Consider the following 144,179-nt stretch of genomic DNA (forward strand, 5'->3'; position numbering starts at 1 on the left):
TAGGTCATTGGTGACTTTAGTTAGGGCAGTTTCAGTTGAGTGATGCGGTCGGAAGCCAGATATTTGACATAAACTGTAAGAGTCTTTTGCAGGAACACGTATAATTGGTTTAGAAGACTAAATTCTTTTTCAGGGAAGAAGGGGCCAAATGTGAGGAACGGAGAAGCGCAGGAAGAACAAACAATGCCAGATTCAGGAGAACATTGGCATTTAAAGCAGGTTACAAAATACCTATTTTTGGAAAACAGGTCCCCTTCATATTAAATATTTTTTTAGAAGCCAATCTTTGTTTTCTAAATAACCTTCCATGGTTTCTATAATGTGGCTGTCCCCCATCTTTATTGTATGTTTGTTTAGCATTAAATTAGTGATTATTTTGAATTGTAGGCAGTGAATGATGCTCAGCTATGCTGCACAGGTTGGACAACAAGGTCTCATATGTAATATGAAGGGCAAACTCCTATTGCTTATTCAACTTCATAAAATCACTTTCCGGTAATGTGAACGATGCACTCACGTAATGCATAATTGGAGAAAGAATCATAAAGTAAGATGTATCACGCCGAAGAGGATATCTCCATAATATGTTGGATTCCAAAATACAAAGTGCCCCAAAAAAGAGTCCCTAACCAAGTCGGGTAGAAAAAAAGGGAAAGATATTCATCTGAGCCCATTCCCATGTTGCACAACATGTAGCCGGTAGGATGATGAAGGCAGGTACACTGATTTAATTGTACCTGCCTACTATGGAGACTTTCTCTTTTTTGGGATGTGATGCTCAAATGTTTTGTTGTTTATAAAGTAGAATTGTGAAGCATGGAGACTGGAGCTCCTAAGCTTTAGACTTCATCTGCATCCTTAGAACACAGGAATATTTGAAAGTGGTGGTTGCCATTGACTTCCACAATCTACTCTGGACCCTTAAATAATGCACAAGATGATAAACTGGAACCTAAGATGACCTTAGGCCAGCCAGTAAGAAGCTGCATGCTTGAAAGACCTGCAATCTAGTGCACAGCTACTTACTTGCTGGCCTTCAAAATATCAGCCGTCATACTGTCATCTGTTGATAAGAGGATTCAGACAGTGCGACTAAGCTACTGAGCATGTGAGACCACCAGCATGGGGCACATTATATTGCGTATGGGTGCCTGCATATTGTGCCGACAGCGCCATATACTATAATAGTGCCAGCAGAGCAGGCGTATACACCTACTGGACGTTGACACCAAGGCACAGTCCACCTCTAGTAGATGTAAAGGCAGAGAAAAGATGCAGAAGTCTAGGACTCCATCGCTGCGTAATCCCGAAACCCGTTTTACAGGGGTATTCACACGAGAGCCCAGACTGGAACAACAATCAGGTGCCTGAGTGCAATGTCAAAGCACACTAAAAAAACTAAAAAGATTGCCAGGTGGCACAATAACTAGTAGAACCAATATCTACACACAGGAACATTTTTTGTTTAATTTTGCATTTGAAAAAAATATGTTTTGCATGATCTCTGGAAATTAATATTTATTTGTGTGACATTTGTTTTAATTAATATATTAGTGACTAGATTATTTAACTTTGTTTTACTTGTAGCTTTTTTGCATAATTATACAAGATTAAACTACATTTCTGCATATCTTACAATTATATGCAACTTTATAATAAACATACAAACTTTTATTTGGTGGACAGGATCATTTTTAAAGTGAACAGTAAACATGTTCCATCTGCAGACAGCATGTTATATGGTAGAAAGATCATTTGTGTAATTTGGTGAATTACATCACTGCTCAAAATGTACTAAGGCATACAAAGGGTGGTCCTAATGACTGAAAGTTATTTCTGCATGCAGGCTTACTTAAGGAAGGCTGTCAATCACTGAGTAAGATCACTCATTGGACTCTTAAGTCTTTACTTTTATGATCTTGAGTTTTTAATCAAATTAATTCTCAAACAGCTAAAAAAAAAGTTCTCTTGTCTATGGTATAATAGAAAATGGATGAAACTGGGCTAAATTTTTGCTTCTAGTGCTGTTCGCATTGTTCAGTAAAGATGGAACATGTTTCTTCAGGACATAAAACATTTTTCTTCTTCATGTTTTTATAGAGTTTAACTCTCAAGACTTAAGAAAACCTTCGTAAATGATGTTTTACATCAAATCTATCCAGGCAATTTTATGCATTTTGACTCTCATAGGTTACAGATGAGGTATAGCACATATCTTATGGGCCATTGGACTGGCTGTGAGTCCAACCCCAGGAGTGAGGTCCAGTGTAGCTCCAGGGGGAGCCTGGAATGTGAAGTTCTGCAGTAGTTTTACGAAGAACATGAACACTTCCATTTTGGCCAAACTCTCTCCAGCGCAACTTCTCTTACCTACAACAAAAGATGAGGTCATGGATAAAAAGTTCATAATCTTTAATGCAAAAAGCGCAAGGTAAAGTATAATTACAACATGGGCTTATTAAAACTTTGGTGGACACAGTGATATTATATAATAAGGGGAATATCCCAATATTCCCATATTGAGCAGTTTTTTTTACATAAAACCCTAAGTGTGCTTTACACAGTTGACTCCATCCATGCCCTAAATGTTCTTGACCTGGAATGGAAATCTTTTGCAGCTTTACAATTATGGTTAAAATAGCCCTGCCACCAACAGGACAACTTTTATAAAATATAAAAATATAAGAATACACCAAATAGAATATGAACAAAATTGTAATAAAAATTATAATTGAAGCAAAACATGCTTGATTACAATTATTGCATACATTTATTTACTGAAGATGACAACAGATCAATTTCATACATTGATAAGATTTCATTGCTTTCCAGTTGGTGGGTTTGATGGAGGAGAAATTCTCTCACGTCTACACATTCCTCCTAAAAGAAGACATCTGAGAGGCCCACTGTCATGAATGTGTTGAACCTGGTTGGAACCTGTGGTGCAGCTGAGATCTGAAGATCACAGAGATTAGTTGATCACAGGTCCTCTTTAAAGCCTACGCGACCATTCACATGAGTGGTGCAGGTTTTACTATCCTGAGCCTTACTTACCTGTAATAGCTGTTATGTCCCTTTAGAAGCCAAAGTGTTCTTGGAGAAGTTGTTTGTGTTCCTTTTGATTGTTGTGCATATCCTTTCTTGGGTGTTTCCCTGGTCTGTCCCTTGCCCTCTATGTTATTATAGGAGTAAGACACTTGTGTCTTGCTGCCCAGCTCACTATCTAGTGCTAGAACCCAGGGTTAGCCAGGGCTTAGGCACATGATGGCGAAGGACATGTCTAGAGCGATAGGGAATGCATGTGTCAGCATAAGCTGAGTGTGAGGGGTCACCATCTTCCCCCTCTCCCTACTGTCAGGGCTCCCCTTTATCAACCACCTCCCTCCCCTTGTGTTTCACACTAGGCTTCACCCTGCCTCGGTGTGACACCCACTTACCAGCAGAAAAAGGCATGAACGCTTCTTTCCTTACAAAATTTCCACTGGAATCCAGAAAATGTCCTGGGTAGAATTCGTTGGCTTTCACAAAATGATCTTTGTCATAAAGAACGGAGGTCAACAGTGGGATCACATGTGTCCCCTGAAAAGTTCAAGATTTGCACAAGTTACTTCAATATTTGTATCATTATGCTGAGTGTACAGTTCATCTCTAGTCCTAGTAGATATGATCTATCCATTAATTGCCATAAACTAGAACTAAACTCTCTGAACCACAATTCATGTGTTATGGGATAAATCTGGCTAAGAACATATAGGCTCAAGTTTGGTGATAAATGTGTGACTGCAGGGGGCTCCTATTGATGGTATGCTAAGTGATCACAGAAAAAGGGAGCCCCAGTTCTCTTTTGTTTCACATCGTATTTGTTTCTGGAAACCTCATAGATTTTGAATAGAGAAGCAACATGCATGTTATCCTGTTGATAGACGTACTCCAACAATAAAAATGACGCTCAGAAAAGTAAAGCTGGTTTGTGTTATCACATGCACTTCTGTACCAAACCTCCCTGTGTAGGAAGGGACCCTGGCATCTCCTCCTTCAAGGGAAATCTGGGGGACAGAGATAGCCTAGTGTTCCACAAGCGTGAGGGACAGAATAAGAGATTGTTGTGCCTTGCAATCCTACTGCCTTACGTGACATTTTGTGTGACATTGATGACTTATACGACTATTTTCATTTGACCTTGTTGACAAAAATGTACCAAACTAATGAGCCTGAATATCTATTTTCCTTACTTTGGGAAGAAGATATCCCCTGAAATTTACATCCTGAGTAGTAGCGTGGGGCAAATTGACTGGAACAATATTTCCAAAACGTTGAATCTCATGGATGACGGCATCAGTATACGGCATGTCTTTACGATGAGTCACTCGCGGTTCAGCCAAACCGATAACTTTCTCAATCTCACTTTGAACCTTTTCTATTTTACAAAATTCACAAAAACATAAAAGCAGAAATAAAAATGTCATTTTTAAACAGTTTTGTCATCAAGTTTGATCACACCTGGTCTATGATTTTTTATTTTAAGGTGGTCATGGTAAACTTACTGCAATCATTATGAGGTCTCAACGCTTACCCATTATTGGATTTCTTGCATTTGCCACAATTTTTTTATGACCGTTTCTCCCATAGAAAAACATTGAGATTTTACTTAGATCAAAAGTTCCTTTGTCGCCCCTTGGCATGTAACATGGGAACTGTTTGCAATCAATTTTCTTTAGGCACAATATAATGTTAATAGCATTTTATTACATTTTATATGACAACTGCAGCAATTAGACTTAAAAAGACCCAAAATTGGTTACTGTAGCATCACTCTTCAGCTTGTGCTGTATACAATAGGGAAAAGTCCAGCCATCATCTGTTTGTCATCGTGGGTAGGTTTACAATGAATGGTAATACATCTGTTACAAAACCGAAGACAGATAACACAGAACCTACTATTAACAATAGATTGTGGAGGCATCATCTCCTCCCTCTCACAGCGTAGGGACCTCTGCACAAGTTACAGAGCATGCCCACAAACTTTACATCATAAAAGTCATTAGATTGTTTTCTCACTCTGGTTTATTATGTTTGACGTAGCTGCTGTAAAGAACATTTCTGAACTGTTGTTCACAATTCGAAGCAGCAGTTTAGACAATATGACTGCCACCATAATGATAAACAGAAAATAAAATTACGTATGAAAATAATCACTATATCACTATCCAGTATAAATGATTAAAAACAAAATAAAATGTACATGATACAATCCCACACATTAAGGCAGGTCTCTTACTTTGGATTTCTGGATATTTCATCATCAGTAGAATACCCCATCTCAGGGTAGTTGAGGTTGTCTCCATGCCAGCAGAAAAGAGGTCCGTAACCAGCATTGTTAGGTTGTCATTGGTGAAGTATAATTTAGGATTTGGCTTTTCCTAACATATAAAAGTATATCAAACTCATCACATTGAGAAAATGTTAGCATTTTCATTGTTTCTGCATCATTATTTTTAATATTATTGCAGAAAGATGTCAGCTTCTGTTTTATTTTTGTATTTTATTTTACACACTATAATGTGTTGTTACATAGATATGCATTTCTGTATACTGGCATGTTATGTCTTTAACCCCTTAAGCCCCGAGGGTGGTTTGCACGTTAATGACCGGGCCAATTTTTACAATTCTGACCACTGTCCCTTTATGAGGTTATAACTCTGGAACACTTCAACGGATCTTGTCGATTCTGACACTGTTTTCTCATGACATATTGTACTTCATGATAGTTGTAAAATTTATTTGATATTATCTGCGTTTATTTGTGAAAAAAATGGAAATTTCACGAAAATTTTGAAAATTTTGCAATTTTCCAAATTTGAATTTTTATGCAATTAAATCACAGAGATATGTCACACAAAATACTTAATAAGTAACATTTTCCACATGTCTACTTTACATCAGCTCAATTTGGGAACCAAATTTTTTTTTGTTAGGAAGTTATAAGGGTTGACCAGCAATGTCTCATTTTTACAACACCATTTTTTTTAGGGACCAGATCTCATTTCAAGTCATTTTGAGGGGTCTATATGATAGAAAATACACAAGTGTGACACCATTCTAAAAACTGCACCCCTCAAGGTGCTCAAAACCACATTCAAGAAGTTTATTAACCCTTCAGGTGTTTCACAGGCATTTTTGGAATATTTAAATAAAAATGAACATTTAACTTTTTTTCACAAAAATTTACTTCAGCTCCAATTTGTTTTATTTTACCAAGGGTAACAGGAGAAAGTGGACCCCAAAAGTTGTTTTACAATTTGTCCTGAGTACGTCGATACCCCATATGTGGGGGTAAACCACTGTTTGGGTGCATGGTATAACTTGGAAGCAAAGGAGCACCATTTGACTTTTCAATGCAAAATTCACTGGAATTGAGATGGGACGCCACGTTGCGTTTGGAGAGCCCCTGATGTGCCTAACCATTGAAACCCCCCACAAGTGACACCATTTTGGAAAGTAGACCCCCTAAGGAACTTATCTAGATGTGTGGTGAACACTTTGACTCATTAAGTGATTCACAGAAGTTTATAATGCAGAACAGTAAAAATAAAAAATCATATTTTTTCACAAAAATGATCTTTTCACCCCCAATTTTTTTATTTTCCCAAGGGTAAGAGAAGAAATTGGACACCAAAATTTGTTGTGTAATTTGTCCTGAGTACGCTGATACCCCATATGTGGGGTAAACCACTGTTTGGGCGCATGGGAGAGCTCGTAAGGGAAGGAGCGCCGTTTGACTTTTCAATGCAAAATTGACAGGAATTTAGATGGGATGCCATGTTGCGTTTGGAGAGCCCCTGATGTGCCTAAACATTGAAACCCCCCACAAGTAACACCATTTTGAAAAGTAGACCCCATAAGGAATTCATCTAGATGTGTTGTGAGAGCTTTGAACCCCCAAGTGTTTCACTATAGTTTATAACGCAGAGCCGTGAAAATAATTTTTTTTTTTTTTTCCACAAAAATTATTTTTTAGCGCCCAGTTTTGTATTTTTCCAAGGGTAACAGGAGAAACTGGACCCCAAAAGTTGTTGTGCAATTTTTCCTGAGTATGTTTGGGCGCATGGCAGAGCTCGGAAGGGAAGGAGCGCCATTTGGAATGCAGACTTAGATGGATTGGTCTGCAGGCGTCACATTGCGTTTGGAGAGCCACTAATGTACCTAAACAGTAGAAACCCCCCACAAGTGACCCCATATTGGAAACTAGACCCCCCAAGGAACTTATCTTGATGTGTTGTGAGAACTTTGAACCCCCAAATGTTTCACTACAGTTTATAATGCAGAGCCGTGAAAATAAAAAATCTTTTTTTTTCCACAAAAATTATTTTTTAGCCCCCAGTTTTGTATTTTCCCAAGGGTAACAGGAGTAATTGGATCCAAAAAGTTGGTGTCCAATGTGTCCTGAATACGCTGATAACCCAAATGTTGGCGTAAACCCCTATTTGGGCGCATGGGAGAGCTCAGAAGGGAAGGAGCACTGTTTTACTTTTTCAACGCAGAATTGGCTGGAATTGAGATCGGACGCCATGTCACATTTGGAGAGCCCCTGATGTGCCTAAACAGTGGAAACCACCCAATTATAACCGAAACCCTAATCCAAACACATCCCTAACCCTAATCCCAATGGTAACCCTAACCACACCCCTAACCCTGACACACCCCTAACCCTAATCCCAACCTTATTCCCAACCATAAATGTAATCCAAACCCTAACCCTAACTTTAGCCCCAACCCTAACACTAGCCCTAACCCTAGCCCTAACCCTAGCCCTAACCCTAGCCCTAGCCCTAACCCTAGCCCTAACCCTAACTTTAGCCCTAACCCTAACCCTAGCCCTAACCCTTGTCCTAACCCTAGACCTAACCCTAGGCTAACCCTAACCCTAGCCCTAACCCTAATTCTAGCCCTAACCCTAAACCTAGCCCTAACCCTAACCCTAGCCCTAACCCTAACCCTAATGGGAAAATGGAAATAAATACATTATTTTTAATTTTTTAATTTTTCGCTAACTAAGGGGGTGATGAAGGGGGTTTGATTTACTTTTATAGCTTTTTTTAGCGTTTTTTTATGAGTGGCAGCAGTCACACACTGAAAGATGCTTTTTATTGCAAAAAATATTTTTTGCATTACCACATTTTGAGAGCTATAATTTTTCCATATTTTGGTCCACAGAGTCATGTGAGGTCTTGTTTTTTGCAGGACGAGTTGAAGTATTGGTATCCTTTTCGGGCACGTGACATTTTTTGATCGCTTTTTATTCCGATTTTTGTGAGGCAGAATAACCAAAAACCAGCTATTCATGAATTTCTTTTGGGGGAGGCGTTTATACCGTTCCACATTTGGTAAAATGGATAAAGCAGTTTTATTCTTCGGGTCAGTACGATTACAGCGATACCTGATTTATATATTTTTTTATGTTTTGGCGCTTTTATACGATAAAAACCATTTTATAGAAAAAATAATTATTTTTGCAGCTCTTTATTCTGAGGACTATGACATTTTTATTTTTTCTTTGATGACGCGGTATGGCAGCTCGTTTTTTGCGGGACAAGATGACGTTTTCAGCGGTACCATGGTTATTTAGATTTGTCTTTTTGATCGCGTGTTATTCCACTTTTTGTTTGGCGGTATGATAATAAAGCATTTTTTGCCTCTTTTTTTTTTTTTCCGGTGTTCACTGATGGTGTTAACTAGTGGGACAGTTTTATAGGTCGGGTCGTTACGGACGCGGCGATACCAAATATGTGTACTTTTATTGTTTTTTTTTATTTAGATAAAGAAATGTATTTATAGGAACATTTATAGGGGGGGATTTTTTGGGGGAATTTTTTTTAATTTTTTTTACACATGTGAATATTTTTTTTTTTACACTATAACATTGCCCCAGGGGGGCTGATCTGACACTTTGCTGTGCTCTGTGTCAGATCGGCGATCTGACGTGCACAGATGCAGGACCTGGATGCCATTTTGGATCCGGGCCTGCTGCAGGGAGGAGGTGGTCAGAGACCCTCGGAGCAATGCGATCACATCGTGTTGCTGCGGGGGTCTCAGGGAAGCCTGCAGGGAGCCCCCTCCCTGCGCAATGCTTCCCTATACCGCCGGAACACTGTGATCATATTTGATCGCAGTGTGCCGGGGGTTAATGTGCCGGGGTAGTCCGTGACTGCTTCTGGCACATAGTGCCGGATGTCAGCTGTGATAGTCAGCTGACACCCAGCCGCGATCGGCCACGCTCCCCCCGTGAGTGTGGCCGATCGCATATGACGTACTATCCCGTCACTGGGAATTAAGTCCCAGGTCACCTTGATGGATAGTACGTCTTATGGGATTAAAGGGTTAAAGAAAAAAATGTGTTTAGATTTTTATGCAGTGAAAATTCTCTTTTACACCACAAAGCAGCTTATAGCTCGTTATTTACGTTTCTGTCATTCAGGCTCAAGATCTTAAATATGAGCCACAAAAAAAGGCCATTTACCATCTGCTACTAGACAAAAACAAATAATAAATTAAATTGAGAACGATTAATAACTCGAAAGTACAACATGTCCTGCAAAAGATAGCTGGCATATGGTTATGCTGGTTGAAAATAAAAAAGATGGGACTCTTGGAGATTGAAGAAGAAAAAACACAAAATGAACACATAACTGAACTAAGAAAATCTCTCTATATTTTTGGGTAAAATGGGGAGGAAACATGATAATTGCTTGTTTCAGATAACAAACCCCGATCTGTCACATATGTATCAGTTCTAGTACCTCTCGTTGCTTCACCAGGAATGAATCAATAAGATTCCTCTGGTCATTTATATCCAGATGTTTCCTGTGGTTGGTGAAGGTCTCTCGAATGAACACGTGCATTTCATCCACATTCTTGGACACCGTTTTTTGCACATTGGAACACCAGCGCATTATAGATGGATATGCGTTGTACAGCTGCAGTGAATACAAAATTATATGAATGGTCCTGCAAGAGATAATCTTACAGACAACACCTCATATTTACACAGAATAAGTAATAAGCATATTGTTGATTGGGGAAAGGACACTGGAAGCCAATCAAATCCAGGCCACCTTGATCCTAAAGTCCTGTGTAAATTGAACATTATGCATGGATGGCTAACAACCACTAGTGTTGAGCGATACCGTCCGATACTTGAAAGTATCGGTATCGGATAGTATCGGCCGATACCCGAAAAGTATCGGATATCGCCGATACCCGATTCCAATACAAGTCAATAGGACACCAAGTATCGGAAGGTAACCTGTATGGTTCCCAGGGTCTGAAGGAGAGGAAACTCTCCTTCAGGCCCTGGGATCCATATTAATGTGCAAAATAAAGAATAAAAAAAAAAAATATTGATATACTCACCTCTCCGACGCAGCCTGGACCTTACCGATGTAACCGGCAGCTTCCGTTCCTAAGAATGAGCGCTTGAAACACCTTAGATGACGTCGCGGCCTGTGATTGGTCGCGTGAGCGGTCACGTGACCGCCACGCTACCAATCACAAGCCGCGACGTCATCTAAGGAATTTCAAGCGCTTGAAAGACCTTAGATGACGTCGCGGCCATTAATATCGATCCCGATACCGATTCCCGATATCACAAAAGTATCGGATCTCGGTATCGGAATTCCGATACAGCAAATATCGGCCGATACCCGATACTTGCGGTATCGTAATGCTCAACACTACTAACAACATCAGATCAGGTCTTTGTTCCCCCTTTAATTTTTTTAAAGTGATCCTGAAAAATCCCTTTTATGTGGCTACAGTAATCCAGTGGACAGCACCGATCATTTTTTTCTTTTGATGGGATCCTAAAAATGTTCATACATTAAGAGGAAAGGCTGCTTGTTGAGTTGGTATTGGTAAGAACAGCGAATTAACTTAGTTGGTTGATTAACCAATTAGAGGAGAAATTTGATGGATCTGGTTTTGTGAAATATGTCAGATACAAAATCAAATCTACAGGTCTGCGAGTACTTAGACAGCAGTGAATACAGTATGAGAAGTTTCTATCTAATATTCAATAACATAAAGTGGAAATACAAAAACCTGGAATGTTAGGAAAGCCGAATTCAATAAATAATGGAGAAGCTTGATTTGTGATCATGTCCTGGTAACTGAACATACACTCACTGGCCACTTTATTAGGTACACCTGTCCAACTTCTTGTTAACACTTAATTTCTAATCAGCCAATCACATGGCGGCAACTCAGTGCATTTAGGCATGTAGACATGGTCAAGACAATCTCCTGCAGTTCAAACCGAGCATCAGTATGGGGAAGAAAGGTGATTTGAGTGCCTTTGAACGTGGCATGGTTGTTGGTGCCAGAAGGGCTGGTCTGAGTATTTCAGAAACTGCTGATCTACTGGGATTTTCACGCACAACCATCTCTAGGGTTTACAGAGAATGGTCCGAAAAAGAAAAAAAATCCAGTGAGCGGCAGTTCTGTGGGCGGAAATGCCTTGTTGATGCCATAGGTCAGAGGAGAATGGGCAGACTGGTTCGAGCTGATAGAAAGGCAACAGTGACTCAAATCACCACCCGTTACAACCAAGGTAGGCCTAAGAGTATCTCTGAATGCACAGTGCGTCGAACTTTGAGGCAGATGGGCTACAGCAGCAGAAGACCACACCGGGTACCACTCCTTTCAGCTAAGAACAGGAAACTGAGGCTACAATTTGCACAAGCTCATCGAAATTGGACAGTAGAAGATTGGAAAAACGTTGCTTGGTCTGATGAGTCTCGATTTCTGCTGCGACATTCGGATGGTAGGGTCAGAATTTGGCGTAAACAACATGAAATCTTTGGGATGTGGTGGAACGGGAGATTCGCATCAGGGATGTGCAGCCGACAAATCTGCAGCAACTGTGTGATGCCATCATGTCAATATGGACCAAAATCTCTGAGGAATGCTTCCAGCACCTTGTTGAATCTATGCCACGAAGAATTGAGGCAGTTCTGAAGGCAAAAGGGGGTCCAACCCGTTACTAGCATGGTGTACCTAATAAAGTGGCCAGTGAGTGTATATAGGTCTTGTTTAAAAAAATACCACCAGAATACAGTAGAAAACCTAAATATCAGCAAATCCCCTTTGTCAGATGGCATTCATCCTTGGATGTTGAGGGAGATGTGTTCAGTAATTTATAGACCACTGTTTCTCATCTGTTTAAACTCTCCTGTAACAGGGTTGGTGGTGATTGGAGGATGACTGATGTGCTACCGATACTTAAGAAAGGTAAGAAGGTGGATCCAGACAGCTACTTTCCAAGAAGTTTGACATCTATAGTGTGCATATTTTGTGTGGGCATTATAAAATATGACTTACAGAGATATATTGCAGAGAACAATATAATAACTGACAACCAGTCACAGATTCATGAAAGATAACTCATGTCTACCATGTTGGGTTTCTATGAGGAGGTAAGTGCAAATCTTAATGTTGGGAATGCAGCTGATGTGATTTATCTGGACTTTATAAAGACATTTGATACTGTACAACATAACAGCCTTATACTGAAACTACAGTAGCAGGGGACTAGGGGACACTATGCAAATGGTAAAAAGCTAGTTAGTGGAAAGAAAATAAAGATCATAAATAATTCTCTAAACTGGAGAAAGTCAGCAGTGGGGGCCGCAAGGATCTGTACTGTGAGCAGTGGAGACCACAACGGTCAATATTAGGTCCAATTCTTTTTAGTCTTTTCATTAATGACCTACTGGATGGGATTGAGAGTAAAGTGTCAGTCTTTGGCGATGACACAAAACTATGTAGGATAACAAAAACTGAGCTTGATAGTTTTAACTGGTGGAGAAGGGTTGAACTGAATGGACATGTGTCTTTTTCCAACCTATATAACTATGTAAGAGAGTGTCGTCTTTCATCATGCCAGATCATTTGTTCTAACAGGAGATAAGTTTCTTCTAGAGTATATGCTTCCTCTCTCCATTGAATGCCAGCTGACACTAGTGTTCATGTGTAAATTGTGTCTTCTGTAAAAACCCCTATAAATACAACATGGAGGTGAGCTACTCACCATAGCCATTGGACTTCCTAATAAATGGACATTATCATCAGCGATCTTCAACAGTTTCAGAAGTGTGGGATCTTCATAATCAAATCGATTACTCAGTAAGATGCAGACGATTATGTTGGCAACAGCAGCATTAATAATCATGATGTTATCGAAGGGTTCACCTGGAAATACAATAACTAGATAAATGCCATAAAACATTACAGCATTAAAGTCTGAGAATGTCAGCATTTTAAATACTTTGACTCAGATACATTAAGACTGGTGTTTCATATGACAGTCTTAATGATATGCATATGATATGAGAGCAGGAACAAGATGTAGCTAATTCCCTAAGAAGCGCACACAACTTAGGCTGGTTTCACATTTGCGGTTGTGTCCGCAGCATTTATGCCGCATACTTCTGCATGCGTCGTGTTTACCTATCTTTAACATTGGGGATGCAGGAACATGCGACTGGATTCTTTTTGGCGTGGTCGACGACGCATGTGTCATTTCGTTGTCTGAGGCTTGGCGTGGTAAGCGCAACATGTTGCAATTTTGGATTCGTCAATTTGCCGCCTAGAAACATGCGGTTGTTTTCGGAAGGAATGCGTCGAAACAATGCATTTCAGTCTATGAGAACATATGCGTTAACAAGCACACTTGTTTGTGTTTGCGAACGCATGTGTTTTTCTAGAGTAAACCTCTCTAGACACTAATTAGCCATCCTCCACACACAGACAGATAAAAAGAGGGAGTGGGCATTTGCAGTCCACAACTCTGCAGACTGGGAACAAGAAGAAGCTCTGAGACTGGGAAGAAGAAGAAGCTCTGAACCTGTGAGGAATCTCCACTTTGGACAATGTGAGCATAAAAGCCAATGTCTGTTTGTTTTCTCTCTCTCTCTTTATATGTACTAATAATTTCTGTCTCTTTTTTTTTCCTGCAGCATTCATCAGAATTTCATCGTCTTTTTCTTCAGAAAAGCATCCTGGCCCTTAACATGGTGGACACAAAAGTGAAGTGAATACTCACCTCTTCAGATTGGTAAGTATTCTCTGTCACATCTACACATGTGACAATTTTTTTTTTCTTTTTCAGAACAGTTCTTCAACTGTAGCAGAGGCCGAGCAGGAGCAGCATGGACAAGTTTGTGTGGCAAGGCGGCGTGTAAGTATACCTGACTGATTATACTCTGTTTATTGTATCCTGACTGTACTATTCTTGCCTGTTAATTTCTTCACTTTGCTTATTTCTTTACCTTTTTGTTCTTGACTCCTTTTTTTCTTGACTTTAATTATTCTTGCCTGTGTTCTGTCTCTGTTGTTTCCTTTCTTTTCCTTATTTTAATCTATCCAACATTAATGTCTTTCTTTCTTTTCTAGGTTCCAGAACGGGAAGAAGACCTCATTGATAATGACATCCTCATATCATTGGTCCATGAGCGAGTCCTGTTGTGGGACACCCAGTTTCTGCAGCACTTGGACAACGGGACGATCCGGCAACTATGGAATGAGGCAGCCCAAGCAATGATGGATGGGATGACGCCCCAGCTGGGGTTCGCAAGGCATTTCATAAGTATTGCAATGTGGTTTGATGCAGCAGTGACCTTGGCCGAGATCACACAACTGTGAGTGATGCAAGAAACTCCTGAGAGTTTTACTCATCACGTTCAGTTGTGTGATCTCAGCCAAAAGTGCATTGTCTAACCATTTTTTTTTAAACAGTGCTCAAAGTCAGAACACATTGGTGTTCGATGAAGGATCTCTTCAACAAGGACCTTCGACAGGAGAGCCAGGTTCCCAGTGGTTCTGGAGCAAGGAGCAGAAAACATTAACATCACCGCATGCTGGCATTTTTGAGACCGATCCTTGCCCAAAGAACGTAAGTATTTTTGTGGTGTATTGGATTGTGTTGTATTGCCTAATCTGTATTTTTCTATTCCACAGGAGTTGGCGCTTTTACTATTGAAAATATTTGTTACTAATGTTTTTCTTTTCTTTTCACAGCACCTGAAGCAGCACCCTTGAGCCTGGTTCTGGAGCAGTCCTTCATCGAACAGCCATGGATCCGTCCCAGCCATCCACCAGGGCAGCAGCAAATGGACCTGCAACACAGACTGGAGACATGAAAGCTGGTCCATCAGGTATTCCCCTGTCCCAGTCCTCTGCATCTGCCTCTTTTTTGGGGGGCTCTTCCCTCCAGCAGCAGAGGGCTTCGGATAGTTCACTCATGCCCGAGTTTTTGCACTTGAGCTTGATCTTTCATGATGGACTCAAGGCGATGGGAAACAGACTGGATAGTGGCTTCAACTTTATGAATACACTTATCCAGGATGTCACCCAAAGCCTTGACCAAGTGAAAGCCGACCTCCAGATGCCAGCACATCATTTTTTCAGTCAAATTGAACAGGGCGTGTTGGAACACCTTACTCCTGATCTCCAGCTGAATGTCATGCAGGCCTGCAAGGCTGCTTACATGCAGGCTACGCAGCAGAGTAGGTATTTTCAGCAGCCACTGGTGGCATTTCCACCTGTGCCAACACTGGCATGCTTGACCTCAATGCCAAGCTCTGCTGCATATCACTGCATGGCCACCACCATTCTAAGACCTGCTGGACACCACGACAGTGCCACCACCATGCCCAGTGCTGTTGGACAGCCCACCGCCACCACCATGCCAAGTGCTGCTCCTGCTTGGACATCCTCCACTGCCACCAGCATACAGCAGCAGCACCCGGACCATGACAAGCCAGCCACCATCACCAGGTCCCAGCTGCAGCAGCAACAGCAGCACCCAGACCCTGGCATGCCCTTCATCACCACCACCAGCATGCAGCGGCAGCAGCGCCAAGACCCTGGCATGCCCTTCACCACCACCACCAGCATGCAGGCAGCACTCTGGTATGCCCTTCACTGCCAGCATGCAGCAGCACCCGGACCATGACAGGCCAGCCACCATCATCAGGTCTCAGCTGCAGCAGCAGCACCCGGACCCTGGCATGCCCTTCACCACCAGCATGCAGCAGCACCCGGACCATGACAGGCCGGCCACCATCACCAGGCCGCTGAAACACAGCACACCGAGGCTCCCCAGACAGCAGCGCAGATCACAGCAATGGAAAAAAAAACATGGACTATTGAACTCCCTCCCCCTCACCTCCCAATGTGTCTGTGATGTCAGGTCTCACCCTTCCAGTGTGTCTCTCCCGTTCAATGCCTCCAGTACCATCCCTGAACTCCCTGACCCCACTAGTTTAATTGCCCCTTCTCCTGCAACCCCAGGGTTGTCTTTAGCCAGCCAGGCCTCACAACTCAACACCCCCCAGTTCCGTCACTGTACGCCAAGCCGCAGCAGTTAATTTTTGATTTTTGTAAAAAATAAATTAATTTTTTTTTGCCCCTAATACTGTTTGGTTCTTTGTGTATTTTGCCGCCGCCAACACACGTGTGCTGACTACACACACTGCACCGTACACTTTGTGTTTTGGCCACCTCATAGCTCAGCTCCAGGAGTGAGACAAGTAGAACATTGCAGCTTTGCTTCTTGTGTTTGGTATGGGGTGTCACAAACTAATATGACTTGCATTTTCTCCAGAATCTCTTCAGTCTGCTTAATTTATGTGATGCAGACTGAAGAGACAATGGAGGTAATACAAAGCATTTCTATACTCACCAGAACAGCTGCCAGAAATAGTGAATTCAGGATGCACAAAACCCAGCATCCTGAACTTACTATTTCTGAAAAATGGCATGGTGAGTATAGATATTACCTCCATTTTCTCTTCAGTCTACGTAATCGATTTTACACAAACTGAAGAGACGATGGAGGTCATACAAGGCATATATATATACTCACCTGGACAGGTGTCAGAAATAGTGAATTCATGATGCTGGGTTTTGTGCATCATGAACTCATTATTTCTGACACACGACCTAATGAGTCGCCCAAACAGTTGGGGAAATTACACACTAGTCAGAATTTCCAGTCACATTTCCGGGGTGGGTAGGGGGATAAATTCATCCTGGAGAACATTCCACAAAGCCCGGCAGGTGTCCACAACAATTCCAGACGGGGTGGAAATTCCTAGACGATAATGAAAATGGAGCGATGATAGGGATTCTCCGGTAGCCAGGAATCTGCCAAACAGAGAAACAAAAAAATTAAGAAGCTAAACAGATAAAGGAGAAAAAATTAATACATGGCAGAACAATAAGGCTGCTGTCACACTAGCAGTATTTGGTCAGTATTTTACATCAGTATTTGTAAGCCAAAACCAGGAGTGGGTGATAAATGCAGAAGTGGTGCATATGTTTCTATTATACTTTTCCTCTGATTGTTCCACTCCTGGTTTTGGCTTACAAATACTGATGTAAAATACTGACCAAATACTGCTAGTGTGACGGCAGCCTAAAAATTATGACATGCGTTTGTTTAAAATGATTGCGCACCCTAATGTGACCAGGAGACGTCCCTCTGTAGGATTCGCTCTACGGAGCTGGGTGTCCTGTCTCCGGATGGCTCCTTGGACACGACCAAGCAAATCCCGATAGGTCTCTTGAGACATCCTGGTATATTCAGGAAATTCCTCCGGGTTGGCATTGAGCTCGCTGTATAGGGTGTGGTAGACTCCATGACTGTCCTGCACTTCAATAATGGGGTGTCTCCAATAACGCCGACGCAGTGTTCTTCTCTGTCTTTCTCTATATCTTTGTTGCTCACAAGCAAATGCATAGGCAAGAAACAGCTTTATACGTAAATCCAGGTTGAAATAAAAGCTCTCCATTCAAAGAGCCATCATGACACAGGATACAGGAGCAAAATCTGAAGATTTCAGCTGTACAAGGGTCTATATAAAGATATCCCATAACACACGCCCACTGTTGTCCCATTGGCGGTGTCCGTTTATCTAGATTTCTCTCCTCTAAAAGTTTCCACCATGCGCACAAAAAACGCAAACGCATGCAAAAAGCATTCAAACGCGTTTTTTTGACCGCTTGCATAAGCTGATGCGTCTAAAAACCGCTGCGTTTGCACACGTTTGCATGCGTTTGCATGCGGTTTATCATGCGTTTCAGGTTGTGGAAGATACGCTGCGGATTCTACCTCAAATGTGAAACTAGCCTTAGGCTGCTTTCACACATCAGTTGTTTGACGTCACACTCAATCCGGTTGCTCGACTGATTGACGGATCCATCGTAAATTGTGAAAAACTGATGTGACGGATCCGTTTTTCCGCCAGATCCGACTAGCGGATCCGTAAAAAAATGGATCTGTTGCATCAGTTTTTATGTTTTTTCCATTGTTTTATCCGTTTTATGATGGATTATGACGGATCCTTTTTTTAAAAATGCCCATGGGAGGCTCCCAAACGTTATTGGCTACTGAAAACCTATATATACAGTGTATCTACAGCCCATCTTTGACAGGTTGTAGAGCAAGTGGTAAAGATGGAAGGCTTAATGGCAAACATTATGAAGTTTTATGTGGATTTCAATTTTGAGGAGAATCATTTGAAAGTGATTGTTCTGGAGAAGGACCGAGAAAGACAGCGCATCATGCGTCTGCGCCGATGACGTTTTTGGATCCACCCAATCACAGCACACAGAATGACATGCGGGGTGTATTCAACATTATACATGGAGTTAAGAGGAAACCCCGAGAAGTTTTTCAGCTACGTTCATATGAAAACGGAGAACTTTGATTTTTTGGTGGAACGGATTGGACACCTCATTCGAAGAAGTGACACATATTGCCGCTTCTCCATTTCACAGGCAGAGTGTCTGATGGTGACTCTTCGGTAAGCCATTTTTATTGTATCTCCTACTGTTAAAGCACACTTATAACTGTAATTTTGTTACTGATATTTTGTACTAATTGTTGTCTTGCCTTTTTTCACAGATTCCTTGCAACTGGAGAATCACTTTCCTCACTGCATTTTCAATTTAGACTCGGGATTTCCACCATATCGGGGATTGTTAGGCACACCTGCGGTGCATTGTGGGACTGTTTGCATGAAGAATTTATCCCACATCCCACAATGGAGAGTTGGCTGGATATTGCAGAAAAATTAAAAAAAAATTGTTAGTTTCCCAATTACTTGGGTGCAGTGAACCGGAAACATCAGCATAGTCAAATCTGCTGCATCTGGCTCAGAATATTTCAACTACAAGAAATATTTCTCCATTGTGCTCATGGCCATCGCAGATGCAGAATACAAGTTTATAGCGGTCGATATTGGTGCCTAGTTTTTAAAGTGTCTGCAATGGGGCGTCATCTCTATGGAAACACCTTCCAATTTCCACCCCCAAGACCTCTGCCTGAAACCTCTGGGCCACCAATGCCATTTGTATGTGCTGGCGATGAAGTGTTCCAACTCTCGGAACACCTGCTGAAGCCATACTCAACTAGAGGATTGACGCCAAGTTAAAAGAGTTTTTAATTACCGCCTAGCACGAGCACAAAAAATTGTGGAGTGCACTTTTGGGATTCTTACAGCCAAAGGCGAATTCTGTTGACCGCTATAAACCTGAAGACTGACACTGTTGAAGAGGTGGTTAAAGCTTGTGTAGTCCTGCACAATTTCGTAATATGCAAGGAACAGATTGCCATCGATGAACACTTTGAAGAAACCACCTTGAATGATTATTATAACAATACTTTTATTTCTGTGTCAGTTTCCAGAATGAGGGACAAATTTGCTGAATACTTGACTTCACCTCAAGGAAGAGTACACTGGCAATAAGAGATAGTTTGAAAACTTTGTCTTGGACCTTGTTACCCAAAGTATTGGACCTTGTTTTACCCAAAGTATTGTACCTGGTTGGGTTTTACCCAAAGTATTGTACCTGTTTTACCCAAAGTATTGTACCTTGTTTTACCCAAAGTATTTAACCTTGTAATTAAATAAATGTAAAACAAAAATTTTTAAACAAATTTGTTTTTTTTTATTTACAAGTTTTATACAACATTTATAAATGTAGGTATTGTGGGGTGGAGATAATACTGGAGACACTGTCAGAATGAACCACTTCGACAGTGGGAGTGTGGAGAGGGGATTGTGGTGGTGATGGATTAGAATGTATAACAGAAGGTGGAGGGGTGGAGAAAGAAAGAGAACAGGTGGACATAAAACTGGGAGCAGGGATGGGAATTTGGAAGGGTTGTGGAGTGGAGGGATTGGGAGGCAGAAGAGGTGGTGGGTAGAGAAGAGGGTTGTGTTTGGGACATGATGGGTGCGGAAGGAGACTGGAGGTAGAGGGCAGGGAGTAGAGGTTCGGCAGGGAGTGGAGATACAGATGATGTGGTTGGGAACTGGTATGGGGCAGGATGCTGGTACAGGGCAGGAAGCTGGTACGGGGCAGGAAGCTGGTACGTGGCAGGAAGCTGGTATTGTATAGGAGGGGATGGAGGGACAGTGGCTGGAGGGGGGCAGGTGTGGGAGGAACTAACGTGGCAGGTGGAGGGGCTTGGAAGCTAACAAGCGTTAGGGCAAACTGGCAGGCTTGCATTACATGCATCTGCTGGTCAGGAGATAGCTTGTCTATGCACTTGACTACTGCCTGGAAAAATGAGTGATTTGGCAATTTACTTGCTTCTGAATGCATGCTATCCAGACATGCGTGCAACTCAAGAATACTATTGTTGAGGAGGTTAAATCCTGCAGTCATTTGCCCCGACAACAATTTGAGCGAGTTCTGGAAGGATGCATTTAGATGCAAGAACTTTAGTGCATATCTCTTTTCCTGACCCCTCCTGCACTGCCGCCCAGAACCCACAGGTGTTCTAGAGGTGGCAGCAGTGTCAGAGGGGTGGGGTAAAGGAAATGCTACATCCTCACCAGCAGCTTCATGTAACGAAGTCTGCCACGATACTCCAGCGCTGGTGGATGGGCCCGAGGGACCATATGTGAGGGAAGGCTGGGAAGGTGCAGATGTGTCGGGTCTGTCGAAGTGGCCCCCGGTGGGGGACTCCTGTGGGATCTCTTCAGAAGGGTTCAACTCTGCAGGCTCCCGAGTGCTGCAGATGGTGCTGTGGAACAAAGAAAAAAGTGTAATTAATATATTGTTATTGCGTGGCCCTGGCTGAAACCAAAAAAAAAAGGTTACACATGTAAACATTTTTAATTAGTAAATGGGGTGGGGAATATTTACCTTCTGCTAACCATAGTCGACCAGAGGAACGACAGGGCTCGAGCATACTTGTACTTGCTCCTGCCTCCTCCTGATCCACTCAGGGCCTGCATCTCTTTGTTGAACTCCTTCTTGAAGCGATCCGTGAGGGACTGCCACCGCTTGATAACTCTTTCCCCTGTAAAGTGAAAGCACAAATTGGTTAGTTTACAACACAGTACATCCAGCAACATAACTGAACTGTGAATATTTACGCACTTGATTCTGGGCCCGAAACCCAAGGTCCTCCCAATGGTCCACTACTTTGTGGCATACTTCGTCCCAGAGCCGACGGGTCACACCAAGATCAGTGTGGCGGCGGTCCCCAATATTCCACAGAGGCTCCTGCTCTCGGATTAGATCAGTGAGGAGGTCGATATCTAAACATTTTGTGCTTGGATGTAGGCTTATGTGCTGTGTGTACTGTGATGTCTATAATGATCTGTTTTTATGTGTTATGTGTGCTGTGATGTCTGTGATGATGTGGTTCTGAAATGCATGTGAGGAATTAACCAAATACGAGCCCGCTCCGGGTGTTTCTTCACCCCGTCCATCTCCTTCTGGAAGCACCTCTGATGCTGCAGCTTCCTGTTAAACAAAAATTCTATATTAATAATATATATATATATATATATATATATATATATATATATATATATATATATATATATATATATATATGTATATTATAGCGTGAACATCACCAAAAAGAAAAAAATATATATATTTATATATTTACCTCACAGCGTTGACAACATGGGGGAGGGCTCCCAGAACATGCTGTAGCTGGCTGCTGGCCTGGTAGGCTGTGAGTGTCTGTTGGCCTTGTGCAGGTTTTTGCTCTGGCTGGTGGCAGGATTTTGCTTGCAGGCTGGTACATGGATGAGTGAAGCCCTACATGGCAGGCTTTACATACACCTTTCCTAATTGGGGGCTGGACAATTGTATCTTAGCATGTGCAGTTAAAAAAATGGAATTCGTCGCCAGATTCCGTCATGTGATGGATCCGACGCCCTCCACCACAGGATCAACAAATTTAGACGGATCTTGTAAAGGACGGATGAAACGTGAGGCCATACGGCTCAATCCCTTGCTTATACAAGTCTATGAGAAAAAAAACGGATCCAACTGCATAATTCCTTGGATATGTTTTTTTCAAAATTCGCCGGATTAAGCCTGACGACAAAAAACTGATGTGTGAAAGGGGCCTAAATGAATTAGACGCATCTTATCTGTGGCATGCACCTTGCTAGGAATATTACTTCAGTCAGAGTCGAATTCAATGAATTTGTAGAGCTATCATTGCCACACTTTAGCTTGCTTTATGTTCGCTAATTTTAATGGGTAAAACTGAATTGAGAATGGCTAAAGTTTCAAAATTTTGGTGCAAATTGAAAACTTTCAATCATTTGATGCCGTTTTATCCCAAGATTCTGGTGTAAACACTATTCTGAATTCTAGCCTTTGTGTCCTAATGTATAGAGTAAATGCACATAGCCAATAGCTGACTATGTAGTTTCTGAAAAAAGATGAATAGACATTCATCTTTCAAGTTTTAAACTCTGTGAATCTCAATATAAAAAAGTATTTAATATTTCAATGTATAGCATAATTGCACAATACGCAAACAATGGCCAACCATGCATCCTCCAAAAAAAAGTTGAATGCCATGACTTTTTCCAGTCTAAAAACTTTTTAGGTTACTTTTTCTTTATGCTAACCAGACTCTTTAATACCAGACACAATTACATGGTCACAGGTAATCATGCTGTTCACCATCAAGACATTTTGTGTGGCACCAAATATAAATATTTCTACAGCATCAGGACATTGTGGTGGTACAAAATCAAAAGAGGGCCCAACAAGGGAGCAGAGATGGCTCTGATCAGATCCAATATTGAAAAACCAATAACTCTGAGACAATTGTGTTAACCACTGAGCCACTAAACAGTAAATTGTCATGAGTGTGAATCCATCTGAAAAAGTTTGTATTAAGTTTCTAGATCTGTAAACAGAAATATCTTGTTATTTTTCAAATGTGAAATTATACTCAAAGGCTACAAGCAAGGTTTGATTAGGCCACCAGTGAAGCAATGGTCCGGGACCAAACATAACAGAACCTATGAAATGTAGTGGAAGACAACACTATCTATAAGTGACCACAGGGCAGATCCTGTGCTACTGTAGGTTATTGTCACAATTCCACCCTCAGTGTATTTGGGATGCAGTTATTGACAACTCAGCTGACCAGTCTGGTACAGGGGCCTGCTTAAGTTTTCAGTACTTTGATTGGCAGTTCAGTGTCCAGTTTGGAGTAGCAGCATGCTGAGCTCTCAGTGCTGAGCTGTCAATGTTTTGATTGACAGCTCAGCCATCTGGGACTGTGAGGTGCTGGGCTGTCCCCAGGTGTTCATTGTCCCAGGTGATTGCCCTGGTACTTAGCTGGGCTGTTTATTCCAGACTTCTGCCAGTCATAGCTTCACCTAAGTGTGGTTGGTTTTCCCTGTGCCTTGTTTTGTTTGATGATCTTTCTTTGCCTTACCTTGGACCTCGTTCCGACCCTTCATATGTTTACCCTTTTGTTCTGATCAGCTATCCTCCAGGTATTTTGACCTTGGACCATTACCTGACTACCCCTTTGACTCTTTCCTCTGTCTATGACACATCCTTATTGATTTTGACCTCGGACTCCTTGACTATTCTTACTCACAGCTTGTCCCTGAAAAGTGACTTTGCATCACAGTTATGACTTATGTGTAGGCAGTAAGAAACAAGAGTAAACTGAATGGCACTAGGAACAAGGTGGATACTCACTAATGAAGCAGGTTAGCTGAGTTGACAACACCCCTTGTGGTAACTCCCCGAGAACTTGGTGTGCTCGCTTGAAAAAACATGTATGATCAAACCAGAAGTAGAAGAAATTAGCCGCACCACACAAATCTTCCTTATCTTTAAAAACCTCTGTCCTTTATTGCAAACATCGTGATGTGGACATGGTTACAAAGGGCAGGACGGCTGCAGATCAAGCTGGTGTAATCAATGGACGACGGCCGTTTCGCGTATTGCACGCTTCAACGGGTCCAAGTATGTGTAGGCAGCCAAGCAAATACATGTTAACCCTGCTGTTTTGTTCGCATTTACTATACACTTGTAGTGTTCCGGGTCACTATGACCCGGCTTATCTTAAACCTTGATTTTAGACACTCTAACTCCATTTTTTTTATACTTTTTGCTTACTAGACTGTTTGTGAACATGTTTGGTAGTAAAAAAAAAGAAAAATGAACTAGAAATATTTTTTTTTTGTTTTTATTCTGAAAAAACAGATCAATGAGCAAAACAAAAATAGAAAAATACACATATTTTTGTAAAAAAAAAAAAAATCAAAACAATCAAATCAAACATTTTGAAAACTTCTGAAAACAAGCAGATAAGCCAGGAAGACAGACTTACTTAGCCAAAAAAAATTATTTGCAAGACTTTACAGCTCAGATTTACAAAAAAAAAACGTCTTAGACAGCGCGTTCTGAGCAGTCCGTTCTGCGCATAATATACACGTGTAGTGCACACCTAGTGATCTCTCCGGATGCACTCTACATTTTAGAATAGACTGCGCACCAAAAATAATCAATATAAAGCCATTTTTATGGTGCGCAGATCTCAATGCATACCCCCGGTAGAGCGCGCGTACGACCCCATTGAAATAATTTAGGAAAAAAATCAATTGATATACAATAGTAGATGCAATAAATAGACCCAACTGAGGTTATAACTCCTTTATTTCACTGAAAATATGGCCTCACAGCTGGAAAAAACGATGTCGGGTCACTATGACCCGAACACAACAAGTGTAACTTTTTGCGTGTAGCAAAAAGTAAACGAAAAAAAAAAAAAAAATACTCATAGGTAGGTCCCCCCAAATGAGGAAAAGTCAAGGAGTCTCAAGTTTTATAGACTTACAGAAAAAAATCTACAGGGCCGCAAAAAGTCTGTTCGGGTCACTATGACCCGAACAGAACAGCAGGGTTAAGGATACACCTTAGCCAATTATCAAACCTTCAGAAGCATCCTAGTCCAGCATATGATACCATTAAAAATTATAGTAATTATATTTTTCACGCATGAGAACACAAATAAGGTTTGATGGAAGCAATCACCAACCTTTGAAAGATTTGAACTTCTTTACCAGAAAATCACTTTCTTCAGAAATCTTGTTTTCGATGGTTTCTTTCCCCATTCCAAAATCCCGAAGTGTCGATAGAGTAAATCGTCTCATCACTTTCCAGTTATCATCAAAAGCAAAAATAACTCCTGGGGACATGTAATACAACACGGGAAAAATAAGAGGCATACAAATGGCTACTAACATTTTCCTCTTTACCCAAGAGTTATAGATACTCATGGATTATAAAATTCTGTCATGATCATTGAACTGTCTCTTTGGAGTGAGATTATTTTTCAAGAAATTACCACTGGAGTGTTTTGGAATTTGGACATTTAACTATTGTATCCTCCTTGGACTCCAGGTCAGGAAAGTAGCAGTTTTTTAAGAAGTTGAGCAAGATGAGCAGGTAATCTTAGTATTTAGTATGGGAGGAAAGTCAGTTTGTTTCATTCCCTGGTTTTGACTTGGCTTGCATTCGGACTCGCTTCTGTCTTTGTCTTATCCGCTTCTGACCGTTGCTGAACCCCCTGGCTTGTCCCTGACCACCCATACTGCTGCGACCTCTGGTACTTCTGCTCCTGACTGGTTTTTGACTCGGCTTGTCTGACCACTCTCTCACCACTTGGTGGCACCTGTGCTGCTGCTCTGTGGTGCTACTTTGTGTGTACAACCTCAGTTCCCTCACCAGCTCCCCCTGGTGAAGGTTGTGCTATACTGCACTGCAGGAGCATGACACTTCCTATTGATTGCAATTCAATGTTCTTTAACAGTAGTGCAGTAGTGCACAACCGAAATGTGGTATTTTCTAGTGATGAGCAAATATACCCGTTGCTTGGGTTTTCCCGAGCTCGCTCAGGTGGTCTCCGAGTATTTGATAGTGTTCGGACATTTAGTTTTCATTGCCTCAGCTGCATGATTTACAAATATTAGCCAGCCTGATTACATGTGGGAGTTGCTTGATTGCTAGGGAATCCCCACATGTAATCAAGCTGGCTGATAACTGTAAATCATTCAGCTGCCGTAATGAAAACTAAATCTCCGAACACTAACAAATACTCAGAGATCACCCTGAGCATGCTCGGGAAAACCTGAGCAATGAGTACAGTGTAGTTACTCATCATTAGTCTTTTCCTGTTCCTATGATGTGGAATGAGCTTTGCACTCTGACCTGATATCCTTACACTGTAAGGGAACTGACCCATCTTTTATACTGTCTGAGAAATTCCCTCCTAAGTGGCTGCACTAGACCACATGATGTGATTGCCTTATGTTGTTTTTCGCCTGCTCTGTGATTATTCAGCAGTGTCTCAAACAACATTGGGTCTTATTTTTTTTGGACAATTTGGGCAAATCGAATCACAAACTGTCAGGAATCACACGGATCTGTGAATATCAATACATTTGACTGGGATCTAGGGAGTAATGTTTCTCTTTGTGGAGAGTGACAAGCGAGGTCTGGCATGTCAGACTGAGGAGACTTATAGCCGTACATATTCCTCTTGGAAATTCAACATGCAAATTGCTTCTTCAGAGAGGAAAAGGACTAGATCTCTACTGCTACCAATTGGAAATAACAATCCTACAAGTAGTTATTGACTCTCTAATGAGCCGTGCCATGTGCCAACGACAAGTGCCAAACCTTAATCTCAATTTTCACACACTGAGCTTCGCAGTATTAACCAACACCGCGTCTGAACTTCAAGCTAAAATATGAGCAGAGGTTTTCCAAACCAGACAACCTATTTAGAAAGGAACAAGAAAGAAAATCTAACTAATCCAACAATAAGTGTTAGTCTGTAATCTTTACCGTGTCCTTTAATCCTTTCATGAAAAATTGGCACTTTTGGTCTGCCTGAAAATTCTTCTGCATGATTGACAAGGGCGTCTTTTACGGCATCGTAACCACATAAGACAACAACTTTCTCTTCTCCTAATTTTATGGTGTATACGGGTCCATACTTCTTAGAGAGCTGCAAAGTACAAGGTGTTATTCTGTAGTGTATTTTAATTATTTCTAGTCCTATGTCTGTGGTAAACATTTTGTATTGGAAGAATAAAACACCTTGTAGATGTTTTCTTGATTTATATTCATAAACCTTAGAGATAACCTCATCTTGCAGGAATTTTTTTTTTTCTACTTGTAGAATACCTGTCACCAGGTCAAAAGTGTCCCTTTTTTTTCTCTTATTTTATCCCCCTCCTCCTCTGAAAATACTACTTTTTTTGAATATGCTGTACGGTTCCAGAAATACGGTCTTTTAATTTGATGCTACATTTTATGGTATTTACTAATAGGGTGTGGCTCACAGGATGAGTATGCAGAGCAGCCTAAAGATACACCCTAGAGGGTCTTTTGAGCACCTCCCAAATGGTAAAGACTATGACAAATAGAACTAAATCATTAGACGCATATCTCTGGAACCATATGGTGGATTTAGAGTAAAAACATAATACTCTGGGGAACAGTGGGAATAAAGAAATAGCAAAAACTGGATACTTTTTACCTGGTGGTCAGTGTTTAGAATTGTTGCTTCGTAGCACTGGGGTCCTGGGTTCAAATCCCACCAAGGAAAACAACTAAAAAGAGTTTGTATGTTCTTCCTATGTTTGCATGGGTTTCCTCCAGGTTCTCCGCTTTCCTGGTAATGCTCATCCACGGCTCCTCCCAGACGAGATTTGCCCACCTTTTAAAAAGTATGCAAAACTGGCCGAAACTTACATCAAAATAGCAAAAGTTTAAAACTTTTTGCACACCTACGAGTTACACAAAACTTTGCTTCATTTCATAAAGTTTTGAGCCATAAAACTGGTGAAAACTGATGAATCAGCCCTTTTTGTATCTCAATTACTCAACATTTTCTTATATTCTTATATTGTAACAAACCTTAAATGCCCCCAGTTTACATTATAGCCAACTGAGCTTACTTTACTGCAGCGGGACACTTTGTAATCAGCTTATAAGGACTATGTCAGCACAGAATGACTGCTTTAACCAAGTCCAGGCACTCGGTCAAAATTGTTGGTACCCCTCGTTTAATGACAGAAAAACCCGCAATGATCACAGAAATAACTTGAATCTGACAAAAGTAATAATAAATAAAAAATCTATGAAAATGAACAAATGAAAGTCAGACATTGCTTTTCAACCATGCTTCCACAGAATAAAAAAAAATAAAACTCATGAAGTAGGCCTGGACAGAAATGATGGTACCCCTGAAAATAATGTGACAAAAGGGACATGTTAGATCACGGTGTGTCCACTAACTAGCATCACAGGTGTCTACAATCTTGGAATCAGTGACTGGGCCTGTATATAGGGCTACGATACTCACTGTACTGTTTGGTGACATGGTGTGTATCACACTCAACGAGGACCAGAGGAAGCGAAGGAAAGAGTTGTCTCAGGAGATTAGAAAGATAATTATAGACAAACATGTTAAAGGTAAAAAAGTTATAAGTCCATCTCCAAGCAGCTTGATGTTCCTGTGACTACAGTTGCACATAATATTCAGAAATTTAAGATCCATGGGACTGTCGCCAACCTCCCTGGACGTGGTCACAGGAGGAAAATTGATAACAAATCAAAGAGACGGATAATACAAATGGTAACAAAAGAGCCCAGAACAATTTGTAAACAGATTAAAGGTTAACTTCAAGCTCATGGAACATCAGTGTCAGATCGCACCATCCGTCATTGTATGAGCCAAAGTGGACTTCATGGGAGACACCTGTGATTAGCAGATTTCTATGTGCATTGTATACCGACAGTAAGCTGCTAATCAGTGCTAGGGCGTGGTTGAACCAGGAGGCACGAGGACAGCTAGTCCGGCAGTGATAGCCTCCTGCTGAAAAAACACTGATTGTATTAAAACAACAGCACATGGCCTAAAAAGTGATATATCAATAGAATCAGGATCTCAGCCCCTACATTATGCTGCCCTAAGATTGCATGGCAAAAACCTGCTGACAAATGTGTTTGAACCACTACTAGTTTATTCATTATTCAGTGCATTGAAAACAGAATCAGAAATGTGAACAAGACATCCTTTAATCTTAGGTGACCCAGCTGAGTTTTTCATGCAGATGACGTGTCAGGATTTCATTCTGGCGTTGTTTTCCTGAAGCATATTTGTGTTGTTTTGATGGTCGGAATTTTTTTTATAGAGTTTTTGATGGTTTTTGTGATTTTTCTTTCTTTACTATTGTGGCCCCCTGTGTCTGTCACCACAATATGGTCACTTGTGCACTATTTTATATATTTATTGCAAATGATTGGAGCTATGCCTTCTCTGCTGGGGATAATTGCACAGACAATTTACCCCACTCCCTAACTCTGCCTGAAGCTTAGAACTTTGCACAGATACCCTAACTGGGAAGGGAGGGGTGTAGTTAGTCTGTGAAGGGACAGTGGAAAAGAAAATGGAGAATGTTCAGGGAGGAGAGACATGTGCTTCCTCCAGGGACAGTGCTGAGAAGGATCAGGGTATCAGCCCCTAGGCCATCCAGACTTCCAGAGTTGGGAGGTAAGCTGAGATGCTGTGTAGTTTTCACAACAGAGAATCAGTGAGAGGTTTGCAAGGACAAACACTTGCTTCACGTAGGATTGATGCTGCAAGTTGCCGGGGGAGAAAACACCATGAGTACTTGGCTGTACTGGAAGTTTCAAACTCCAGGAAATCTTTGTCCCAGGAGGGATTAGAGCAACAGGGAGATTATACTGAAACACAGCAGAGAGATAATTCTCATCGTGCAGAGCCGACTGAATACCTGGTGAGAGTTGTAATTCCATCCTCTGAAATTGTATCAGGGCTTCAATAAATGGTAAAGTGACTTACCTTGTCTCCTGCCTTATTACTCTGTGCCATCTACTTCTATCACTGTCCCTGGGGGCCAGCTCGAGTTGGAGGGGAGTTAAACAGCTGCACTGCCATCATCACCTACCCCCCAGGGATCATCTGCAGTGCCGTCCATCTTACAGCTGAACAGTCCAACTGGCATCACAAACTCTTTTTTCTATTTTAATTTTTAACTTTTATTTTTAATCCCTACTTCACTGTCCCCGGAGCACAGGGACCAGGCATGACCGCCATCCCAGTGACCCCCAGAAACCAACGCTGCCCGGTGACCTGAGTACCCGGCTCTGGGCGATACAAGACATGGCGTCACGAACAGGAAACCTTGTGCCTAAAGACCCTAACATTTTTAAGGAACTGTTGTTGCTTCAAGTTCCTGCGGCAGAGAGGAAATCCTGGTCACAGTCCGTGCGTGCAGTGACAGGAATTGTGGTGGGTGGACCATTACTGGCACACACCGCTCGAGACCCTGGCCACCCAGGATTTTACAGGAGCAACGACCTGCAGCAGCCGGAGTGGTGAGTCACACCCCTGCAAGAGTTAACTAGTGGCAAAAGATTTCTAATACCGGCGACCTTCAAGGTGCAGCAGCTGCGAATCCCGTATTGTCACAAACAATGCCCTTTACACCGGGTGCTGCATGGATGCCACAGTACACAGTCGAACCGTACACCTTAAGTGACTTCAATTAGAAGCTGTGCAGCCTGTTTGAAATCTACCCTATGTCAGAAAACAGACAGTCAGTATACTTACAAGTCATCTCAGTGCCCAGAGATAAGTTAAATCTTGGCCAGAGACTGATAAAATGACTGTAAAGACATTTTTGCTAGGCTAAGGGATACATTTGACACTCAAACTGCTTCAGAAATAAAGAGGTGATTTTTCAGCTGCAGACAGAAATCACAGGACACTGTTAGAGAATATGCCCTTAACCTGCAGGAGGCGCTGCAGACCATTAAATAAATTAATCCAGACAGTGTAAAAAATGAGAAGAAAATGCTGAAAGAGCAGTTCATTGAGCTCCTTTTGTCTGACTCTTGTAAGGTTCAACTGTGCAAGATGTCATTGCAAAACCCTGACATGGACTTTGCTCAGTTTAAGGACAGATTCATCCATATCCTAAGAGAATCTACCTATGTCTGCACCTAGCCAGTTAAACACCCAGCAATTACGCACCACCAGGGGGCAGTGTTTTGACACAAGGTGCCTGCAGTACAGTACATTCAGACTCAAGTTGATGATTCTACTGCAGATTTTCACTTGCAAGTACAGGTGTAAGCAGGCTGCGGGATGCAGTGACAGACAGAAGGTAGAGCAAGGTTAAACCAAATGTAACAATTTAATAGAACAGGGTATTCACTCCTCGCAGGTAAATGGTTAAAGAAGGGGTAACAAAAATAATGTCAGTGAAACAACTGCAGTCCAGTTAAGGAACTTATCATGTCCTTTGTGCTCCTCCTCAACAGGTGATACCTTAGGCGTTGCAGCACTGGCAGCATCCAGGAAGATGTCCTCAGGTGGGGTCTTTTAAACGATGGTCCGTCTTCTGGCGGCAGCGGTCGGTCTCCAGTACCTTCCGCTGAGCCCCTAGTCCATAAACATGTGTGGCCAAAGTACAAGGAGCTGCAGTACTTCCAGAAACAATTGTGGGCTGAAGTCTAGCAACTGGCGAGGCAGGCCGCGTGTGTCTGTCTGGCACTTGGCTTTCTCCTTTCTGCCCATGTGCGGTACTCACAGTCACGGAGCGCACAGCACCTTGCTCCGACCCCTACAGTCTCTGGACGCATGGAGTTTCTCTGTCCAATGGTCCCGCTGAAGATAGCCGGAGCGGACAGGCACGACTGGTCACAGCGCCGATATGCAGGGGACGGAGCACACTGCTCACATTGCTGCATGCTGCTGGTTCACACCAATTTGCCCTCTGCTGTGCGCACTTTTGCTTTTATCTGGCACCTCCTACCCAGGTCATGAGGTTGGTCTGGCTCATAATTCCATGCCCCAGGCAACAAGGGAGGCAGCTGTTGTGAACTATACTTCTTGGCTCCCTCTTGTGGTCTCTAGTGGTATGGCTCTGGGATTGTCTTTCCCCAGCTTGGTACCCACCTGGTTCGTTAGGCCAGGGGTGTTGCTATTTAAACTTCCTGGATTCTTAGTCTGGTGCCTGGCATCGTTGTAATCAGTTCATTTCTGTTTGCTCCTGTCTGCTGGTCCTGGTTCTTTGCAAGATAAGCTAAGTCCTGCTTCCTTATTTTTGTTTATTTTGCATTGTTCTAATTTTTGTCCAGCTTTTACAAAATGTGATTCCTGATATTGCTGGAAGCTCTAGGGGGCTGATATTCTCCCCCCACACCGTTAGTTGGTTCGGGGGTTCTTGAATATTTAGCGTGGATATTTTGATAGGGTTTTTTGCTGACCGTATAAGTCATCTTCCTATATTCTGCTATTAGTAAGTGGGCCTCTCTTTGCTAAAACCTAGTTCATTCTTACGTTTGTCTTTTCTTCTTACCTCACCGTTATTATTTGTTGGGGGCTTGTATTCAACTTTGGGGTCTTTTCTCTGGAGGCAAGAAAGGTCTTATTTTCCCTTATAGGGTTAGTTAGTTCTCCGGCTGGCACGAGACGTCTAAAATCAACGTAGGTACGTTCCCCGGCTACTGCTAGTTGTTGTGCTAGGATCAGGTATACGGTCAGCCTAGTTACCACTGCCCTATGAGCTGGTTTTTTGTGTTTGCAGACTTTGCCGAAACCTCTGAGACCCTCTGCCATTGGGGTCATAACAGTATGCCAGGCCTAGTGAATAGTTAATGCATTGCAGAAGTGGGAGTAAAAGAAAAGAAGTTCTGAGTTTTTTTTTTTTCTTCCTCCCCTTTTTCTCTGAGTGGCTTGAAGCCTTGCTGCAGACATGAATGTCCAGACTCTGATTACTAGTGTCAGCAATGAAAAAGAAAAAAAAATAAAAAAAATCTCCAGCATGGATCTTCTAAAAGTCAATTTATTAGAAACACTTTAAAATGCAAACATTTGCAAAAAGGAGAGATGGGGGTCCCAGGTGGTCAACGCCGACGCGTTTCGACCATCAGGTCTTAGTCATGGCATGAAAATGGAACCACATATTGATTACTAGTGTGGATCAGCTTGCTGCACGGGTGCAGAGCATTCAGGATTTTGTTACTAGTAGTCCTATGTCAGAACCTAAGATTCCTATTCCTGAGCTGTTCTCTGGAGATCGATTTAAATTTAGGAATTTTAGGAATAATTGTAAATTGTTCCTATCTTTGAGACCTCGTTCGTCTGGAGACTCAGCTCAGCAAGTTAAAATTGTTATCTCCTTCTTGCGTGGCGACCCTCAGGATTGGGATTTCTCGTTGGCACCAGGAGATCCGGCATTGGCAAATGTTGATGCGTTTTTTCTGGCGCTCGGATTGCTTTATGAGGAGCCCAATCTTGAAATTCAGGCAGAAAAAGCTTTGCTGGCTATCTCTCAGGGCCAGGATGAAGCTGAAGTGTATTGCCAAAAATTTCGGAAATGGTCCGTGCTTACTCAGTGGAATGAGTGTGCTCTGGCCGCAAATTTCAGAAATGGCCTTTCTGAAGCTATTAAGAATGTGATGGTGGGTTTCTCCATTCCTACAGGTCTGAATGATTCTATGGCGCTAGCCATTCAGATTGACCGGCGTTTGCGGGAGCGCAAATCCGCTGGTCCTCTGGCGGTGTTGTCTGAACGGACACCTGTCTCAATGCAATGTGATAGAATCCTGACTAGAACCGAACGGCAAAATCATAGACGTCAGAATGGGTTATGTTTTTATTGTGGTGATTCTACACATGTTATATCAGCATGCTCTAAACGCCTAACAAAGGTTGTTAGTCCTGTCGCCATTGGTAATTTGCAACCTAAATTTATTTTGCCTGTGACTTTAATTTGCTCATTGTCTTCCTACCCTGTTATGGCGTTTGTGGATTCAGGTGCTGCCCTGAGTCTTATGGACTTGTCGTTTGCCAAGCGCTGTGGTTTTGTTCTGGAGCCTTTAGAAAATCCTATCCCTCTTAGAGGAATTGATGCTATGCCGTTGGCGGAAAATAAACCGCAGTTTTGGACACAAGTGACCATGTGCACGACTCCTGAACATAGGGAGGTGATTTGTTTTCTTGTTCTGCATAAAATGCATGATTTGGTCGTTTTAGGTCAGCCATGGTTACAGACCCATAATCCAGTTTTGGATTGGAGGGCTATGTCTGTGTCAAGTTGGGGCTGTCAGGGAATTCATTGCGATTCCCCGCCGGTGTCTATTGCTTCCTCTACTCCTTCAGAAGTTCCTGAGTATTTGTTTGACTATCAGGATGTATTCAGTGAGTCCAGGTCCAGTGTTCTTCCTCCTCATAGGGACTGTGACTGCGCTATAGATTTGATTCCGGGTAGTAAATTTCCTAAGGGAAGATTATTTAATCTGTCTGTACCTGAGCATGCCGCAATGCGTTCTTATATCAAGGAGTCTTTGGAGAAGGGGCATATTCGTCCATCCTCTTCCCCTCTTGGTGCGGGATTCTTTTTTGTGGCCAAGAAGGACGGATCTTTGAGACCTTGTATAGACTATCGGCTTCTGAATAAAATCACTGTTAAATTTCAGTATCCTTTGCCTCTATTGTCGGATTTGTTTGCCCGGATTAAGGGTGCCAGGTGGTTCACCAAGATAGATCTTCGTGGTGCGTACAACCTTGTGCGCATTAAGCAGGGAGATGAATGGAAAACTGCATTTAATATGCCCGAAGGTCATTTTGAGTACTTGGTGATGCCTTTTGGGCTCTCTAATGCTCCTTCAGTGTTTCAGTCCTTTATGCATGACATCTTCCGGAAGTATCTGGATAAATTTATGATTGTTTATTTGGATGATATTCTGTTTTTTTCTGATGATTGGGACTCTCATGTAAAGCAGGTCAGGATGGTGTTTCAGGTTTTGCGTGATAATGCTTTGTTTGTGAAGGGCTCAAAGTGTCTCTTTGGAGTGCAGAAGGTTCCCTTTTTGGGTTTTATTTTCTCCCCTTCTGCTGTGGAGATGGACCCAGTCAAGGTCCGAGCTATTCATGATTGGACTCAACCCACGTCTGTTAAGAGTCTTCAGAAGTTCTTGGGTTTTGCTAACTTCTACCGTCGTTTTATCGCTAACTTTTCTAGCGTTGTTAAACCTTTGACGGATATGACCAAGAAAGGTTCTGATGTTGCCAATTTGGCTCCTGCAGCCATGGAGGCTTTCCAGGAGCTGAAGCGCCGGTTTACTTCGGCGTCTGTTTTGTGTCAGCCTGATGTCTCACTTCCCTTTCAGGTTGAAGTGGATGCTTCTGAGATCAGTGCAGGGGCTGTTTTGTCGCAGAGAGGCTCTGGTTGCTCTGTAATGAGACCATGTGCTTTTTTTTCTAGGAAGTTTTCACCTGCTGAGCGGAACTATGATGTTGGGAATCGGGAGTTGTTGGCCATGAAGTGGGCATTTGAGGAGTGGCGTCATTGGCTCGAGGGTGCTAAGCATCGTGTGGTGGTCTTGACTGATCACAAAAATCTGATGTATCTCGAGTCTGCTAAGCGCCTGAATCCTAGACAGGCTCGTTGGTCATTGTTTTTCTCCTGTTTTGACTTTGTGGTCTCGTACCTGCCTGGTTCAAAGAATGTGAAGGCTGTTGCTCTTTCTAGGAGCTTTGTGCCTGACTCTCCTGGAGTCTCAGAGCCAGCTGGTATTCTTAAAGAGGGAGTAATCTTGTCGGCCATTTCTCCTGATTTGCGACGTGTGTTGCAGAGATTTCAGGCTGGTAGACCTGACTCTTGTCCACCTGACAGACTGTTTGTTCCTGATAAATGGACCAGCAGAGTTATTTCCGAGGTTCATTCCTCGGTGTTGGCAGGGCATCCGGGGATTTTTGGCACCAGAGATTTGGTAGCTAGGTCCTTTTGGTGGCCTTCCTTGTCACGGGATGTGCGGTCATTTGTGCAGTCCTGTGGGACTTGTGCTCGGGCTAAGCCTTGCTGTTCTCATGCCAGCGGGTTGCTTTTGCCCTTGCCTGTCCCGAAGAGGCCTTGGACACACATTTCCATGGATTTCATTTCAGATCTTCCGGTGTCTCAAGCAATGTCTGTCATCTGGGTGGTGTGTGATCGTTTTTCCAAGATGGTCCATTTGGTACCCTTGCCTAAGTTGCCTTCTTCTTCCGATCTGGTTCCTTTGTTCTTTCAGAATGTGGTTCGTTTGCACGGCATTCCTGAGAATATCGTGTCTGACAGAGGATCCCAGTTTGTGTCCAGGTTCTGGCGATCCTCTTGTGCTAAGATGGGCATTGATTTGTCGTTTTCGTCTGCCTTTCATCCTCAGACTAATGGCCAAACGGAGCGAACTAATCAGACACTGGAGGCTTATTTGAGATGTTTTGTTTCTGCGGATCAGGATGATTGGGTGACCTTCTTGCCATTGGCTGAGTTTGCCCTTAATAATCGGGCTAGTTCCGCTACTTTGGTTTCGCCATTTTTCTGCAACTCTGGTTTTCATCCTCGTTTTTCCTCGGGACATGTTGAGCCTTCTGACTGTCCTGGGGTGGATTCTGTGGTGGATAGGTTGCAGCGGATTTGGAGTCATGTGGTGGACAACTTAAAGTTGTCACAGGAGAAGGCTCAGCGTTTTGCCAACCGCCGCCGCGGTGTGGGTCCCCGACTTCGTGTTGGGGACTTGGTATGGCTGTCTTCTCGGTTTGTTCCTATGAAGGTCTCCTCTCCTAAATTCAAGCCTCGCTTCATCGGTCCTTATAAGATTTTGGAAATCCTTAATCCAGTTTCCTTTTGTTTGGATCTTCCGGTGTCGTTTGCCATTCACAAAGTGTTCCATAGGTCTTTGTTGCGGCGGTACGTTGTGCCTGTGGTTCCTTCTGTTGAGCCTCCTGCTCCGGTGTTGGTTGAGGGCGAGTTGGAGTATGTGGTGGAGAAGATCTTGGATTCTCGTCTCTCTAGACGGAGGCTTCAGTATCTGGTCAAATGGAAGGGCTATGGTCAGGAGGATAATTCCTGGGTGGTCGCCTCTGATGTTCATGCGGCCGATTTGGTTCGTGCCTTTCACGCTGCTCATCCTGATCGCCCTGGTGGTCTTGGTGAGGGTTCGGTGACCACTCCTTAAAGGGGGGGTACTGTTGTGAACTATACTTCTTGGCTCCCTCTTGTGGTCTCTAGTGGTATGGCTCTGGGATTGTCTTTCCCCAGCTTGGTACCCACCTGGTTCGTTAGGCCAGGGGTGTTGCTATTTAAACTTCCTGGATTCTTAGTCTGGTGCCTGGCATCGTTGTAATCAGTTCATTTCTGTTTGCTCCTGTCTGCTGGTCCTGGTTCTTTGCAAGATAAGCTAAGTCCTGCTTCCTTATTTTTGTTTATTTTGCATTGTTCTAATTTTTGTCCAGCTTGTACAAAATGTGATTCCTGATATTGCTGGAAGCTCTAGGGGGCTGATATTCTCCCCCCACACCGTTAGTCGGTTCGGGGGTTCTTGAATATTCAGCGTGGATATTTTGATAGGGTTTTTTGCTGACCGTATAAGTCATCTTCCTATATTCTGCTATTAGTAAGTGGGCCTCTCTTTGCTAAAACCTAGTTCATTCTTACGTTTGTCTTTTCTTCTTACCTCACCGTTATTATTTGTTGGGGGCTTGTATTCAACTTTGGGGTCTTTTCTCTGGAGGCAAGAAAGGTCTTATTTTCCCTTATAGGGTTAGTTAGTTCTCCGGCTGGTGCGAGACGTCTAGAATCAATGTAGGTACGTTCCCCGGCTACTGCTAGTTGTTGTGCTAGGATCAGGTATACGGTCAGCCTAGTTACCACTGCCCTATGAGCTGGTTTTTTGTGTTTGCAGACTTTGCTGAAACCTCTGAAAACCTCTGCCATAACAGGCAGCCTCAACAGTTTTGGACCTGGCTTGGTACAGTTACCTGTGGCCCGATCTTCCTTCTTACACAGGAACTGACTAAAAGTGTGGCTGCTTTATGTAAAACTGTTCAGACTCTCCAGACCTGTTCCTCCACAGAGAGGATCCAATTAGCCTAGAGCCTGGATGATCTACCATGGTGATGGCCGAAGAGGATGCCACAACAGCAGCATTGACTGACCCACACTGGTAGGAGATCTACTGATCCATTTGAAACCTCCGGAAGACCCATCTGCAAACAGTGTGATAAGGTTGATCATATCGAATGAGAATGTCCTTTAAATGGGTGACCCCTGGGGGCAGGGACCAACCCCCGGGAGTAATACAATCTGGTCCACCTAACTGAAGAAACAAGCATGTTTGAGTACATCCGCTCATACCCATTGTAATTGATGGTATCCCCTTCACCGCCCTCCTGGACACTGATAAACAGGTAACCACAATGCCCCACACACTGTACCAGAGATATTGGGCTGATGCTGATTTCTCCAGACTCCCTGATGGTGACTTGTCATTAATAGCAAGTTTTGGTCAACCTCTGACACAGGTGAAGTACAAAGAGGTTATCATTAAGGTAGGCAGTGTGGAGCTCAAAGCTCAAGGTCTCATGGTAGTGAATGTCGAAAAAGGGGAGCATAATTCCACCATAACATTGAGCACAAATGTAATTAAAAATTGATTAAGTGAGGTCATCACCATTTTGCAAGACATAGCCTTGTTGGCTCATTACGAAGAGCAGCATGCCCTTAATAAAGAAATCAAGTCCCTCGTGCAGCAACAGCAGGGGAAGATAACTGATGGGGAGATTGGTAGCATAAGGGTGAGTGATCCCAACTCCACTATGCTTCCCCCCCAGGAGTGAGACTCTCATCTGGTGTAGAGCAGCCATAGGCATCAGAGGCCGGGACTACCAGGCTCTGCTTGAACCAGTCTATTCAGATAGCAGACCTACTGTGATGACAGCCAGGTGGATTGTTGATGCTAAAAAGTGCAGGGTACCAGAATGTGTTCTGATCTGTAGGGAGGAGGAAGCTCGCTTACCTCGTTATGCAACCATAGCCAAACTATTCATAGCCAGCAACAATGATATTCAGGCTGTAGAACCCTTGGATCTGTCTCTTATTTAGATGGAGGACTGGTTGCAAAAGAAGCATGTTGGCACTGACTTCACTACTGCACATCAGAAAAATGGAATATATCGAGTAGTACAAGAGTACGAAAGGGTTTTCAGTAAGCATCCTTTGGATTTTGGGCAGGTAAAAAGGGTTCAATATAATATTCCCGCAGGAGATTACCCACCTATGAAAAAAAGGTATCGTCCCATACCTCCAGCTCATTATCAGTGCAAAAAGTATGCTAAAAGAAATGAAACAAGCAGGGGAAATGAGGGATGGCTGCAGTTCTTGGGTGGCTCCCCTGGTGTTAGTCAAAAAGAAAGATGTACCATGCGCATGTGTGTGTAGATTACAGAGAAATTAACAAAATTACTCACAAAGATGCATACCCCTTACCATGCTTAGAGGAGTCCCTAGCAGCATTAAAATCGTCTAGGTACTTCTCCGCTCTGGACTTAACCGGTGGGCACTGGCAAGTGTCACGGAGAGACTAGGTGGGAGAGAGCTTATAACCCGGGCCCCTATAATTTCCCTAAGACTAGGGAAATACTGACTGGCCTTCTACCTGAAGTTTACACTGATGGTGTGCAAGTTCAGGCCTCGAACCTCACCCTGCCTCCTGATACAACTCTGAGCTAGAAACCTCCACCCACCACCCAGTGAATGCAATACACCAGTACCCACAGTTAGCACAGACAAGGATAAAGGAAAATGTACATCACGCTGCAGTCACTCAGGAATACACTATAAATGTGCAGGGCAAAATAAACACAAATATATGTAGGAGTAAATAAGACAAGGGAAAATACACCACCAGCAACGATACTCCAACGACCAGCTCTCCACTCCAGACCAAGATAACAAATGCGCAAGACAGAAGCTATAATCGGCGACACCCAATGATCAGGAGAACTATAAAAAGGCAATGGGCATGGCCCAGCCTCCAATCCGAGGATCAGGTAAATTAACCCCGGAACAGCTGGACAAAATCTAGCCGACGCCAATGAGCAAATAGTGGTCAAAAGTGGAACTACCGCTGTCTGTCGGATGACCTGGTCTGAACAGCGTCCGACATGACAGTACCCCGCCTTCTACGAGGGACCCCAGAGCCCTCACAGCTTATAGGACCCGGCTTGTCCGGATGACGACTATGAAAATACCTGATCAGCCGATCAGCATGAATGTCTGAGGCTGGTACCCAGGATCTCTCCTCAGGCCCATAACCATGCCAGTGTACCAAGTACTGTAAAGTGCGGCGCACTACACGAGAGTCAACCACCTTGGAGACTTCAAATTCCAGGTTACCATCCACCAAGACTGGAGATGGCATAGGCGCCGCGTCCACAGAACCCACCACCCTCTTCAGAAGAGACCTGTGGAACACGTTGTGTATCTTATACACCGTAGGGAGCTCCAGTCGGTACGCTACTGGGTTAATGATGGCGGTGACCCTAAATGGACCAATAAACCGTGGACCCAATTTAAGGGACGGAATTTTGAGTCTTATGTTTTTTGTGGATAACCACACCCAGTCATTCACACTCAGGTCCGGACCTGGCACACGCCTACTGTCAGCCACACGTTTTTACCTGGCACCCACACTCAACAGGCGCTGTTTAACTCTCCTCCAGACTGACGACAATTGTGCTCCTAAGCGGTCCTCCTCCGGAAAGCCGGAAGAACCCCTTTGACTCAAAGTACAAAATTGAGGATGTAGCCCGTAAACACAAAAAAGGAGACTCCCCAGATGACTCCTGGCGATGATTATTGATGGCAAACTCAGCCAAAGGAAGAAAGGTAGACCACTCCTCCTGATTATCAGAGACAAAGCAGCGTAAGTACTGTTCCAAATTTTGGTTCATACGCTCAGTCTGACCATTTGACTGAGGATGAAACGCCGAAGAATGAGACAACTTGATCCCCAGCCGTGAGCAAAATGCTTTCCAAAATTTTGCCACAAACTGAGACCCCCAATCAGACACGATGTCAGACGGAACCCCATGAAGTTTGACCACCTCCTGCACAAATACCTGCACCAGAGTCTTAGCGTTAGGCAACGAAGGCAAAGACACAAAGTGCGACATTTTTGAGAACCGATCAACAATCACCAAGATGACCGTGTTCCCAGCTGATGAGGGCAAATCAGTGATGAAATCCATGGAGATTTCCGTCCATGGCTTACTAGGTACCTCAAGAGGAAGTAGTGTGCCAACAGGACGGGAGCGAGGCGTCTAAGCCCTAGCGCACGTGGTACAAGCTGACACGTATGAGACCACGTTCTGTCGGATCTTGGGCCACCAAAACCGACGTGACACCAACTCCAAGGTACCTCTAACCCCTGGGTGGCCAGCCAGGACAGCATCATAATGCTCATCCAAAACCTTTAAGCGGAGATGAAGCGGTACAAAAGATTTGTTGATAGGTAGCTCAGATGGTACCTCCTCCTGAGCCTCGGCAATCTCAGCCTCCACCTCGGTAGTGAGAGCCGAAACCACAACACCCTTTTGGAGGATGGGTACTGGAACCTCCCGAGGTTCTCCCCCCGGAAAACACCTGGACAGAGCATCTGCCCTAGTGTTTTTAGACCCCGGTCTGTAGGTGACAACAAAATTGAACCGCATGAAAAACAATGCCCAGTGAGCCTGCCTGGGAGACAGACGCTTGGCAGACTCCAAATAAAGCAAATTCTTATGGTCGGTAACAACAGTGACCTGATGAATCGACCCCTCCAAGAAGTGTCACCATTCCTCAAAGGCCAATATGATTGCCAACAACTCTCTGTTGCCGATATCGTAGTTACGTTCGGCGGGCAACAATTTCTTGGAAAAATAGGCGCACGGACGCAAACTGCTCAAGGATGAGCCTTGTGACAGCACCACCCCCACACCAACCTCAGATGCATCGACTTCCACCACAAAAGGTTTCGATACATCTGGCTGCACCAGAATGGGGGCCGAAACAAACCTGTTTTTAAGAGATTCGAATGCGCACACAGCAGCCTCTGGCCAAACGGAGAAATTGGTACCCTTTTTAGTCATGTCAGTTAGCGGTTTAGCAATGGTGGAAAAATCCTTGATAAATTTCCTATAGTAGTTAGAAAACCCAGAACCGCTGAAGTGCTTTCAAGTTATCAGGATGTTCCCAATGCAGCACCGCCTGCACCTTAGCGGCGTCCATTTTAAAACCAGAGGCAGACACGATATAGCCCAAGAAAGGCAACTCCTGTACCGAAAACACACATTTCTCCAGTTTTGCATACAGCTTATTCTCTCTGAGAAGCTGTAACACCTGCCTGACATGATCTAAATGAGTGTCACGGTCGCAAGAATATATGAGGATGTCATCAAGGTACACATAATGAATTTCCCCAAAACATGCGAGAACACATCATTTATGAAATGCTGAAACACTGCAGGTGCGTTTGTCAACCCAAATGGCATCACCAAATTTTCAAAATGACCCCCAGGGGTATTAAAAGCCATCTTCCACTCATCACCTTGACGGACTCTTATGAGGTTATACGCCCCCCTGAGGTCAAGCTTGGTAAACCACTTAGCCCCTGCCACCTGGTTGAACAAATCCGGTATCAATGGCATAGGCTTTGGATCACGAACTGTAATCTGATTTAACTCCTGAAAATCCAGACACGGCTGTAGTCCACCATCTTTCTTCTTAACGAAGAAGAACCCTGCTGCCACCGGAGAGGATGAAGGCCTGATGTGCCCTTTGCTCAAACTTTCAGCAATGTAATCCTTTAGCGCTTATCTCTCCGGACCGGAGATGTTAAACATCCTTGCTTTGGGCAATTTAGCCCCTGGTTTAAACCTGATAGTACAGTCATAGGGACGATGTGGTGGCAACTCTGATCAACCCTTCTCAGAGAACACATCCACAAAATCCAGAAGTGACTCAGGGACACTTGAAGTCACAGCAAACACACATGTGGCCAGGCAATTCTCCTGGCAGAACTCGCTCCACTGAATTATGTCCTGAGTTTTCCAGTCTATCACCGGGTTGTGTGTAGACAACCATGGAAAACCCAGAACCAATGGTGCCAGAAGACTCTTGAGCACCTTACATGTAACCTGCTCAGAATGAAGAACCCCAATGTGGAGTTTAATCTCAGACACAAACTCAGTAATCTCCCCCTGTGGGAGAGGAGCAGAATTGATAGCGACCACTCGGATAGGATGAGGCAGTTTTTCGATCCTAAAACCAGCAGTGCGCGCAAACTCCTCATCAATGAGATTTGTGGCAGAACCACTATCCACAAAAACAGTGATTGGCAGCTCTCTGCCAGCAACAACAACCTTGGCAGGGAGCATGCACTGAGATACCATCATGGAGGACATACACAAGCTCATATTGGACTCCTTCACACCCTCTGAGTTTAGAAGTCTTTCCGCCGTTGCATTTTTCTTTGACAGCAGAGGACAGATATTAATAAAATGACCAGTTTTACCGCAGAAAAAGCAGGCTCCCTGCCTCCCATGTACAGAAGCCTGATGCTTAACATGTGATACCCCTGTGATTTGCATAGGTTCTGTGGGCTCACCTGCAGCAACCTCACGGAAACCCAAACCTCCTCCCACAGATGACGTCACATGCTCTCCCAGACGCAAACGGCGATCAATACGGATAACAAGACTCATAGCGGAATCTAGTGAAGTAGGAGTCTCGTACATCAGGAGGGCTTTTATAACCCTGTCAGAAACTCCATGAATAAAATGACTCCGCAGCGGGGAATCATTCCACTGAGTGTCGACTGCCCAGCGGCAGAATTCAGAACAGTAATCCTCTGCTACTCGCTCCCCCTGGCAAATAGTGCGTATCTTAGATTCTGCTAGAGCCATTCTGTCAGGCTCGTAGATGTTTCCAAGTGCAGAAAAAAAACTCTCCACAGAGTCAAATGCAGTAGAATCAGATGGCAAAGAAAATGCCCATGCTTGGGGATCTTAATGCTTGGGGCTTAATAATGACAACACCAGGCCCACACACTGAGCCTCATTACCGGAGGAAGTCGGACGCATCCGAAAATATAGTTTGCAAGCCTCACGAAAAGTAACAAATTTACTGCGTTCCCCAGAAAATTTTTCAGGCAACGGATACTTAGGTTCAGCAACTTTATCTGTAACAACGGCTTGCACATTAGATACTGCTATTCCCTGTTGCTACACTGCCCCCCTCAACTCAGTGACCTGTAGGAACAGCGCCCTCAACTGGCGGTTTATGGAAATCATGGGATCCATGGAAATAATGTTGGCCGATTATAATGTCACGGAGAGACTAGGTGGGCGAGAGCTTGTAACCCGGGCCCCTGCAATTTCCCTAAGACTAGGGAAATACTGACTGGCCCTCTACCTGAAGTTTACACTGATGGTGTGCATGTTCAGGCCTCGAACCTCACCCTGCCTCCTGATACAACCCTGAGCTAGAAACCTCAACCCTCCACCCAGTGAATGCAGTACACCAGTACCCACAGTTAGCACAGACTAGGATAAAGGAAAATATACATCACGCTGCAGTCACTCAGGAATACACTATAAATGTGCAGGGCAAAATAAACACAAATATAGGAAGGAGTAAATAAGACAAGGGAAAATACACCACCAGCAACGATACTCCAACGACCAGCTCTCCACTCCAGACCAAGATAACAAATGCGCAAGACAGAAGCTATAATCGGCGACACCCAATGATCAGGAGAACTATAAAAAGGCAATGGGCATGGCCCAGCCTCCAATCCGAGGATCAGGTAAATTAACCCCGGAACAGCTAGACAAAATCTAGCCGACGCCAATGAGCAAATAGTGGTCAAAAGTGGAACTACCGCTGTCTATCAGATGACCTGGTCTGAACAGCGTCCGACATGACAGCAATTTCCTTTGCTGAGTTGGACAAACAAAAAACTGGGTTCACTACTCCTGTGGGGCTATGTGAATTTAATTGCATGCCTTTCAGATTATGCAATGCTCCCAGAACATTTCAGAGACTTATACAATGTTGCTTTGGACATAAAAACTTTGAGACTGTGCTATTGCAGCGCCCCAGAGTCCTGGTCGTTGCAGTGCTGTGGCTTCGCCGCTAAGGGGAGCCATGGTACGTTCGATGGCACCGAAGGAGTTCCTCCAATCAGGTATCACAGACACCAATATGTTTCACAGCTGGGCCTCCGGGGGGAGCTAAGGGTGCTATTCATTAGGCCACTCCCCACCATAGTGGGTAAATTGGGGGTCAGGCAGGAAGTTAGTAGAGAACGCTGACGGGATTGAACGGAGCAACACCCTGTGGCAGGGGGTGTTGTGAAGGGAGAGACTGTAGGGTCTCTGCCAGGGGTGGGATCCTGGCAGAGGCTTGGCATTGAAAGAACGTAACGGGTCCGCGCAGGCTCCTGGAAGCGGCGGGACTCAAGAAAGGACTAGAAGCGAGATAGATTGTGCTGAGTGAGAAACGAGATCAAGCAGAAGGAGAATACCAGCAGGGGTTTTGTTGAAAGAGGCAGCACCCTGCTGAGGCGCAATACCGGTGGCCGGAACGCCGAGGGAGTGGATTAGAATACAGCTTCAAGCCATACTCCAAACAGCGGCAGGACAGTCGGTCTCAGGCGGGCTGTCTACCACATATCACCTATGAAGTCTTGGGGGGCAATTGCGGGAGAGGGGCGACTCTAGGGTCCCGGAAGAACTCCAGGCCTACCTGACAAACGGGTGCCACTCCAACCTGAATACAGGGAAGGGGTGGATTACAGAGGAACATCAAATCGAGTTGTGAGGGAACTTAAGAAACAGACACAACCGTTGTGGGGTTACTTTCCGTGAGCACAGCAGGGAAGGACTACAACACATAGCGCTAGAAGGAAGGCACAGATTTCCACCTGAGAGGAGAACTCTGGAGGTGCCATTGGACCGGCCGGACTTGCGTAGCCTGGTGAACCGTGTTCTGGACTGAGGACTCAGAGATCTCCAGTAAAGAGGTAAAGAGACTGCAACCTGGTGTCCTCGTTATTTACCGCGACTTACACCCCACAACTGCACCGCTCCATCGCTACCATTACTACCACCTATTACACCGGACTTCCCCCACTGACGGACAGGGCCACGGACCGGGTCTAGCCACCGTGACAACCCCGAGACTGAGAACTAGAGGCCCGGCTCCGGGTACCCCTCGGCCCTGCGGCGGTGTGGGGGCGCTCCACTATTGCACATGGATGATGTCATTGTATATTCACGGACCTACGAAGAACACCTGCAACACCTGGCAAAGGTCTTTGAGGCATTATACAACTTTGGCTTAATGGTAAAACCATTCAAATGTTATCTACTAAAGCCCAAAGTAAAGAATTTAGGTCATGTCGTGAGTGTAGAGGGAGTAGCACCTGACCCAGACAAAGTGACTGTCACCATAGACTGGCAGGTACCCAACAACAACCAAGAGGTCAGACAATTCCTAAGGCTAGTGGAATACTACAGATGCTTTAATAAAGACTTTACTACCTTGGCAGCCTCCTTCAAGACCTTCTAGTTGGCCAACCCAAAAAGGCCAGAAGTAAGAGTCCTCCGAGTGGGATGCTAGATTGGATGAGATGTTGAAAAGCCTTAAGCAAGAGCTCACCGGAGAAGAGATCTTAGCTTATCCAGACTATGATCGACCTTTTATCCTGAACACTGATGCTAGCAATACTGGGTTAATAGCTGTCCTATCTCAAGAGCAGCAGGGTAAAGTTAAAGTAATTGCTTATGCGAGTCGGAAGCTTCGTCCTACTTAGAGGAACTCTGCCAACTATAGCTCCTTCAAGTTAGAATTCTTGGCTATCGTTTGGGCAGTGACTGAGAGGTTCAAGCACTATGTGGCCTCATCTAAACTTACCATCTATACAGACACCATACCGCTGACCCATTTAGAGACAGCCTTAGAACAAATATGGCTTTGTTATCCAACTATAAGTTTGTCATTAAATACTGAGCTGGCACTAAAAATGCTAAGGCCGATGCCTTGTCCCATATGCTAAATTCCCCTGACTCAGAAGAAGATCTGGCGGACCAGGAAGAGATAGAGATGCCGGCACTCCACCGCCATTATACCTCCCAATACTCTAACTGCGTGACAAGGAGAAGTCTTGCCATTCAAGAAGTTTCTCTTAATCCACTACCCCACCATGCTTGGGCAGAGATGCAGAGCAGTGATTGTATTGTCAAAGAACTCCTTGGTGAAGCAAATTCATCTCCAGCTCCTGATGCGCCTGCAGATGTCCAACAGTTGTGGAAAGAGATAAAGAAGCTGTTTACTTTTGAAGGTAAGTTGGTCCAAAGAGCTATTAACCCACTTACCCATGAACTGGTTTGGCAGTTCGTGGTCCCAAGGAAAGACATGCCCATGGTCTTAGAAGCTCACCACAATCAAGCAGGTCACTTTGGTTGGAAAAAGCTACAAGTTGTGATATGCGAACTCTTCTTCTGGACAGGTATGAAACGGTCCATTGAACAGTGATGTAGGGAATGTGGCCCATGTAATCTTAGAAGAAAGAATTCCACCAGTCAAAGGGCCACCTTGCAGCCCATCATCGCCAAACAACCTCTGGAGCTAGTGGCCTTAGACCATGTGCAACTCTCCCCAAGCCAAAAAGGGTATACCTATGCCTTAACAATAGTGAATCACTATTCCCATTTTCTAGTGGTCATTGCAGTGAAAGACAAAAAAAGCAATTACAGCTACAATGGCATTCCAAGAGTATTTCTGCAGACCCCATGGCAACCCAGATCAAGTCCTGATAGACACAGGTACAGCATTCGAAGCAGAAGTCATCCAAGAATTTCGCTCAATACATGGATGTAAAAATATCAGAACAACGCCATACCACCCACAAGGCAATGGTCTTTGCGAAAAATTGAATCATCTGGTAATCAATTTATTGCAGATCCTACCACTAGAAGAAAGGAACCAATGGCTTGAGAAATTGCCTGATTTGAATGAAATGTACAATTATATCCCAACCAGCTCAACAAGATATGCCGCAGCTTACTTGATGCATGCATGGCCAGGTAAACTCCCCATTGACCTGGAAATGGGAGTCCTAACTCCTGAAACCATATCCAGCCAATTAGACACTGATTGTAACATAGAAAGACAATTGCAGTATCAAAAAGTTCAGCAATTTGTGGAAGAAAGTATTGCTCAAGCTAGGCAAAAACAGGAAAGAGACTTTAATCGATGTGCTGTGGCAACCCCCTTACTGCCAGGCGAACAAGTGTTAAAGAAAAAGAGAAGAAACCACAAGTTAGATGACCAATGGGAAACCCAGCCTTACACTATTCAACTGTCTAACTATGACAACAGCAAACTGCGTATCATTTCCAAAGACAGCGGAAAAAAGTTTATTGCCGTATCAAGAGACAATCTGAAAGTATGTTCAGCACAATTACATGAAAGAGTGGAGACTAAGGAAGGTCCTCAGCTAATAGAAAAGACTGACACAAAGATTTGCATTGTCCTAGGTGAATTCCCCAATTCTTGGATAAAAGTCGATAACGCAGTGGCAGTTCCAGTGATGTTGTTCCCACAACGGTAGTTACCATAGTCAACAAACCGTTCTGACAGCTACAAACAGCTGATGCCAACTACTGACACTTTGCATCCCGAAAAATCAAAAAACTTGCCCACAGTCAGCAGTGAACCTGTCATACCTGTGGTAGGTTCAAAGAGTTATAGGAAGTTGCCTAGCATTCCTATTTTACGCAGATCACAGCATAGCACACAGGGACAAACCCCATCTCACTACCAAAATGATTTATAAAGTATTCTCATAGAGTATTAGGATTAATAAGTATGTAATGTTGTTAAACACTTTGAAGAAGTTGTGCCCACATGGACTAATGTGAGATTTCAGTAACTGATATGCTTTCTTCTACTACAAGAACTCTTGTAAGGGCTCATAAACCAGAGAGGAGACCCCATTCATCGAGCCTTGGCAAGAAGCCACCTAAAACAGCCAGTGCAGTGAATGTTATATTATGGCCTGTGTGCCCTGCAGCTGCACTCAGGGACGATCCAACCAATCAGAAGTGGTTTTGGGCTGTAATCCATGACTCAGTCAATGTTATTGTTTACTTATAATCAGGTTAATTGTTACATTATTTTATTATCATCAGGGATCATCTGCAGTGACGGCCATATTACAGCGAACACTCCAACTGATGTCACAAACTTTTTTTTTTTAATTTTTAAAATCCCTGTTTCACTGTCCCCGGAGCACACGCACCAGGCACGGATGCCATCCCCGTGACCTCCCAGAATCCAACACTGCCTGGCGACCTGAGTACCCTGCTCTGGGCGATACACTATTGTAATTTGATAGTTTTTTCACTCCACAGAATAATGAAGATGAACAATGGCAAAACGCTGCAAAAGACAATTGAACATCTTCTTGGAGGTCTTTTGGCTTTTCACAATAAGTAATATTGTAAAGTATAGAGTGTCTTCTGTTCGGAAAAAGTCAAAACATTTTTGCCATTTTTTTCAATGCAAAGAAAACCCCATTAAATATCTGCTCTATATACAGTGAGGAAAATAACTATTTGATACACTGCCAATTTTCCCATCAACAAAGGATGAAAGGGTCAGTAATTTTTATGGCATATTCAACTAATTATTGTATACACCTTGTCATGAACTGGGCTTGTTTGGTTGCCCCCAGTTGTCAGGGATTTATTATATCCCACCAGTTGTCACAAATTTACTACTTATTAGTGGTCATGGGTCATATACCTACCCACAACTTTTGTCTCCACCATCAGTTCCAGTTTTGGAACTTGCAGCTCTCTGGTGCCCTCCTTAGCCTCAGGTCAGTCAAGGAACTACACCTAGGATAAGTAGTCACCAGAAAAGCTGCCTTGCCATGTACTGGCTATTGGGCACTCTGCAGTGAGGGCGGTATGTATATTCCCAGTCTCAGGCAGGAAATACACACATAAAACCTCAGTTCCCATACTGCCAGGGTCTCCCCAATACCCCAGAACACTTTGCTGCCACCAGCTCCTCATTCTACATAAAAATCAATATTGGGTCAGGAGCCAAAGTTACTAAAAACTTATGAGAGCCATAACTCTGGCTGTGGGGCTCACGGCGTGTTGACAGAAGTATCATATGTTTTCTTACAAAATCATCTTTCATTTAATTCCAAACAGGCCATGTCTGTCTGGCACAGTCAGGTAGAAATTAGTTTCTTGGATTCTAGTGGTCGCAGAAGTCGCCAAACGCTGTGGTGAATAGCTGTAGATGTAGATCCCAAAAATTTAATTTACTGCCTCTATGCATAATCTGCATTATTATATTCTAGTTTGATTAGACAAAAGAACATATGCCACAGGCAGACCGGATTTTGCTGGTCATAAGCCACATTCCTGAGGGAGGGGGAAAGAGGGTAGAATTACACAATGCAGCTGTATGCCTGGAGAAATGAAAGGGGGGAAGGGCAGCATGTTATTTTACAAACTAAGGAGATGGAGCAGAATGCACAATATGCATGAAAAATGAGTCATATTTTCCTGACACACTCCCTTTTCAAAAGAGTAGATACATGTTACCAAATTACCCAAGGGATGAATTAAAATGTGACTTTTATTGCTAATCTTAAAAGTGGTAAATACATTTAAGATTTTTAATGCCAGAGTTGCTGCAAGTTCCTAACAATGATGGATTATTTATACCAGATCCCACACCAAACACGGAATCTATTGTTATTAAGCTACTTTTCAGTGCATTGTTTTTTAAACTTACCATTAACCCCTTCACCCCGAAGCCTGTTTTCACCTAAGTGACAGGGCCAATTTTTAGAATTCTGACCACTGTCACTTTATGAGGTCATAACTCTAAAACGCTTCAACGGATCCTGGTGATTCTGACAATGTTTTCTCGTGACATATTGTATTTCATGATTGTGGTAAAACTTCTTCGATATGACTTGCATTTATTTGTGAAAAAAACAAAAATTTGTCGAAAATTATGAAAATTTAGCAATTTTCAAAATTTTAGTTTTTATGCCCTTAAATTAGAGAGTTATATCTCATAATATAGTTAATAAACAACATTTCCCACATGTCTGCTTTACATCAGCACAATTTTGGAAACATAATTTTTTTTTGTTAGGGAGTTATAAGGGTTAAAAGTTGACCAGCGATTTCTCATTTTTGCAACAAAATTTGCAAAACCATTTTTTTTACGGACCACCTCACACTTGAAGTGACTTTGAGGGGTCTATATGACAGAAAATGCCCAAAAGTGACACCATTCTAAAAACTGCACCCCTCAAGGTGCTCAAAACCACATTCAAAAAGTTTATTAACCCTTCAGTTGCTTCACAGGAATTTTTGGAATGTTTAAAAAAAATTGAACATTTAACTTTTTTTTCACAAAATGTTTACTTCAGATCCAATTTGTCTTATTTTACCAAGGGTAACAGGAGAAATTGGACCAAAAAAGTCGTTGTACAATTTGTCCTGAGTACGTCGATACCCCACATGTTGGGGTAAACCATTGATTGGGCACATGGCAGAGCTCGGAAGGGTAGGAGCGCCATTTGACTTTTCAATGCAAGATTTGCTGGAATTGAGATCAGAACCCATGTCGCAATTGGAGAACCCCTGATGTGCCTAAACAGTGGAAATCCCCAGAAGTGAAACCATTTTGGAAAGCAGACCCTCTAAGGAACTAATCTAGATGTGTGGTGAGCACTTTGAACCTCCAAGTGCTTCACAGAAGTTTATAATGTAGAGCCGTAAAAAAAAAATCATATTAATTTTCACAAAAAATGATATTTTGCCCCAAATTTTTTATTTTTCCAAGGGTAACAGGATGAATTGGACCCCGAACCTTGTTGTGCAATTTGTCCTGAGTACGCTGATACTTCATATATGGGAATAAACCACTGTTTGGGCGCATGGCAGAGCTCGGAAGGGAAGGAGCGCCATTTGACTTTTCAATGCAAAATTGGCTGTAATTGAGATCGGAACCCATGTCGTGTTTGGAGAGCCCCTGACGTGCCTAAACAGTGGAAACCCCCACAAGTGACACCATTTTGGAAAGAAGACCCTCTAAGGAACTAATCTAGATGTGTGGTGAGCACTTTGAACCTCCAAGTGCTTCACAGAAGTTTATAATGTAGAGCCGTAAAAAAAAATTCATATTAATTTTCACAAAAAATGATCTTTTTGCCCCAAATTTTTTATTTTCCCAAGGGTAACAGGATAAACTGGACCCCAAAGGTTGTTGTGCAATTTTTCCCGAGTACGCTGATACTTCATATATGGGGATAAACCACTGTTTGAGCGCATGGCAGAGCGCGGAAGGGAAGGAGCGCCATTTGACTTTTCAATGCAAAATTGGCTGGAATTGAGACCGGAACCCATGTCGTGTTTGGAGAGCCCCTGACATGCCTAAACAGTGGAAACCCCCACAAGTGACACCATTTTGGAAAGAAGACCCCCTAAGGAACTTATCTAGATGTGTGGTGAGCACTTTTAACCCCCAATTGTTTCACTAAAGTTTAGAATGTAGCGCTGTGAAAATTTAAAAATCATTTTTTCTTTCCACAAAATGATGTTTTAGCCCGCAATTTTTTTTCCCTAAGGGTAACAGGAGAAATTGGACCACAAAAGTTATTGTCCAATTTGTCCTGAGTACGCGGATACTCCATACATGGGGAGGAACCACTGTTTGGGCGCACGGCAGAGCTCGGAAGGGAAGGAGCGCCGTTTGAAATGCCGACTTAGATGGATTGGTCTGCAGGTGTCATGTTGCATTTGCAGAGCCCCTGATGTACCTAAACAGTAGAAACCCCCCACAAGTGACCCCATATTGGAAACTAGACCCCCCAGGGAACTTATCTAGATGTGTTGTGAGAACTTTGAACCAACAAGTGTTTCACTACAGTTTATCACGCAGAGCCGTGAAAATAAAAAATATTTTTTTTTCCACGAAAATGATATTTTAGCCCCAACGTTTATATTTTCCCAAGGGTAACAGGAGAAATTGGACAACAAAAGTTGTTGTCCAATTTGTCCTGAGTATGCTGATACCCCATATATGGGGGGGGAACCACTGTTTGGGCGCATGGCAGAGCTTGGAAGGGAAGCAGTGCCGTTTGAAATGCAGACTTAGATGGATTGGTCTGCAGGTATTATGTTTAAGTTGCATTTGCAGAGTCCCTGATGTACCTAAACAGTAGAAACCCCCCACAAGTGACCCCATATTGGAAACTAGACCCCCCAGGGAATTATCTAGATGTGTTGTGAGAACTTTGAACCCCAAGTGTTTCACTACAGTTTATAACGCAGAGCCGCGAAAATAAAAAATATATTTTTTTTCCACGAAAGTTATATTTTAGCCCCCACGTTTTTATTTTCCCATGGGTAACAGGACAAATTGGACCCCAAAAGTTGTTGTCCAACTTGTCCTGAGAACGCTGATACCCCATATGTTGGGGGGAACCACTGTTTGGGCGCACAGGAGAACTCGGAAGGGAAGGAGCACTGTTTTAGTTTTTCAAAGCATAATTGGCTGGAATTGAGATCGGACGCCATGTCGCGTTTGGAGAGCCCCTGATGTGCCTAAACAGTGGAAACCCCCAATTCTACCTGAAACCCTAACCCCAACCCTAACCCCAGCCCTAACCCTAGCCCTAACCCCAACCCTAACCCTAGCCCTAACCCTAGTCCTAACCCTAGCGCTACTTTCACAGTAGCGTTTTTTGCATACGTCTCAATGCGCCGTTTTGGCGAAAAAACGCATCCTGCAAAGTCATCTGCAGGATGCGTTTTTCCCCATAGACTAACATTAGCGATGCATTGCGACGTATTGACACACGTCGCAACCATCGTGCGACGGTTGCGTCGTGTTGTGGCGGACCGCCGGCAGCAAAAAACGTTACATGTAACTTTTTTTGTGCCGACGGTCCACCATTTCCGACCGCGCATGCCGGCTGGAACTCCGCCCCCACCTCCCCGCACCTCACAATGGGGCAGCGGATGCGTGGAAAAAGAGCATCCGCTGCCCCTGTTGTGCGGCGCTTGCACAGTATGCGTCAGTACGTCGGGCTGACGCAGCGCGACAGCCCCGTACCGACGCTAGTGTGAAAGTAGCCTAACGGGAAAATGGAAATAAATATATTTTTTTAAATTTTATTATTTTTCCCTAACTAAGGGGGTGATGAAGGGGGATTTGATTTACTTTTATAGCGTTTTTTGGGCGGATTTTTATGGTTGGCAGCCATCACACACTAAAAGACGCTTTTTATTGCAAAAAATAGTTTTTGCATCTCCACATTTTGAGAGCTATAATTTATCCATATTTTGGCCCACAGAGTCATGTGAGATCTTGTTTTTTTGCGGGACGAGTTGACGTTTTTATTGGTACCATTTTCGGGCACATGACATTTTTTGATCTCTTTTTATTCCGATTTTTGGGAGGCGGAATGAACAAAAACCAGCAATTCCTGAAATTCTTTTAGGGGGGCGTTTATACCGTTCCACGTGTGGTAAAATTGATAAAGCAGTTTTATTCTCCAGGTCAGTACGATTACAGCGATACCTCATTTATGTAATTTTTTATGTTTTGGCGCTTTTACACAATAAAAACTATTTTATATAAAAAAATAATTGTTTTTGCATCGCTTTATTCTGAGAGCTATAACTTTTTTATTTTTCTGCTGATGATGCTGTTTTGCGGCTTTTTTTTTGCGGGAAAAGATGACGTTTTCAGCGGTACCATGGTTCTTTATATACGTCTTTTTGATCGCGTGTTATTCCACTTTTTGTTTGGCGGTATGAGAATAAAGCGTTGTTTTTTGCCTCGTTTTTTTTTTTTTTTTTTTAACGGTGTTCACTGAAGGGGTTAACTAGTGATATAGTTTTATAGGTGGGGTCGTTACGGATGCGGCGATACTAAATATGTGTACTTTTATTGTGTGATTTTTTTTTTATTTAGATAAAGAAATGTATTTATGGGAATATTTTTTTTTCTTCTTTATTTAGGAATTTTTTTTTTTTTTTTTTTTTTTTTTTCTTTTTACACATGTGGACATTTTATTTTTTACTTTTTTACTTTGTCCCAGGGGGGGACATCACAGATCGGTGATCTGACAGTGTGCACAGCATTCTGTCAGATCACCGATCTGATAGGCAAGGGCAGAGGCTTGCCGGCGCCTGCTATTAGGAACTCTCAGCAGGCGCCGGCAAGCTAGGTCATCTCATGACCCGGAAGGAGTCCCATGGCCATCTTGGATCCGGGGACTCCTTCCAGGTCACCGGAGCAGCGTGATCTCATCACTTTGCTCTGGTGGGAGAGCGCAGGGAGCCCCCATCCCTGTGCGATCCCCCTCTATGCCGCTGTCACTATTGACAGCGGCATCAGAGGGGTTAAATGCCCGCGATCGGCGATAGCGCCGATCGTGGGCATTGCTGCGGGGTGTCAGCTGTCATATACAGCTGACACCCGCACCCGATCACCGCGGCGCTCAGCGCGAGACCGCGGTGATCGGTCCGCCGTACTAGTACTGCTGCTGGCAGGGACGTGCCAGGAGGGTTAGTATATGCTATATTCACCTTTCCCCGTTCCACCGCTGCGTGCCGCTCTGTCTTCCGCATCCTCTACCTGTGACGTTCAGTTCAGAGGGCACGATGACGCGCTTAATGCTCGCCGCCCTCTGACTGAACAGTCACAGCCAGAGGACCCGGAAGACGGAGCGGCACGCAGCAGTGGATCAGTGCCAGGTGACTATAGCAAGTGTCGGGGGCCTGAGCTAGCGGCGACTCCGGCACCTGACCCCCACAGAGCGCCGGTGTCTCCGCCTGCTCAGGCCTCCCAGCACTCGGCGCCCAGAGACAATAGGTGAGTATGTTATTTTTTTTTTTTATTGCAGCAGCATACAGGGCATATAATACTATGGAGCATCTTATGGGGGCCATCAACCTTTATGGATCAGCATACAGGGCATATAATACTAATACTCTTCCCACAATCGCATACAAGATTTCACTCTCGTATCACCCCTACTCTGGATCTCTCTACCACAACATATCAGACTCTCATCTACCATGAAAACCTTCAAAAATAACCTTAAGACCCACCTCTTCTGACAAGCTTACAAACTGCAGTAACTAACCACCGATCGACCAAACCGCTGCACGGCCAGCTCTACCCTCGCCTAGTGTATTCTCACCCATCCCTTGTAGATTGTGAGCCCTTGTGAGAGGCAGGGTCCTTTCTCCACTTGTACAAGTCGTGACTTGTATTGTTTAACCCCTTCATGACCGTGGGATTTTCCATTTTTCCGTGTTCGTTTTTGCTCCCCTCCTTCCCAGAGCCATAACTTTTTTATTTTTCCATCAATTTGGCCATGTGAGGGCTTATTTTTTTGCGGGACGAGTTGTACTTTTGAACGACATCATTGGTTTTACCTTGTCGTGTACTAGAAAACGGGAAAAAAAATCCAAGTGCGGTGAAATTGCAAAAAAAAGTGCAATCCCACACTAGTTTTTTGCTTGGCTTTTTTGCTAGGTTCACTAAATGCTCAAACTGACCTGCCATTATATGATTCTTCAGGTCAGTACGAGTTCATAGACACCAAACATGACTAGGTTATTTTTTATCTAAGTGGTGAAAAAAAATTCCAAACTTTGCGTTAAAAAAAAAAAAAAAATTGTGCCATTTTCCGATACTCGTAGCGTCTCCATTTTTCATGATCTGGGGTCGGTTGAAGACTTATTTTTGCGTGCCGAGCTGGCGTTTTTAATGATAGCATTTTGGTGAAGATACGTTCTTTTGATCGCCCGTTATTGCATTTTAATGCAATGTCGCGGCGACCAAAAAAAACGTAATTCTGGCTTTTCTAATTTTTTTCCCGCTATGCCATTTAGCGATCAGGTTAATGCTTTTTTTTTTATAGATAGGGCGATTGTGAACGCTGTGATACCAAATATGTGTAGGTTTGATTTTTTTTTTTATTGATTTATTTTGATTGGGGCGAAAGGGGGGTGATTTAAACTTTTATATTTTTTTATTTTTTTCAAATTTTTTTACTTTTATTTTTCACTTTTGCCATGCTTCTATAGCCTCCGTAGGAGGCTAGAAGCAGGCACCACTCGATTGGCTCTGCTACATAGCAGCGATCTGATGTTCGCTGCTATGTAGCAGAATTGCAGGTGTGCTGTGAGCGCCGACCACAGGGTGGCGCTCACAGCTGCCGGGGATCAGTAACCATAGAGGTCTCAAGGACCTCTATAGTTACTATTCTGAAGCATCGCTGACCTCCGATCATGTGACGGGGGTTGGCGATGCGATCATTTCCGGACGCCCGGCCGGAAGCGGTAGTTAAATTCCGCTGTCTGCGTTTGACAGCGGCATTTAACTAGTTATTAGGCGTGGGCAGATCGCGATTCTGCCCGCGCCTATTACGGGCACATGTCAGCTGTTCAAAACAGCTGACATTTCCTGGCTTTGATGCGGGCTCACCGCCGGAGCCCGCATGAAAGCGGGGCTTCTGACCTCGGACGTACTATCCCGTCCAAGGTCAGAAAGGGGTTAAGATTATTGTTCTTGTTTTTATTATGTATACACCTCCTCACATGTAAAGCGCCATGAAATAAATGGTTCTATAATAATAAATAATAATAATGGCTACTGTAGATATGGAAAGTATTCAGACCCATTTAAATTTTTCACTCTCTGTTTCATTGCAGCCATTTGTTAAATTCAAAAAAGTACATTTTTTTCTCATTAATGTACACTCTGCCCCCCATCTTGCCTAAAAAAAACAGAAATGTAGAAATTTTTGCTAATTTATTAAAAAAGAAAAGCTGAACTATCACATGGTCATAAGTATTCAGACCCTTTGCTCAGACACTCATATTTAAATCACATGCTGTCCATTTCCTTGTGATCCTCCTTGAGATGGTTCTACTCCTTCATTGGCTTCCAGCTGAGTTTATTTATACTGATAGGACTTGATTTGGAAAGGCACATACCTGTCTATATAAGACCTCACAGCTCACAGTGCATGTCAGACCAAATGAGAATCAGGAGGTCAAAGGAACTGGCCAAGGAGCTCAGAGAGAGAATTGTGGCAAGTAGGGTTGAGCGAAACGGGTCGTTCATTTTCAAAAGTCGCCGACTTTTGGCAAAGTCGGCGTCTCATGAAACCGAGCCGATCCCAGCGTTGCATCGGCCATGCGGTACGCGACTTTCGCACCAAAGTCGCGTTTCAATGACGCAAAAAGCGCCATTTCTCAGCCAATGAAGGTGAACGCAGAGTGTGGGCAGCGTGATGGATAGGTCCTGGTCCCCACCATCTTAGAGAAGGGCATTGCAGTGATTGGCTTGCTGTCTGTGGCGTTACAGGGGCTATAAAGGGGCGTTCCCGCCGACCGCCATCTCACTGCTGCTGCTCTGAGCTTAGGGAGAGGTTGCTGCCGCTTCATTAGAAGCAGGGAGAGCGTTAGGCAGGGTCCATTAACCACCAAACCGCTTGTGCTGTAGCGATTTCCACTGTCCAACACCACCTTCGGTGTGCAGGGACAGTGGAAGCTACATTTTTTTTTTTCTCTCAGCTCTGTAGCTCATTGGGCTGCCCTAGAAGGCACCCTGATAGCTGTATTGCTGTGTGTACGCCACTGTGCAAACCAACTGCTTTTTTCAAAGCACATATCCTCTTGTTCCTTCCTTTCTGCACAGCTATCTTTTTTGTTTGTCCACACTTTTTATTTAATTTGTGCATCAGTCCACTCCTTATTGCTGCCTGCCATACCTGGCTGAGATTACTGCAGGGAGATAGTAATTGTAGGACAGTTTCTTTTTTTTTTTTTTGTGGGATATTAAGATTGGCATTTCTGCTAGAGTGCCATCCATGTGTGTGCCATAGAAAGCCTATTAATTTTTTTGCTTGATTTGGGTTCTAAAATCTACCTGAAAAAAAATCACTACATCAATCAGTGGGAGATTAATATTGCCCTTTCTGCTTGTGTGCCACTCCTGACTCCTGTGTGTGCCATCTCTCACTCAGTGGGCCATAGAAAGCCTATTTACTTTTTATTATTTTGTTTCTAAAGTCTCCCTGAAAAAGAAAAAAAAAAGAAAACAGTGGGAGATTAATATTGCCCTTTCTGCTTGTGTGCCACTCCTGACTCCTGTGTGTGCCATCTCTCACTCAGTGGGCCATAGAAAGCCTATTAATTTTTTTGCTTGATTTGGGTTCTAAAATCTACCTGAAAAAAAACCACTACATCAATCAGTGGGAGAAAAATATTGGCCTCAGTCAGGGCTTGTGTGCCACTCCTGACTCCTGTGTGTGCCATCTCTCACTCAGTGGGCCATAGAAAGCCTATTTATTTTTTATTATTTGGTTTCTAAAGTCTCCCTGAAAAAGAAAAAAAAATAAAACAGTGGGAGATTAATATTGCCCTTTCTGCTTGTGTGCCACTCCTGACTCCTGTGTGTGCCATCTCTCACTCAGTGGGCCATAGAAAGCCTATTTATTTTTTATTATTTGGTTTCTAAAGTCTCCCTGAAAAAGAAAAAAAAGATAAAACAGTGGGAGATTAATATTGCCCTTTCTGCTTGTGTGCCACTCCTGACTCCTGTGTGTGCCATCTCTCACTCAGTGGGCCATAGAAAGCCTATTTATTTTTTATTATTTGGTTTCTAAAGTCTCCCTGAAAAAGAAAAAAAAAATAAAACAGTGGGAGATTAATATTGACATTTGTGCTTGAGTGACAGTCCTGCGTGTGTGGCATCTCTGTGATTTGGTGCCACAGAAAACAGAGTGTGTAACATTGTGCCTGATTTTCCTTGTGGTCTCACCAACCTGTTAAGGGATATTGAAATCATACTGAAGTTATAGCTCACCGTGTAAGTTGTTTGACAGCAACAAATAAAGTTACTTTGGTTAAGTTTTTAAAACTTAAAACAATGAGGAAGTCTGGTGCAAGAGGTCGTTGTGGCCGTGGGCGTTCATTGTCAGCTGGTAATGATGGTAGTGGTAGTGGAGCATCAGGTGGTCGTGGGGATAAAAATATTCCACCTAAGTCTGGAGCTGTGGAGCCAGTTTCGTCATCTGGCTACACAAGGCCTCGAACGCTCTCTTTTCTGGGAGTACGAAAACCGCTTTTAAAGGCGGAGCAGCAACAGCAAGTTTTGGCTTACATTGCAGACTCAGCCTCTAGCTCTTTTGCCTCCTCTTCTGAAACTGGTAAATGTAAAAGCAGCGCGTCGCTTGTGGATGTTCACGGTCAGGGACAAGTCGCTTCCTTGTCCTCTTCAGCAAAAACTACAACAAGAGAGAAGGATGCAGCAGGCGATACAACGGGTTACTCCATGGAGCTCTTTACACATACCGTCCCTGGCTTAGAAAGTGAAACACTTAACAGGCCATGCCCATTACAAGTAGATTCTGACATGGAGTGCACTGATGCACAGCCACAGCCAGAGTACTATGCTGCTCCTTTGACTCAGACCACCACATTGCCCTCTCAGGGTACTGATCCACAATCAGACCCTGATGAGACTATGTTGCCCCGCCACGAACGCTATACCACCGACCGACACAGTGACACAGATGAAGTTGCACATGAGCTCGAAGAGGAGGTAATAGACGACCCAGTTGTTGACCCCGATTGGCAGCCATTGGGGGAACAGGGTGCAGGCGGCAGTAGTTCAGAAGCGGAGGTGGAGGAGGGGCCGCAGCAGGCATCAACATCGCAACAGGTTCCATCTGCCGGGCCCGTATCTGGCCCAAAACGCGTGTCAAAGCCAAAACCTGTTGGTGGACAGCGTGGCCATCCGGTTAAAGCTCAGTCTGCAATCCCTGAAAAGGGATCCGATGCTAGGAAGAGTGCAGTCTGGCATTTTTTTAAACAACATCCAATTAATCAGCGCAAAGTCATCTGTCAAAAATGTTCAACTAGCTTAAGCAGAGGTCAGAATCTGAAAAGTCTCAATACTAGTTGCATGCATAGACACTTAACCACCATGCATTTTCAAGCCTGGACTAACTACCAAACGTCCCTTAAGGTTGTAGCACCCTCGGCCAATGAAGCTAGTCAGCAACGCAACATCCCTTCCGTCACTGTAAGTCCACCATTTTCCGCACCACCGGCAGTATCTGTGCAGGTTTCTTTGCCAGCCAAAAGCAGTCAGGGTCAGGGAATCACCAATTTTGTAGGAGGAAATATTGCATCTAGGGCACCGGCGGAAACAATACCGTCTCCAACCGTCTCTCAGTCTGCCATGTCCACCGGCACACCCGAAAGTTCCACGATCTCCAGCTCTCCAGTCCAGCTCACACTACATGAGACTCTGGTTAGAAAAAGGAAGTACTTATCCTCGCATCCACATACACAGGGTTTTAACGCCCACATAGCTAGACTAATCTCGTTAGAGATGATGCCCTACCGGTTAGTTGAAAGCGAAGCTTTCAAAGCCCTGATGGAGTACGCTGAACCACGATACGAGCTACCCAGTCGACACTTTTTTCCAGAAAAGCCATCCCAGCCCTGCACCAGCATGTTAAACAGCGCATCGTCCATGCACTCAGGCAATCTGTGAGTACAAAGGTGCACCTGACTACAGATGCATGGACCAGTAGGCATGGCCAGGGACGTTATGTGTCCATCACGGCACACTGTGTGAATGTGGTGGATGCAGGGTCCACAGGGGACATCAATTTCGGGACAGTTGTGCCTAGCCCACGGTCTAGGAAACAGTTGGCTGTAGGCGTTCGCACCCCCTCCTCCTCCTCCTCGTCCTCCTGCAGAAGCTACAGCTTTTCCACAGACCGCAGTCGGCCAACCACTCCATCGGCAGATGACACTGTTGCACACCAGTGGTCCCATTATGGGCCAGCTACTGGCAAGCGTCAGCAGGCTGTATTGGCTATGAAGTGTTTGGGCGACAACAGACACACCGCGGAAGTTCTGTCCGAGTTCTTGCAACAAGAAACGCAGTCGTGGCTGGGCACAGTAGATCTTGAGGCAGGCAAGGTAGTGAGTGATAACGGAAGGAATTTCATGGCTGCCATCTACCTTTCCCAACTGAAACACATTCCTTGCCTGGCTCACACCTTAAACCTGGTGGTGCAGTGCTTATTGAAAACTTATCCTGGGTTCTCCGACCTGCTCCTCAAAGTGCGTGGACTTTGCTCACATATCCGACATTCGCCTGTACACTCCAGCCGTATGCAGACCTATCAGCGGTCTTTGAACCTTCCCCAGCATCGCCTAATCATAGACATTGCAACAAGGTGGAACTCAACACTGCACATGCTTCAGAGACTGTGCCAACAGAGGCGGGCTGTTATGTTTTTGTGGGAGGATACACATACACGGGCAGGCAGTAGGATGGCAGACATGGAGTTGTCAGGTGTGCAGTGGTCGAAGATACAAGACATGTGTCAAGTCCTTCAGTGTTTTGAGGAATGCACACGGCTGGTTAGTGCAGACAACGCCATAATAAGCATGAGCATCCCCCTAATGCGTCTGCTGATGCAAAGTTTGACGCACATAAAGGATCAGGCGTCTGCACCAGAGGAAGAGGAAAGCCTTGATGACAGTCAGCCATTGTCTGGTCAGGGCAGTGTACAGGACGAGGTAGCGGGCGAAGAGGAGGTGGAGGACGAGGAGGATGATGGGGAGGAGTATATTTTTAATGCGGAAGCTTTCCCGGGGGCACTGGAAATTGGTTGCGTGGCAAGGCCGGGTTCTGGTTTTTTGAGGGACACAAGTGACGTATATTTGCCTGAAACTGCCCCTCAACCAATCACAACCGGAGATTTGACAACTGGAACTTTGGCCCACATGGCGGATTATGCCTTACGTATCCTAAAAAGGGACACACGCATTACGAAAATGATGAACGATGACGATTACTGGTTGGCCTGCCTCCTCGATCCACGCTATAAAGGCAAATTGCAAAATATTATGCCACATGAGAACTTGGAACTAATATTAGCAACCAAACAATCAACTCTTGTTGACCGTTTGCTTCAGGCATTCCCAGCACACAGCGCACGTGATCGTTCTCACACGAGCTCCAGGGGGCAGCAGACTAGGAATGTTAGGGGTGCACACATCAGAAGTGGCGTTGGACAGAGGGGTTTTCTGACCAGGTTGTGGAGTGATTTTGCTATGACCGCAGACAGGACAGGTACTGCTGCATCAATTGAAAGTGACAGGCGACAACATTTGTCCAGTATGGTTACTAACTATTTTTCATCCCTTATCAATGTTATCCCTCAACCGTCATTCCCATTTGATTACTGGGCATCAAAATTAGACACCTGGCCAGAATTGGCAGAATATGCATTGCAGGAGCTTGCTTGCCCGGCAGCAAGTGTCCTATCAGAAAGAGTATTCAGTGCTGCAGGTTCAATATTAACCAAAAAAAGGACTCGTCTGGCTACCCAAAATGTTGACGATCTAACATTCATTAAAATGAACCACAACTGGATTTCGAAATCTTTTGCCCCACCTTGCCCGGCCGACACCTAGCTTTCCTATGAAAAGCTCTTGCCTGTGGACTACTGTGAATTACTTTTCTAATGTCTAATTTTCTGCAGCTGATTGTCCAGCATACGACATGTTTACACCTCCCTAAATGGCCAAACTCCCCACACGGGGCCGTGGTATCGCGACTTGGCGCAAGCACCCGTGAGACTGCTGTTTGTCTGAAGAGGTGGGTGTGCTTGCTTTTGGTCGACGGCATTGCTACTGGGTCCCTCATAGTACAATAAAGTGTCTCTGGCGGTGGTGGTGCGCACCCAACGTCAGACACACTGTTGTAACATGAGGGGCCCTGGGCCTGTACCGCCGGCCACAAGAGAGTTCACCCACCCCCAGGTCAAACATTGCTCTACCACTTCCACAGTTATCTCTCACACTTCCACCAATGTTTAATCTATGCGCTGACATCCTTCCATACCTGCCACTGACAATACCATTGTGTTGACATGTATGATGGTACTTAACATAGTCAGGGGCAGTGTCCTCTATTTACCACAGTAAATACTTTGCACTAAATTAGTAGGTCTGAAACAACGCAGAGGATCCCACCCCTGAACCTAATGATTGCACCCTTTAGTGTTTTTGTTTTGTTTTAATGCGAGACATTCACATTTAATTGTTGTTTTTGACTACTAACTGGCAGACACTCATTACAATCGGCCTCCGTTGACCAGACCACTGCTGCCCGTGTACCCCTGGAAACAATTATAAAGTGCCTACAGCCAGCCCATTTTATTGTGTTAGGCCTTCGAAGCCTGTCTGCGGTCCCTCCTTCCACTAGGCCTCCACTGACCAGACCACTGCTGCCCGTGTACCCCTGGAACCAATTATAAAGTGCCTACAGCCAGCCCATTTTATTGTGTTACGCCTTCGAAGCCTGTCTGCGGTCCCTCCTTCCACTAGGCCTCCACTGACCAGACCAATGCTGCCCGTGTACCCCTGGAACCAATTATAAAGTGCCTACAGCCAGCCCATTTTATAATGTTAGGCCTTCGAAGCCTGTCTGCGGTCCCTCCTTCCACTAGGCCTCCACTGACCAGACCACTGCTGCCCGTGTACCCCTGGAACCTATTTTACAGTGCCTACAGCCAGCCCATTTTATTATGTTAGGCCTTCAAAGCCTGTCTGCGTTCCCTCCTTCCACTAGGCCTCCACTGACCAGACCACTGCTGCCCGTGTACCCTTGGAACCTATTTTACAGTGCCTAAAGCCAGCCCATTTTATCATGTTAGGCCTTCGAAGCCTGTCTGCGGTCCCTCCTTCCACTAGGCCTCCACTGACCAGACCACAGCTGCCCGTGTACCCCTGGAACCAATTATAAAGTGCCTACAGCCAGCCCATTTTATTGTGTTAGGCCTTCGAAGCCTGTCTGCGGTCCCTCCTTCCACTAGGCCTCCACTGACCAGACCACTGCTGCCCGTGTACCCCTGGAACCTATTTTACAGTGCCTACAGCCAGCCCATTTTATTATGTTAGGCCTTCGAAGCCTGTCTGCGGTCCCTCCTTCCACTAGGCCTTCACTGACCAGACCACTGCTGCCCGTGTACCCCTGGAACCAATTATAAAGTGCCTACAGCCAGCCCATTTTATAATGTTAGGCCTTCGAAGCCTGTCTGCGGTCCCTCCTTCCACTAGGCCTCCACTGACCAGACCACTGCTGCCCGTGTACCCCTGGAACCAATTATAAAGTGCCTACAGCCAGCCCATTTTATTGTGTTAGGCCTTCGAAGCCTGTCTGCGGTCCCTCCTTCCACTAGGCCTCCACTGACCAGACCACTGCTGCCCGTGTACCCCTGGAACCTATTTTACAGTGCCTACAGCCAGCCCATTTTATTATGTTAGGCCTTCGAAGCCTGTCTGCGGTCCCTCCTTCCACTAGGCCTCCACTGACCAGACCACTGCTGCCCGTGTACCCCTGGAACTAATTATAAAGTGCCTACAGCCAGCCCATTTTATTGTGTTAGGCCTTCGAAGCCTGTCTGCGGTCCCTCCTTCCACTAGGCCTCCACTAACGAGACCACTGCTGCCCGTGTACCCCTGGAACCTATTTTACAGTGCCTACAGCCAGCCCATTTTATTATGTTAGGCCTTCGAAGCCTTTCTGCGGTCCCTCCTTCCACTAGGCCTCCACTGACCAGACCACTGCTGCCCGTGTACCCTTGGAACCTATTTTACAGTGCCTACAGCCAGCCCATTTTATCATGTTAGGCCTTCGAAGCCTGTCTGCGGTCCCTCCTTCCACTAGGCCTCCACTGACCAGACCACTGCTGCCCGTGTACCCCTTGAACCAATTATAAAGTGCCTACAGCCAGCCCATTTTATAATGTTAGGCCTTCGAAGCCTGTCTGCAGTCCCTCCTTCCACTAGGCCTCCACTGACCAGACCACTGCTGCCCGTGTACCCCTGGAACCTGTTTTACAGTGCCTACAGCCAGCCCATTTTATTATGTTAGGCCTTCGAAGCCTGTCTGCGGTCCCTCCTTCCACTAGGCCTCCACTGACCAGACCACTGCTGCCCGTGTACCCCTGGAACCAATTATAAAGTGCCTACAGCCAGCCCATTTTATAATGTTAGGCCTTCGAAGCCTGTCTGCGGTCCCTCCTTCCACTAGGCCTCCACTGACCAGACCACTGCTGCCCGAGTACCCCTGGAACCTATTTTACAGTGCCTACAACCAGCCCATTTTATTATGTTAGGCCTTCGAAGCCTGTCTGCGGTCCCTCCTTCCACTAGGCCTCCACTGACCAGACCACTGCTGCCCGTGTACCCTTGGAACCTATTTTACAGTGCCTACAGCCAGCCCATTTTATCATGTTAGGCCTTCGAAGCCTGTCTGCGGTCCCTCCTTCCACTAGGCCTCCACTGACCAGACCACTGCTGCCCGTGTACCCCTGGAACCTAATTTACAGTGCATAGAGGCTATTTTTTTATTTTTTTTAATATTAATAAAGCCATGATGGACTACGCTGTACCACGCTATGAGATACCCAGTTGACAATTATTTTGCGAGAAAAGCCATCCCACCCCTCCACCAGCATGTTAAAGACCGCATTGTCCTTGCATTCTGTCAATCTGTGAGTCCAAAGCTACACCTGACAACAGACACATGGACCTGTAGGCATGGCCACGGAAGGTTACGTGTCCTTTGTGGCGCAATGGGTTAATGTATTGGATGCATGGTCCACACAGGGGACAGCCTGCTAAGTCTGTCTGCAGTCCCTAATTCAAGTTGTCATCAACTGAATACAGCTGAGCTTCTACCTTCTGGCTCTGATTAACTGCTGTTTTTTAAAAAAATTGGTGGTTCCGGCTTACTAACGGTGTCTGCCCCTGCCTGGTGTTGTCCTCAACTGAATAAAGCTGAGCTTCTACCTTCTGGCTCTCACTAAGTGCTGTTTTAAAACAAAAAAATGGTGTTTAGGGCCTACTAACGGTGTCTGCCCCTCCCTGGTGTTGCCCTCAACTGAATAAAGCTGAGCTTCTACCTTCTGGCTCTGATTAACTGCTGTTTTTTAAAAAAAATTGGTGGTTCCGGCCTACTAACGGTGTCTGCCCCTGCCTGGTGTTGTCCTCAACTGAATAAAGCTGAGCTTCTACCTTCTGGCTCTGATTAACTGCTGTTTTTTTTAAAATTGGTGGTTCCGGCCTACTAACGGTGTCTGCCGCTGCCTGGTGTTGTCCTCAACTGAATAAAGCTGAGCTTCTACTTTCTGGCTCTGATTAACTGCTGTTTTTTTAAAAATTGGTGGTTCCGGCCTACTAACGGTGTCTGCCCCTGCCTGGTGTTGTCCTCAACTGAATAAAGCTGAGCTTCTACCTTCTGGCTCTCACTAAGTGCTGTTTTAAAACAAAAAAATGGTGTTTAGGGCCTAATAACGGTGTCTGCCCCTCCCTGGTGTTGCCCTCAACTGAATAAAGCTGAGCTTCTACCTTCTGGCTCTGATTAACTGCTGTTTTTTTAAAAAATTGGTGGTTCCGGCCTACTAACGGTGTCTGCCCCTGCCTGGTGTTGTCCTCAACTGAATAAAGCTGAGCTTCTACCTTCTGGCTCTCACTAAGTGCTGTTTTAAAACAAAAAAATGGTGTTTAGGGCCTACTAACGGTGTCTGCCCCTCCCTGGTGTTGCCCTCAACTGAATAAAGCTGAGCTTCTACCTTCTGGCTCTGATTAACTGCTGTTTTTTAAAAAATTGGTGGTTCCGGCCTACTAACGGTGTCTGCCCCTGCCTGGTGTTGTCCTCAACTGAATAAAGCTGAGCTTCTACCTTCTGGCTCTGATTAACTGCTGTTTTTTTAAAAATTGGTGGTTCCGGCCTACTAACGGTGTCTGCCCCTGCCTGGTGTTGTCCTCAACTGAATAAAGCTGAGCTTCTACCTTCTGGCTCTGATTAACTGCTGTTTTTTAAAAAATTGGTGGTTCCGGCCTACTAACGGTGTCTGCCCCTGCCTGGTGTTGTCCTCAACTGAATAAAGCTGAGCTTCTACCTTCTGGCTCTGATTAACTGCTGTTTTTTTAAAAATTGGTGGTTCCGGCCTACTAATGGTGTCTGCCCCTGCCTGGTGTTGTCCTCAACTGAATAAAGCTGAGCTTCTACCTTCTGGCTCTCACTAAGTGCTGTTTTAAAACAAAAAAATGGTGTTTAGGGCCTACTAACAGTTTCTGCCCCTCCCTGGTGTTGCCCTCAACTGAATAAAGCTGAGCTTCTACCTTCTGGCTCTGATTAACTGCTGTTTTTTTAAAAATTGGTGGTTCCGGCCTACTAACGGTGTCTGCCCCTGCCTGGTGTTGTCCTCAACTGAATAAAGCTGAGCTTCTACTTTCTGGCTCTGATTAACTGCTGTTTTTTTAAAAATTGATGGTTCCGGCCTACTAACGGTGTCTGCCCCTGCCTGGTGTTGTCCTCAACTGAATAAAGCTGAGCTTCTACCTTCTGGCTCTCACTAAGTGCTGTTTTAAAACAAAAAAATGGTGTTTAGGGCCTACTAACGGTGTCTGCCCCTCCCTGGTGTTGCCCTCAACTGAATAAAGCTGAGCTTCTACCTTCTGGCTCTGATTAACTGCTGTTTTTTTTAAAATTGGTGGTTCCGGCCTACTAACGGTGTCTGCCCCTGCCTGGTGTTGTCCTCAACTGAATAAAGCTGAGCTTCTACCTTCTGGCTCTGATTAAGTTTTTTTTTTTTTTTTTTAATTGCTGGATGGGGCCTAATACCTCTGTTTGCTGCTCCCTGGTGTTTGTCCTCAACTGAATAAAGCTGAGCTTCTACCTTCTGGCTCTGATTAACTGCTGTTTTTTAAAAATTTGGTGGTTCCTGCCTACTAACGGTGTCTGCCCCTGCCTGGTGTTGTCCTCAACTGAATAAAGCTGAGCTTCTACCTTCTGGCTCTGATTAACTGCTGTTTTTTAAAAAATTGGTGGTTCCGGCCTACTAACGGTGTCTGCCCCTGCCTGGTGTTGTCCTCAACTGAATAAAGCTGAGCTTCTACCTTCTGGCTTTCGGCCTATACTATCAGATATTAAACTGCATTTGGCCTACTAGTGTGGTTGGGCCCTTGAAACAGTGTCTGCTGCTCTTGGCTTTGCTACTCCACTGAACAAAGCAATGCCGCCTGTTTAGTCCTGTTACCAATTTTGAACTGCATTTAGCCTACTTTATTCTTTGGCCCTATATCTGTTTCCTCTTCATCCTGCCCATTGCCCAGCCACTGCTAGATGAGTCTGCTGGTACATTGACCTAGACCACTACATTCCCCTTGCACTCTACACAGCCAGAATCTGACCCTGCTGAAAGTAAGGTTCCCCTTCCCGCATGTTATACCACCTTACACAGGGACAAAGAGGAAGGTGCAGATGAAAGTGCAGGTTCCTTCATCAGGTGGGGGGTGGCATACTCGTTGGCGACGTCACTGGCACAGGGCCCCTCAGAGTACGCAAAAGTGTCGCTGCTGGTGGGAGGCGCCTCCGCCATGCAAACACACCGCTGTACTTTGAGGGGCCCTGTGCCAGTGCCAATGCGAACGAGTGGGCCCCCCCTGCTTGCTCAGGATCACAGCACTTGCAACGTTGAAATACTTACCTCTCCCTGCTCCACCGCCGTGATGTAGTCCGCGTTTCCTGGGCCCACGAAAAACTTGAGCCAGCCCTACTCCCCCCACAACTTTTGCCAAATGACCCCCAATTTCCAATGCCCAACTATTATTATAAAGTTAATTAAGATTGACAAGCTTCAGAAACAAGAATGGATGTTTTTGGCATTAAAATGGGCACTGTAGGTGTTTTCCTGGCCTCCACTCACTGCCGACTATGCTTCCCCATTGACTTGCATTGGGTTTCGTGTTTCGGTCGATCCCCGACTTTCAGCGATAATCGGCCGACTGCACTCGACTCGACTCTGGACAAAGTCGGGTTTCACAAAACCCGACTCGATTTAAAAAAAATGAAAGTCGCTCAACCCTAGTGGCAAGGCACACATATGGCCAAGGTTACAACAGAATTTCTGCAGTACCCAATGTTCCTAAGAGCACAGTGGCCTCCATAATCCTAAAATGGAAGATTTTTGGGACCATCAGAAGTCTTCCTAGACTCAGCCAAACTGAGCAATTGTGGGAGAAGAGCCTTGGTGAGAGAGGTAAAGAAGAACCCCAAGATCATTGTGGATGAGCTCCACAGATGCAATGAAAAACAGAAAACCTCATTGTATGATTTTTGCATAATTAAATTGAATTTCATTGCATAAAATAAGTATTTGGTCACTTACCAACTGCAAGAAATCAGGCTCTCACAGACCTGTTAGTTTTTCTTTAAGAAGCCCTCTTACTCTGCACTCATTATGTGTATTAATTGCACCTGATAGAACTTGTTATCTGTATAAAAGCGACCTCTCCACACGCTCAATCAATTACACTGCAACTTCCCAACCATGGCCAAGACCAAAGAGCTGTCTAAGGACACCAGGGATAAAAATGAAGACCTGCACAAGGCTGGGCATGGGTACAGGACAATAGGTAAGCAGCTTGGTGAGAAGGCAACAACTGTTGGTACAATTATTAGAAAATGGAAAAAACACAAGATGACTGTGAATCTTCCTTGATCTGAGGCTCCATTCAAGATCTTGCCTCGGAGGGTAAGGATGATTCTGAGAAAGGTAAGAAATCAGCCCAGAACTACACTTAAGGACCTGGTCAATGAACTCAAGAGAGCTGGGCCACAGTCTCAAACATTACTTCTAGTAACACGCTACGCCATCATGGATTACATAGTAACATAGTAACATAGTAACATAGTTAGTAAGGCCGAAAAAAGACATTTGTCCATCCAGTTCAGCCTATATTCCTATATTCCATCATAATAAATCCCCAGATCTACATCCTTCTACAGAACCTAATAATTGTATGATACAATATTGTTCTGCTCCAGGAAGACATCCAGGCCTCTCTTGAATCCCTCGACTGAGTTCGCCATCACCACCTCCTCAGGCAAGCAATTCCAGATTCTCACTGCCCTAACAGTAAAGAATCCTCTTCTATGTTGGTGGAAAAACCTTCTCTCCTCCAGACGCAAAGAATGCCCCCTTGTGCCCGTCACCTTCCTTGGTATAAACAGATCCTCAGCGAGATATTTGTATTGTCCCCTTATATACTTATACATGGTTATTAGATCGCCCCTCAGTGGATTAAGATTAAGATCCTGCAGGGCACACAATGTGCCCCTACTCATGCCAGCACATGTCCAGGCCCATTTGAAGCTTGCCAACAACCATCTGGATGATCCAGGCGAGGCATGGGAGAAGGTCATGTGGTCAAATGAGACCCAAACAGAACTTTTTGGAATCAACTCCACTCGCCGTGTTTGGAGGAGTAAGAAGAATGAGTACAATCCCAAGAACCCCATCACAACTGTGAGGCATGGTGGGGAAACATTATGCTTTGTGGGTGATTTTTTGCAAAGGGTACAGAATGACTGTTCCATATTGAAGGGAGGGTGGATGGGGTCATGTCTCGCAAGATTTTGGTCAACAATTTCCCCCAGTAGCAGTATTGAAGATTGGTCATGGCTGGGTCTTCCAGCCTGACAATGACCCAAAATAAACAGCCAGAGCACCTAAGGAGTGGCTCTGTAAGAAGAATTTCAAGGACCTAGAGTGACTTAGCCAACCTCAAGACCTAAACACAAAAGAAAATCTTTGGAGGGAGCTGAAACTCAATGTTTTCCAGCGACAGCCCCAAAACCTGAAAGATTTGGAGATGATCTGTATGGAGGAGTGGGGCAAAATTCCTGCTGCAGTGTGTGCAAACTTGGTCAATATCTACCGGAAATGCTTGACCTCTATAATTGCAAACAAAGGTTTCGGGACCAAATATTAAGTTCTATTTTTCTATTGTATCAAATCCTTATTTCATGCAATAAAATGTAAATTAATTATGTCAAAATCATACAATATAATTTTCTGGATTGTTTATAAGATTCTCTCTCTCACAGATGATGTGTACCTACCATAAAAATTAAAGACGTCTCCATTATTTGTAGGTGGGAAAACTTGCAAAGTTGACAGTGTATTAAATACTTCTTTTCCCCACTGTACATAACTTATGGTCTAAATCTTCCAGGCAACAGAACCAGGATAATTTGAATGTTACCTCGTGCATTGTCAGATATGGTCTATTCCGGTCTAGAATGTGTAGGTTTCCAATGATTGGAAGCGGCCGTGGTCCGGGGGGCAGGTTGAATTTACTTTTTTTCCGTCCATAGACAAACACGGCAACAAAAAGACACAGGATGATGGACAGAGACAAAGGGGTGATATCAGAGAAGTTCATGGTCCCGGAAGGAGATTCTATGGAGAGACAAATATAAATTTGGAAGCCAAATCATTTTTTGAGGATTTTTTTAAGTCACTTTTTTCACAGCAATTTCAACAAAGTAGTGAACGCAGTTAGTGAATTTTGCACAAAGGCAAAAAATGTACCGTATCCTGCAGACACCACACTACAATCTGCAAGCTTACTCCTGTGCTGTGGAGAGGCAGGGAGAGCTCTGCGGTGTCATGGGATGGGATGCTCCAGCATTTTACCTCACCACAGCTGGCTGGCTGCCACAATTAAAAGGTTAGTTACTACAACACACAATAAAGCACTCTGCCACTTCTGTGGTGAACTATAACTCCCAGCATGCCATAGGAGTTGCAGATGCAGGACATGCTGGAAGTTACAGTTCTCCCAATGGGATCTCAAAGCAGCGCTCCAGTCTTATTTTTCAGTGCTGGAGTGTTGCTTTAAATATAAGCCCCGTGCCCCCATTCTTATACTCACCCTCCAGCGTCTTCCTATAGTACTTTACAGCCACCACACTGGTCCCGTAGCTTCCAACATAATAGCATACTATTATATATAATAACACATATAATAGTATGTTTATGTTATTAAATATTTTACCACCTTTTTTGCTTCAAATATTTTTTTCCCTATTTTCCACCTCTAAAACCTGGGTGCGTCTTATAGTCCGAAAAATACAGTACTTATTGTTCTGTCTTGAGCCATATAAGGCTAGGGTCAGACATCCGTATGTTCTCTCATCTGAGAAAATCGTTCTTATGATGCTACTCATACTCTAATCACAGTGTGATCTGATTCTCTCAGATGATGAGAACATGTAGAAAAATATTTCAATGCCAGCAAGATCAATGCTAAAACATAGTAGGAATTAAAGTGAATACTGTCTATAAGCTACCTATCTATCTATCTATCTATCTATCTATCTATCTATCTATCTATCTATCTATCTATCTATCTATCTATCTATCTATCTATCTATCTATCTATCCATTCATGCACTAGCTCTATATCATATCTTACCTTTATCTTTGCAGTGGGGTCAGAGTACGATCTCCCTTTTAGCCACCAGTAATGTTTAGATTATAAGCTGAAGGTCCAGGACTGGATCCAGCTTTTCTGCGTGATTTCGCCGTTCTGATCACATTGCCTCACACCAAAGCTGTAAACAGATATGCCAGCCAGATATTCCGCCCATAAAGACTACAGAGGTGAAATACTGATATATAAACTCTTTTCTGTGAGATTATATGATGTTTTACTTCATTAAATTACTAGCTAAAATATTTCGATAGAGTTTTACATTACAAACAAGCAAAATCCTCATAGGGCAGGTATATATGCATAGCGTTTCAGTGTCTGGAGGACCAAACAAGCTCATGACTAGCACAGACAGGTGGTGGCGATGCAGTGGAATCATAGACTTTACCTTGCTGGAGGTACCTGACTTGGCACAACTAGTTGTAGGTCTCCTATAGGAATATATTTTTTAAAAGGTAAAAAATAAAACTGCAATTCTCAAGAGGACACCCATTTATAGGCCAGAATAGAGAAATACTGTCTCTTACCCATATTCATTTCAGTGGGAATTGTGCAATACTTTATTTCCACTGTAGTGGTGCTTTGTAGAAATTCTTCTTCCTGCACTAAAAAACATCCTATAGTCAAGTGACTCTTCATGCATGTAAGGCAGTAGTAAGAGGAGTTTCACCGCCTCTTGGTTTATGTCCTCACTAGGGTTGAGCGACTTTCATTTTTTTAAGATCGAGTAGGGTTTTGGGAAACCCGATTTTGTCCAGAGTCGAGTCGAGTGCAGTCGGCCGATTATCGCTAAAAGTCGGGGATCGACCGAAACACGAAACCCAATGCAAGTCAATGGGGAAGCATAGTCGGCAGTGAGTGGAGGCCAGGAAAACACCTACAGTGCCCATTTTAATGCCAAAAACATCCATTCTTGTTTCTGAAGCTTGCCAATCTTAATTAACTGTATAATAATAGTTGGGCATAGGGAATTGGGGGAAAGTTGTGGGGGGAGTAGGGCTGGCTCAAGTTTTTCGTGGGCCCAGGAAATGCGGACTACGTCACGGCGGTGTTGCAGGGAAAGGTAAGTATTTAAACGTTGCAAGTGCTGTGATCCTGAGCAAGCAGGGGGGGGCCCACTCGTTCGCATTGCCACTGGCACAGGGCCCCTCAAAGTACGGCGGTGTGTTTGCATGGCGGGGGCGCCTCCCACCAGCAGCGACACTTTTGCGTACACTGAGGGGCCCTGTGCCAGTGACGTCGCCAACGAGTATGCCCCCCCACCTGATGAAGGAACCTGCACTTTCATCTGCACCTTCCTCTTTGTCCCTGTGTAAGGTGGTATAACATGCGGGAAGGGGAACCTTACTTTCAGCAGGGTCAGATTCTGGCTGTGTAGAGTACAAGGGGAATGTAGTGGTCTAGGTCAATGTACCAGCAGACTCATTTAGCAGTGGCTGGGCAATGGGCAGGATGAGGAGGAAACAGATATAGGGCCAAAGAATAAAGTAGGCTAAATGCAGTTCAAAATTGGTAACAGGACAAAACAGGCGGCATTGCTTTGTTCAGTGGAGTAGCAAACCCAAGAGCAGCAGACACTGTTTCAAGGGCCTAACCACACTAGTAGGCCAAATGCAGTTTAATATCTGATAGTATAGGGCGAAAGCCAGAATGTGGAAGCTCAGCTTTGTTCAGTTGAGGACAACACCAGGGAGGGGCAGACACCTTTAGTAGGCCGGAAAAGCCTATTGCATTTTTTAAAATGGTAATTTGGAGCAGAAGGTTGAAGCTCAGCTTTATTTAGTTGAGGACAACACCAGGCAGGGGCACACAGACAGACACCTTTAGTAGGCCGGAAAAGCCTATTGCATTTTTTAAAATGGTAATTTGGAGCAGAAGGTTGAAGCTCAGCTTTATTTAGTTGAGGGCAACACCAGGGAGGGGCAGAAGCCGTTAGTAGGCCCTAACCACCATTTTTTTTTTTTTTAAACCACTTAATGAGAGCCGGAAGGTTGAAGCTCAGCTTTATTTAGTTGAGGACAACACCAGGCAGGGGCACACAGACAGACACCTTTAGTAGGCCGGAAAAGCCTATTGCATTTTTTAAAACGGTAATTTGGAGCAGAAGGTTGAAGCTCAGCTTTATTTAGTTGAGGGCAACACCAGGCAGGGGCACACAGACAGACACCTTTAGTAGGCCGGAAAAGCCTATTGCATTTTTTAAAATCGTAATTTGGAGCAGAAGGTTGAAGCTCAGCTTTATTTAGTTGAGGACAACACCAGGCAGGGGCACCCAGACAGACACCTTTAGTAGGCCGGAAAAGCCTATTGCATTTTTTAAAATGGTAATTTGGAGCAGAAGGTTGAAGCTCAGCTTTATTTAGTTGAGGGCAACACCAGGGAGGGGCAGAAGCCGTTAGTAGGCCCTAACCACCATTGTTTTTTTTAAAAACCACTTAATGAGAGCCGGAAGGTTGAAGCTCAGCTTTATTTAGTTGAGGGCAACACCAGGGAGGGGCAGAAGCCGTTAGTAGGCCCTAACCAAAGTTGAAGGCCAAATGCAGTTTAATTTCTGATACTATAGGCCGAAAGCCAGAAGGTGGAAGCTCCAATTTAGACAGTGGAGGACAATTTGAATTAGGGACTGCAGACAGACTTAGTAGGCTGTCCCCTGTGGACCATGCATCCACCACATTAACCCATTGCGCCGTAATGGACACGTAATCTTCCGTGGCCATGCCTACAGGTCCATGCGTCTGTTGTCAGGTGCACCTTTGTACTCACAGATTGCCAGAGTGCATGGACAATGCGGTCTTCTACATGCTGGTGGAGGGTTGGGATGGCTTTTCTCGCAAAAGAAGTGTCGACTGGTTAGCTTGTAGCGTGGTACAGCGTAGTCCATCATGGCCTTATTAATAGTAAATAAAATATATAACTAGGCTCTATGAACTTTTAAATAGGTTCCAGGGGTACACGGGCAGCATTGGTGTGGTCAGTGGAGGAGTATTGCAAGTAGGGGCTGCAGACAGGCTATCAAAGGCCTAAAATACCAAACAGTAGGCACTCATGGCAGTTTTACATCGGTTACATGGATACACAGGCAGGCACTCCAGGCAGCATTGTGGTCAGTGGAGGAGTATTGCAAGTAGGGGCCGCAGACAGGCTATCAAAGGCCTAAAATAACAAACAGTAGGCAGTCATGGCAGTTTTACATCGGTTACATGGATACACAGGCAGGCACTCCAGGCAGCATTGTGGTCAGTGGAGGAGTATTGCAAGTAGGGGCCGCAGACAGGCTATCAAAGGCCTAAAATAACAAACAGTAGGCAGTCATGGCAGTTTTACATCGGTTACATGGATACACAGGCAGGCACTCCAGGCAGCATTGTGGTCAGTGGAGGAGTATTGCAAGTAGGGGCCGCAGACAGGCTATCAAAGGCCTAAAATAACAAACAGTAGGCAGTCATGGCAGTTTTACATCGGTTACATGGATACACAGGCAGCTAGGTGGTGAGTGGAGGAGTAATTAAAGTAAGGACCGCAGACAGGCTATCAAAGGCCTAACATAACAAACAATAGGCTCATGGCAGTTTTACAGCGGTTACATGGATAGACGGGCAGGCAGCTTGGTGGTGAGTGGAGGAGTATTTAAAGTAGGGACCGCAGACAGGCTATCAAAGGCCTAACATAACAAACAATAGGCTCATGGCAGTTTTACAGCGGTTACATGGATACACGGGCAGGCAGCTTGGTGGTGAGTGGAGGAGTATTTAAAGTAGGGACCGCAGACAGGCTTCAAAGGCCTAACATAAGAAAATGGGCTGGCTGTAGGCACTTTATAATTGGTTCCAGGGGTACACGGGCAGCAGTGGTCTGGCCAGTGGAGGACTAGTGGAAGGAGGGACCGCAGACAGGTTTCAAAGGCCTAACATAAAAAAATGGGCTGGCTGTAGGCACTTTATAATTGGTTCCAGGGGTACACGGGCAGCAGTGGTCTGGTCAGTGGAGGACTAGTGGAAGGAGGGACCGCAGACAGGCTTCAAAGGCCTAACATAAAAAAATGGGCTGGCTGTAGGCACTTTATAATTGGTTCCAGGGGTACACGGGCAGCAGTGGTCTGGCCAGTGGAGGACTAGTGGAAGGAGGGACCGCAGACAGGCTTCAAAGGCCTAACATAAAAAAATGGGCTGGCTGTAGGCACTTTATAATTGGTTCCAGGGGTACACGGGCAGCAGTGGTCTGGTCAGTGGAGGACTAGTGGAAGGAGGGACCGCAGACAGGCTTCAAAGGCCTAACATAAAAAAATGGGCTGGCTGTAGGCACTTTATAATTGGTTCCAGGGGTACACGGGCAGCAGTGGTCTGGCCAGTGGAGGACTAGTGGAAGGAGGGACCGCAGACAGGCTTCAAAGGCCTAACATAAAAAAATGGGCTGGCTGTAGGCACTTTATAATTGGTTCCAGGGGTACACGGGCAGCAGTGGTCTGGTCAGTGGAGGACTAGTGGAAGGAGGGACCGCAGACAGGCTTCAAAGGCCTAACATAAAAAAATGGGCTGGCTGTAGGCACTTTATAATTGGTTCCAGGGGTACACGGGCAGCAGTGGTCTGGCCAGTGGAGGACTAGTGGAAGGAGGGACCGCAGACAGGCTTCAAAGGCCTAACATAAAAAAATGGGCTGGCTGTAGGCACTTTATAATTGGTTCCAGGGGTACACGGGCAGCAGTGGTCTGGTGTTATGACCCCAATGGCGAGGGTCTCAGAGGAACGTGGAAGTCTGCAGAATACAAAAATCCAGCTCATAGGGCAGTGGTAACTGGGTTGACCATATATCTACTCCTAACGCCAACACTAGAAGTAGCCGGGGATCATTCCTACGTTGATTCTAGATGACACGCGCCAGCCGGAGAATCTAGCTACCCCTAGTAGAGGAAAACAAAGACCTTTCTTGCCTCCAGAGAAGGGGACCCCAAAGCTGGATAGAAGCCCCCCACAAATAATGACGGTGAGGTAAGAGGAAATGACAAACACAGAAATGAACCAGGTTTAGCACAGAGAGGCCCGCTTACTGATAGCAGAATAAAGAAAGGTAACTTATATGGTCAACAAAAACCCTATCAAAATCCACACTGGAAATTCAAGAACCCCCGAACCGTCTAACGGTCCGGGGGGAGAACACCAGCCCCCTAGAGCTTCCAGCAAAGGTCAGGATAAAGATTTGGAACAAGCTGGACAAAAATACAAAACCAAAACAAATAGCAAAAAGCAAAAGGCAGACTTAGCTGATAAAACTGGAACCAGGATCAGTAGACAAGAGCACAGCAGACTAGCTCTGATAACTACGTTGCCAGGCATTGAACTGAAGGTCCAGGGAGCTTAAATAGCAACACCCCTAACTAACGACCCAGGTGCGGATAAAAGGAATGACAGAAAAACCAGAGTCAAAAAACTAGAAACCACTAGAGGGAGCAAAAAGCAAATTCACAACAGTACCCCCCCCTTAGTGAGGGGTCACCGAACCCCCACCACGACCACCAGGGCGATCAGGATGAGCGGCATGAAAGGCACGAACTAAATCGGCCGCATGAACATCAGAGGCGACCACCCAGGAATTATCCTCCTGACCATAGCCCTTCCACTTGACCAGGTACTGAAGCCTCCGCCTGGAGAGGCGAGAATCCAAGATCTTCTCTACCACGTACTCCAACTCGCCCTCAACCAACACCGGAGCAGGAGGCTCAGCAGAAGGAACTACAGGCACAATGTACCGCCGCAACAAGGACCTATGAAATACATTGTGAATAGCAAACGACACAGGAAGATCCAGACGAAAAGATACAGGATTAAGGATTTCCAATATCTTGTAAGGCCCAATAAAACGAGGTTTAAATTTGGGAGAGGAGACCTTCATAGGAACAAAGCGGGAAGAAAGCCATACCAAATCCCCAACGCGTAGTCGGGGACCCACACCGCGGCGGCGGTTGGCAAAGCGCTGAGCCTTCTCCGGTGACAACTTCAAGTTGTCCACCACATGATTCCAGATCTGCTGCAACCTATCCACCACAGAATCCACCCCAGGACAGTCAGAAGGCTCCACATGACCCGAAGAAAAGCGAGGATGGAAACCAGAGTTGCAGAAAAAAGGCGAAACCAAGGTGGCGGAACTAGCCCGATTATTAAGGGCAAACTCAGCCAACGGCAAGAATGTCACCCAATCGTCCTGATCAGCAGAGACAAAACACCTCAAATAAGCCTCCAAAGTCTGATTGGTTCGCTCCGTCTGTCCATTAGTCTGAGGATGGAAAGCAGACGAAAACGACAAATCAATGCCCATCCTACTACAAAAGGATCGCCAGAACCTGGAAACGAACTGGGATCCTCTGTCTGACACAATACTCTCAGGGATGCCGTGCAAACGAACCACGTTCTGGAAAAACACAGGAACCAGATCGGAAGAGGAAGGCAGCTTAGGCAAAGGAACCAAATGGACCATCTTGGAGAAGCGATCACATATCACCCAGATAACGGACATGCCCTGAGATAGCGGAAGATCAGAAATGAAATCCATGGAGATATGTGTCCAAGGTCTCTTCGGGACAGGCAAGGGCAAGAGCAAACCGCTGGCACGAGAACAGCAAGGCTTAGCTCGAGCACAAGTCCCACAGGACTGCACAAATGACCGCACATCCCTTGACAAGGAAGGCCACCAAAAGGACCTGGCCACCAGATCTCTGGTGCCAAAAATTCCCGGGTGACCTGCCAACACCGAGGAATGAACCTCGGAAATGACTCTGCTGGTCCACTTATCCGGGACAAACAGTCTGTCAGGTGGACAAGACTCAGGCCTATCAGCCTGAAATCTCTGCAACACACGTCGCAGATCCGGAGAAATAGCTGACAAGATAACTCCATCTTTAAGAATACCAACAGGATCAGCGACTCCAGGAGCATCAGGCACAAAGCTCCTAGAAAGAGCATCGGCCTTCACATTCTTTGAACCTGGTAAATACGAGACAACAAAATCAAAGCGGGAGAAAAACAATGACCAGCGGGCCTGTCTCGGATTAAGGCGTTTAGCAGACTCGAGATACATCAGATTTTTGTGATCAGTCAAGACCACCACACGATGCTTAGCACCCTCGAGCCAATGACGCCACTCCTCAAATGCCCATTTCATGGCCAACAACTCCCGATTGCCCACATCATAATTTCGCTCGGCAGGCGAAAACTTCCTAGAGAAAAAGGCACAAGGTTTCATAACAGAGCAACCAGGGCCTCTCTGCGACAAAACGGCCCCTGCCCCAATCTCCGAAGCATCCACCTCAACCTGAAAGGGAAGTGAGACGTCAGGCTGGCACAAAACAGGCGCCGAAGTAAACCGGCGTTTCAACTCCTGGAAAGCCTCCACGGCAGCAGGAGCCCAGTTAGCTACATCGGAGCCCTTCTTGGTCATATCCGTCAAAGGTTTCACAATGCTAGAAAAATTAGCGATAAAACGACGGTAGAAGTTAGCGAAGCCCAAGAACTTCTGAAGACTCTTAACTGACGAGGGCTGAGTCCAATCAAGAATAGCTCGGACCTTGACTGGGTCCATCTCCACAGCAGAAGGGGAAAAAATGAACCCCAAAAAGGGAACCTTCTGTACACCAAAGAGACACTTTGAGCCCTTGACAAACAAAGAATTTTCACGCAAAATTTTAAAGACCAACCTGACCTGCTCCACATGCGAATCCCAATTATCAGAAAAAACCAAAATATCATCCAGATAAACAATCAAAAATTTATCCAGATACTTCCGGAAAATGTCATGCATAAAGGACTGAAAAACTGAAGGCGCATTGGAGAGCCCAAAAGGCATCACCAAGTACTCAAAATGACCTTCGGGCGTATTGAATGCGGTTTTCCATTCATCACCTTGCTTAATGCGCACAAGGTTGTACGCACCACGAAGGTCTATCTTGGTGAACCACTTGGCACCCTTAATCCGGGCAAACAAGTCAGACAACAGCGGTAAAGGATACTGAAATTTGACAGTGATCTTATTTAAAAGCCGATAATCAATACAAGGTCTCAAAGATCCGTCCTTTTTTGCCACAAAAAAGAATCCCGCACCAAGAGGGGAAGAAGACGGACGAATATGTCCTTTCTCCAGAGACTCCTTGATATATGAACGCATAGCGGTATGTTCAGGTACCGACAGATTAAACAGTCTTCCCTTAGGAAATTTACTGCCTGGGATCAAATCTATAGCACAGTCACAGTCCCTATGAGGAGGCAGTGCACTGGACTCAGACTCACTGAAGACATCCTGATAATCAGACAAATACTCCGGAACTTCCGAAGGCGTAGAAGAAGCAATAGACACAGGCAGGGAATCCCCATGAATACCACGACAGCCCCAACTTGAGACTGACATAGCCTTCCAGTCCAGGACTGGATTATGGGTCTGTAACCATGGCAGCCCTAAAACAACCAAATCATGCATTTTATGTAAAACCAGGAAACGTATCACCTCGCGGTGTTCAGGAGTCATGCACATGGTAACCTGTGTCCAATACTGCGGTTTATTTGCTGCCAATGGTGTAGCATCAATACCCCTAAGAGGAATAGGATTTTCTAATGGTTCAAGAGTAAAACCACAGCGCTTAGCAAATGAGAGATCCATGAGACTCAGGGCAGCACCTGAATCTACAAACGCCATGACAGGATAAGATGACAGTGAGCAAATCAAAGTTACAGACAGAATAAATTTAGGTTGCAAATTACCAACGATAACAGGACTAACAACCTTAGCTATACGTTTAGAGCATGCTGAGATAACATGTGTAGAATCACCACAGTAGTAGCACAAGCCATTCCGGCGTCTATGAATTTCCGCTCATTTCTAGTCAGGATTCTATCACATTGCATTAAATCAGGTGTCTGTTCAGACAACACCATGAGGGAATTTGCGGTTTTTCTATCACATTGCACCGAATTAGGTGTCTGTTCAGACAACACCATGAGGGAATTTGCGGTTTTGCGCTCCCGCAACCGCCGGTCAATTTGAATAGCCAGTGCCATAGTATCATTCAGACCTGTGGGAATGGGAAAACCCACCATAACATTCTTAATGGCTTCAGAAAGGCCATTTCTAAAATTAGCGGCCAGTGCACACTCGTTCCAATGTGTCAGCACGGACCATTTCCGAAATTTTTGGCAATACACTTCAGCCTCGTCCTGCCCCTGAGACATAGCCAGCAAGGCCTTTTCTGCCTGAATCTCAAGATTGGGTTCCTCATAAAGTAAACCGAGCGCCAGAAAAAACGCATCAAGATCAGCCAATGCCGGATCTCCTGGCGCCAGCGAAAAAGCCCAATCCTGAGGGTCGCCCCGTAAGAACGAAATAACAATTTTTACTTGCTGAGCAGAATCTCCAGATGAACAGGGTCTCAGGGACAAAAACAATTTACAATTATTCACGAAATTCCTAAACTTAAACCTGTCTCCGGAAAACAGTTCAGGAATCGGTATTTTAGGTTCTGACCTAGGATTTCTGATAACATAGTCTTGTATGCCCTGCACACGAGTAGCCAGCTGGTCCACACTTGTAATCAAGGTCTGGACATTCATGTCTGCAGCAAGCATAGCCACTCTGAGGTAAAGGGGAAGAAGAAAAAAAAAACTCAGAATCTTCTTTCTTATAATCCCTCTTCTGCAATGCATTAAACATTTAATACTGGCCTGGCAAACTGTTATGACCCCAATGGCGAGGGTCTCAGAGGAACGTGGAAGTCTGCAGAATACAAAAATCCAGCTCATAGGGCAGTGGTAACTGGGTTGACCATATATCTACTCCTAACGCCAACACTAGAAGTAGCCGGGGATCATTCCTACGTTGATTCTAGATGACACGCGCCAGCCGGAGAATCTAGCTACCCCTAGTAGAGGAAAACAAAGACCTTTCTTGCCTCCAGAGAAGGGGACCCCAAAGCTGGATAGAAGCCCCCCACAAATAATGACGGTGAGGTAAGAGGAAATGACAAACACAGAAATGAACCAGGTTTAGCACAGAGAGGCCCGCTTACTGATAGCAGAATAAAGAAAGGTAACTTATATGGTCAACAAAAACCCTATCAAAATCCACACTGGAAATTCAAGAACCCCCGAACCGTCTAACGGTCCGGGGGGAGAACACCAGCCCCCTAGAGCTTCCAGCAAAGGTCAGGATAAAGATTTGGAACAAGCTGGACAAAAATACAAAACCAAAACAAATAGCAAAAAGCAAAAGGCAGACTTAGCTGATAAAACTGGAACCAGGATCAGTAGACAAGAGCACAGCAGACTAGCTCTGATAACTACGTTGCCAGGCATTGAACTGAAGGTCCAGGGAGCTTAAATAGCAACACCCCTAACTAACAACCCAGGTGCGGATAAAAGGAATGACAGAAAAACCAGAGTCAAAAAACTAGAAACCACTAGAGGGAGCAAAAAGCAAATTCACAACAGTCTGGCCAGTGGAGGACTAGTGGAAGGAGGGACCGCAGACAGGCTTCAAAGGCCTAACATAAAAAAATGGGCTGGCTGTAGGCACTTTATAATTGGTTCCAGGGGTACACGGGCAGCAGTGGTCTGGTCAGTGGAGGACTAGTGGAAGGAGGGACCGCAGACAGACTTCAAAGGCCTAACATAAAAAAATGGGCTGGCTGTAGGCACTTTATAATTGGTTCCAGGGGTACACGGGCAGCAGTGGTCTGGCCAGTGGAGGACTAGTGGAAGGAGGGACCGCAGACAGGCTTCAAAGGCCTAACATAAAAAAATGGGCTGGCTGTAGGCACTTTATAATTGGTTCCAGGGGTACACGGGCAGCAGTGGTCTGGCCAGTGGAGGACTAGTGGAAGGAGGGACCGCAGACAGGCTTCAAAGGCCTAACATAAAAAAATGGGCTGGCTGTAGGCACTTTATAATTGGTTCCAGGGGTACACGGGCAGCAGTGGTCTGGTCAGTGGAGGACTAGTGGAAGGAGGGACCGCAGACAGGCTTCAAAGGCCTAACATAAAAAAATGGGCTGGCTGTAGGCACTTTATAATTGGTTCCAGGGGTACACGGGCAGCAGTGGTCTGGTCAGTGGAGGACTAGTGGAAGGAGGGACCGCAGACAGGCTTCAAAGGCCTAAAATAACAAACAATAGGCTCATGGCAGTTTTACAGCGGTTACATGGATACACGGGCAGCTTGGTGGTGAGTGGAGGAGTAGTGCAAGGAGTGTCTGTCCCAGTACTCCCAAAATATAAATAGATGTTAATGTCTCGCAAAACAACCAAAACAAAAAAAAAGGTGGCATACTTAGGTACAGGGGTGGGCTCATCTGCTGAGTTTCTGACATAGTAATTTGGCAGTAACTATTTAATGGTGCCAATATAGGACACAGACACAGACTACTTTAAGTTGCATCATAGATGTCTACAAATTTGTATTGTCAGTGCCAGACATTGAATGATGTCAGCGAATAGACTAAAGATTGGTGGAGCTGTGCGACATAATTTTGCACGTGGTAGAGCACATTTTGAGCTGGGGTAGGGGGGAACTCTCTTGAGGCCGGCGGGACCGCCCCAGGGCCCCTCATGTTACAACGGTGTGTCTGACGTTGGGTGCGCACCACCACCGCCAGAGACACTACATTGTACTATGAGGGACCCAGTAGCAATGCCGTCAACCAAAAGCGAGCACACCCACCTCTTCAGACAAACAGCAGTCTCACGGGTGCTTGCGCCAAGTCGCGATACCACGGCCCCGTGTGGGGAGTTTTGCCATTTAGGGAGGTGTAAACATGTCGTATGCTGTACAATCAGCTGCAGCAAATTAGACATTAGAAAAGTAATTCACAGGCAAGAGCTTTTCATAGGAAAGCTAGGTGTCGGCCGGGCAAGGTGGGGCAAAAGATTTCGAAATCCAGTTGTGGTTCATTTTAATGAATGTTAGATCGTCAACATTTTGGGTAGCCAGACGAGTCCTTTTTTCGGTTAATATTGAACCTGCAGCACTGAATACTCTTTCTGATAGGACACTTGCTGCCGGGCAAGCAAGCTCCTGCAATGCATATTCTGCCAATTCTGGCCAGGTGTCTAATTTGGAGGCCCAGTAATCAAATGGGAATGACGGTTGAGGGAGAACATCGATAAGGGATGAAAAATAGTTAGTAACCATACTGGACAAATGTTGTCTCCTGTCACTTTCAATTGATGCAGCAGTACCTGTCCTGTCTGCGGTCATAGCAAAATCACTCCACAACCTGGTCAGAAAACCCCTCTGTCCAACGCCACTTCAGATGTGTGCACCCCTAACACTCCTAGTCTGCTGCCCCCTGGAGCTCGTGTGAGAACGATCACGTGCGCTGTGTGCTGGGAATGCCTGAAGCAAACGGTCAACAAGAGTTGATTGTTTGGTTGCTAATATTAGTTCCAAGTTCTCATGTGGCATAATATTTTGCAATTTGCCTTTATAGCGTGGATCAAGGAGGCAGGCCAACCAGTAATCGTCATCGTTCATCATTTTCGTAATGCGTGTGTCCCTTTTTAGGATACGTAAGGCATAATCCGCCATGTGGGCCAAAGTTCCAGTTGTCAAATCTCCGGTTGTGATTGGTTGAGGGGCAGTTGCAGGCAAATCTACGTCACTTGTGTCCCTCAAAAAACCAGAACCCGGCCGTGACACGCAACCAATTTCCTGTGCCCCCGGGAAAGGTTCGGCATTAAAAATATACTCATCCCCATCATCCTCCTCGTCCTCCACCTCCTCTTCGCCCGCTACCTCGTCCTGTACACTGCCCTGACCAGACAATGGCTGACTGTCATCAAGGCTTTCCTCTTCCTCTGGTGCAGACGCCTGCTCCTTTATGTGCGTCAAACTTTGCATCAGCAGACGCATTAGGGGGATGCTCATGCTTATTACGGCGTTGTCTGCACTAACCAGCCGTGTGCATTCCTCAAAACACTGAAGGACTTGACACATGTCTTGTATCTTAGACCACTGCACACCTGACAACTCCATGTCTGCCATCCTACTGCCTGCCCGTGTATCCTCCCACAAATAAATAACAGCACGCCTCTGTTCGCACAGTCTCTGAAGCATGTGCAGTGTTGAGTTCCACCTTGTTGCAACGTCTATGATTAGGCGATGCTGGGGAAGGTTCAAAGACCGCTGATAGGTCTGCATACGGCTGGCGTGTACAGGCGAACGTCGGATATGTGAGCAAAGTGCACGCACTTTGAGGAGCAGGTCGGAGAACCCAGGATAAGTTTTCAATAAGCACTGCACCACCAGGTTTAAGGTGTGAGCCAGGCAAGGAATGTGTTTCAGTTGGGAAAGGGAGATGGCAGCCATGAAATTCCTTCCGTTATCACTCACTACCTTGCCTGCCTCAAGATCTACTGTGCCCAGCCACGACTGCGTTTCTTGTTGCAAGAACTCGGACAGAACTTCCGCGGTGTGTCTGTTGTCGCCCAAGCACTTCATAGCCAATACAGCCTGCTGACGCTTGGCAGTAGCTGGCCCATAATGGGACAACTGGTGTGCAACAGTGTCATCTGCCGATGGAGTGGTTGGCAGACTGCGTTCTGTGGAAGAGCTGTAGCTTCTGCAGGAGGACGAGGAGGAGGAGGAGGAGGGGGTGCGAACGCCTACAGCCAACTGTTTCCTAGACCGTGGGCTAGGCACAACTGTCCCTAAATTGATGTCGCCTGTGGACCCTGCATCCACCACATTCACCCAGTGTGCCGTGATGGACACATAACGTCCCTGGCCATGCCTACTGGTCCATGCATCTGTAGTCAGGTGCACCTTTGTACTCACAGATTGCCTGAGTGCATGGACGATGCGCTGTTTAACATGCTGGTGCAGGGCTGGGATGGCTTTTCTGGAAAAAAAGTGTCGACTGGGTAGCTCGTATCGTGGTTCAGCGTACTCCATCAGGGCTTTGAAAGCTTCGCTTTCAACTAACCGGTAGGGCATCATCTCTAACGAGATTAGTCTAGCTATGTGGGTGTTAAAACACTGTGTACGCGGATGCGAGGATAAGTACTTCCTTTTTCTAACCAGAGTCTCATGTAGGGTGAGCTGGACTGGAGAGCTGGAGATCGTGGAACTTTCGGGTGTGCCGGTGTACATGGCAGACTGAGAGACGGTTGGAGACGGTATTGTTTCCGCCGGTGCCCTAGATGCAATATTTCCTCCTACAAAACTGGTGATTCCCTGACCCTGACTGCTTTTGGCTGGCAAAGAAACCTGCACAGATACTGCCGGTGGTGCGGAAAATGGTGGCCTTACAGTGACGGAAGGGATGTTGCGTTGCTGACTAGCTTCATTGGCCGAGGGTGCTACAACCTTGAGGGACGTTTGGTAGTTAGTCCAGGCTTGAAAATGCATGGTGGTTAAGTGTCTATGCATGCAACTAGTATTTAGACTTTTCAGATTCTGACCTCTGCTTAAGCTAGTTGAACATTTTTGACAGATGACTTTGCGCTGATCAGTTGGATGTTGTTTAAAAAAATGCCAGACTGCACTCTTCCTAGACTCGGATCCCTATTCAGGGATTGCAGACTGAGCTTTAACCGGATGGCAACGCTGTGCTCCAACAGGTTTTGGCTTTGACACGCGTTTTGGGCCAGATACGGGCCCGGCAGATGGAACCTGTTGCGATGTTGATGCCTGCTGCGGCCCCTCCTCCACCTCCGCTTCTGAACTACTGCCGCCTGCACCCTGTTCCCCCAATGGCTGCCAATCGGGGTCAATAACTGGGTCATCTATTACCTCCTCTTCGAGCTCGTGTGCAACTTCATCTGTGTCACTGTGTCGGTCGGTGGTATAGCGTTCGTGGCGGGGCAACATAGTCTCATCAGGGTCTGATTGTGGATCTGTACCCTGAGAGGGCAATGTGGTGGTCTGAGTCAAAGGAGCAGCATAGTACTCTGGCTGTGGCTGTGCATCAGTGCACTCCATGTCAGAATATACTTGTAATGGGCATGGCCTGTTAAGTGTTTCACTTTGTAAGCCAGGGACGGTATGTGTAAAGAGCTCCATGGAGTAACCCGTTGTGTCGCCTGCTGCATCCTTCTCTCTTGTTGTAGTTTTTGCTGAGGAGGACAAGGAAGCGACTTGTCCCTGACCGTGAACATCCACAAGCGACGCGCTGCTTTTACATTTACCAGTTTCGGAAGAGGAGGCAAAAGAGCTAGAGGCTGAGTCTGCAATGTAAGCCAAAACTTGCTGTTGCTGCTCCGCCTTTAAAAGCGGTTTTCCTACTCCCAGAAAAGAGAGCGTTCGAGGCCTTGTGTAGCCTGACGACGAAACTGGCTCCACAGCTCCAGACTTAGGTGGAATATTTTTATCCCCACGACCACCTGATGCTCCACTACCACTACCATCATTACCAGCTGACAATGAACGCCCACGACGACCTCTTGCACCAGACTTCCTCATTGTTTTAAAATCTTAACCAAAGTAACTTTATTTGTTGCTGTCAAACAACTTACACGGTGAGCTATAACTTCAGTATGATTTCAATATCCCTTAACAGGTTGGTGAGACCACAAGGAAAATCAGGCACAATGGTACACACTCTGTTTTCTGTGGCACAAAATCACAGAGATGACACACACGCAGGACTGTCACTCAAGCACTAATGTCAATATTAATCTCCCACCTAATTTATTTATTTTTTTTTCTCAGGGAGACTTTAGAAACCAAATAATATTAAAAAAAAAAAAAAAAAAAGGCTTTCTATGGCCCACAATTAGAGAGAGAGAGGTGGCACACCCAGGAGTCAAGACTGGCGCACAAGCTGAAAGGGCAATATTACTCTCCCACTGTTTTTTTAAGTTTTTTTTTTATTTCAGGGAGACTTTAGAAACCAAATAATATTAAAAAAAACAAAAAAAAAATAGCCTTTCTATGGCCCACTGAATGAGAGAGAGAGGTGGCACACCCAGGAGTCAAGACTGGCACACAAGCTGAAAGGGCAATATTACTCTCCCACTGTTTTTTTATGTTTTTTTTTTTTTTTTCAGGGAGACTTTAGAAACCAAATAATAAGAAAAAAAATAAATAAATAAATAGGCTTTCTATAGCCCACTGAATGAGAGATAGCACACACAGCAGTGGCACACAAGCCCTGACTGAGGCCAATATTTTTCTCCCACTGATTGATGTAGTGTTTTTGTGTTGAGGTAGATTTTAGAACACAAATCAAGGAAAAAAAAAAAATGCTTTCTATGGCCCACTGAATGAGAGAGAGGTGGCACACCCAGGAGTCAAGACTGGCACACAAGCTGAAAGGGCAATATTACTCTCCCACTGTTTTTTTATGTATTTTTTGTTTTTTAAGGGAGACTTTAGAAACCCAATAATATTTAAAAAAAAAAATAAATAGGCTTTCTATGGCCCACTGAATGAGAGGGAGAGAGGTGGCACACCCAGGAGTCCAGACTGGCACACAAGCTGAAAGGGCAATATTACTCTCCCACTGTTTTTTTATGTATTTTTTGTTTTTTAAGGGAGACTTTAGAAACCCAATAATATTTTAAAAAAATAAATAAATAGGCTTTCTATGGCCCACTGAATGAGAGGGAGAGAGGTGGCACACCCAGGAGTCAAGACTGGCACACAAGCTGAAAGGGCAATATTACTCTCCCACTGTTTTTTTATGTTTTTTTTTTTTTTTCAGGGAGACTTTAGAAACCAAATAATATTAAAAAAACAAAAAAAAAAAATAGCCTTTCTATGGCCCACTGAATGAGAGAGAGAGGTGGCACACCCAGGAGTCAAGACTGGCACACAAGCTGAAAGGGCAATATTACTCTCCCACTGTTTTTTTATGTTTTTTTTTTTTTTTCAGGGAGACTTTAGAAACCAAATAATATTAAAAAAACAAAAAAAAAAAAATAGCCTTTCTATGGCCCACTGAATGAGAGAGAGAGGTGGCACACCCAGGAGTCAAAACTGGCACACAAGCTGAAAGGGCAATATTACTCTCCCACTGTTTTTTTATGTTTTTTTTTTTTTTTCAGGGAGACTTTAGAAACCAAATAATATTAAAAAAGCCAAAAAAAAAAATAGCCTTTCTATGGCCCACTGAATGAGAGAGAGAGGTGGCACACCCAGGAGTCAAGACTGGCACACAAGCTGAAAGGGCAATATTACTCTCCCACTGTTTTTTTATGTTTTGTTTTTTTTTTTCAGGGAGACTTTAGAAACCAAATAATATTAAAAAAACCAAAAAAAAAAATAGCCTTTCTATGGCCCACTGAATGAGAGAGAGAGGTGGCACACCCAGGAGTCAAGACTGGCACACAAGCTGAAAGGGCAATATTACTCTCCCACTGTTTTTTTATGTTTTTTTTTTTTTTTTCAGGGAGACTTTAGAAACCAAATAATAAGAAAATAAATAAATAAATAAATAGTCTTTCTATAGCCCACTGAATGAGAGATAGCACACACAGCAGTGGCACACAAGCCCTGACTGAGGCCAATATTTTTCTCCCACTGATTGATGTAGTGTTTTTGTGTTGAGGTAGATTTTAGAACACAAATCAAGGAAAAAAAAAAAAATGCTTTCTATGGCCCACTGAATGAGAGAGAGGTGGCACACCCAGGAGTCAAGACTGGCACACAAGCTGAAAGGGCAATATTACTCTCCCACTGTTTTTTTATGTATTTTTTGTTTTTTAAGGGAGACTTTAGAAACCCAATAATATTTAAAAAAAAAAAATAAATAGGCTTTCTATGGCCCACTGAATGAGAGGGAGAGAGGTGGCACACCCAGGAGTCAAGACTGGCACACAAGCTGAAAGGGCAATATTACTCTCCCACTGTTTTTTTATGTTTTTTTTTTTTTTTAAGGGAGACTTTAGAAACCCAATAATATTTTAAAAAAAAAATAAATAGGCTTTCTATGGCCCACTGAATGAGAGGGAGAGAGGTGGCACACCCAGGAGTCAAGACTGGCACACAAGCTGAAAGGGCAATATTACTCTCCCACTGTTTTTTTATGTTTTTTTTTTTTTTTTCAGGGAGACTTTAGAAACCAAATAATAAGAAAATAAATAAATAAATAAATAAATAGTCTTTCTATAGCCCACTGAATGAGAGATAGCACACACAGCAGTGGCACACAAGCCCTGACTGAGGCCAATATTTTTCTCCCACTGATTGATGTAGTGTTTTTGTGTTGAGGTAGATTTTAGAACACAAATCAAGGAAAAAAAAAAAATGCTTTCTATGGCCCACTGAATGAGAGAGAGGTGGCACACCCAGGAGTCAAGACTGGCACACAAGCTGAAAGGGCAATATTACTCTCCCACTGTTTTTTTATGTATTTTTTGTTTTTTAAGGGAGACTTTAGAAACCCAATAATATTTAAAAAAATAAATAAATAGGCTTTCTATGGCCCACTGAATGAGAGGGAGAGAGGTGGCACACCCAGGAGTCCAGACTGGCACACAAGCTGAAAGGGCAATATTACTCTCCCACTGTTTTTTTATGTATTTTTTGTTTTTTAAGGGAGACTTTAGAAACCCAATAATATTTTAAAAAAATAAATAAATAGGCTTTCTATGGCCCACTGAATGAGAGGGAGAGAGGTGGCACACCCAGGAGTCAAGACTGGCACACAAGCTGAAAGGGCAATATTACTCTCCCACTGTTTTTTTATGTTTTTTTTTTTTTTTTCAGGGAGACTTTAGAAACCAAATAATATTAAAAAAAAAAAAAAAAAAATAGCCTTTCTATGGCCCACTGAATGAGAGAGAGAGGTGGCACACCCAGGAGTCAAGACTGGCACACAAGCTGAAAGGGCAATATTACTCTCCCACTGTTTTTTTATGTATTTTTTGTTTTTTAAGGGAGACTTTAGAAACCCAATAATATTTAAAAAAAAAAATAAATAGGCTTTCTATGGCCCACTGAATGAGAGGGAGAGAGGTGGCACACCCAGGAGTCCAGACTGGCACACAAGCTGAAAGGGCAATATTACTCTCCCACTGTTTTTTTATGTATTTTTTGTTTTTTAAGGGAGACTTTAGAAACCCAATAATATTTAAAAAAAAATAAATAAATAGGCTTTCTATGGCCCACTGAATGAGAGGGAGAGAGGTGGCACACCCAGGAGTCAAGACTGGCACACAAGCTGAAAGGGCAATATTACTCTCCCACTGTTTTTTTATGTTTTTTTTTTTTTTTTCAGGGAGACTTTAGAAACCAAATAATATTAAAAAAAACAAAAAAAAAATAGCCTTTCTATGGCCCACTGAATGAGAGAGAGAGGTGGCACACCCAGGAGTCAAGACTGGCACACAAGCTGAAAGGGCAATATTACTCTCCCACTGTTTTTTTATGTTTTTTTTTTTTTTTCAGGGAGACTTTAGAAACCAAATAATATTAAAAAAACCAAAAAAAAAAAATAGCCTTTCTATGGCCCACTGAATGAGAGAGAGAGGTGGCACACCCAGGAGTCAAAACTGGCACACAAGCTGAAAGGGCAATATTACTCTCCCACTGTTTTTTTATGTTTTTTTTTTTTTTTTCAGGGAGACTTTAGAAACCAAATAATATTAAAAAAACCAAAAAAAAAAATAGCCTTTCTATGGCCCACTGAATGAGAGAGAGAGGTGGCACACCCAGGAGTCAAGACTGGCACACAAGCTGAAAGGGCAATATTACTCTCCCACTGTTTTTTTATGTTTTGTTTTTTTTTTTCAGGGAGACTTTAGAAACCAAATAATATTAAAAAAACAAAAAAAAAAAATAGCCTTTCTATGGCCCACTGAATGAGAGAGAGAGGTGGCACACCCAGGAGTCAAGACTGGCACACAAGCTGAAAGGGCAATATTACTCTCCCACTGTTTTTTTATGTTTTTTTTTTTTTTTCAGGGAGACTTTAGAAACCAAATAATAAGAAAATATATAAATAAATAAATAGTCTTTCTATAGCCCACTGAATGAGAGATAGCACACACAGCAGTGGCACACAAGCCCTGACTGAGGCCAATATTTTTCTCCCACTGATTGATGTAGTGTTTTTGTGTTGAGGTAGATTTTAGAACACAAATCAAGGAAAAAAAAAAATGCTTTCTATGGCCCACTGAATGAGAGAGAGGTGGCACACCCAGGAGTCAAGACTGGCACACAAGCTGAAAGGGCAATATTACTCTCCCACTGTTTTTTTATGTATTTTTTGTTTTTTAAGGGAGACTTTAGAAACCCAATAATATTTAAAAAAAAAAATAAATAGGCTTTCTATGGCCCACTGAATGAGAGGGAGAGAGGTGGCACACCCAGGAGTCAAGACTGGCACACAAGCTGAAAGGGCAATATTACTCTCCCACTGTTTTTTTATGTTTTTTTTTTTTTTAAGGGAGACTTTAGAAACCCAATAATATTTTAAAAAAAAAATAAATAGGCTTTCTATGGCCCACTGAATGAGAGGGAGAGAGGTGGCACACCCAGGAGTCAAGACTGGCACACAAGCTGAAAGGGCAATATTACTCTCCCACTGTTTTTTTATGTTTTTTTTTTTTTTTTCAGGGAGACTTTAGAAACCAAATAATAAGAAAATAAATAAATAAATAAATAAATAGTCTTTCTATAGCCCACTGAATGAGAGATAGCACACACAGCAGTGGCACACAAGCCCTGACTGAGGCCAATATTTTTCTCCCACTGATTGATGTAGTGTTTTTGTGTTGAGGTAGATTTTAGAACACAAATCAAGGAAAAAAAAAAAATGCTTTCTATGGCCCACTGAATGAGAGAGAGGTGGCACACCCAGGAGTCAAGACTGGCACACAAGCTGAAAGGGCAATATTACTCTCCCACTGTTTTTTTATGTATTTTTTGTTTTTTAAGGGAGACTTTAGAAACCCAATAATATTTTTTAAAAAAAATAAATAGGCTTTCTATGGCCCACTGAATGAGAGGGAGAGAGGTGGCACACCCAGGAGTCAAGACTGGCACACAAGCTGAAAGGGCAATATTACTCTCCCACTGTTTTTTTATGTTTTTTTTTTTTAAGGGAGACTTTAGAAACCCAATAATATTTTTTAAAAAAAATAAATAGGCTTTCTATGGCCCACTGAATGAGAGGGAGAGAGGTGGCACACCCAGGAGTCAAGACTGGCACACAAGCTGAAAGGGCAATATTACTCTCCCACTGTTTTTTTATGTTTTTTTTTTTTTTTTTCAGGGAGACTTTAGAAACCAAATAATATTAAAAAAAACAAAAAAAAAATAGCCTTTCTATGGCCCACTGAATGAGAGAGAGAGGTGGCACACCCAGGAGTCAAGACTGGCACACAAGCTGAAAGGGCAATATTACTCTCCCACTGTTTTTTTATGTTTTTTTTTTTTTTCAGGGAGACTTTAGAAACCAAATAATATTAAAAAAACCAAAAAAAAAATAGCCTTTCTATGGCCCACTGAATGAGAGAGAGAGGTGGCACACCCAGGAGTCAAGACTGGCACACAAGCTGAAAGGGCAATATTACTCTACCACTGTTTTTTTAGGTATTTTTTTTTTTTTCAGGGAGACTTTAGAAACCAAATAATATTAAAAAAAAAATAAAAATAAATAGGCTTTCTATAGCCCACTGAATGAGAGATAGCACACACAGCAGTGGCACACAAGCCCTGACTGAGGCCAATATTTTTCTCCCACTGATTGATGTAGTGTTTTTGTGTTGAGGTAGAATTTAGAACACAAATCACGGAAAAAATAAATAGGCTTTCTATGGCCCACTCAGTGAGAGATGGCACACACAGGGATGGCACTGTAGCAGAAATGCCAATCTTAATCTCCCACAAAAAAAACAAAAAAAAAACAGGGACTGTCCTACAATTACTATCTCCCTGCAGTAATCTAAGGCAGGTATGGCAGGCAGCAATAGGAGTGGACTGATGCACAAATTAAATAAAAAGTGTGGACAAACAAAAAAGATAGCTGTGCAGAAAGGAAGGAACAAGAGGATATGTGCTTTGAAAAAAGCAGTTGGTTTCCACAGTGGCGTACACACAGCAATACAGCTATCACGGAGCCTTCTAGGGCAGCCCAATGAGCTACAGCGCTGAGGGGAAAAAAAAAAAAAAATAGCTTCCACAGTCCCTGCACACCGAAGGTGGTGTTGGACAGTGGAAATCGCTGCAGCACAAGCGGTTTGGTGGTTAGTGGACCCTGCCTAACGCTCTCCCTGCTTCTGACGAAGCGGCAGCAACCTCTCCCTAAGCTCAGATCAGCAGCAGTAAGATGGCGGTCGGCGGGAACGCCCCTTTATAGCCCCTGTGACGCCGCAGACAGCAAGCCAATCACTGCAATGCCCTTCTCTAAGATGGTGGGGACCAGGATCTATGTCATCACGCTGCCCACACTCTGCGTTCACCTTCATTGGCTGAGAAATGGCGCTTTTCGCGTCATTGAAACGCGACTTTGGCGCGAAAGTCGCGTACCGCATGGCCGACAAGCACAGGGGTCGGATCGGGTTTCATGAGACGCCGACTTAGCCAAAAGTCGGCGACTTTTGAAAATGATCGACCCGTTTCGCTCAACCCTAGTCCTCACGCAATCTTTCAATCACACAGTTATGGAATATACAGTTGCCCCTGTGGCTTTTCAGATGTGGTAAAACTGCAAATCCCACCTGTGGAATATACATACATCATCAATATCCCATAGACATAAGTGCAGAAAACTCCATTAACCACTTTACCCCCAAGGGTGGTTTGCATGTTAATGACCGGGCCAATTTTTTCAATTCTGACCACTGTCCCTTTATGACATAATAACTCTGGAACGCTTCAACGGATCTTGGCGATTCTGAATTTTTTTTGGGGGGATATATTGTACTTCACATTAGTGGTAACATTTCTTGAATATAACTTGCATTTATTTGTGTAAAAAATGGAAATTTGGCCAAAATGTGAAAAATTTTGCAATTTTCAAACTTTGAATTATTATGCCCTTAAATCAATGAAATATGTCACAGTAAATAGCCCAAAAAGTCACATTTCCCACATGTCTGCTATACATCAACACAATTGTTGAAACCAGATTATTTTTCATTATGATGTTATAAGGGTTAAAATTTGACCAGCGACCTCTCATTTTAACAACACAATTTATAAAACCATTTTTTTAAGGACCACCTCACATTTGAAGTCACTTTGAGGGGTCTATATGGCAGAAAATACCCAAAAGTGACACCATTCTAAAAATGGCACCCCTCAAGCTTATCAACACCACATTCAAGAAGTTTATTAACCCTTTAATTCCATTAATGGAATGTGAAAGGAAAAAATAAACGTTTATCTTTTTTTTTACTAAAATGTAAATTTAGACTATTTTTTTTATTTTCACAAAGGTAACAGTAAAAAATGAACCCCAAAATTTATAATGCAATTTCTCCTGAACTTGCCAATAGCCAATATATAGAAAAAAACAACTGTTTAGGCGCACGGCAGAGCTCGGAAGAGCAGAAGCGCCGTTTGACTTTTTCAATGCAAAATTTTCTGGAAATGAGATCGGACGCCATGCTGCGTTTGGAGACCCCCTAATGTGCATAAACAGTGGAAACTCCCCATAAGTGACCCCATTTTGGAAACTAGACCCCCCAAGGATTATATCTGGATGTGTGGTGAGCACTTTGAACCCCCAAGTGTTCCACTAAAGTTCATAATATAGAGCCCTGAAAATGAAAAATCATATTTTTCCTCAAAAACTAGCCCCCCAATTTTTTATTTTCCCAAGGGTAAGAGAAGAAATTGGAGAAAAAAAGTTGTTGTGGAATTTGTCCTGAGTATGCTGAAGCCCCATATGAGGGGGGAACCACTGGTTGGGCTCATGGCAGAGCTCAGAAGGGAAGGAGCGCCATTTGACATTTTCAAACCAAAATTGGCTGGAATTGAGATAGGACTTCATGTCGCATTTGGAGAGCCCCTGATGTGCCTAACAGTGGAAATCCACCACAAGTGACCACATTTTGGAAACTAGACCCCCCATGAAACTTATCTAGATGTGTGGTGAGCACTTTGAAACCCAAGTGTTTCACTAAAGTTTATAACGCAGAGCTGTGAAAATAAAAAATCATATTTTTTTTCCACGAAAATGATAGGTATGCAATTTATCGTGAGTACGCTGATACTCCTTATGTGGGAGAAAACTATTGTTTTTGCACATGTAGGGGCTAGGAAGGGAAGCAGTGACATTTTGGAATGCAGACTTTGATGGAATCACAATTTACCCAATCACTTCCAGGACAGGGGACACTCGGGGTTCAATCCGGGTGTCCTTCCCTTTATAAACTCTAAACCTGTGGGTGTATTCTGATGTACTCTCACACAGCTTATATAGGTTCATTCCATACATGGCCCTCTTACTGGGCAGGTACTGACAGAATTTGAGCCTCCCCTTAAAATGAATTAAGGACTCATCCACGCAGATGTCCCTTTGAGGCACGTACACTTCACCAAACTTTGCGTTGAAGTGTTCGATGACTGGCCTAACTTTGAACAGACGGTCAAAGTTGGGGTCATCTCGGGGAGGACATCGTGCATTATGGGTATAATGCAGGAATTTGTGGATGGCCTCAAAACGTGTCCAGGCCATGACCTTTCGGAACACTGGAGTGTTGTTTTATAAAATATGATTCAATGTATCGATTACCATATTTATTGGTAACAGAGGAACGGACAGTCTAGGTAAGGTTATAGTTGGATTTGTCTTCTCCAGAGCTACATGTGTATATAACTAATTTGGTGACTGAAACTCTTCTGTTAGGTTTCCTTTAAATATGCCTACTTTACTTTCCTTTAATGCAGAATTCTGAATCATGGGCAAATTTAACCAGAATCAGTGTGCAGTTTTTAATTTACAAAAAGCAGAATATAATTAAAATTTATATAAATTTATTAAAAACTTAGCTCTGATTGGTAGCTGTAGATCATCAAGGCAATTTTACTTTAAATCAATATCAAAAAATCTCCCCCTAGAATTTTCAAAGAAGTTAATAATTGCTAATAAGTTACAGATTAATATTTGATTATTGTATAAAGTAATGTTTAATGTGTTTGGATCATGTTGCAAAGACAAAAAAAAAGATAAAGAGAGAAAAAAGTCCACAGAGGGGAAACGAGGTTACAGAGCACATGAGTTCAAAACTTGTTTTTTTTGCACTTTGTCTACAAATAAATTTAGGTCAGAAAATATTTGGACAGTGACTGAATCTTTGTGATTTCGGCTCTGTAGGCCATAAATTTGGATTTTAAACAAAACAATTGGGATGCAAGTGAAGTGGAGACATTCAGGTTTAAGTAAAGGGGCTAGAACAAAAATATTCTTTTAACATTTAGTAATTGTAACCATTTCTCTACAAAGCCTCCACATTTCAGAGGCTCAAAAGTATTTGGTCAAATTAACGTTACCATAAATAAAATGTTCATTTTTAATTCTTAGTAGAGAATCATTTGGAGACAATGACAGTTTCAAGTCTGGAAGCCTTGGACGTCACCAGACACTGGGTTTCCTCCTTTGTGAGGCTTTGCTGCTTTCAGTTGTTGCTTGTTTGTTGGTCTTTATGCCTTAAGTTTTTCTTAAGAGATATCCGTAGGCACTACTATTGAGGGTGGTGCGCAAGTAGGTGCCCAAACCATCTAAACTTGAAAAATAACTTGGCACACACGTGATCTGATGCTGGGTGAAATGTAATAAAGAGAGTACATACAGACGTTTCGGTCAAAGACCTTCTTCAATGTACCTCTCACAAGATAATTGGGCTGCTACCCAGTTATATGAGGAACAAGAGGACCCCTTATTTGCTCCGTAAGGAGTGATCTGTGCAGCAGTAGCTCACTATGGTGATCCTCTCAGGACGCGGCATCCACCGCTCGTCCTCTTGTGTAAGGAGGCTGTGGTGACCATCCAATAAACCTTGCTGCATTTGGTTGAATCTTCGCAGAAAATCTTGCAATGTACACTTCAGAATTGACCAGGCTGCTTCTGTCTTCAGTCACATCATAAACACTGGTGACCCAGTGCCATTGGAAGCCATCTATGCGAATGCCATCACACTGCCTCTACCATATGTTACAGTTGATGTTCTGTGCTTTGGATCCTGAGCTGTTCCAAGCCTTCTCCATACTTTCTTCTCTGTATCATTCTGGAACAGGTTGTTTTTAGATTCATCTGTCCAAAGTGATTTTCTAAAACTGAACTGGCTTCTTTAGATGTTTTTTGACAACGTCTAATCTGACTGCAGAAGCACTTCCATCAAAGTGTTTATCATCTTAATATATTGCAGTCATCATATTATATAGCACCGTGTACTTACTCGTGCATGTTCGACTTTATTGGGTTCGGTCAATCTGTAATTGTCATGTCGGACGCTATTCACACTAGGGCGTCCGACAGACAGTGGTAATTCCAAATTCGTCCACTATACGTTCTGTGGTGCCGGCTAGACTTTATCCAGGTTGTCCGGGGTTAATCTAGCTGGTAATCGGGTTGGAGGCTGGGTCAGGCCCATGGCCTTTAAATAGTCATTCTGGACTTTGGGCGTTGCCAATTATAGCTTGTGTCTTGTGCCTGGTGATCTCGGTCTGGAGTGGTGGTCTAGGAGAAGAAATATCGTATCTGGTGGTGTATTATCCTTTGTCATATTTCTCCTTCCTATATTTGTATTTGTTTTGCCCTGTGCACATTTTAGTGTTTTCCTGTGTGTCTGCGGCGTGGTGCATTTTTAGTTTTCCCTGTCTGTGCTTTCTGTAGGGGTTGGTGTGTGGTCTAATCACTGGGTGGCGGGTGGAGGTTTCAGCATAGGACTGAAACAGGAGTCAGGGTCAGGCCTGGGGGCCCAGACAAGCACACCATCAGTGTAAATTCTGGGAGAGGGACAGACAGGGTTTTCCCTAGTCTGAGGGATATCGCAGGAGAACGGGTAATCAGCTGTAGTCTACCCAGTACCCGCATGACATTATAATCAGCCTAAATAAATTTTGGATGCTATGGATCCCATGACTTCCATAACCCGCCAGTTGGAGGCGCTGTCCTTACAGGTCACTGAGTTGAAGGGGGCAGTTCAGCAACAGGGTCTGGTAGTATCTAATGTGCAAGCTGAAAATGCAGGTAGAGTTGCAGAGCCAAAGATTCCTTTACCTGAGAGGTTTGCTGGGGAACGCAGTAAATTTGTTGTTTTTCGTGAAGCTTGCAAATTATATTTTCGTATGCGGTTTCCTCAGGTAATGAAGCTCAGCGTGTGGGCCTGGTAGTGTCATTACTGAACGGAGAGCCCCAAGCATGGGCATTTTTATTACCATCTGATTCAGCTGCATTTAACTCAGTAGAGAGTTTTTTTTCTGCTCTTGGGCTCATATATGATGATCCTGACAGATTGGCTCTAGCAGAATCTAAAATATGCGCTCTCCGCCAGGAGGAGCGAATGGTGGAGGATTACTGTTCTGAATTTCGCTGCTGGGTGGTGGACACACAATGGAATGACCCGGCGCTGTAGAGTTTTTACATGGGGTTTCGAGAAGGGTTAAACAACCCCTCCTGATGTATGAGTCTCCTGCTTCTCTAGAGTCTGCTATGAGTCTTGTTGTCCGCATTGATTGCCGTTTGCGTCAGGGGGTGCAAGAGACGCCACTTATGGGGGAGGGCGTAGGTGCACATGAGGTTGCTGCAGGTGAGCCCACGGAGCCTATGCAAATCACAGGGGTGTCACATCATCGAGCCCCCTCACTCAGGAAACAGGGAGCCTGTTTTTGCTGTGGTAAAAAAGGACATTATGTTAATGCTTGTCCTCTGTTTTCTAAGAAAAGCGCAACGGCGGAAAACTACTAAGCTCAGAGGGTGTGGAGGAGGCCAATCTGAGCTTATGCATATCCTCCATGGTGGTCTCTCAATGTATTCTTCCTGCCAGAGTTATGGTCACTGGCAGAGAGCTGCCAATCACTGTTTTGTGGATAGTGGGTCGGCCACTAATCTCATTGATGAGGAGTTTGCGCGCACGGCTGGGTTCACGGTCGAAAAACTGCCTCATCCTATCTGGGTGGTCACCATCAATGCTACTCCACTCCCACAGGGGGAGATTACTGAGTTTGTGGCTGAGGTTAAACTCCACATTGGGGTCCTACATTCTGAGCAAGTTACATGTAGGGTGCTCAGTAATCTTCCTGCACAAACGGTTCTGGGTTTTCCTTGGTTGTCTATGCAAAACCCGGTGATTGACTGGAAAACTCAGGACATAATTCAGTGGAGCGGATTCTGCCAGGAGAATTGCCTGGCCACATGTGTGTCTGCTGTGACTTCTAGCATTCCTGAGTCTCTGCTGGATTTCGCAGATGTGTTCTCTGAGAAGGGTTGCTCAGAATTGCCACCACATCGACCCTATGACTGTACTATTAGGTTTAAACCAGGGGCCAAATTGCCGAAAGCTAGGATGTTTAACATCTCTGGTCCTGAGAGGCAAGCTTTAAAAGACTACATTGCTGAGAGTTTGAGCAAAGGGCACATCAGGCCTTCGTCCTCACCGGTGGCAGCGGGGTTCTTCTTCGTTAAGAAGAAAGATGGCGGACTACGCCCATGTCTGGATTTCAGGGAGTTAAACCAGATTACGGTTCATGATCCATACCCTATGCCACTGATACCTGATTTATTTAACCATGTGGCTGGTGCTAAGTGGTTTTCCAAGCTTGACCTCAGGGGGGCATACAACCTCATAAGAGTCTGTCAAGGTGATGAGTGGAAGACGGCTTGTAATACTCCTGAGGGTCATTTTGAAAATTTGGTGATGCCATTTGGGTTGACAAACGCGCCTGCTGTATTTCAACATTTCATAAATGATGTGTTCTCGGATGTACGAGAAAATTCGTTATTGTGTACCTAGATGACATTCTCATTTATTCATGCCACCGTGATACTCATTTAGAGCATGTGAGGCAGGTGTTACAGCTAATCAGAGAAAATAAGCTCTATGCAAAACTGGAGAAATGTGTTTTTTCGGTTCAGGAGTTGCCTTTCTTGGGTTATATTGTGTCTGCTTCAGGGTTTAAAATGGACGCTGCTAAGGTGCAAGCGGTGCTGCATTGGGAACGGCCTGATAACCTAAAAGCACTCCAGCGGTTCCTTGGATTTTCTAATTATTATAGAAAATTTATCAAAGATTTTTCTACCATTGCTAAATCGCTTACTGACATGACGAAAAAGGGTACCAATTTCTCTGCCTGGCCTGATGCTGCTGTGAGCGCATTCGAATTTCTGAAGAACAGTTTTGCTTCAGCCCCCATTCTGGTGCAACCGGATGTATCAAAACCATTTACCATGGAAGTCGATGCGTCTGAGGTTGGAGTGGGGGCGGTGCTGTCACAAGGCTCATCCTTTGGCGAGTTGCGTCCATGCGCCTACTTTTCCAAGACATTGTCACCCGCCGAACGTAACTACGATATCGGCAACAGGGAGTTGTTGGCTATCAAGTTGGCTTTTGAGGAATGGCGACACTTCTTGAAGGGGTCGGTCCACCAGGTTACAGTTATCACCGACCATAAAAATCTGCTTTATTTAGAGTCAGCCAAGCATCTGTCCCCCGGGCAGGCTCGCTGGGCATTGTTTTTAACGCGATTCAACTTTTTTGTTACGTACCGACCGGGGTCTAAGAACACCAAGGCAGATGCTTTATCCAGGTGTTTTCCAGGGGGAGAACTGTTGTGAACTATACTTCTTAGCTCCCTCTTGTGGTCTCTAGTGGTATGGCACTGGGATTGTCTTTCCCCAGCTTGGTACCCACCTGGTTCGTTGGGCCAGGGGTGTTGCTATTTAAACTTCCTGGATTCTTAGTCTGGTGCCTGGCATCGTTGTAATCAGTTCATTTCTGTTTGCTCCTGTCTGCTGGTCCTGGTTCTTTGCAAGATAAGCTAAGTCCTGCTTCCTTATTTTTGGTTATTTGCATTGTTCTTATTTTTGTCCAGCTTGTACAAAATGTGATTCCTGATATTGCTGGAAGCTCTAGGGGGCTGATATTCTCCCCCCACACCGTTGGGGGTTCTTGAATATTCAGCGTGGATATTTTGATAGGGTTTTTTGCTGACCGTATAAGTCATCTTCCTATATTCTGCTATTAGTCATTGGGCCTCTCTTTGCTAAAACCTAGTTCATTCTTACGTTTGTCTTTTCTTCTTACCTCACCGTTATTATTTGTTGGGGGCTTGTATTTAACTTTGGGGTCTTTTCTCTGGAGGCAAGAAAGGTCTTATTTTCCCTTATAGGGTTAGTTAGTTCTCCGGCTGGCGCGAGACGTCTAGAATCAACGTAGGTACGTTCCCCGGCTACTGCTAGTTGTTGTGCTAGGATCAGGTATACGGTCAGCCTAGTTACCACTTCCCTATAAGCTGGTTTTTTGTGTTTGCAGACTTCGCTGAAACCTCTGAGATCCTCTGCCATTGGGGTCATAACAGAGAACCTTGGAAAGATCCGGTACCCATCCTCCAAAAGGGTGTAGTGGTCTCGGCTCTCACAACAGAGGTTGAGGCTGAGATTGCCGAGGCTCAAGAGGAGGTACCACCAGAGCTTCCCATTAAAAAATCATTTGTACCGCTCCATCTTTGCCTAATGGTGAGCATCATGATGTTGTTCTGGCTGGCCATCCAGGGTTTAGGGGTACCTTGGAGTTGGTGTCGTGTCAGTTTTGGTGGCCCAAAATCCGACAGGACGTGGTCTCGTACATGTCAGCATGTACCACGTGTGCTAGGGCTAAGATGCCTCGCTCTCTTTTCCTGCTGGCTCATTACATCCTCTAGGAGTACCCAGTAGGCCATGGACGGAGATCTCTAAGGATTTTATTACAGACTTGCCCTTCTCAGCTGGGAACATGGTCATCCTGGTGGTTGTTGATCGGTTCTCAAAGATATCGCACTTTGTGTCCTTGCCTTCATTGCCTAATGGGAAGACTCTGGCTCAGGTTTTTGTGCAGGAGGTGGTCAGACTTCACGGGGTCCCATCTAACATAGTGTCGGATAGGGGTACTCAGTTTGTGGCAAAGTTTTGGAAAGCATTTTGCTCACGGCTGGGGATCAAGTTGTCGCATTCTTCGGCGTTTCATCCTCAGTCAAATGGTCAGACCGAGCGTATGAACCAGAATTTGGAGCAGTATTTACGCTGCTTTGTTTCTGACAATCAGGAGGAGTGGTCGACGTTCCTTCCTTTGGCTGAGTTTGCCATTAATAATCACCACCAGGAGTTGTCTGGGAAGTCCCCGTTCTTTTGTGTTTACGGGTACCATCCTCAATTTTGTATTCTGCGTCAGGGTGGCTCTACTGCCGTTCCGGAGGAGGACCAGCTAGGAGCACAACTGTCATCCGTTTGGAGGAGAGTGAAACAGCGCTTGCTGAGCGTGGGTGCAAGGTACAAACGAGTGGCTGACAGTAGACGTGTGCCAGGTCCGGACCTGAGTGTGGGTGATTGGGTGTGGTTGTCCACAAAAAACATAAAACTCAAAGTACCATCTCTGAAATTGGGTCCAAGGTTTATTGGTCCATTTAGGGTTGCCGCCATCATTAACCCGGTAGCCTACCGATTGGAGCTTCCTACGGTTTATAAGATACACAATGTGTTTTATAGATCTCTTTTAAAGAAGGTGGTGGGTTCCGTGGATGCGGTGCTAATGCCACCTCCAGTCTTGATGGCAATTTGGAGTTTGAAGTCTCCAAGGTGGTTGACTCTTGTATGGTGCGCCGCACATTACAGTATCTGGTACACTGGCGTGGTTATGGGCCAGAGGAGAGGTCTTGGGTACCAGCTTCGGACATACATGCGGACCGGCTGGTCAGTATGTTTCACCGCCGCCATCCGGACAAGCCGGGTCCTATAAGTCGTGAGGGCCCTGGGGTCCCTCGTAGAAGGCAGGGTACTGTCATGTCAGATGCTATTCACACTAGGGCGTCCGACAGACAGCGGTAATTCCACATTCGTCCACTATACATTCTGTGGCACCGGCTAGACTTGTCCAGGGTTAATCTAGCTGGTAATCGGGTTGGAGGCTGGGTCATGCCCGTGGCCTTTAACTAGTCATTCTGGACTTTGGGCGTCGCCGATTATAGCTTGTGTCTTGTGCCTGGTGATCTCAGTCTGGAGTGGTTGTCTAGGAGAAGAAATATCGTATCTGGTGGTGTATTATCCTTTGTCATATTTCTCCTTCCTATATTTGTATTTGTTTTGCCCTGTGCACATTTTAGGGTTTTCCTGTGTGTCTACGGCGTGGTGCATTTTTAGTTTTCCCTGTCTGTGCTTTCTGTAGGGGTTGGTGTGTGGTCTAATCACTGGGTGGCGGGTGAAGGTTTCAGCATAGGACTGAAACAGGAGTCAGGGTCAGGCCTGGCGGCCCAGACAAGCACACCATCAGTGTAAATTCTGGGAGAGGGACAGACAGGGTTTTCCCTAGTCTGAGGGATATCGCAGGGGCCCGGGTAATCAGCTGTAGTCTACCCAGTACCCGCATGACAGTAATCCTGTTTGTTGGGACATCAGAACTTGACCCAAACTTGACTTTGAACCAAACTCCCATAGAAACCAATAGAGACCTGAACTTTGGTGCTATAAAGTGGCTGTAAAATGGTCATAGAAAGGGCAAGTGGGGCTGCAAAAGGAAGCAAAATGAGAGTAAGAGCAGGACAATTGCCCTGCAAACAAATGTGGTTAGAAAAATGACTTAAAATAACTTAGAACAAAAAAAATAAATTTTCTTTGCCAGGAGTTGGGGGTATGAGTGTTGTGTTGTGTAAGTGGAAAAGAGGAGGTAGACAACACTGTTTTTGTGGGGGGGGGTTGAAGTTTTTGTATTTTTTTTTTTTTTTAGGAAAATGACTGAAAATAACACACAAGTGCTTCTCACTAAATTAGAAAATCATCAACAAGTTAATTTATTTCAACTCTTCAATACAAAGAGTGAAAGTCATATATTATATAGAGTCATTACAGACAGACTGATCTATTTCAAGTGTTTATTTCTGTTTATGTTAATGATTATGGCTTACAGCCAATGAAAACCCAAAAGTCATTATTTCAGTAAATTAGAATACTTTATAACACCAGCTTGAAAAATGATTTCAAAATCTGAAATGTTGGCCTACTGAATTGTATGTTCAGTAAATGCACTCAATACTTGATCGGGGCTCCTTTTGCATCAATTACTGCATTAATGAGGTGTGGCATGGAGGCAATAAGCCTGTGGCACTGCTATAACTGAGTTATGGAAGCCTAGGTTGCTCTATTAGCAGCCTTCAGCTCGTCTGCATAGTTGTGTCTGGTGTCTCTCATCTTCCTCTTGACAATACCCCATAGATTCTCTATGGGGTTAAGGTCAGGCGAGTTTGCTGCCAATCAAGCACAGTGATACTGTTGTTTATAAACCAGGAATTGGTACTTTTGACAGTGTGGACAGGTGTCAAGTCCTGCTGGAGAAAAAAATTTCCATCTCTAAAAAGCTTGTCCTCAGAGGGAAGCATGAAGTGCTCTTAAATGTCCTGGTAGATGGCTGCGCTGACTTTTGTTTTGCTAAAACACAGTGGACCTACACCAGCAGATGACATGGCTCCACAAAGCAAAACTGATTGTGGAAACTTCACACTAGACCTCAAGCAGCTTGGATTGTGTGCTTCTACGCTCTTCCTCAAGACTCCTGGACCTTGATTTCCAAATGAACTGCAAATTTTACTTTCATCGGAAAACAACACCCTGGACTACTGAACAACAGTCCAGTTCTTTTTCTCCTTGGCTCAGGTAAGACCCTTCTGGCGTTGTCTATTGGTCATGAGTGGCTTGACACAAGGAATGCGACACTTGTAGCCTATGTCCTGGATACGTCTGTCTGTGGTAGCTCTTGAAGCAATGACTCCATGTGAATCTCACCCAAATTTTTGAATGGCCTTTTCTTAACAATCCTGTCAAGGCTGCCGTTATTCCTGTTGTTTATGCACCTTTTTCTACCACACTTTTTCCTTCCACTCAACTTTCCATTAATATGCTTGGATACAGCACTCTGTGAACAGCCAGCTTCTTTAGCAATGACCTTTTGTGACTTACCCTCCTTGTGGAGTGTGCCAATGACTGCCTTCTGGACATGTCAAGTCAGCAGTATTCCCAAAGATTGTGGAGCCTACTGAAACAGACTAAGGAACCTTTTTTAAATGCCTAGGAAGCCTTTTCAGGTGTTTTTGTTAACAATTAATTTACTGAGACAATGACTTTTGGGTTTTCATTGGCTGTAAGCCATAATCATCATCATTAACAGAAATAAACACTTGAAATAGATCTCTCTGTTTGTAATGACTCTATATATGAGTTTCACTTTTTGTGTTGAAGAAATGAAATAAATTATCGTGTTGATGATATTCTAATTTTGTGAGAAGCACCTGTATCTCCCTTTCCTTGTTTTTCTGATTTTTCTGCAAGGATAGACATACTATGAATATTTTTCTGCATGATTGATTTCAAGATTGATAAGTTTTTGGTTCTTTATGACAGTCCTAACAGCCTTGTGCAGAGTGTCATAACAGCGAGGTGCAGCATGCCTATAATACAAGCTGGTCCAGTGTGTGCGTAATACAGGCTGGTGCAGCATGCCCACTATAGAGGTTGGTGTAGTGTGCCCATAATACAGGCTGATGTAGCATACCCATAATACAAGCTGGTGTGACAGGCCATAATACTGTCTCGTGTGGTGTTCCTATAGTAAAGCCTGGTGCAGTGTGTCAGAAGTACAGCCGATGTAGTGTGCCTGTAATATAGGCTGCTGTAATGTGCCCGTAGTATAGTCTGGTGTAGCATGCCCGTAATACAGGCTGGTATAGCATGTATGTGATAGAGGCTGTTGTAGCATGTCCTTAATGCAGCCTTTTGTAGAGTACCCATAATAAAGCATGGTGTAGTATGCCTGTAATACATCTTTTCCACAGCTTCTTTCCATGCATTCATTGACAGACTTGGGCTATTTATGATGACCTGTAGAGAGAAATTTGCAAAAATTAACTGATTTAATGACCGTTCTGTTTCACTGTATCATCTATGTGTACGAAGTAGTCGCGAGAGAAGGCCTCATCTTCCAAACTTTTTGAAATCAAAACCAATTCGCAATCTTTTTAAATTTGTCAAAAAATGTTTTCAGAGGCCAAGTAAAGTTCTTGCTTTTTACCATCCTGTTCTGTTTCTTATTGTCTCATATGAGTATCATATGCAGGAAATGAGTGTTCCTTCTGTTTATATATATATATATATATATATATATATATATATATATATATATATATATATATATATGTCTTCTACAGTCCAGAACCTAATAGCTTTATTTCCTGGAATTCACTGACACATTCAGGCTTTTTATGGTCATGTGTAGACAAAAATTAATAAAAGATAGTGACTTAATGATTATTCACAGTTTCACTGTATCCAATCCAAGTTTTTTTTTCTGAGGCCAAGTCAAGTTTGTGCTTTGTCCCATCTAGTTGTATTTCTTGGCAAATGTCAGTATCACCTGAAGTAAATGACCAGAGAAGAGCAAACTCAAACTGTAAAGTTTGCGGTTTGTACAAAACACCTAGTGACCTGTGCTGAACTCTGAACATTGACTTTTTCTGGAAGTCCGTTGTTTCAACATTCTTTTAGGTAACGGGCACTTCCAGAGCCAGCACATCCAACTATTGACACGACTGTGATTGTCCCTCGCACCATGTGACCCTGTCTGTATAACTTCTGGATCATAGATGGCACCTCCATTTTGCTCTGATTAGCGTAGGGACAGGACACATCTCAAATGAGGGACAGTGTTAGATTCTGTATGTGCACTCTTTGAATAAGCCTCTGTGAGTACTCTGCCAAAAACCCTATGTGGTCATACTCTGCAAAAGAGACTCATTGTTTTCTTTTTTTATTTTAATTTAGGGAAGCCCAAAACATTGGGAATGGCAAATAAAAATAATATCTGTTTAGCCAAAGGCACGTACAAGTCCTGTGGGCATCCATGCCTTGTTAATTTTAATGAATGTGAGCTTGCCCACTTTGGCTATAGACAGGCGGATGAGCCAGTCTGTGACCACACCTCCTGTCATGCTAAACACACATTCCGACAGTACACTTGCCGCACGGCAGGCTAGAATCTCCATGGTGTAAAGGGCAAGTTCAGGCCATATGGCCTATATGGAGTCCTAGAAGCTCACTGGGGCAGACACATCACTCAGTACATGGATACATGTGGCAACAAACTCTTCCACCATGATCTCTGGATCACTATGGAATGCCCACTCCATCTGCAATAAACTGCACATGATTCACAACCTCTTTACCTCTCGTAATCTTTCCTTTTCGGTCATCACAAAAACATGGCTGACACCCTCTGACACAGCCTCCCCTGCTGCACTATGTTACGGTGGTCTCCACTTCACCCACACTCCTCGCCCTGGCAACAAACATGGTGGAATAGTGGGCCTTCTCCTTTCTTCCAACTGTACCTTTAACCCAATCCCACCTCTACCCTGCCTTATCCTCCCCTCCCTTGAAGTCCACTCTGTCCACATCTACTTCCCCTACAACCTCCAAATGGCCATCATATACCGACCTCCGGGCCCGACCACTGCCTTTATTGACCAATTCTCCACCTGGCTCCTTCACTTTCTGTCTGCTGACATTCCCAACATCATCATGGGTAACTTCAACATCCCCATTGACACCCATCAGTCAGCAGTCTCCAAACTCCTGTCCCTTACTTCATCTTTTGGATTTACTCAGTGATCCTCCTCAGCCACCCACACAGACAGACGTACAATAGACCTGGTCTTCACCTGTCTCTGCTTCCTATCTAACTTCACAACCTCCCCTCTCCCTCTATCTGACCACCATCTACTCACTTTCTCATCCCTGTCCTTCTCACCTGTCACCCATGTCCAGCAACATGCTCACCCCTGTAGAAACCTCGCACACCTTGACACCCACATGCTCTCTGACTCTATCCTACCACTATCATCCATATCCTCACTCCACGACACAGACACTGCCACTAGTTTCTACAATGCCACACTTGCATCAGCCGTTGACTCGGTCGCCCCTGTCATGCAAAGCAGAGAGTGACAAATCAATAGACAACCCTGGCACAATAACATAACTAAAAAGCTTCTGCAAGTATCCAAAATTGCAGAACGGCGTTGGAAGAAAAAGCATTCGCAAGATGATTTCACTGCACTCAAACAAGCAGCACTCGCATTCAAATCAGTTCTCACCTCTGCTAGACAGGCCTATTTTACATCCCTTGTATCTTCTTTATCCCACAATCCCAAACAGTTGTTCAACACTTTTAACTGCCTCCTCCGCCCACCACTGCCCCCTTTGAGTTCCCTAATCTTTGCCAAGGACTTCAAAAATAAGATAGACCAAACAAGGTGTTAGATGTCGAGTTCCCGCCGCTGCACCGGGGGAATCTTGAACCATCTCCGCTGCGGTCTCCCATTCTCCTTCAGCCGCAGTGGAGCCTGCTCAGCAGACAGGTCGGTCCCAGTATCTGGGTCAGGCAGATGCTGTGCATTTGGTTACTGCTGCTCTTCCAGGCTCAGCCACTGTAACCAGCACTGTTCAGCGGCGAGCAAGCGTCCCTGGAATTAAGTCCTGCTTTTCTCCTTCCAAGCATGCCCAAAGTACGACCCCTCATTGGAGGTAGAGGGTCACATCCTCAGGTCCTGTTGCAGCTCCAATTGGACCACTAGGAAGGTCCCAGAGAGCTTCCGCTATAAAAGGTTTGCATGGCCGCACAGCCATGCGCTAGTATAAACCTGTCATCGTGTTTGTGTGGATGTATGCCTGTTACTGATGAAAGCTCCTAATTATTCCCATCCCTAGTGTTGTTGTATGCCCACAAATGTTGGTGCTATCTATCACAACTCTACAGCATCAAACAAGCAGCGACCGCCAGTGCGGCGCCGTGCGCAATCAGTGCGCGTTCCTGGCCCTAGTCAGGGTGGTTAGTGGCGTCCGCTGGAGCGGCGCTGTACGCACATAGTGCTCTAAATCTTTAGCTCAGTTTTTCCTGGCAACGCAGTTGCGGCGCCGAGCGCTAGTAGGTCTGGAGGGACTTTAACCCCGTGTGATTGGGGCAGAGATCTATGACCCGAACATTAGCGCTCACCCTGCGGTATTGCGGCTCTGTGACGCAACAGAGGTTTGCATTCTACATACCGGGTGAAGTTAACCTGTGTATGTTCACATTATACCGCCATATAGTCCGTCATTACTTACCAGTAGGTTTCATCTCTGCACGGTGGACCCCGGCCTGCGAACGCACCTCATATCTCTCATTTTATTATTTGGTGCTTTCCGCCAGCCCTAACACACGGCAAGTCTTTGTTGCCAAACCACCACAACCCCTTTGTATACCAGACCAATTCCCTAACCACATAACTTCCATCTCCAAAATCCCTGAAGGGGAGCTTGCTCATCTTCTCTCCAAATCACACCTCACCACTTGTGCGCTTGATCCCATCCAACCTCCTCCCCAACCTCACACCACACTAATCCGATCCCTAACCCATCTCCTCAACCTATCACTAACTTGTGGTACCTTCCCCTCTGCTTTCAACATGCCACAATCACACCTATCCTCAAAAAGCCATCCCTTGACCCAAGCGCTATGTCCAGCTATCGCCCCATATCTTTGCTCCCATTTGCTTCCAAACTCCTTGAGCAGCACGTCCATGCTGAACATTCCTCTCACTTTGCAACTAACTCTCTCTTCGACAACCTACAATCTGGCTTCCGTCTCCACCATTCCACTGAGACTTCCCTGACCAAAATTACTAACAAATTACTTACAGCCAAAGCTAACAGACAATTCTCTATACTCATCCTTATAGACCTGTCCTCTGCTTTCGACACAGTTGACCACTGCCTTCTACTACAGATCCTCTCTTCCTTTGGTGTCAAAGACCTTGCCCTATCTTGGGTCTCCTCATACCTTACCAACTGCACATTTGGAGCTTCCTACTCCCATACTACCTCTTCAGCTCGCCCCCTCTCTGTTGGTGTCCCTCAAGGCTCTATCCTTGGTCCCTTACTCTTCTCAATCTATACGCTCGGCCTGGGACAACTCATAAGGTCCTATGGCTTTCAGTGCCATCTATATTCTGATGACACTCAGATCTACCTTTCCAGCCCAGATGTCACCTCTCTGCTCTCCAGAATCCCAGAGTGTCTATCAGCCATATCCTCCTTCTTCTCCTCTCATTTCCTCAAGCTCAGTGTGGACAAATCTGAACTAATTATCTAACCTCCATCTTACATATCTTCCCTACCTGATCTGTCTATCAAAATAAATGACATCATACTTTCCCCTGTCCCCAAAATCTGCTGCCTTGGAGTAACCCTTGACTCTGCCCTGTCCTTCAGTCTTCACATCCAAGCTCTCGCCAACTCCTGTCGCCTCCAGCTGAAAAATATTTCCAGAATCCATCCTTTCCTCAAACCTCACTTTACCAAAATGCTTGTGCATGACCTAATCATCTCCCGCCTTGACTACTACTACATCCTCCTTTGTGGCCTACCTTCTAACACTTTCGCACCCCTCCAGTCTGTCCTTAACTCTGCTGCCCGACTAATTAATCTCCCTTCTCTCTACACTCCTACTTCCCCTCTTTGCAAATCCCTTCACTGACTCCCAATTTCCCAGCATATCCAGTTTATACTACTTACACTGACCTATAAAGCCATCCATAACCTCTCTCCCCCCTATATTTCCAAACTAATCCCTCAATATCTTCCTCACATAATCTCCGGTCCTCCCAAGACCTCCTTCTCTCCTCCACACTTATTCGCTCCTTACCCAATCGCCTCAAAGACTTCTCCCAAATATCCCCCATCCTCTGTAATTCTGTGCCCCAATATGTCCGGTTATCTACCACATTTGGATCCTTCAAAAGAAACCTGAAAACCCGCCTCTTCAAGAAAGCTTACAACCTGTAATGACCACACGGCCACCTCAACACCATCGGAACTACTGCAACCCCCGACTAATGTCTCCTTCCCCATAAACCTAGAGAATGTAAGCCCGCGAGGGCAGGGTCTTCTTCCCTCTTCCCTCTTCCAGTTTGTCATTGTTAGTTTGATTAATGTAAGCGATATTTGTATCTTGATGTAACGCCTTCTCATGTACAGCACCATGGAATTAATGGTGCTGTATAAATAAATAATAATAATTATAATAAATGCTGTTGAAATGCTGCCTCCTGATAGTATGGATCAAATCAGATGGTGGTGCCGGTTGTTGTTGTGCTGAGGAAGGTTTTTCACATTTTGACCAGGCTAAACCTCCCTTACAAGGCGGTATCGCTGCACCAGCTGCATTGGTGACTTCCTCCTCCTCCTGCCTTGTGCTTACACTGAACCCTTGCTGTCAGGTGTGGACATCGTTAATAGTGTGTCTACCAGCGTGCACTTCTATAACTCCATATTCCGTTCATGCTCCAATGATGGATGCAAGGATGGCACGTAGCACTTGTATCAGGGATCCAACAGGATCGCCACCCAATTATAAATACTGGAAAACAATCCGGGTTACTCGGCAATCGCTACTCAGGCACAGCAGCATGTACGGGCTCATGCGTGTCAGGCTACCCAGAGGCAATGACAAACTGTCCTCAGTGGGAGGTCAACAGACTCTGTTCACTCTATCCCCCTTGCCATGCTCCATTGATGCCTGTGAATTGCTTTGAGTGCCAAGCTAGTGTGAACATGGTTCCTCCTCTGCCTCCAAAACTGTCCTCTGGTTAGGTAGTTGTGTACCTGGCTGCTATTGGTAGAAGAACCCACTCTCCAAGCCATGTGTGGACAACTGGCCCAACAATGGTGTGACTGGTCCCTGATTCTCCTCCACTTCCTCATGTGCCATAACCACATCCAACATTGTCTGAAGTGTTTTTTTCAAGGAGGCATACAAGTGGGATACTGACCCTTAGTTTCTTTACCATATGTAAGGTAGAGTTCCTTTTTTGGGCACAATTCTAGTGTAGGTAATTCACACTCTGCTCAACCGTCTGATTCTTTAGAAGGAACGTGAAGCAATTCAACGGCCGTTCCGAGTTCCGAGTTCCAGCAGGCACAACTAGGGACTGAGGAGTCATGATATCTAGTCTACAGGAATCGTCAGGGTCAGTTGCATGTTTTTTAGTGTTCAACCTATTAATCCTGAATGAACTTCTACACAGGCATAACAGAAACTCCATTTGTGAAAAAAATATTCTGTGCAAATTTAATGTAGCTTATTATGTTCTGGGGTCTCTAAAGAACCAAGAGCATAATAAACGTAAAATGTAAAAAAAATTAAATAAATTTTAATACTTGCTCTAAGCCCACCTTCAGAGGCGTAGCTAGGGTTTTGGTTCGGGGGGGGCGAAGCTTCTGAGTGGGCCTCTAACCAGGTAACCTTGATTACAACTGGGTTACACACCCTAATAGTGGAGGAGAACCTCAGCAGATGACAGCTCTGTTGCTGAAAATAATCTCTATACAAAGAGCAACATTGATATTACCGCCATATGGTCGTTGGTAAATACCAGCCCTGCAGAACATATAAGAGATCACAGCACAGTTACAGATGATGACTTATTGCTGATATTCTTTCACTTCTCATATTTTCAGCATGTCACCATCTATTCCCAACCTACACCAACTCTTCATCCTGCCATCCACGGGCAGCACGGTGGCGCAGTGGTTAGCACAGCAGCCTTGCAGCGCTGGAGTCCTGGGTTCTAATCCCACCTTGGAAAACATCTGCAAAGAGTTTGTATGTTCTCTCCGTGTTTGCGTGGGTTTCCTCCGGGCACTCCGGTTTCCTCCCACATTCCAAAGACATACTGATAGGGAATTTTAGATTGTGAGCCCCAACGGGGACAGCGATGATAATGTGTGCAACCTGTAAAGCGCTGCGTAATATGTTAGCGCTATATAAAAATAAAGATTATTATTATTACTAGTACCCCAAAGCTGCTGCCGTAGGTGTCGCTATTACTGCATCTTCTGTGTGGTTCTCTTTGCCCTCTAAATTCTGAAGCAACCCTCTAGAATATAGTAATGCCGGGTGCAAGTGCATTAGAAAACAGTGCCACTAGAGTTGAGCGACTTTTATTTTTTTACAGGAAAGAAATATATCTTGGTACCGTGTTAGCCAGTAGATAGAAAAATATTTACAATTGAGAGTCCTCAGTGGTTGATACCTTTTAATGGCTAACTGAAAAGATGGTAACAAATTGCAAGCTTTCGAGACTACATACGTCTCTTCATCAGGCAAAGACTAAAACAAATTCTGAAGAATCACATATTTATGCACAACATAGTATAGGAAAAAAAAAAAAAAAAAAAAGGGTGAGGGGAAAAAAAAACAAACATGGATAAGCCAGGTGACATGAAGCAGAATTACCATGGGTGATAAACAGTTACGTCCATAAATATTGGGCCAATTCTTTGATAAGGAATGTGTGGGCACCCTCACTGAGCAGGTATCTGGATGGGTAGAGGGTATTCTTAAACCCCTGTTAAAAGATACACCCAGCTTCATTCAGGACACAACTGACCTATTGAACAAATTATCAGCAATAGGTCCTCTACCAGAAGGAACCATCCTGGCCACCATGGATGTGGAATCTTTGTACTCCAATATCCCACACCAGGATGGATTAAATGCCTGCAAACTCTTCCTGGAAAACACAGGGACTGATGCAAATTCTGTGGTGAAACTTATAAAATTCATCCTCACCCACAATTACTTTGAGTTTGACAAGAAGATCTATCTACAGGAGACTGGCACAGCAATGGGAAGTAAAATGGCCCCACAGTATGCAAATCTGTTCATGGCCAAGCTTGAAAGCGACTTTTTGTAATCATGTCCCACCAGGCCTCTGACCTACTACCGCTACATTGATGACATTTTAATCATCTGGACGGAGTCTGAGCCACAGCTAAAGACATTCCATGAACAGTTTAATCAATTTCATCCCACCATCAACTTGACACTCAACTACTCCTGCACTGAAATTAACTTTCTGGACACCATCATTAAGCTGCAGAACAATAAAATAGAGACATCACTGTATCAGAAGCCAATCGACTGTCCAACATACCTTAAATGGGACAGTTTCCATCCAAAACACATAAAAAACTCCATTGTCTACAGCCAAGCCATCAGATACAATCGTATTAGTTCCAACCCAATGGATAGAGATGAACACCTTGGTCGCCTCAGAAAGACCTTTTTGAATCAGGGCTACCATCCAAGAACAATTGAAAATCAGATCACAAGAGCCACCAGAATATCAAGGAATCACCTGCTACATTACAAAACTAAAGAAGAAAATAACCGGGTACCTCTAGTAGTTACCTACAATCCAAATCTGGAGGCGCTAAGGGGAGCTGCACGGAAATTACAACCTTTACTGCAAAAAGATGCCAGACTACAATCCATTTTTCCAGACCCCCCACTACTGTGTTTTAGGCAGCCCCCAAATCTAAGAAGCATCATTGTCAAAAGCTCCCTGTCCTCTCCAACAGCTGCAGGTACCTTTCCTTGCAAACAGAAAAAATGCAAAACCTGTCCACTTATAATGACCACGGACAAGATAAAGATCCCCAACTCACATCAGGACTAGGGTTGAGCGACCTTTACTTTTATAGGATCGGGTCGGGTTTCACGAAACCTGACTTTTTCAAAAGTCGGGTCGAGTGAAATCGGCCGATCCTATAAAAAAGTCGGGGTCGGGGTCGGCTGAAACTCGAAACCCAATGCAGTGCATTGGGTTTCCAATGGTTCCCAGGGTCTGAAGGAGAGGAAACTCTCCTTCAGGCCCTGGGATCCATATTTAAGTGTAAAATAAAGAATTAAAATAAAAAATATCGCTATACTTACACTCTGACGGGCCCTGGTACTAACCGGGAACCTTCCTTCCTTAGAATCAGCCTTCCAAGACCTTGCGATGACGTCGCGGTGACGTCGCGGCTTGTGATTGGTCGCGCGGCCCCCATGTGACCGCTCGCGCGACCAATCACAAGCCGCGACGTCACCATGATGTCACTGAAGGCCCTGGAAGGGCTGATTCTTAGGAAGGAAGGCTGCTGGAACGAAGCCGAGGGTGAGTATATTCCTATTAGGTATATACTCACCCTCGGACACGCCCCCTGCTTCTTTCCGACAGCCTTCCTTCCTAAGAATCAGCCCTTCCAGGGCCTTCGGTGACGTCACGGTGACGTCGCGGCTTGTGATTGGTCGCGCGAGCGGTCACATGGGGGCCGTGCGACCAATCACAAGCCGCGACGTCACCGCGACGTCACCGCAAGGTCTTGGAAGGCTGATTCTAAGGAAGGAAGGTTCCCGGTTAGTACCAGGGCCCGTCAGAGTGTAAGTATGGCGATATTTTTTATTTTAATTCTTTATTTTACACTTAAATCTGAATTCCGATACCAATTCCCGATATCTTAAACATATCGGGAATCGGTATCGGAATTCCGATTCCAGATTCAGAAGATCGCCGACCTCATGGCTGACCCCACACAGGGGTCGGGTCGGGTTTCATGAAACCCGACTTTGCCAAAAGTCGGCGACTTCTGAAAATTGCCGACCCGTTTCGCTCAATCCTAATCAGGACTACAAGATCCCAGGTACCTTCAGCTGTGTCACTTCTAATGTGGTGTACCTAATTATTTGTACTAAATGTCCAACTGGGGGTCTGTATGTGGGGGAGACAGGGCAGAAACTGAGAACAAGGATGAACTCTCATCGCCATACAATAAAAGAAAAAAGAATGGATATACCTGTGGCAATACATTTCTGTCTCCCAAATCATAGCATTATGGACATGAAATTACTTGTACTAAAAAGTAACTTCAATTCGCAGAAAGACAGGAGAGTCTGGGAATATAAACTGATGACGACCTTTGACACTCTAAATGAAGGAATGAATGTGTCACACGGATTTATGTCTTTTTACATCAACTAACTACAACTAAGGAACTTGCCCATCAGACCATGTGGGGGTCATCACAACAGAGACCCTAATCACAGGACAATAAAACATTCCTTATCTAAGAATTGGCCCAATATTTATGGACGTAACTGTTTATCACCCATGGTAATTCTGCTTCATGTCACCTGGCTTATCCATGTTTTTTTTTTTTTTCCCCTCACCCTTTTTTTTTTTTTTCCTATACTATGTTGTGCATAAATATGTGATTCTTCAGAATTTGTTTTAGTCTTTGCCTGATGAAGAGACGTATGTAGTCTCGAAAGCTTGCAATTTGTTACCATCTTTTCAGTTAGCCATTAAAAGGTATCAACCACTGAGGACTCTCAATTGTAAATATTTTTTTATTTTTTTAGGATCGAGTCGGGTTTCGCGAAACCCGACTTTCTCAAAAGTCGGGTCGGGTGAAATCGGCCGATTATTGCGAGAAGCCGGGGTCTGACTGAAGCACGAAACCCAATGCAAGTCAATGGGGAAGCAAAGTCGGCAGAGAGTGGAGGACAGGAAAACACCTACAGTGCCCATTTCAATGCCAAAAACATCAATTCTTATTACTGACGCTTGTCAATCTTAATTTACTTTATAATAATAGTTAGGCATTGAAAACTGGGGGTCATTTGGCTAAATTTTTTTTTGGGGGGGGTAGGGCTGGCTCAAGTTTTTCATTGGCCCAGGAAATGCGGAATACGTCATGGCGATGGAGCAGGGAGAGGTAAGCATTTAAACTTTGCAAGTGCTGTGATCCTGAGCAAGCAGGGGGGGGCACTCGTTTGCATTGGCACTGGAACAGGGCCCCTCAAAGTACGGCGGTGTGTTTGACGGTGGGGGCGCCTCCCACCGGCAGAGACACTTTTGCGTACTATGAGGGGCCCTGTGCCAGTGACGTCGCCAACGAGTATGCCCCCCACCTGATGAAGGAACCTGCACTTTCATCTGCACCTTCCTCCTTTTCCCCGTGTAAGGTGGTATAGTATGCAGGAAGGGGAACCTGACTTTCAGCAGGGTCAGATTCTGGCTGTGTAGTGCAAGGGGAATGTAGTGGTCTAGGTCAATGTACCAGCAGAGTCATCTAGCAGTGGCCGGGCAATGGGCAGGATGACGAGGAAACACAGGTATATGCCCAAATAATAAAGTAGGCTAAATGCAGATCAAAACTGGACTAAACAGGCAGCATAGCTTTGTTCAGCGGAGGACAACTGTAATGAGAGGCTGACAGTTAGTAGGCCCAATAAAGTAAGTAGGCTAAATGCAGTTCAAAATAGGTAACAGGACTAAACTGGTGACATAGATTTGTTCAGCGGAGGACAACTGTAAGGAGTGGCGCAGACAGACTTAGTAGGCCTAAAATAAAAAAGTAGGCTAAATGCAGATCAAAATTGGTAACAGGAGTACACAGGCGGCATAGCTTTGTTCAGCGGAGGACAATTGTAAGGAGTGGCAGACACAGTTAGTAGGCCCAAAAAAGTAAGTAGGCTAATACAGTTCAAAACTGGTAACAGGAGTAAATTGGCGGCATAGCTTTGTTCAATGGAGGACAGCTGTAATTTGTGGCGCAGACACAGTTTGTAGGCCCACATTAAAAAAGTAGGCTCCAAGCAGTTAAAAATGGTAACAGGAGTAAACAGGCGGCATAGATTTGTTCAATGGAGGACAGCTGTAATGAGTGGTGCAGACACAGTTTGTAGGCCCACATTTGAAAAATAGGCTCCAATCAGTTAAAAAATGGTAACAGGAGTAAACAGGTGTCATAGATTTGTTCAGTGGAGGACAGCTGTATTGAATGGCGCAGACAGACACAGGTATTAGGCCTAAAATAAAAAAGTAGGCTAAATGCAGTTCAACATTGGTAACAGGAGAACACAGGCGGCACTGCTTTGTTCAGTGGAGGAGAACAACAAGAAGCGGCAGACACCGTTAGTAGGCCCATCCAAACAAGTAGGCTAAATGCAGTTTAATATTCGAAGCAGGAGTAAACTGGCGGCTCAGCTTTGTTCAGTGGAGGAGAAAAGCAAGGAGCGGCAGACACCGTTAGTAGGCCCAACCAAAAAAGTAGGCCAAATGCAGTTTCATATTTGAAACAGGAGTAAAGTGGCGGCTCAGCTTTGTTCAGTGGAGGAGAACAACAAGCAGCGGCAGACACCGTTAGTAGGCTGTTATGACCTGGTGCTTAAGGAGCAACATGGGACGAGCTCTGAGGAGGTGGTATCTGTACTGACCGCAGTTCCGAATCCTAACACCAACACTAGAGATAGCCGTGGGATGTTCCTATCACTCCCTAGACACCTCGTCACAGCCTGAGAACTAACTACCCCTATAGATGGAAACAGAAAGCTATCTTGCCTCAGAGAAAATCCCCAAAAGGAAAGATAGCCCCCCACAAATATTGACTGTGAGTGGAGAGGGAAATGACATACACAGAAATGAAAACAAATTTTAGCAAAGGAGGCCACTACTAATCTAGATAGACAGAACAGGAAAGGATACTGTGCGGTCAGTATTAAAAACTAAAAGTCCAAGCAAATCTGCTTCCCTAGAGCTTCCAGCTAGACTGAATATATCATACTGACAAGCTGGACAAGAAAAAACATAACATGAGCTGAGCGATTAAGTCCACAGTAAATGGACAACCAAAAGAACAAGCAAGAATTTATCTTATACTGAAATGGACAGGTCATCAGAGAAATCCAAGGAGAGATCAGAATCCAACCCAGAAACATTGACAGCTGGCACTGACTGAAGACCAGAGCCAGGTTAAATAGCAGAGCCAGGAGAGACGATCAGTGGAAGCAGCTGCTAATGCTAAACCCAAGGAGCAGCAGTTCCACTTGAAGCCACCAGAGGGAGCCCAAGGGCAGAATTCACAAAAGTGCCATTCACAACCACCGGAGGGAGCCCAAGAACGGAATTCACAACAGTACCCCCCCTTGAGGAGGGGTCACCGAACCCTCACCAGAGCCCCCAGGCCGATCAGGACGAGCCAAATGAAAAGCACGAACCAAATCGGCAGCATGGACATCGGAGGCAACAACCCAAGAATTATCCTCCTGGCCATAACCCTTCCACTTGACTAGATACTGAAGCTTCCGCCTCGAAAAACGAGAATCCAAAATCTTCTCCACCACATATTCCAACTCCCCCTCAACCAACACCGGAGCAGGAGGATCAACAGAGGGAACCATGGGCACCACATATCTCCGCAACAAAGATCTATGGAAAACATTATGGATGGAAAATGAAGCTGGAAGGGCCAAACAAAAAGATACCAGATTGATAATTTCAGAAATTTTATAAGGACCAATAAAGCGAGGCTTGAACTTAGGGGAAGAAACCTTCATAGGAACATGACGAGAAGATAACCAGACTAAATCCCCAACACGAAGCCAGGGACCAACACACCGACGACGGTTAGCAAAACGCTGAGCCTTTTCCTGAGACAACGTCAAATTGTCCACCACATGAGTCCAAATCTGCTGTAACCTGTCCACCACAGAATCCACACCAGGACAGTCAGAAGGCTCAACCTGCCCTGAAGAAAAACGAGGATGAAAACCAAAATGACAAAAAAAAGGCGAAACCAAGGTAGCCGAACTAGCCTGATTATTAAGGGCAAACTCGGCCAACGGCAAGAAAGTCACCCAATCATCCTGATCAGCAGACACAAAGCATCTCAAATAGGTTTCCAAGGTCTGATTGGTTCGCTCAGTTTGGCCATTTGTCTGAGGATGAAATGCTGAAGAAAAAGACAAATCAATGCCCATTCTAGAACAAAAGGACCGCCAAAACCTAGAAACAAACTGGGAACCTCTGTCAGACACAATATTCTCCGGAATGCCATGCAAACGAACCACATGCTGAAAAAATAATGGAACCAAATCAGAGGAGGAAGGCAACTTAGGCAAAGGTACCAAATGGACCATCTTAGAAAACCGGTCACAAACCACCCAGATGACAGACATCTTCTGGGAAACAGGAAGATCCAAAATAAAATCCATGGAAATATGCGTCCAGGGCCTCTCAGGGACCGGCAAAGGCAAAAGCAACCCACTAGTACGGGAACAGCAAGGCTTGGCCCGGGCACAAGTCCCACAGGACTGCACACAAGAACGCACATCCCGCGACAAGGAAGGCCACCAAAAGGACCTAGCAACCAAATCTCTGGTACCAAAAATCCCAGGATGACCAGCCTACACTGAACAATGAACCTCAGAAATTTACCTTACTAGTCCATCTATCAGGAACAAACAGTTTCCCCACTGGACAGCGGTCAGGCTTATCAGCCTGAAACTCCCGAAGCACCCGCCGTAAATCAGGGGAGATGGCAGAAAGAATCACCCCCTCCTTGAGAATACCAACCGGCTCAAGGACTCCCGGAGAATCAGGCAAAAAACTCCTAGAAAGGGCATCAGCCTTCACATTCTTAGATCCCGGAATACACGAGACCACAAAATCAAAACGGGAGAAAAACAGGGACCATCGAGCTTGTCTAGGATTCAACCTCTTGGCAGACTCAAGGTAAATCAGATTCTTATGGTCGGTCAAGACCACAACGCGATGCTTGGCTCCCTCAAGCCAATGTCGCCACTTCTCGAATGCCCACTTCATAGCCAACAACTCCCGATTGCCGACATCATAATTACGCTCAGCAGGCAAAAACTTTCTGGAGAAGAAGGCACACGGTTTTATCAAAGAGCCATCAGAACTTCTCTGAGACAAAACGGCCCCTGCCCCAATCTCAGAAGCCGAGATTACAGTGACAGCAAATAGCAAAACGTTTCGGTCATATATATCTGTCCTTCATCAGTTGCTGTAAATTATATATAAACATAACAAAAAAATTGGTATATAACCAGTACAAAAATAAAGTACAGGTCCTTCTCAAAAAATTTGCATATAGTGTTAAATTTCATTATTTACCATAATGTAATGATTACAATTAAACTTTCATATATTATAGATTCATTATCCACCAACTGAAATTTGTCAGGTCTTTTATTGTTTTAATACTGATGATTTTGGCCTACAACTCCTGATAACCCAAAAAACCTGTCTCCATAAATTAGCATATTTCACCCGTCCAATCAAATAAAAGTGTTTTTTAATAACAAACAAAAAAACCATCAAATAATAATGTTCAGTTGTGCACTCAATACTTGGTCGGGAATCCTTTGGCAGAAATGACTGCTTCAATGCGGCGTGGCATGGAGGCAATCAGCCTGTGACACTGCTGAGATGTTATGGAGGCCCAGGATGCTTCAATAGCGGCCTTAAGCTCATCCAGAGTGTTGGGTCTTGCGTCTCTCAACTTTCTCTTCACAATATCCCACAGATTCTCTATGGGGTTCAGGTCAGGAGAGTTGGCAGGCCAATTGAGCACAGTAATACCATGGTCAGTAAACCATTTACCAGTGGTTTTGGCACTGTGAGCAGGTGCCAGGTCGTGCTGAAAAATGAAATCTTCATCTCCATAAAGCATTTCAGCCGATGGAAGCATGAAGTGCTCCAAAATCTCCTGATAGCTAGCTGCATTGACCCTGCCCTTGATGAAACACAGTGGACCAACACCAGCAGCTGACATGGCACCCCACACCATCACTGACTGTGGGTACTTGACACTGGACTTCAGGCATTTTGGCATTTCCTCCTCCCCAGTCTTCCTCCAGACTCTGGCACCTTGATTTCCGAATGACATGCAAAATTTGCTTTCATCAGAAAAAAGTACTTGGGACCACTTAGCAACAGTCCAGTGCTGCTTCTCTGTAGCCCAGGTCAGGCGCTTCTGCTGCTGTTTCTGGTTCAAAAGTGGCTTTACCTGGGGAATGCGGCACCTGTAGCCCATTTCCTGCACACGCCTGTGCACGGTGGCTCTGGATGTTTCCACACCAGACTCAGTCCACTGCTTCCTCAGGTTCCCCAAGGTCTGGAATCGGTCCTTCTCCACAATCTTCCTCAGGGTCCGGTCACCTCTTCTCGTTGTACAGCGTTTTCTGCCACATTGTTTCCTTCCAACAGACTTACCATTGAGGTGCCTTGATACAGCACTCTGGGAACAGCCTATTTGTTGAGAAATTTCTTTCTGGGTCTTACCCTCTTGCTTGAGGGTGTCAATGATGGCCTTCTTGACATCTGTCAGGTCGCTAGTCTTACCCATGATGGGGGTTTTGAGTAATGAACCAGGCAGGGAGTTTTTAAAAGCCTCAGGTATCTTTTGCATGTGTTTAGAGTTAATTAGTTGATTCAGAAGATTAGGGTAATAGGTCATTTAGAGAACCTTTTCTTGATATGCTAATTTATTGAGACAGGTTTTTTGGGTTATCAGGAGTTGTAGGCCAAAATCATCAGTATTAAAACAATAAAAGACCTGACAAATTTCAGTTGGTGGATAATGAATCTATAATATATGAAAGTTTAATTGTAATCATTACATTATGGTAAATAATGAAATTTAACACTATATGCTAATTTTTTGAGAAGGACCTGTATATACAAAATGACATTCATTTAAATGGCGTTACAGAGAGTCATGATGAATTCGTCGCATTCAGAGAGACAAATATACAAGGTGGCACAGTCAAATAAAAGAGCGGGGAAAATGAAATGAGATACGTACCGTAAAGTGATAACTGGTGGCGTGAGTATTGTCACTAACAATAAACTTGTGATATGGATTGCTGTAAAAATGAGTGAGGGTATTGTTCAGCAGGGCAGTGAGAAGGGATGAGGATGTGACATAAATACATGCTATTAATGTGTAAAAGAGAATGTGTCAGCATACCCCTAGGTTGAATGGCACTGTTCGGTATAATTAGATATGGGCGCAGCCTGTGATAAAATAAAAGTCCGCATTATATGGTCGAGCCCTACAAGGGTGATGCGGGTAGTGACAGGGAGGGATCCAGTGACTCACCCTGTTGTGGCGCTGCTAACGCGGAGTCCACCGCTTGTCTATGGCAGGCCATTCCCGTGCAGAATAAGAAGAGTGGTGAGGAGGCATGGGGACGCCGGAGACCGGAAGTAGGGCGGGCACTGTGTGTGCTAGTGTGTGCTGGGAGCGGACGTGACCTCACAAACATGGAGGTGCGTTCCAGTGCATCAGATCTGCGTTCCACTGATTACAGGGAAAAAAAGTCAGTAGTATGAACTGCTGGCTGCGGCGTGCGGTGATGTCATAATTGACATCGTTATATATTTACATGCCATAGTGCGTGTGCCATACATAAGATGGGACCAGATGTACTAACAATGATGTAAAATGTGGCCCCTGGGTATATATGCAGGGAAAGGCACGTATGAGCTAGAATTAATCATGTGTTGTAAATGGAAGAACCAGGTAGAATAAATAGGCGTGACATATCGGGAAGGCACAGTCTTACACACGGTGCAGCAGATAGTGAAGTGCTCGTGAGACGTGGTGTCGGCTGATCAGTAAAGGCGAGTGTAAGGAAATAGAGAAGACACAATTAGTGATAGCATCAACATGGTAAAAAAAAAAAGCATAATCTATATAAATGCTACTAGGTCATAATCCCTGTTTAACCCTTTGGGGGTTAATGTTTCCAACGTGTGGATCCAATAGGCCTCTCGTTTTTTCAAGAGGGATATCCTGTCACCACCTCGTCGTGGTGGAGGAACAGAATCGATAACCTGGAATTTCATTTGGGAGATGGAGTGTCCCTGGGAGTGAAAATGATGTGGGATAGGGAGGAGCAAATTTTTGCACCGTATTGTGGACTTATGCTTTGAGATCCTGTCACGTACCGGTTGCGTGGTCTCTCCCACGTATAGTAAGCCACAAGGGCACTTTATTAGATATAAAACGTAGGAAGCCTCACACGTATAGTATTGCCGAATGTGATATTGTTTACCCGATTGTGGGTGATGGAAGACACTGCCCTTCTGTACGTTCCCACATTGGGCACAATGTAAGCAAGGGAATGTGCCCATCTGAGGTGTAGACAAAAAAAGTGGCTTCTTAGTTTGCGCAGAGCCTATATCAGCCCTAACAAGGCTGTCCCTAAGAGGTCTTTTGAAGCATGGCAGAAAAGGGGCTTTGAACTCCGGAATGTTTGGATAGGCCGTGGACAGGAGTGGCCAATGCTTCCTGATATTTTTATGGAGAATGAAGGAGAAGGGGTGGTACGTATGTACGAAGGGAATCCGCTTATGTTGGTCAGTATGAAGGACATGGGGTTGGGGATTAAGTTGTGCATTTAGCAGTGAGGTGGGATAACCCCTTTGGCTAAATTTGGAGGTCATATCATTTAAACGTTGATTACGTGTGGCTTCGTCGGAGACGATGCGTTTCACACGTTGGTACTTTGACCTCGGTATGGACCTTTTGACTGAAGGTGGGTGGAAGCTCTGGAAATGTAAGATGCTGTTGCGATCCGTGGGCTTGATATGGAGGTCTGTCGTAAGGTGACCCTCTGGGTCCTTTTTGACAGTGGTGTCCAGAAAACTGACTGAATGTCTGTCATGGGTCATGATGAGTTTGATGCCAGGCCATGAGTCATTGAGGACAGTAAAGAATTGCTCAAGGGACTCCAACGTGCCCCCCCATAAACAGAATATGTCATCTATATAACGTGTCCACCGAAGGACATTGCTGACAAAAAGAGGATGCTTATAGATCACCGTCTCCTCAAAGTGTGCCATATATGCTTTAGCATAGGGGGTGCTACGTTGGAGCCCATAGCAGTCCCTCTCGTCTGCAGAAAAAAACTATCCTGAAAGAGAAAGAAGTTATTGTACAAAACCAGTGTAAGGAGGTCTATACACAAATTAATTTCGTCAGGCCCCATCTTGGATGAAGCTAAAAGATGATGTACGGCGTTAATGCCCTCAATATGAGGTATAGACGTGTATAAGTCTTTGACGTCCATGGTCACTAATATGGTATGAGATGGTACAGGTACAATGTTGTGGTCACGAATAATGGTAAGAAATGCCCCGGTATCCAGCAAAAAGGACGGTGTATTTTGGATCATAGGAGTAAGAATCTTCTCCAAGAAGATAGAAATTGGAGAGAAAATTGACTCGGTGGACGCCACTATGGGCCTCCCGGGGGGGTGTTGCATGTCCTTGTGGATTTTAGGTAGCGTGTAGAATACCGGTGTAACCGGATTCTTTTTCATGAGGAACTCCATAGTTTTGGAATCAAGGATTCCAAGGTGAGAATATTTCAGTAAGATATCCTTAATCTTGTTTCGGATATCTTGGGTAGGATCCTTAGTAAGTTTTTGGTAGATGGATGTATCCGCTAGCTGCCTGGAAATTTCTGACAGGTAGCTAGATCTATCCATCACAACTAGAGCACCCCCCTTATCAGCTGGTTTCAATATTAAATTCGTGTCACTCTGAAGTGACCGAAGTGCTTGATATTCGATGGAAGGTAAATTTGGAGGGAAATAGAGTCTCCCCCTTTCCATGTCCTCCCGTATTGTATGGAATGAATCTTGTATAAGGTTAATAAATGTTTCTACTGCATGCGAGCCATAGGGAGGCCGGAAATTGCTTTTGTTTCGTAACCCTAAAATTACAATAGACAGAGTATTGGGTGTGCAAGTAGAGTCAATAACAGGGAGAGGAGCCGAGGAGACGGAAGAACCTTTGAAGGTCCATCTCCAACTTGAAAGTCTTACATTTGTAAGAAGGGCAAAAAGAGAGACCCTTTTGTAACACATTCATTTCTGCAACACCCAGGGTCCTTGATGAAATGTTAATTACCAAGGATTCCATACCTGGGATCTCGTGACTCTCGTTCTGTCCTGGTTGTAGTCTCTGGTGGCGCCCCCGTCTCGTCTTCTTCTTGGAGGGCGGCGTTGCTGTCCTAAAACAGGAATCTGGATGGATGGGGATGTATTCCTTTCTTGTTCCGACCCCGAGGTAGAAGCGTCTGTAGAGGATCGTTGAATGTGAGGCGATGACCGTCTGGCTGGAAAGCTGTCTTGCCATCGATATACTTTATTTAACTCGTAGTCGGCGGTGTCTCTAGCAAATTTGCTGCATTTACGACTTTCGGTGTCTTTTCTGTGTTGATCCACACGAGCCTGGATTTGAGCTTTGAGGGTAGTCACCTCGTCCGTAGTACCTGCTGTTGCTAGTTGAGTCTCGATGTTCCTGATCAGAGCGGTGTTGTTTTCAATGTTCTTGCGGAGGTGTTCCACCGTAAGTGTCATTAAATCAAAAGAACATTTGTTTAATATATGTTCATACTTAGAGCAATAATCAGCATTATCATGAAAAAGGGTGGGGCGTAAGGGGACCCTCAGGCCCCTCGGTATTCTTCTAACCCTCAGATATTCGGACAGGGTGGCACAATGCAACTCAATATTAACCTGATGCCGGAGTGCCTTCTCCAAATCACGGCCACGTGTTTCTTGTGGAGCAGTTTTAAGAAAATCGCAAGAAAATTTCGACTGTGCCAAGATGTGAGAGGTCTCTTCAGTATTGTAGGAGAATGTGATTGAAGACATAGCCAAAAAAGCGTGCAAACACGTAGAGGTAAACTCAGTGTAGATAAAGAACGTGTGCACAGCTTAAATCTGATGGTGCCCAGGTAGGTTCCAAAACCATGATAATACTTATAAGAAAAACCTGGCACTCAACTTGCATAAAGATGCCTTTTAATGGTTCCAAGCGGAGATTACAGTGACAGCAAATAGCAAAACGTTTCGGTCAGTGTCTTCCATCACCCACAATCGGGTAAACAATATCACATTCGGCAATACTATACGTGTGAGGCTTCCTACGTTATATATCTAATAAAGTGCCCTTGTGGCTTACTATACGTGGGAGAGACCACGCAACCGGTACGTGACAGGATCTCAAAGCATAAGTCCACAATACGGTGCAAAAATTTGCTCCTCCCTATCCCACATCATTTTCACTCCCAGGGACACTCCATCTCCCAAATGAAATTCCAGGTTATCGATTCTGTTCCTCCACCACGACGAGGTGGTGACAGGATATCCCTCTTGAAAAAACGAGAGGCCTATTGGATCCACACGTTGGAAACATTAACCCCCAAAGGGTTAAACAGGGATTATGACCTAGTAGCATTTATATAGATTATGCTTTTTTTTTTTTACCGTGTTGATGCTCACTAATTGTGTCTTCTCTATTTCCTTACACTAGCCTTTACTGATCAGCCGACACCACGTCTCACGAGCACTTCACTATCTGCTGCACCGTGTGTAAGACTGTGCCTTCCCGATATGTCACGCCTATTTATTCTACCCGGTTCTTCCATGTACAACACATGATTAATTCTAGCTCATACGTGCCTTTCCCTGCATATATACCCAGGGACCACATTTTACATCATTGTTAGTATATCTGGTCCCATCTTATGTATGGCACACGCACTATGGCATGTAAATATATAACGATGTCAATTATGACATCACCACACGCCGCAGCCAGCAGTTCATACTACTGACTTTTTTTCCCTGTAATCAGTGGAACGCAGATCTGATGCACTGGAACGCACCTCCATGTTTGTGAGGTCACGTCCGCTCCCAGCACACACTAGCACACACAGTGCCCGCCCTACTTCCGGTCTCCGGCGTCCCCACACCTCCTCACCACTCTTCTTATTCTGCACGGGAATGGCCTGCCATAGACAAGCGGTGGACTCCGCGTTAGCAGCGCCACAACAGGGTGAGTCACTGGATCCCTCCCTGTCACTACCCGCATCACCCTTGTAGGGCTCGACCATATAATGCAAACTTTTATTTTATCACAGGCTGCGCCCATATCTAATTATACCGAACAGTGCCATTCAACCTAGGGGTATGCTGACACACTCTCTTTTGCACATTAATAGCATGTATTTATGTCACATCCTCATCCCTTCTCACTGCCCTGCTGAACAATACCCTCACTCATTTTTACAGCAATCCATATCACAAGTTTAGTGTTAGTGACAATACTCACGCCACCAGTTATCACTTTACGGTACGTATCTCATTTCATTTTCCCCGCTCTTTTATTTGACTGTGCCACCTTGTATATTTGTCTCTCTGAATGCGACAAATTCATCATGACTCTCTGTAACGCCATTTAAATGAATGTCATTTTGTATATACTTTATTTTGTACTGGTTATATACCAATTTTTTTGTTATGTTTATATATAATTTACAGCAACTGATGAAGGTCAGATACATATGACCGAAACGTTTTGCTATTTGCTGTCACTGTAATCTCCGCTTGGAACCATTAAAAGGCATCTTTATGCAAGTTGAGTGCCCGGTTTTTCTTATAAGTATTATCATGGTTTTGGAACCTAACTGGGCACCATCAGATTTAAGTTGTGCACACGTTCTTTATCTACACCCAATCTCAGAAGCGTCAACCTCAATCTGAAAAGGGAGAGAAACATCCGGCTGACGCAACACAGGGGCAGAAGTAAAACGACGTTTAAGCTCCTGAAAGGCCTCAACAGCCGCAGAGGACTAATTCATCACATTAGCGCCTTTCTTCGTCAAATCAGTCAGGGGCTTAACCACACTGGAAAAGTTAGCAATGAAACGGCGATAAAAATTAGCAAAGCCCAAAAATTTCTGAAGGCTCTTCACAGATGTGGGTTGAATCCAATCATGAATGGCCTGGACCTTAACAGGATCCATTTCAATAGCCGAGGGAGAAAAAATGAAACCCAAAAAAGAAACCTTCTGAACTCCAAAAAGGCACTTAGACCCCTTCACAAACAACGCATTAGCACGAAGGATCTGAAATACCATCCTGACCTGTTTCACATGAGACTCCCAATCATCAGAAAAAAACAAAATATCATCCAAATATACAATCATGAATTTATCAAGATAATTCCGGAAGATATCATGCATAAAGGACTGAAACACGGATGGAGCATTAGAGAGCCCGAATGGCATCACCAGGTATTCAAAATGGCCTTTGGGCGTATTAAATGCTGTTTTCCATTCGTCACCCTGTTTAATACGAACAAGATTATACGCCCCTCGAAGGTCAATCTTAGTAAACCAACTAGCCCCCTTAATCCGAGCAAACAAATCAGAAAGCAAAGGTAAAGGATATTGGAATTTGACCGTGATCTTATTGAGAAGGCGATAATCTATACAGGGTCTCAAGGAGCCATCCTTCTTGGCAACAAAAAAGAATCCCGCTCCCAACGGTGACGAAGACGGGCGAATATGCCCCTTCTCCAAACACTCCTTAACATAACTCCACATGGCGGCATGCTCTGGGACAGACAGATTGAAAAGTCGGCCCTTAGGGAACTTACAGCCAGGAATCAAGTTAATAGCACAATCGCAGTCCCTATGAGGAGAAGGGAGCTGGACTTGGGCTCATCAAATATATCCTGGAAATCCGACAAAAACTCAGGAAGTTCAGAAGAGGGGGAAGAGGAAATTGACATCAAAGGAACATCACTATGTATCCCTTGACAACCCCAACTAGTCACAGAAATATATTTCCGATCCAGCACTGGATTATGTACCTGTAACCATGGAAAACGCAGCACAACAACATCATGCAAATTATGCAACACCAAAAAACAACAATCTTCCTGATGTGCTGGAGCCATGTACATGGTCAACTGTGTCCAGTACTGAGGTTTATTCTTGGCCAATGGTGTAGCATCAATCCCCCTTAAGGGAATAGGGCTCTGCAAAGGCTTCAAGGAAAAGCCACAGCGTCTGGCGAACTCTAAGTCCATTAAGTTCAGGGCAGCGCCTGAATCCACAAATGCCATAACAGAAAAGGACAACAATGAGCAAATCAGGGTAACAGACAAGAGAAATTTAGGCTGTACAGTACTAATGGTAACAGACCTAGCGACCATCTTAGTACGCTTAGGGCAATCAGAAATAGCATGAGCAGAATCACCACAGTAAAAACACAGCCTATTCTGACGTCTGAATTCCTGCCGTTCTGCTCTAGTCAAAATCCTATCACATTGCATAGGCTCAGGACTCTGCTCAGAGGACACTGCCATATGGTGCACCACCTTGCGCTTGCGCAGGCGCCGATCAATCTGAATGGCCAAAGACATTGATTCGTTCAAACCAGCAGGCGTTGGGAACCCCACCATAACATCTTTAAGGGCTTCAGAAAGACCCTTTCTGAAAATTGCTGCCAGGGCATACTCATTCTGACCCTGACACAGAGCCAGCAATGTTTTTTCTGCCTGATCCACAGAATTAGGTTTGTCATACAGCAATCCGAGCACTTGAAAAAATGCGTCTACATTGAGCAATGTCGGATCCCCTGACTCAAGGGAGAATGCCCAGTCCTGCGGGTCTCCACGCAGCAGAGAAATGACAATCTTCACCTGCTGAATGGGGTCACCAGAGGAACGGGGTCTCAAAGCAAAAAACAATCTGCAGTTATTTTTAAAGTTCAAAAATTTGGATCTATCCCCAAAATACAAATCAGGAGTAGGAATTCTAGGCTCTAAAGCCGGAGTCTGAACAACATAATCTTGGATACTCTGTACCCTTGCAGCGAGTTGATCCACACGAGAGAACAAACCCTGAACATCCATGTCAGCACCAGAATACTGAACCACCCAGAGATTAAGGGAAAAAAAAAAAAACAGACTGCAAAGGAGAAAACAAAAATGGCTCAGAACTTTTTTTTTCCCTCTTTTGAAATGCATTCAACACATTGCTGGCCAGCTGTACTGTTATGACCTGGTGGTTAAGGAGCAACATGGGACGAGCTCTGAGGAGGTGGCATCTGTACTGACCGCAGTTCCTAATCCTAACACCAACACTAAAGATAGCCGTGGGATGTTCCTATCACTCCCTAGACACCTCATCACAGCCTGAGAACTAACTACCACTAAAGATGGAAACAGAAAGCTATCTTGCCTCAGAGAAAATCCCCAAAAGGAAAGATAGCCCCCCACAAATATTGACTGTGAGTGGAGAGGGAAATGACATACACAGAAATGAAAACAGATTTTAGCAAAGGAGGCCACTACTAATCTAGATAGACAGAACAGGAAAGGATACTGTGCGGTCAGTATTAAAAACTAAAAGTCCACGCAGAGTTTACAAAAATAATCTCTACACCGACTTACGGTGTGGAGGGCAAATCTGCTTCCCCAGAGCTTTCAGCTAGACTGAATATATCATACTGACAAGCTGGACAAGAAAAAACATAACATGAGCTGAGCGATTAAGTCCACAGCAAATGGACAACCAAAAGAACAAGCAAGAACTTATCTTATAGTGAAATGGACAGGCCATCAGAGAAATCCAAGGAGAGATCAGAATCCAACCCAGAAACATTGACAGCTGGCACTGACTGAAGACCAGAGCCAGGTTAAATAGCAGAGCCAGGAGAGACGATCAGTGGAAGCAGCTGCTAATGCTAATCCCAAGGAGCAGCAGTTCCACTTAAAACCACCAGAGGGAGCCCAAGGGCAGAATTCACAAAAGTGCCATTCACAACCACCGGAGGGAACCCAAGAACGGAATTCACAACAGTAGGCCCAGCCAAACAAGTAGGCCAAATGCAGTTTAATATTCGAAACAGGAGTAAAGTGGCGGCTCAGCTTTGTTTAGTGGAGGAGAAAAGCAAGGAACGGCAGACACCGTTAGTAGGATCAACCAAACAAGTAGGCCAAATGCAGTTTAATATTCAAAACAGAAGTAAACAGGTGGCATAGCTTTGTGCAGTGGAGGACAACTGTAATGGGAGGCTGACACAGTTAGTAGGCGCCAAAAAGTAAGTAGGCTAAATGCAGTTCAAAATTGGTAACAGGAGTAAACTGGCAGCATAGCTTTGTGCAGTGGAGGACAGCTGTAATGAGTGGTGCAGACACGGTTTGTAGGCCCACATTAAAAATGTATTCTCCAAGCAGTTAAAAAATGGAAACAGGAATAAACAGGCGGCATATGTCATGGTTCCCAATGGCAGGGAAACATCAGAACACAAAAATAACGGACGAGCTCTGGGAGATGGAATCTTGAGCTGACCGTGAGCTAAATCTACCACACAACTAATAGTAGCCAGGGAGCATACCTACGACTTCCTAGATGCCACGCGCCAGCCGGAGGACTAACTACGCCTGGTAGAGGAAGGAACAGACCTGGCTTTACCTCTAGGGAAATACCCCAAAAGATGATAGCAGCCCCCCACATGTAATAACGGTGAGTTAAGAGGAAAAGACATACACAGTATGAAAGTAGATTTAGCAAAGAGAGGTCCACTTACTAGATAGCAGAAGGATACAAAAGAGGACTTCACGGTCAACTGAAAACCCTTTCAAAAACCATCCTGAAATTACTTTAAGACTCCTGTGTCAACTCATGACACAGGAGTGGCAATTTCAGCCCGCAAGAGCTTCCAGCTACAGAGAATAACAAAAACTGCAAACTGGACAAAAGATACAAAACAAAAGGACAAAGTCCACTTAGCTGATCAGCAGACTAGTAGCAGGAACATGCAACCGAAGGCTCTGGTTACAATGATGACCGGCAAGGAAATGACTGGAGAGCAAGGCTAAATAGGAAACTCCCAAAGACTGATGGAAGCAGGTGAACAGAAACAGCAAAGTGCAAACAAGTCACCAGTACCACCAGCAACCACCAGGGGAGCCCAAAAAGCAGATACACAACAGGCATAGCTTTGTGCAGTGGAGGACAGCTGTAATGAGTGGCGCAGACACAGTTTGTAGGCCCACATTAAAAAAGTAGGCTTCAAGCAGTTCAAAAATTGTAACAGGTGTAAACTGGCAGCATTGGTTTGTTCAGTGGAGGTCAACTGTAAGGAGTGGCGCAGACAGACTTAGTAGGCCTACAATCAAAAAGTAGGCTCAATGCAGTTCAAAATAGGTTACAGGAATAAACTGGCGGCATAGCGTTGTTCAGTGAAGGACAGCTGTATTGAGTGGCGCAGACAGACACACGTAGTAGGCCTAAAATAAAAAAGTAGGCTAAATGCAGTTCAAAATTGGTAACTGGAGTACACAGGCGGCATAGCTTTGTTCAGTGGAGGATAGCTGTATTGATTGGCACAGACAGACTTAGTAGGCCTAAAATAAAAAGGTAGGCTAAATGCAGTTCAAAATTGGTAACTGGAGTAAACTGGCGGCATTGCTTTGTTCAGTGTCGGAAAATTGTAATGAATAGCAGACTAAGTTAGTAGGCCCAAATAATAAAGTGGGCTAAATATCTGCCAAAAAAATGTTCATAAGTAAAATGGTGGCATAGCTAGGTACAGGGGTGGGCTCCTCTGCTGAGTAGCAGACAGTGGTAGTAGGCGCAAAGTATTAACTGGTCTAAATGGAGGCCAGGGTCCCTGTATATTTTAACTATCATCTATCATTTCAATAAATTTGTATTGGCAGTGCTATTGAAGGATTTAACGGCACAGAATACACAGTGGTGGAGCAGGGAGAGGTAAGTGTTGCAAGTGGTAGAGCACTGTTTGAGCAGGGGGGAACACTCTCTCGTGGGCGGCGGTACTGGCACAGGGCCCCTCATATTACGATGGTGTGTCTGACGTTGGTTGTGCACCACCACCGTCAGAGACACTTCTTTGTACTATGAGGGACCCTGTGCCAGTGCCATCGCCCAAGAGTGGGCACACCAACCTGTCCAGGCAAACGGCACTTGCACAGGTGCTTGCGCCAAGTGGTGACCACGGCTCTGTGGGGGGAGTCAGCCCATTTAGGGAGGTATAAAAATGGCCAATGGTGGACATTCAGCAGCTGCAAATGGAGGAATTGGAGCAGTCAGTAAGAGGAGGCCAAAAGCAAGACATTTTTCAGGCAAGCTACGTGTCAGCAGGGGAAGGTGGGGCAAAATAATTTGAAATCCATGATTGGTTCATTTTAATGAAGGTTAGATCATCAACATTTTGGTTAGCCTGACAAGTCCTTTTTTCGGTCAGTATTGAACCAGCAGCACTGAAGACTCTTTCTGATAGCACACTAGCATTAGGGCAAGCAAGCTTCTGTAATGCATATTCACCCAATTCAGGCCAGGTGTCTATTTTAGATGCCCAGTAATCAAAGGGGAATGACCTGAGAGGGAGAACATCGATAAGGGAGGAAAAATAGTTTGTAACCATACTGGACAAATGCAGTCTCCTGTCGCTTTGAATTGATGCAGCAGTACCTGTCGTGTCTGCGGTCATTGCGAAATCACTCCACAACCTGGTCATAAAAAACCTCTTTCCAATGCCACTTCTGATTTGTGCACCTCTAACACCTCTGCCATGTTGACCCCTACAGCTCGTGTGAGAACCATCACCGCTGCTGTGTGCTGGGAATCCCTGAACCAAACGGTTGCTTGTTTGGTAGCCAATATTTGCTCAAGGTTCTCATATGGCATGATATTTCGTCATTTTCCTTTATATCGTGGATCCAGGAGGCAGGCCAACCATTAATCGTCATCGGACATCATTTTGATAATGCAGGGGTCCCTTTTTAGGATATGCAAGGCATACTCAGCCATGTGGGCCAATGTTCCAGGTGTCAATTCACTGCTTGTGCTGGGTTGAGGAGCACTGTTTTGCAAATCAACATCACTTGTCTTCCGCAAAAACCCTGTACTTGATCTTGCAACGCCACCAGTTTCTATTGCCCCCTGAGAAGCATCCTCTTCCCATAAATATTAATCCCCATCATCCTCCTCCTCCTCCTCTTCTTCCACCACCTCGTCCAGGAGAGTTCCCTGAGCAGACAATGGCTGACTGTCATCAAGGCTTCCCTCCTCCTCGGCTGCAGACGCCTGCTCCTTAATGTGCGTCAAACTTTGCATCAGCAGACGCATTAGTGGGATGCTCATGCTTATGATGGCGTCGTCTGCACTTATCAGCCATGTGCATTCCTCAGAACACTGAAGGACTTGACAGAGGTCTTGTAGCTTCGACCACTGCACACCTGACAACTCCATGTCTGCCATCCAACTGCCTGCCCATGTATGTGTATCCTCCCACATATACATTACAGCACGCCTCTGTTCGCACAGCCTCTGAAGCATGTGCAGTGTGGAGTTCCACCTTGTTGCAACGTCGATTATTAGGCGGTGCTGGGGAAGCTTCAACGATCGCTGATGGTTCTGCATACGGCTGGAGTGTACGGGCGACCGGCGGATGTGCGAGCAAAGTCTTCGCACCTTCAGGAGCAGGGCTGGTAACCCCGGATAACTTCTCAGGAAGCACTGCACCACCAGGTTCAAGGAGTGAGCCAGGCAAGGAATGTGTTTCAGTTGTGAAAGGGCTATGGTGGCCATAAAATTCCTTCCGTTATCACTGACTACCTTGCCTGCCTCAAGATGTACACTGCGCTGCCAGGACTGAGTTTCTTGCTGCAAGAACTTGGCCAGAACTTCTGCGGTGTGTCTGTTGTCGCCCAAACACTTCATTTCCAACACAGCCTGCTGACGCTTACCACTAGCTGTTCCATAATGGGACACTTCGTGTGCAACACTGGCAGCTGCGGATGGAGTGGTCGTGCGACTGCGCTCTGTGGACGAGCTTGTGCTGCTGCTGGAGGAGGAGGAGGGGTGGCGAACGCCTACAGCCAACTTTTTCCTAGACTGTGGGCTAGGCAGAACTGTCCCACTATGGCTGTCCCCTGTGGACCCTGCATCCACCACATTAACCCAGTGTGCCATGATGGACACGTAATGTCCCTGGCCATGCCTACTGGTCCATGCATCTGTTGTGAGGTGCACCTTTCTACTGACTGATTGCCTGAGTGCATGGACAATGCAGTGTTTGACATGCTGGTGGAGGGCTGGGATGTCTTTTCTCGCAAAGAAGTGTCGACTGGGTAGGTCATAGCGTGGTAATGCGCAGGTTATCAGGGCTTTGAAAGCTTTGCTTTCAACCAACCGGTAGGGCATCATCTCTAACGAGATTAGTCTAGCAATGTGGGAGTTCAAACCCTGTGTACGCGGATGTGAGGATGAGTACTTCCTTTTCCTAATGAGAGTCTCTTGTAGGGTGAGCTGGACTGGAGAGCTGCATATGGTGGAACTAGCGGGGGTGGTGGTGGACATGGCAGATTGAGAGAGGGTTGGTGATGGTATTCTTGATGTTGGCCTACATACAGTGTTTCCTACCAAGAACCTGGTGATTCCCTGACTGCTTTGGCCTTGCGACGATACCTCCGCATTTGCTGCAGGTGGTGTCCTAAACGGTGGGCTTACAGTGAGGGAAGCAATGTAGCGTTGCTGACTACCTTCATTCTGAGCGGGTGCACCAATGGTACGGGACGTTTGGTAGTTAGTCCAGGCTTGCAAGTGCATGCTGGTTAAATGTTTACGCATGCACGTTGTATTTAAATTTTTGACATTCTGCCCTTTGCTAAAGGTCTTTGAGCATTTGTTACAGATAACTTTGCACTGATCATTCGGATATTGGTTAAAAAATTGCCACACTGCACTCTTCCTACTATCGCATACCTTTTCAGGCATTGCACGCTGTGCTACTTTCACCAGATGGCCACGCTGTCCTAAAACTGTTTTTTTTTTACACACATTTTTGGCCTGATACGGGCCTGCCAGGTGACAGCTGTTGCGATGTTGAAGCCTGCTGCGGCTCATCCTCCTCCGCTTCTGAGCTACTGCCAGCGGCACCCTGCTCCCCCAATGGCTGCCAATCTGGGTCAACAACTGGGTCATCTATCACCTCCTCTTCAATGTCATGTGCACCTTCCTCTGTGTCACCGTGTAAGGTGCTATAGAGTTCGGGACGGGGCACCACAGTCTCATCAGGGTCAGGTTCTGGCTCAGTACACTGCAAGGGCAATGTTGTGATCTGAGTCAATGGAACAGCATAATATTCTAGCTGTGGCTGTGCATCTGTGCACCCAATGTTCGATCAGGACCCGTTGAAGTGCAACAGCGCGAATCGGCCAGCGTCCTCGTGTTCCACGGTCTCCCATTGTACCTGCACATGTTTTGATTAAACGACTGTTTGCATTTTGGACCGGTGAGTGCACTTCATTTTTTTCTTTGTTTTGGATTATCATGGACTGATAGACGTGCACCCTAGTGTCCAGCAGCAGGCATACAGGCACAACAGCTTGGAATTCTTGTGGCGGTATTAGAAATATTTAGTAGCAGTGCCATGCATCACTTTTTTCTTTATATCTATAATAATCTAGCTGTGGCTGTACATCTGTGCACTCCATGTCCGATTTATCTTGTAAAGGGGTGTGAACTATTTCCCTTTCTAACCCTGGCACGGTATGTGTAAAGAGCTCCATGGAGTAAACTGTAGTGTCGCCTGCCACATCCTTCACTTTTGGTTTGGGTGAAGGACACAAGGAAGCGACTTGTTCCTGACCAGGAGCATCCACTGAAGACTTGCTGCTTTTATATTTGGAACTTTCTGAAGAGGAGGCGAAAGAGCTAGAGGCTGAGTCAGCAAGGAAAGCCAAAACTTTTTCCTGCTGCTCCGGCTTTAAAAGCGGTTTTCCTACTCCGAGATAAGGGAGCCTTCGAGGCCTTGTGTAGCCAGACGATGACGCTGGCTCAACAACTCGAGCCTTAGGTGCTATTTTGCTTTTCCCACTACCACCAGATGCTCCACCACCACCACCACCACCATCATTACCAGCTGGCAACGATCGCCCACGGCCTCTTCCACCAGACTTCCTCATTTTTGGGAAAATGTAACCAAAATAACAACCGTTATATGGTACTGTAAAATAAGGTAAAAGGTGTATCTAAACTTGTTGAGAATTTAGATATCTCTTTTTTTTGGGGGGAGACTGCAGCAAAACTCAGGCCCAGTGTATTACACTACACAATGTAAGTGGCAGAACGTGGCTGGCAGATATAAGACAAACAGAACTGATGTAGATCCACTTAGTGGAAATTTAAATCTCCCTTTTTTGGGTGGGAGACTCCAGCAAAAATCAGGCCCAGTGTATTACACTACACAATGTAAGTGTCAGAAAGTGGCTGGCAGATATATCAAAAAATACAAGGACTGTACTACAATTTCAATCTCCCTACAATGATCTCAGGAAAAGTATGGCAGCAGCAATAAACAGGACTGATGCACAAAAAAGCGTGGACAGATAAACAAGATAACTGTGCAGAAAGGAGCAACAGGATTTTTGCTTTTAAAAAAGCAGTTGGTTTGCACAGCAGCGTGCAAACAGCAATGCAGTTATCAGGGAGCCTTATAAGGCAGCCTAATAAGCTACAGAGCTGATGCACAAAAATCTAGCCTCCACTGTCCCTGCAAAGAAAAGGTGGTGTTGGACAGTGGAAATCACTACAGCACAAGCGGTTTGGGGGTTAATCTTCCCTTCCTAACTATATTCCTGCTTCTGACAAAGCTACAGCAACCTCTCCCTATGCTGAGATCGGCAGAAGTAAGGTGGCGGTTGGCATGCACGCCCCTTTATACCCCTGTGACGCCACAGAAAGCAAGCCAATCACTGTCATGCCCTTCTCTAGGATGGTGGGGACCAAGACCTATGTCATCACGCTGCCCACACTCTGCATCCTCCTTCATTGGCTGAAAAATGGCGGTGAAAGCGTCATAAAAAACGCGACTTTGGCGCGAAGATCGCCGACCGCATGGCCGATCCCACACTGGGATCGGTTTTTTAAATTGTCTGATCCGTTTTGCTCAACCCTAGTGCCCACATTTTGCTCCCTGGAAAATAATATTGCCCTCTGTGTGCCCCTTTGATAGTCACAGGAACCTGAGTTCCCCTATAACAATAAATGCCCACTTAACATTGAATAATGTCCCGAGTCTCCCCTCTGTACAGCTCCACTATACACAGCATGATGCTGTCTTATACATAGCATGATGCCTCCTCACTGTAATGTACTCACACACAGTATACTAACCCCTTAGTAGCCCCCAAACTGCTTGATGGCCCCAAAACTGTGTGATGGTCCCTTCACTGTAATCCCCACACTGTATGATGGCCCCCCTAGATAGCGTCCATATAGTATAATGTGACAAATAGTCATCAATATAGTATAATATATTCCCCATAGGCCTGTGTAGTATAATGCTTTCCCAATAGGCCTGCATAGTGTAATGCACTCCCCATAGGCCTGTTTTGTATAATGCACTCCCCATTGGCCTGTATGGTATTATGCATTCCCCATAGGCCTGTATGTTATTATGCACTCCCCATAAGCCTGTATAGTATAATGCACTCCCCATAGGCCTGTATAGTTGTTATGGACCTGGTGGCTAGGAGCACCCGGAATGACCTGATGGTTAAAACGGAAAACCTAGGACAAGCTCTGAGGAGGTGGTAACTCTACTGACTGCAATCCCTAATCCTATCACACACACTAGAAATAGCCGTGGAGCGTGCCTAAATCTCCCTAGACACCTCTTCACAGCCTAAGAGCTAACTACCCCTAAAGATAGAAATAGAAGCCTACCTTGCCTCAGAGAAATTCCCCAAAGGAAAGGTAGCCCCCCACAAATATTGACTGTGAGTTAAGAGGGAAGTGACAAACACAGGAATGAAACAGATTTTAGCAAAGGAGGCCAAATCTTCTCTAGATAGATAGAGGATAGGAAAGGGAACTGTGCGGTCAGTATAAAAAACTACAAAAACCACACAGAGTGTGAAAAAAGACCTCCACACCGACTCACGGTGTGGAGGTGCAACTCTGCACCCCCAGAGCTTCCAGCTAGCAAGGAAATATCATAATAGCAAGCTGGACTAGAAACATAGCATGTACTGAGAAATATATTCAAAAACCAATGAACAACAAATAAACTAGCAGGGACTTAGCTTCTGCTGGAGTAGACAGGTCATCTGAGAAATCCAAGAGAGATCTGAACCAGTACTGAGACATTGACAGCTGGCATGAACTAACGATCTGAGCAGAGTTAAATAGGGAAGCCAGCAGAAGCAATAAGGCTACGTTCACATTTGCGTTGTGCGCCGCAGCATCGGCGACGCAACGCACAACGCAAACAAAAACGCAGCAAAACGCATGCACAACGCTGCGTTTTGCGACGCATGCGTCCTTTATTTGCTTGATTTTGGATGCACAAAAAATGCAACTTGCTGCGTCCTCTGCGCCATGACGCGTGCGCCGCAGGGATGCATGCGTCGCAAAACGCAAGTGCAACGCATGTCCATGCGCCCCCATGTTAAATAGAGCGGCGCCTGACGCTGCGGCGCAGAACGCTAATGTGAACGTAGACTTAGCGAGGGAGGCTGAGAAAGCCAACCCCAAAGATCAGCAGTTCCACTCAAAGCCACCAGAGGGTGTACAAGGACAGAACTCACCAAAGTACCATTCATGACCACAGGAGGGAGCCCGAGAACGGAATTCACAACAGTACCCCCCCCTTGAGGAGGGGTCACCGAACCCTCACCAGAGCCTTCAGGCCGATCAGGACGAGCCAAATGAAAGGCACGAACCAAATCGGCAGCATGGACATCGGAGGCAACAACCCAGGAATTATCCTCCTGACCATAGCCCTTCCATTTAACCAGATACTGAAGCTTCCGTCTCGAAATACGAGAATCCAAAATCTTCTCCACCACATACTCCAACTCCCCCTCAACCAACACCGGAGCAGGAGGATCAACGGAAGGAACCATAGGCGCCACATATCTCTGCAACAACGACCTATGGAACACATTATGGATGGCAAAAGAAGCTGGAAGGGCCAAACGAAACGACACAGGATTGATAATTTCAGAAATCTTATAAGAACCAATGAAACGAGGCTTGAACTTTGGAGAAGAAACCTTCATAGGAACATAACGAGAAGATAACCAAACCAAATCCCCAACACGAAGTCGGGGACCAACACAGCGACGGCGGTTAGCAAAATGTTGCGCCTTCTCCTGAGACAACGTCAAATTGTCCACCACGTGAGTCCAAATTTGCTGCAACCTGTCCACCACAGTATCCACACCAGGACAGTCAGAAGGCTCAACCTGCCCTGAAGAAAAACGAGGATGAAAACCAGAATTACAAAAAAAAGGCGAAACCAGAGTAGCCGAACTAGCCCGATTATTAAGGGCGAACTCGGCCAATGGCAAGAAGGTCACCCAATCATCCTGATCAGCAGAAACAAAGCATCTCAGGTTTCCAAGGTCTGATTGGTTCGTTCAGTTTGGCCATTTGTCTGAGGATGGAACGCTGAAGAAAAAGACAAATCAATGCCCATCTTAGCACAAAAGGACCGCCAAAACCTAGAAACAAACTGGGAACCTCTGTCCGACACAATGTTCTCCGGAATGCCATGCAAACGAACCACATGCTGAAAAAATAATGGAACCAAATCAGAGGAGGAAGGCGATTTAGGCAAGGGTACCAAATGGACCATCTTAGAAAACCGATCACAAACCACCCAGATGACAGACATCCTTTGAGAGACAGGAAGATCATTAATAAAATCCATGGAAATATGCGTCCAGGGCCTCTTCGGGACAGGTAAAGGCAAAAGCAACCCACTGGCACGAGAACAGCAAGGTTTGGC

The 144,179-nt window shown here is 44.6% G+C and overlaps 1 protein-coding gene across 2 annotated transcripts; it reads right to left on the bottom strand.

The window, feature by feature from the left end:
- Window positions 1–1,079: 1,079 nt before the first annotated feature.
- On the bottom strand, window positions 1,080–73,874 carry LOC143808683 (cytochrome P450 2K1-like). Of its 2 annotated transcripts, none has more exons than XM_077291591.1 (10): window positions 73,700–73,874; window positions 72,485–72,681; window positions 27,205–27,367; window positions 25,394–25,543; window positions 13,085–13,245; window positions 9,798–9,974; window positions 5,279–5,420; window positions 4,233–4,417; window positions 3,438–3,579; window positions 1,080–2,370 (listed from the first exon to the last, which is right to left on the bottom strand). In XM_077291591.1, the coding sequence occupies exons 2-10, from the start codon at window positions 72,662–72,664 to the stop codon at window positions 2,192–2,194; spliced, it is 1,479 nt and encodes a 492-aa protein (XP_077147706.1). In that variant the 5' UTR covers window positions 72,665–72,681; window positions 73,700–73,874; the 3' UTR covers window positions 1,080–2,191. The 2 variants fall into 2 exon arrangements, with proteins under 2 accessions (XP_077147706.1, XP_077147707.1); XM_077291592.1 differs by lacking the exon at window positions 73,700–73,874 and adding an exon at window positions 72,814–72,859.
- Window positions 73,875–144,179: the final 70,305 nt, after the last annotated feature.

Source organism: Ranitomeya variabilis, chromosome 2, assembly GCF_051348905.1.
Source record: "Ranitomeya variabilis isolate aRanVar5 chromosome 2, aRanVar5.hap1, whole genome shotgun sequence".
Lineage (NCBI taxonomy): Eukaryota > Metazoa > Chordata > Amphibia > Anura > Dendrobatidae > Ranitomeya > Ranitomeya variabilis.

What these genes read in the sequence shown, in the direction of transcription:
- LOC143808683 (XM_077291591.1), bottom strand. Translation starts at nt 72,664, where the DNA reads ATGAACTTCTCTGATATCACCCCTTTGTCTCTGTCCATCATCCTGTGT. An exon ending in GAAGTTCAAATCTTTCAAAG is followed by an intron (nt 13,246 to 25,393) that starts GTTGGTGATTGC and finishes TTGTATTTCCAG; the next exon opens with GTGAACCCTTCGATAACATC. An exon ending in TAGGAAGTCCAATGGCTATG is followed by an intron (nt 9,975 to 13,084) that starts GTGAGTAGCTCA and finishes TATTCACTGCAG; the next exon opens with CTGTACAACGCATATCCATC.